The 144,179-nt window shown below is 42.4% G+C and overlaps 1 protein-coding gene across 1 annotated transcript; it reads right to left on the bottom strand.

Moving 5' to 3' along the window:
- Positions 1-50,260: 50,260 nt before the first annotated feature.
- zgc:110045 (uncharacterized protein LOC664755 homolog) lies at positions 50,261-115,420 on the bottom strand. The gene is made up of 8 exons (XM_055162927.1): positions 115,403-115,420; positions 115,176-115,304; positions 96,486-96,575; positions 87,299-87,340; positions 81,501-81,576; positions 66,069-66,121; positions 62,855-63,024; positions 50,261-50,627 (listed from the first exon to the last, which is right to left on the bottom strand). Exons 1-8 carry the CDS (start codon positions 115,418-115,420, stop codon positions 50,261-50,263), a joined length of 945 nt encoding a protein of 314 aa, XP_055018902.1.
- Between the last annotated feature and the right edge of the window lie 28,759 nt (positions 115,421-144,179).

Raw genomic sequence — 144,179 nt, 5'->3', positions numbered from 1 at the left:
ACCTGTTTTTACCTGTTGTACACCTGTGTGCACCCAATTAATTTTTTTTCTATTTAACTTATTCAACTCATTTAGCTTATTCAACTAATTTAGCTTATTATAATATATATATATATATATATAATAAAACTCTTCCCTGTCAGTGTGAGTCCAGTATTTGTCATCTTGTTTGCTTTCTCGTGCGCAGAGCTTGGAAAAAAAGACTGAAATATTTTAAAGGACTGGCCTGGGCAACATCCAGATTTCAGGGCAATTTTAGTTCATAATCGAGTATAAAGCTCAGATAGTTTGTTGGGATATCGCAGGACTCCACACAGACGCATCAGCGGCATTCTCACCTTCTCCCTGAAAGTCCGTCGCTATCGCTGTTTTCCACTTTATAATCAACTTCAACATCATCACTTTGAAATCTATAAAAGTCACTTTCTCTAAACTTATCCATAAAATACGTCCGCTCCTCATTATTTCTAAAACTGTGCGCCGCAGCGCCGCAATCTTTCCATTGCACGTGTTTCATGTTGTGTTTTTTCCGGAAGCTACCATCGTCACTATTTCGATTAACTTTGGAAAAAATCGGCGAAAACATATCCTTGAATCCTATTGGTCAGTCTAGTGTGGGTTGTAGTGGCCCCCACCTATCACAGTCTCTGTTTAAATGTGAAAAACCGAGTCGTTTCTAATGGTCGTCAAATCTCGTCTTCAGTGATACGGCGGAGGAGTCAAAAGTCGTCATTAAGGGTTCGGGGGGGGGGGTCGTCAAATGTCGTCTTCATGGGGGAAAGAGTTAAAGGGCGATTGTTTTGACTGTTGACCGTGACACCCTCATCAGAAAAATGTCCAACATGAGAAAAGTGGAGCCGAGTGCAGGATTTTACAACAAAAATTGACTTCTATTTCTATTTCTAATTTCTATTAAAGTTCATGTTAAAACATTGTGTTGAAATTGCTTTTTTTTTTTTTAAGTTTCAGGTTGTTCATAATGTTATAATATTTTGTATTTTGTATTTTTGAGTTCATAAGTTAAAAAAGATTTGTGTAATAGATTTGTGTTTCTCTGCACAAATATTTGAACTTATTGTTATTTTTGGGGTTTATATGACATGAGTTTTCTGATCCAGCCCCTTTGGGATCAAAGTCGGTTGGATACGGCCACCGGAACAAAATGAGTTTGACACCTCTGCTCTAGGGGATCTGAACTGAGATATGCTTGACCCTCCACCATCAGTGCAGTTACAGTAAAACACACTCAACCTATCCCAAAGTGTGACAAGCCCCACCAGATACAATACCAAGTCTACGGACACTGGGACACTGATTGATGTTATACTCATCAATAGGCCTGACAAGTATGTCTCAGGTGTGTTCTGCCAAAGTCTAAGGGACCATTTTAATGTCCCCAGTCAACTTGTCGGACTACTTTCGTCAGGACCAAAACTGACCAGTATCTCGGCTCACCGGACGCTGTCGGGGGTAAGTCAGTGTTGATGCACGACACTGCTCACGGGGATCCCATACAGATTTATGTCAAAACTCCCAAACTATCCCTTTAAAGGGAATGTACTGTATTTTTCGGACCATAAGTGGCACTTTTTTTCATGGTTTGGGTGTTTCCTGTGACTTAGTCTACGTTCAGACTGCAGGGCTTAACGCTCAATTCCGATTTTTTTGTGAAATCTGACGTTTTTTCGAGGTCGTTCACATTTCCAGTTAAATGTGACTTGTATGTGTCTCCAGTGTGAACATCGAACGGCCCTAAAGTGCAATAATTATAACTAAAACTGCACATAGGCTTAGGGAATGTGCAATCATTAATAGAACAGAAGAATGCAGGACTTGCCTGTTAAGGATAATTTAAGGGTCCTGTTGGTGCATCACTCGTGGTCACACTTGGTCTCATATTTACTTTGTTTTATGGTGTTTATGTGCTGCTTTGTGTTGTGTTGTCCTGTTTTTTGATAAAACATGTTACCCCCTGTCCCAAGACAAATTTCTCCCATGGGAGACAATAAAGGATTATCTTATCTTATCTTATCTTATCTTAAAGTGTCCCACATGTGACACTGGAGACACGACGACATCAACCGCAGCGAGCGTCTCTGTGTTTACGGAAGTTGTCCAAACATGGACGAGATCATCGATCACCTGGAGATTTTAAAGTTCCTCTTGTACTGGAGCCAGAACATGAACAACTTACTTGTTTTAAAGTGTCACAGTGGGTGAAGGGTCGCCCATAAACCAGAGGGTTTCCAGGTAAAACTGTGCCAAAGGTATAAACTGGAAAAAGGAAAATGTTGCAGTGAGGAGACAAACAGCCTTTCAGCTCAGGGTTGCCAGGTTTCAACACTAAAACCTGCCAAACTGAATCAGGTAATTTCAAAGGATCGACACGAAAATGAGAAAAACAAAATCAAATCTGAAGGAGCTGCCAGAAACACAAAGGTTTAAATCATTTCGTATTGTCAACGTAAAGATTTTGTCACTTTAGATTTACTCAACTTATAGAGTAAAAGTTCTAACACTGAACTTCAGTCAAAATATTACTGAAGTCATAATGATGCAGGTCTGTTTTTGACGAGGGAACAACATTAAAACATCAGAAAATAGTGTAATATGAACCTTTTTAGCCGAACAACTCAGCAATTTATGACATTTAAAAAATATGAAACTTGTGCTCCTATAAAATATAAAACAAATCTATAATTCATGTTCTTATTTAGCTCCAAATAGCCTTCACAGTGCTGCACCTCTGTGCCTCGGTCTGCTCCCTGACCGTGTGTGTGAGTCTCTCTGGAGGAGGTACCTGCTCCATTCTTTCTGGAGAAGGTAGCTGCATGACTTTTTTTCTGGAGGAGATATCTGCACGATTCTTTCTGGACTAGATACCTGCACAGTTCTAGAGGAGATACCTGCATTATTGTTTTTTTTCTGGAGGAGGGACCTGCATGATTATTTCTGGACAAAGTACCTGCAAAAGTCTTTCTGAACAAGGTACCTGCACGATTCTAGAAGAAGTACCTGCAGGATTCTTTCTGGACTAGGTACTTGCACGATTCTGGGGAAGGGACCTGCACGATTCCTTCTAGAGGAGATACCTGCACGACTTTTTCTGGAGGAGGTACCTGCACGATTCTTTCTGGACTAGATATCTGCATGATATTTTCTGGACTAGGTACCTGCACAGTTCTAGAGGAGATACCTGCATTATTGTTTTTCTGGAGGAGGGACCTGCATGATTATTTCTGGACAAAGTACCTGCAAAAGTCTTTCTGAACAAGGTACCTGCACGATTCTAGAGGAAGTACCTGCAGGATTCTTTCTGGACTAGGTACTTGCATGATTCTGGGGAAGGAACCTGCACGATTCTTTCTGGAGAAGGTGCAAACACTATCTTTTCTGAAGGAGGTACCTGCACAAATATTTCTGGACAAGCTACCGACACGATTCTTTCCGGAGGAGGTACCTGCATGATTCTAGAGGAGGAATCTCCGTGATTCTTTCTGGAAGAGTGTTACGACACAGCTGCTAGGGTCAGGGAAGTAACAAATTGCAGGTTCATCCGGGATATGAACCCAGGACCTCTCTCACCTGAAGCGAGAATCATACCCCTAGTGTGAACTGAATTGCCCTTTGGGATTAATAAAGTTTTTGATTGACTGGACAAGGGGGTACAAAGAAGTACCTGCAAGATTTTTTCAAGAGGATTCTTTCTGCATAAGGTACCTGCACGATTCTGGAGGAAGTACCTGCATTTTTTTTTTTTCTGGAGGAGAAACCTGTAAAAACAATTCTGGAGGAGGGACCTGAACAAGTCTTTCTGGACAAAGAACCTGCATGATTCTGGAGGAAGTACCCGCATAATTCTGGTGGAGGTACCTGCGAGATTTTTTTTGAGAAGGTCCCTGCATGATTATTTCTGGAGAAGGTAGCTGCGCAACTTTTTCTGGAGGAGGTACCTGCACAGTTCTTTCTGGACTAGGTATCTGTACGATTCTTTCTGCATAAGGTATCTACACAATTCTTTCTGGATAAGGTACCTGCGTGATGTTTTTTAGAGAAGAAACCTGTACGATTCTTTCTGGAGGAGAAACCTGCACGATTCTTTCAATAGGAGTTACCTGCATGGGTCTTTTTGGAGATGGTACCTGCACGATTATTTTTTCTGGAGGAGAAACCTGCATGATTCCTTCTAGAGGAGGTACCTGCGGGAAGCTTGTGCACCTGTGAAATATATAACAAATCTATAATTCATGCCCTTATTTAGCTCCAAATAGCCTTCACAGACCTGCACCTCTGCGCTGTGGTCTGCTCCCTGCCCGTGTGTGTGTGTGTGTGTGTGTGTGCGTGTGTGCGTTTGTGTGCGTGTGAAATAAACAGTAGAAATCATTAATAGAGCATTAGCGCGCGTGGCCCTGGGCAGACATCAGGAAACATGACGCGGTCTGCACCTTCTCTCAGTTCAAATGTCATCTGTGTGTCTGCTCCTCGGCTCCACTGCATTAACTATGGATTAGGTTCAGTTTTACAGCAGCACTGAGGAGTGGAGCTGGGCCAGAGGGCTCCGGCAGCTTTTAAGGAGCTGTACGAGGTCTGCGCTTTTACTCTTAAAAAACTCCCACAATGAGCTCTGTTCACGTTTACGTCACAAAACCGGAAGACTTTTGGAAACATGAGGATGACGACTTCCTTTGGGATCTGTCGGCGATAGTAACTCTTAGAATATGGCCCGGTTTTCTTCATCTAGATTGTGTCATTGTGTTCTTTCTTTTTTCATGTTATAAATTGCCCATTCATTTGTGTATTATAATTTATCTAACTTAATTAAAAAAAAAACGTTAGACCAGCTGCCTGTAAGTGACATTGAAGACATGATTAGAGTCTCGTCTCACACGGAAAGCAGAACCTCGTCACAAACAGACCTGGAGTTGTGTTTTGTTTCATTCACACATGTTTAACTCACAAATCCTGCATATTTAGTTAAATTCTCAAACAGAAAACACCGGCTGTGTCCGAATGTAACCAACCCCACATTCACTGTATAGTCCCACACTCGCTCACGCAGAGATTCAGACACACAGATCACTACATTCAGGTCACGTGACTCTGGCGTCTGGGTGAAAAAAGTCTAAAGGCTAAACTCTGATAAAACTTGATTTCTGTCATAAATCAGAATCATCAGATCAGATTGACACATGAGAGTTTACGGACTATTAATAAGCCCATAAGTAAGAGTTTGTGTCACGCTGGATTTCACGTAAACGGACTGGATTATTTGTTTTTTTGTCTGAAATGTGGAAATTATTGATCTTTTAACAGCTGGAGCTAAGGTAAGGGGTTTATGTTTTTGCTGGCGTTTGTCTGTTTGTTTGTTTGTTTGTTTGTCTCTTTGTCTGTTTGTTTGTTTGTCTGTTTGTCTGTTTGTTTGTTTGTTTGTCTGTTTGTTTGTTTGTCTGTTAGCAACATAACTCAAAAAGTTATGGACCGATTTTGATGAAATTTTGAGGATTTGTTGGAAATGTGAAAAGGAAGAACTGATTTCATTTTGGGGTTGATCCGGAAGAAATCCTGGATTCTGGATCACTTTGAATTTTTGTTAACATTGTGGTAAATGGGGCCAAAAATTTAGTTTCTCAATATCTGGGTTAATTATTGACCAAACCCCATGAAATTTGACTGAGGGATGGACAATGGGATCCTCTTTCATATTCCAAATTGAAATGTACGAGACAAATATTTATGGAAAACACAATTAATATGAGGGGGACTGTAGTCCTTGGCGGAGTCTGCGCTCTCTGACTGCTTTTCTAGTTTAGTTGTGTTTTATCCAGAATCAGGATCAACTTTGCCATAAACCAGCGTTTTTCTCTGTTTTGTTCAGTCGAGTTGTGTCCAGTTAAACTCCTGTCGCTGTACGTCGTTGTTTTCTCGACTCTCCCAGTGCTTTGTGGTCTATATTGACGCTCTAGTGACACACGACTTTTCAAAGTACATTGTGGGAAATTTTGAGTGCACTACTTTTTCTCAATCGGACGCCCCTAAAAATGCCGTGACTTACGCTTATGTTTAGACGGGGCTAAAAAAACACAAAAATCTGAAACCACCCTCCAGAGTGGGAAAGTCGAATACTCTCCGCTGTAGTGTTTCCGTCTACACTGCCCAAGACGCAAAACTCTGGTCAGATCTGCTCAAGTCACAAACACGTTTACGTCGCATACAAACAGGATGCAGAAACAAACATGTCGGATCATCATCATCTTACAGGAGAGAATCTGCAGAGATACTATTGGTGAACAGTAGTGACGGGCGAATGGAGCCTCGAGAAGCACTGACACCTCAGTCGTAATATTGTCTCAAATGGTTCGACGTGTCTGAGGCCTCGGAGGAACACTGACCTCTAGTGGACAAATTTAACCATTGTCACGCAGGCGTCTCAGCATCGATGAAGTATTGTTAGTGTAAGACAACACTTGTGTGCAGAGAGACACCGTACCAACAACAACAATAATAATGATGATTTAAAATAATATGGAAAGAGCAACATAAATAGCAGCTGTAAATAAGAAAATAGGTGTTATCTTGTTAGGTGGAATTAGATCAAAGTGACAACAAACCATGGATCAATTTTTTTCCACTTGTAGACGCCATCGAAAATGAAACAAATGCCAAAAGTCGCCAAAATCACCACTAACGTCACACAATACTCCTCACTACCATTAACATGTTTAAGAAATATTGGTTCATCTTTTATACTGTAGCACACGGGTGTCAAACATGCGGCCCGGGGGCCAGATCCGGCCCTTCAAGACCTTTAATGTAGCCCTTGGCTGATTTTCTACTAAAATATTTTAATAATATTTTCTATTAAAGTATTAATAATTTTCTGCACTGCTTAGCATAGTATCTCCAGTGTCTGTGTACGTGGCCCCTCCCACCAGAGCAGCACAAATGAAGACTCTTTCCAAACGCTCTTAAAGGACGATCGTTTTGACTGTTGACCGTGACACCCTCATCAGAAAAATGTCCAACATGAGAAAAATGGAGCCGAGTGCAGGATTTTACAACAAAAATTTACTTATTTCTATTTACATACAAGTTCATGTTAAAACATTGTGTTGAAATTGTATTTTTCTTAAAGTTTCAGGTTGTTCATAATATTATAATATTTTGTAAAATAAAGAGTTCATCAATTAAAAAAGATTTCTGTAATAGATTTGTGTTTCTCTGCACAAATATTTGAACTTATTGCTTATTTTTGGGGTTTATATGACATGAGTTTTCTGATCCGGCCCCTTTGGGATCAAAGTCGGTTGGATACGACCCCCGGAACAAAATGAGTCTGACCCTCCTGCTGTAGCAGTTAACGCTTGTCAAACCATGGAAGTGCGCTGAACACTCTGAAGCTCTGAACCAATCGCAGAGCGGAAGATTTGCCGAGCCAATGAAACGCTTCGATACACTGAAGCGATCGACACGCAGAGTGAAGCAGTCGGGGGAGGGACCGACTCTCCCACACTTTGGTCACGTGAGCGGCTGCTGCGAGACGAGCGCTGAGGCTGTGCTCCGGAGCGATTTGTTTCAGGAAGAAGGAGACGTGCTCCGGAGCTCCGTCTCATTTGCCCGTCTCTAGTGAACAGAGAAGGATCTGCAATCACCTCTGTCAAATTCTGGATGCACCAGGTCGTCTCAGTCGAGTCACACGGATCTGGACGAGACCTGGAGAACTAGTTGACAGTGGGACGACTTTATGGAAGGAGGAGCTCATGAAAATGCGTGACGTGAAAACTTCTGTGTGTCCAAAGACGCTCTTGTTGCTTTAAGTACAAACACTCACAATCCAATTCCTCATCTAAACGCGGAACAAAAAGTGAAAACGCTACGCCACTTTAGCATTTCTGTTCAGGACGTCATCATATAAACAAAGCCTCATTCTGCTTTCTGAGTGAATAATCATCTTGGAAACCAAAAAGCCAAGTTATAATATAAACAACTTGAGCATTCACATCTGTTTTTTTGTCACGTTTTTTTGTAATTACGAATAAATCTGCATCACAGCAGTCATCAAGGTGTATTGTTTTGAACATGTTTACCTCTTATCTTGGTACAAAGTTCTGTCCCAGAGAGAGAGAGAATCTTACAAACAGCTCCTTTAACCATCTGTCCTGAATCCACTCTGTCCGTTGTGTGTTGCCGGGCCACTCTGTACACATGAGTCCAATCATATTTTGATGAATATGAAACGCTCGACCCCACAGTAACTAGGCCACGGGGCAATTTTCATCCATTAAGCATTGATTTAAAGCCTGCCTGTGCTGCCGCTGCGTGTCAAATGTCCCTCATGGCTCTGCGTACCCTGTTAGTCCAGAGATGGGGCAGGAACAGACCCCCCCCCGTGGTCCTGGTTCAGTCCTGGTTCAGTCCTGGTTCAGTCCTGGTTCAGTCCTGGTTCAGTCCTGGTTCAGTCCTGGTTCAGTCCTGGTTCAGTCCGGGGCAGGTCTGCTCTGTGCTCATACAGTCGTGAAAGTCAAGTTAAAACAGGTGACTTGACAAAACTCTCTCTTGAGATTAAACTGTGAACATAAGCGTAACCGAAATGAACTTTAAGAGCGTGAGACGGGTTCACAAAAAATGCAATATTTGAAAAGAACAACGTGTTAACATTTTAATAAGTTTCGCTTTTGTTTTTGGCACGAGTCTCAGTTTAGTTTCCGTTTGCTCTTTGTGCCAAGTCACGTCGTCTTCAGAGAAACTGCTGCACTGTGCTTCAGGTGTGTATACTTTTGTATCATGTTTTTATATATATTTTTAGCGACCTAGGCCTGTGGGCGGAGCCTCGTACAGGCTCGTACTACTAACAGTAAGAAGGGTTGGAATAATGCCCAGGGGAGATCACTATATTACTCAAAATTGCATGGATGACTCTAAAACCTCTTTGGGCATGTTTTTGATGAGAACGTTATAACATGAAAAAAAGCCCCCGAAAAAAATCTCGATTTTGCTTGATACCTCCTCTTTATCGTGTCAACAGAAACATTTTACGTAGGCTGACCAGATATAAAAAAAAACAAAAAACTGGGACACCCCTGGTTTCTAGTGCCATCCATCCAGTTTCTTCCGATTATCCAGAGCCAGGGCACAGGGGCATCAGTCTAAGCAGGGACTTCCCAGGACTTCCTTCACCCGGGACACTGCCTCCAGCTCCTCCTGGGCGACCCTTAGGTGTTCCCAGGTCAGCCCAGAGACATAGTCCCTCCAGTGTGTCCTGGGTCTTCCCCGGGGTCTCCTCCTGGTGGGACATGAACACCTCCCAATGGAGACGCCCAGGAGGCATCCAGAACAGATGCTCAAGCCTCAGCTGCTCCTCTCGATGTGGAGGAGCAGCGGCTCTACTCCGAGCTCCTCCCGCGTGACTGAGCTCCTCACTCTGTCTCTAAGGGAGACGCCCAGACACCCTGCGAAGGAAACTCACTTCGACCACTTGTATCCACGATCTCGTCCTTTCGATCATTACCCAGAGCTCATGACCAGAGGTGAGGGGAGGAACGAAGACTGACCAGTAAATCGAGAGCTTCACCTTTCGGCTCAGCTCCTTCTTCAGCACATCGGTCCGATACAGCGACCGCATCACTGCCAACGCTGCACAGACGCTGCTGGTTTGGAGTGGTTGGTAATAATAAAATTGTGAAACGAGTGCATAATTAAGGAAAATCGTTACACCCTCAGCCCATTCATGATGAACATGAGTCGGTGCAGTCGTGTTTTCTTTGTGTTTTGTTCGTTTTTAAGCAGCTTTACCTCAACAAATGTCAACGTGTGCCTCTTTTTACTCTTGGCAGGGATCAGATTGGTTAAAAATAGGGACACCTCGGACATTTCTCGTATAAAACTGGGACACATCACTTGTTTTCTATAAATCTGACACAGGGCTCAAAACTGGGACGGTCCGGGTAAACGGGGACCCTAATTTTACATCTAAAAACATGAATGACAGCCGCCACGACAGTTGGCGCGTCTTGTTTTCTCTGCGTATGAACAGCAGACAGCAGATCAGATGGAGGTTTAGTTCTGAGCGACTGTGACAGTGACAGTAAATCTGTGACTGCACAAAGACACTATCAGAGAGTCCGCAGGGAGAACACGAGCTTCCACAGGATCGTCTCAGAGAAGAAAACAAACAACAGATTCAAGTATTATGTAAATGTACAGGTGCTCTACAAGTTCTCGTGCTCGGTTTCATCCCAGCACGCGTCTGTAATCCTACACTTGAAGAACCGATAGCAGCTTTTGTCTTAAACTTTATTTGATGTGTCTTACTTTAATCGCGGCGCCTTCTGTTTGGAACTGTTGAGTTTTGTAAGAACAGAAGTTACAGCTGCTGAATTTCCTTTACATGAGCTCCATACACAGTGTTGGGAAGGTGACTTTTAAAATGTAATCCCCTACAGATTACAGATTACATCCCCCAAAATGTAGTTTGTAACGTAATCCATTAAATTACTTAAAGTGAGTAATGTAATCTGAATACTTTGGATTACTTGATATTGTCAGGCTTTTTAAAACGACATGAATGAACCAACCACATCCTGAAAATTCATGTTTGTTCTCTTCAAATTGTCTGTTGAGCCCAAGTTTGTTTTACTGTAGAGAAACAAAGACGAGGATCTGAACATGAGAAGTTTTATCTGCTAAAAGAAAATAAAAAGATCAATCTTTCCTTAAACATATTAAAAATATTATTGATAGAGAAAATGATTTTTATATGAGACACTGCTGCTTTAAAGTATGTCCACCTACTGTTAGTGTCATGTTGTTTAGACCTGGTTTAGTCCTGGTTTAGACCTGGTTTAGACATGGTTTTAGTCTTGATTTATTCCTGATTTATTTCTGGTTTTAGTCCTGGTTTAGTCCTGGTTTAGACCTCGTTTTAGTTCTGGTTTTAGTCCTGGTTTAGTCCTGGTTTAGATCTGATTTTATTCCTGGTTTAGACCTCGTTTCAGTCCTGGTTTAGTCCTGGTTTAGATCTGATTTTATTCCTGGTTTAGACCTGGTTTTAGTTCTGGTTTTAGTCCTGGTTTAGTCCTGGTTTAGATCTGATTTTATTCCTGGTTTAGTCCTGGTTTAGACCTCGTTTCAGTCCTGGTTTAGTCCTGGTTTAGTCCTGGTTTAGCCCAAAATGTGAAAACAGTTAAATCCCTCTGTGTAATCCATTTATTTCAACAAAGTAACTGTAATCCAATTACCACTCACTGAAACAGTAACTGTAACTGAATACAGTTACTCATCATTTGTACTCTGATTACATAATGCCGGTACATGTAATCTGTTACTCCCCAACACTGACACATATACAATATTTTAAGCTTAAATATCTTAATGAAAAGAGGCCGGTGATTCCAAGGACACCGACTTCACGGGAAATTTCTAGAAAAAAAGTGATTCTTTTCTTGTAAATGGGCTTTAGTCACACTTCACAAAACCACGAGTGTAGTGACAAAATCTGGGATTTGTTTTGTTTTCTTCATCTAGATGTCATTTTTCTTTTATTAATTTCCTGTTAATTTGTTCATTATAATTGGTCTCACTTTATAAAAATAAAAAGACGTCACTGCAGCGTTTTGTTATGTTCAGCAGATCAACAGTTTAAACCAGACGCCTGTAAGCGACATCGAAGACGCGATTAGAGTCTCGTCCCTCATGAAAAGCTTTGGCAGGTTGTGAAGACGCTGCTGCTGAATCCACGGTTTCATCACGTGTCCAGAGTCGAGAACGACACTGAAGTCGTGTGTTTCCAAACGTCTTCCTAACGAGCCTCCATTCCCTGCATTTTGGATGGGATTTTCCATCTTTGCTTTCCTCTTTGTACTTCTCCTCTGAACTTCTTTCTACAAAAACAGTTAGTCCTGACTTTCTTTGCGTTCTGAGCGTCACGTTCACCTCTGAGTTTAGAAGCCGGCGTGGATCTTTGCCGTTACTGTAAATCAGAGGTGTTCACACTTTTTCAGCTGCGAGCTCCTTATAAAATAACCAAGTCACAATGATCGACCGACTACAGAAATGCAAATTATTTATTCATTTATAAATGCATTGAGAATCAGTCATGGTGGAACGGTGCTTGGACTTAATGATCTTCATGTGGGAAAAGGTTGACTCACATAAATAAGTTTTTATAAATCTATCTCCATTTTATCTGATAAATGTTAATTTAAAGGTTGTATAGAGGATTTTCCAAGGAACGAGAAATCCAGCGACTGTTTGTCCTTTTTCAAATGTTGCGCATGTGTGAAACCACCTCCCCTCCCCTACAGCTCCTACGTAGAAACGCCTCCTCCCTCCTCCTCCTTACGCCACAAACAGGTTTGTTTACAGCCGGTGCTGCACATGACTTGTAAACAACTAACTACAGTGTTGGTTAGACAAGACGGAGAAGTGAGGAGCGGGGGAAGAGTGGATCGGGCAGCGGGGACAGGAGCAGGAAAGGGGAGCAGAGAAGGTGCGCGGAGATTCAGTGCGAATGAACTAACTACAACACGCAGCAGCAAGTGGACTCTTTCTTTGCCTTGAAAATTACGTTTTCAGACATAGGATATCGCTTTCGTGTCCTGAAAAACGTTTGTCTAACTCTTGGAAATAAAGTACGTTTTCATAATAAGCAGAAGTTTCCTGTCCAGGAGTAATTTGTGGACCAGTGCTTCAGTCTTTAGACCCTTCGTCTGCTTCAGTCGCGCCATCGCTGGAATGAATCTCCAAGAATCACCTTAGTTTGGCTTCGCTGCTTTTCCCCTTGTCTTCTTCTTTCACCTCAAAAACGGACTTTCTTTTGCGGCGAACTGCTCCTGGATTCTTGTCGCCATCGCAACAAACTTTGTGCGAACTGCGAGGAAGATATAGGTCAAAAAAAGCCGCTAAGAACTGTTGCGTTGGTGGAGTAAACAGCGTCTGTGCGTCTTGCGTCTGTGGACTGTGTGACAGTCGTACGTAAACCACGTAACGGCGGCGCAGGCAAGTCAGTTACACTAGAAACGTAGGGAGTTTGATTGACAGCCTGTCAGCTCACAGATAACGAGGCAGTGTCGTTATCTATTGGCAAATGTTTAGCCCCACCACGTCCAGAGTTGATGAATTTTTATTCTCTTTTTTTTGGTCATCATAATTACAAGGCGACTGCATCTCTATAATCTATCATTGACAACTTGAAACAAAAAAAAAAATCCTCCATACAACCTTTAAGCTTAAAATAAGACAAACAAACTGTACTGCACTGAAACACTCTGCCCCTTTTTTTGGACCCTCACCCACAGTTTGAGAATGTCCTCCACTGGTATTTTACACAAAACTGTGAAAGTGAGTAGGATTTTTAAACCTGTTTTTTTTATTTTTTTATTTCCTAACTGGAGTTACATTTTCCTACAGGTTTTACAGTGGTATTTATCTGCGTCTGCACATTTACCAAATGCACATTGTGACAAATACAGATGCATTTGTGCACTTTTATTAGACATACTTCAACCACATGTCGCAGTAGGTCGTCTCTGTGCTGTAGACCTGCTCTGTGCCAACACTGTAACATACATTTAGATTAGTTTTATGCTTCTCATTTCATCTTGCTCTTCTAATCAGCACTTGGAGGAGGAAGCCTGTATGTGTTATTCACAGGGAGCGAGAGCGTGAAAAGGCAGGAGCGGCGCGCTGACGTGAGGTGGATGGACAGGTAGGATGTTTGAAAAAGTTTAACCTGCTCTGTGATACAGGCTGGTACATGAGGACTCACGCTGTTGTGGACCAGCTGCGTGTTGGGGGGTGTGTGTGCGCTGATGTGCCGTGCAGTGTTCACGGGCTTCAAACGAGTGCATGGTCTGCAGAGAGACGTCCCGCGCTGCCGCACACCGTACCGTAAGTTTATTACCGACAGCAGCGGCCGTAAGGAAATATGACTGAGCGTCGAAGTCTCAGACCTCGAGTCCGAGAAAAGACCGAGTCCAAACACAGTTGAGTCCGAGACGAGACTAAGGCTACGTTCAGACTGCAGCCTGAAGTGACCCAAATCTGATTTTTTGGCCCCTATGTTCCTGTATCTGATCTTTTAATGTCAGTCTGAACCACACAGATCCAATTTTTTCAAATGTGACCCAGGACACTTGGATATGTGCTCCTGAAACTGATACATATCTGATCTTTTGACATGTGACTTCAGTCTGAACGGCCAAAGTGCATTCATCCACCTACACGTTATCAACAAGACACAAACGTCACTATTCTGCACTGAAGTAGGAGAAAATTGTTAATGAACTCTGTGTGACTGAAGTGAAGCACATCTCCACTCACCACTCTTGGCTCCGTCTCCACATCCACACGTTCCTTTCAACGGACTGAACCACAAAACACCACGACCAAAAACCTCGTCCTTCTCCTTCTCAATCTCCTCCTTAAAACAAGTAAGTTGTTCATGTTCTGGCTCCGGTACGAGAGGAACTTTAAAATCTCCAGGTGCTCGATGCTGCGTCCATGTTTGGACAACTTCTGTAAACACAGAGACGCTCGCTGCGGTTGACGTCGTCGTGTCTCCAGTGTCACATGTGGGACACTTTCGGGCCGTTTAACGTTCACACTGGAGACACATACAAGTCACATTTAACTGGAAATGTGAACGACCTCGAAAAAACATCGGATTTCACACAAAAAAATCAGAATTGAGCGTTAAGCCCTGCAGTCTGAACGTAGCCTAAGAGGAAGTACAAGAGGCATCATTGTGGAAAAAAATATTTCTCAGCTTTTATTCACATTTGAATAAAAAGTGGCATGTCCAAAATGATTCATACCCTTTGTAAACTGTCAGAAAAATCCAAAGTACATCAAGATTTTCAACAACAACATCAAGCAGCCGGCAGAGGAACTTGGACTTGGGCACCAGTGGACGTTTCAGCACGACAATGACCCCAAGCAGCACATCACCACTCACCACTCTTGGCTCCACATCCACACGTTCCTTTCAACGGACTGAACCACAAAACACCACGACCAAAAACCTCGTCCTTCTCCTTCTCAATCTCCTCCTTAAAACAAGTAAGTTGTTCATGTTCTGGCTCCGGTACGAGAGGAACTTTAAAATCTCCAGGTGCTCGATGCTGCGTCCATGTTTGGACAACTTCTGTAAACACAGAGACGCTCGCTGCGGTTGACGTCGTCGTGTCTCCAGTGTCACATGTGGGACACTTTCGGGCCGTTTAACGTTCACACTGGAGTCACATACAAGTCACATTTAACTGGAAATGTGAAAGACCTCGAAAAAACATCGGATTTCACAAAAAAATCCAAATTGGACGTAGCCTTAAAAAAAAACCACTACGATCTACCCACATCACCTTGGCGATCAACTGGTAGATCATGATTGATGTTTTGCTCACTCCTGCTGTAAAGTTACCAACAACTAGCATGCTAACACACACTTCCTCACTCTCTGACAAGAAGAAGCTTAATAATTACATGTCGACAGTGCAGAGCAAACTTATTTTAACCTGAAGAGCTCCTTAAAGAATATTTTTAATCTGGGGCAAGTTTGACTCCCACACAGAGAAAGCGGCAGGTGCAGACTCTTTAATATTTGGAGGACCAGAGCCGTGAGGGGAGAAGAATCCACTTTGACTCTTGTTTCCTGTGAATCCTTGACTCGTGTGCCCCCTGCTCGGCGCTGCCCCCTGCTGTCTGCCTGAGAGCCGAGCACTTCTTAACCTGCTTTGCTCTGGGCCCCGCCGAGACTTTGGCTCGTCTTGAATATTCACACGAAGGTCAGACTTTTACTGCTCCTGTTTGCGCAGCCCCGGCGAAGAGTTCTGACAAAAGGTGGAAGCACTGCACTGTCAACAAACTACTTTTGAAAACTTTTTTGATCGTTTTAACTTGGCATTTTTGTATTATTTAAACAAAAAAATGTATTCAAATTAAAGGCTTCAGTCAATCAAAATAAACATTCATTCTCAGCTGCAGATTTTGGTGATCGTTTGGATTAAAATGGCACGGAGATGTTACTGCTTTACCTAGAATGTTCCGCACTATGGCATTAAATTTATTTTCATAGAGGAATGCAGATGACGATACCAGACCAAGATACAAAACAGATCCGTGGAGAGGCAAGCCCACACACTGTAAGAAAATGTTTGTAAAATCCCTCAGTCGCTCAGGGAGAATCCACAGAAAAGGAGAAATTCAATTTGTGAACTGGACAAGAGTTTATTTTGGTCAAAGAAGGTTCACAGCTCATCCAGGCTGATTCTTCCGTTCTGGAACTGAACTGAAACATGGATGTGCTTCTGGCTCTTCCACATGGAAAAAAAACTGAAAAAAAAAAAAGTGTTCAAATATTTGTGATTTGAAACTGTCATTTCTACTTGAAGATAAAAAAGGTAAAAGCAGAACCACACCATTCATTAAAATACACCACCACACACATCCACACTTAAAACATTTCAAAAACAGATATTGCACAAATTCAATTTAAAATGTAATTGGTTTATTGTCTCCTTTCCCTCCAGGGACCAGCAGCTTTCAGTTAAAGTGCAACTGTGCCTCAGGATAAAAAAGTGGGTCCAGTCAAGCAGAAGTAAACAACAAGGCCAAAAAATTCAAGTTAATGCATCTGATATAAAAATGTATTGAACAGATACATATGTACTCTAGTTTATGAAACTGATGTATTTCATCATATCTTGTGTTGTTTCGATGTTGATGAAGGTACATGATTTAAAAAAAAAAAAAAAGTATTTAAAATGATAAAAATTTGCTTGGAAGGACTGACATATTTTATAGAAACAGTTTCCTTTCATTTTGAAGTAATATTAAAGTATTCAGAAGAAAAAAGCGACAAATTATGTAAAATCCTGCACCTTCTACTTGCAACTAGCAACTTAATCTTGTACCATATGGTAGAAAACTATATGAAGCAAATATTCAAACCAGTTTGTTAAGGATATGGAAGTGAGAACCAAGAGTTATCACTGTTTGGATTTATTGCCCAAAAAGTGCTGCATATTTCATTCCCTCCGTTAACATGAGTTTTTAAATTTTTTGTCTTGAACTTGAAAGAATCTCACAGGTTTAACTTGACCCTGTTGGAGTGTAACTCTTTCCTACATTCTGATACTTTACTTATTTCAATAGTTCCTCTAGTTTCTGAATAAGAGACATTTGAATGTCAAAAATCTGCCCCTGTTTCCCTCCGTTAACACTTGACCGAACCCAGTGGTAAAATGAAGGACAATAAATCATTTTTAAAACCAACTGTGTGCAATTTATTTTGTCATATGTGCAAATATGTTGAAAGTGCAGTTTTTTAAAGTGTCCTAGTGAAGGGTGAAGGTGCTGAGTGTATTTATTGGTAACAAACCTGTTTATTACAAACTGCAAACCTCGATGAGCTTCACTTGACTGGAGCTGAACGTCCTGGTTGACGTCGCGCTCTCGTAGTCGACTTCTTTATACAGTCTGTGATATTCTAAACCAGCCCTGTGCAGTCCGGAGGTGAGGTGTGTGTCTCGTGGAGTTTAAGCAGGACTCGGTGAGACTGAGAATGTCGGCTGAGAGTTTTCTGTGTCTGTGTCTGTGTCTGTGTCTGTGTCTGTGTCTGTGTCTGTGTCTGTGTCTGTGTCTGGGCTGCCGTAGTAAAACAGTGAATTCATGCATACGAGAGCACATCTTATTATTCTCACAGCATAAACACTCCAGACACTTTATATGAGGAGCACAGAGGCTCGGGGCTCGGAGCAGGAGCACATCTCACTCTGGAGCTGAGCCACTGTAACATACATTTATTTCATATTTAAGTCCCACTATGGTTAAATCAAGAATCAGAAGGATAATTATTGCTGTGTGTTGTGTTGTGTTTGGGCTGTGGATCATTAAGAAGTTGCTGATCTCGATACAGTCGGAGCTTTTGATTTGATGCAATATATTTCAAATCGATCTGATACGGTTCAATAAAAAATAAAGTCTAAATTATGTCTGTGATACTAAAAAGTCTTTGTTAAAACACTTGTGAATATGAAAGTGAATATGAAACACAAACATAAACCAGGACTAAACCAGAACTAAACCAGGACTTAACCAGGAGGACTAAACCAGGACTAAACCAGGAGGACTAAACCAGGACTAAACCAGGACTAAACCAGGAACTAAACCAGGACTAAACCAGGACTTAAACCAGGAGGACTAAACCAGGACTAAACCAGAACTAAACCAGGACTAAACCAGGAGGACTAAACCAGGACTAAACCAGAACTAAACCAGGACTAAACCAGGAGGACTAAACCAGGACTAAACCAGGAGGACTAAACCAGGACTAAACTAAACCAGGACTAAACCAGGAGGACTAAACCAGGACTAAACCAGGACTAAACCAGGACTAAACCAGGACTAAACCAGGACTAAACCAGGACTAAACCAGAACTAAACCAGGACTAAACCAGGAGGACTAAACCAGAAATAAACCAGACTAAACCAGGACTAAACCAGGACTAAACCAGGACTAAACCAGGACTAAAGGACTAAACCAGGACTAAACCAGACTAAACCAGGACTAAACCAGGAGGACTAAACCAGGACTAAACCAGGACTAAACCAGGACTAAACCAGGACTGAGTGTTGGGACAGGCCCGTGTAGACCGTCGGGTGACCGTCAGGGTTCTTCCTCTCTCGCTCTTAAGTCCAAGATTAGACCTGGGTTAGACCTGATGTAGTCCTGGTTTAGCCCTGGTTTAGTCCTGGTTTAGTCCTGTTTTGTTTCTGGTTTAGTTCTGGTTCAGTTCTGATTTAGACAGGGACTAGACCACAACAAGATCAGGACTAAGACCAGGACCAGACTAGGACTGAGACTGGGACTGCGACCGAGACCAGACCAGGACCAGACCAAGACTGAGAACGAGACTGTAACCGAGACCAGACCAGGACCAGACCACGACTGAGACCAGGACTGAGTCTGGTTTAGTCTTGTTTTAGTCCTGGTTTAGACCTGGTTCAGTTCTGGTTTAGACCTGGTTCAGTTCTGGTTTAGACCTGGTTTAGTCCTGGTTCATGTGTTGTGGTCTGTGATTTATGTTCTGTATGTGATTATTAAACAAAACAAAACAAAACAAAAAAAACATCAAATATTACTGTTTTTTTTATTTTTTTTTATGACTTTTGGGGTGGAGGTGGAAGTGGGAAAATTGCAAAAATCCACTTAAAAACTCCCCACTACAGCACTGGGGAGGGCCTTTAAAAACACTTAGAAAAACCTCGATACCTACTGAGAACAGGGTCGCCTCTCCACAGATCTGACCAGACAGATCGTCATGGTTACAAGCAGGCAGCAGCTCCTCCCTCCGTCACACAGTGCGACTTTAACTCACTGCATCTCTCCTGGTTCTCTGCGCCGAACGGACGAAGGATTAAATCGAGCGAACAGCGGCGTGTCGAAATCCCCGTCTGACTTTCTTAAACTTCGGCCCTCTTCACCTCTCCCGCTCTTCGCTCTTTCTCTTCCCGGTTTATCTGTACTTTTCCGGGTCTTATTTCCGAGCGGTTACCTCAGCTGACCCCTGACTCCGCCGCCGGTGAGTGGAGCAGACCGGTGCCACCGCTGTGCCGCTCGCATCGATTCTTCTGTCAGTTCACTTCAGCTCCGGGAACAAAGTCCAGTCCGAACTCATACAGCGGCACACGGACACACGGTCCACACACACTTCCCACGTTTACATGAGAGATTTAACTCCGAATAAAAATGTATTCCGCTTTAAAATGACCATGTAAACACTTAAAGGTTGTATAGAGGATTTTTTAAGGGAAGAGAAATACAGCGACAGTCCTTTTTCAAATGTTGTCCGTGTGTGACACCACCTTCCTCCTCCACAGCTCCTTCAGTAGAAACACCTCCTCCTCCCGCCTCTTTACTCTAGAAATCACGCTTGTTTACAGCCGGTGCGCGTTCAAGAATTCCCGTTGAAGTGACCTGTCTAGAAATAAAATCCTTCGTCCGCTTCAGTCGCGCCGTCGCTGTAAGAAATCTCCAAGACTCACCTCAGTTTTGTTTTGCTCCTTTTTCCCTTCTCTTCACGACTTCAAAAACCGGCTTTATTTTGCGGCGAACTGGTCGTGGATTCTCGTCCGCCGTCGCAACAAACTTTGTGCGAACTGCGAGGACGCTACAGATTAAAAAAGCCTCGAAGAACCGCCGCATAAACCACGTAATCCCCGCGCGCTGGCGAGTCAGCTACACTAGAAACGTAGGGAGTTTGATTGACGACGACCTAACAGCCAATAGAAAATGAGGGAGCCTCGTTTTGTATTGGCTGATGTTTATCTGGCCTCATTATGTCCACGGTTGATAGATTTTCATTCTTTTTTTTTTTTGGTCATCATAATTACAAAACTGCTGCATCTCTGTAATGGTATTTTAAACTTTCACTGACAATTTGAAACAAAAAAAAATCCTCCATACAACCTTTAATAAAAATACACAATATTTGACAACAGATTCAGAATCTATGACCAAGAATTTACAATGATATGAATTTTCAGCTTCCTAACTCTATTTTTTATGAACTTATCTGTAATGGTATTTTAAACTTTCACTGATAATTTGAAACAAAAAAAAATCCTCCATACAACCTTTAACTCCTAATGAAAATGATTATTCAAACTTAAACTTCTTTCTGAAATAAGCGGGTGGTTTATTCCGATTTTAAAGCCGAATGAATTTATTCCTTGATCTTGTAAATCAGGGGTCATCAAACTAAAGGCCTGCGGGCCAACTCCGGTCCTCCACGTCCCTTTAACTGGCCCCTCATCGCTCTGCCCCCCAACACTTGAACTGGCAATCCTCAAAAGTTGTCATGGTCTATTTTTTATAATTACTTTTTGGGAAATAATAACACGTCTGCATCTTGTATTTTGTTTTTGTTTTTTCAATTAAAAATTATATTTATATGAAGTATTTATATTTAAATAATAGGGCCGGGCACGTTAATGCGTTAATTTTGCCTTAAGTAATTAATTCCTTATCGCCGACAATTATTTTAACGCATTTAACACAGTTTTTATTATTTATTTATGTATTTTATTGTAAACAACTGTTGCTCACTGGCTTTTATTTTTAGTTTCTTAAAGTTTGACGTCTTTTCTTTACACTCTTTTCACTTTTTCTGACCACTTGAGATGCAACGTGTCTGAGTCTCCGCGGGCTGCGGGCTCGGCTTGTCCCGGGCTCCGGTTCAAGGGTCTTTCTCGTTCTTCTCCGTCCAAACAGAGGTGTCCAGTGTGGTTTTCGTCGCTGCAGTCTCACTTACATAACGCTATTACAGGGGATTCGTGAAGATCCGGAAGATTTCGTGATATGATCCCATCCATAACTCAATGAGATCTGATTGGCTCAGACAACTGTCAATCTCAAACTTGGTTCTGCCCACCTCAGGTCCTGCAGGTGTTTGTTTAGTTCAGCGCTGCAGGGGGAGTCACTGATTTACCCAGATGCTGTTGAAAGAAAAATTGTGATTGGTCCATTTCTATTCCATTATATTAACCCAAGAAATATCAGTCCAAGTTTATAACAATGATCTAGAAATTATTACTAGTGTTGTGTTTATTACTCACTGAATAAAAAATATAGAAAAAATATATTATTAGTACAAAAATTCATTCAGTATTTTTTCTTGAGCTTTCAGAAAACCTTGAAGACTCTGAGGGTTCAACTCTGACAGAAATGATGTTTGCACAACAAATGTTTGGCTCTTTCATTTACATTCCCAATAAGTGCGCTAAATTACTTTTTAATTCATTAATTGGTTTTGCGTATAACATGCAATTAATCACGATTAATCGCACTCGAACTCACGCGATTAATATTTTTTTATTTTTATCCAGCCCTATTAAAGGTTGTATGGAGGATTTTTTTTTTGTTTCAATTTGTCAGTGAAAGTTTAAAATACCATTACAGAGACGCAGCAGCTTTGTAATTATGATGACCAAAAAAAAAAAAAAATGAAAAAATCGATCAACTGTGACGTGTTGAGGCCAATAAACATCAGCCAATAGATAAACCAGGCTACCTCATTTTCTATTGGCTGTTAGGTTGTCAGTCAAACTTCCTACGTTTCTAGTGTAACTGACTCGCCGGCGCGCGGGATTATGTAGTTTATGGAGCGGTTCTTAGAGGCGTTTTCTAACTGTATCTTCCTCGCAATTCGCACAGTTTTTCGCGATGTCGGACGAGAATCCGCGACCGGTTCGCCGCAAAAAAAGTCCGTTTTTGAGGTCGCTGAAAGAAGAAGAGAAGGGGAAAAGGAGCAAAGCCAAACTGAGGTGATTCTTGGAGATTCCTTCCAGCGACGGCGCGCGAACGAAGCAGACGAAAGGTCTAAAAAAAAGATTATTTTTTTGTTCAGTGTGAGGACTGTGCAGTTTGTCTGACGTGTAAAGAAAGTGTTGCTGTTTTCTGACACGATCCAGTTCCACCAGTTATCGCTCCGGACTTTCATCCACTGCTCGGGCTCCTGATTCCGACAGACCACCTCCCCGACATTCCCTCATTCCGATATGTCCTCATTCCGACACCTTTTATGTTTCCATTCTGACGACCAACTCATGGTTTGGAGCGTCACCTTTTTTGCCTCGTTGACGCCACATGGACCACGCCTCTAAACCAAGACTAAAATCAGGACTAAACCAGGTCTAAATCAGGACTAAAACCAGGAGTAAAACGAGGTCTAAACCAGGACTAAAACCAAGGACTAAATCAGGACTAAATAAACCAGGAGTAAAACCAGGTCTAAACCAGGACTAAAACAGGACTAAATCAGGACTAAACCAGGAGTAAAACAGGACTAAACCAGGAGTAAAACCAGGTCTAAACCAGGACTAAAACCAGGACTAAATCAGGACTAAACCAGGAGTAAAACCAGGTCTAAACCAGGACTAAAACCAAGACTAAATCAGGACTAAAACCAGGACTAAAACCAGGTAAACTAAACCAGGACTAAAATAAGGTCTAAAACCAGGACTAAACCAGGTCTAAATCAGGACTAAAACCAGGAGTAAAACCAGGTCTAAACCAAGACTAAAACCAAGACTAAATCAGGACTAAACCAGGACTAAAACCAGGTCTAAACCAGGACTAAAACAGGTCTAAACCAGGACTAAACCAGGACTAAATCAGGACTAAACCAGGAGTAAAACCAGGTCTAAACCAGGACTAAAACCAAGACTAAATCAGGACTAAACCAGGAGTAAAACCAGGTCTAAACCAGGACTAAAACAGGTCTAAATCAGGACTAAACCAGGAGTAAAACCAGGTCTAAACCAAGGACTAAAACCAAGACTAAATCAGGACTAAACCAGGACTAAAACCAGGTCTAAACCAGAACTAAAATAAGGTCTAAACCAGGACTAAATCCAGGTCTAAACCAGGACTAAACCAGGTCTAAATCAGGACTAAACCAGGAGTAAAACCAAGACTAAATCAGGACTAAATCAGGAGTAAACCAGGTCTAAACCAGGACTAAAACAGGACTAAACCAGGAGTAAAACCAGGTCTAAACCAGAACTAAAACAGGACTAAAACCAAGACTAAATCAGGACTAAACCAGGAGTAAAACCAGGTCTAAACCAGGACTAAACCAGGAGTAAAACCAGGTCTAAACCAGGACTAAAACCAAGACTAAATCAGGACTAAACCAGGACTAAAACCAGGTCTAAACCAGAACTAAAATAAGGTCTAAACCAGGACTAAATCCAGGTCTAAACCGGGTCTAAACAAGGACTAAATCCAGGTCTAAACAGGACTAAACTATGCACACCACATCTCCTTCGCTGTCAGTCCATGAAAATATTGTCCTGACAACAGCACCGCCGCAACTTAATAATTATCTTGTGTGTCAAAATGGTGGAATGTTGAACAAAATGTTAAAGTGCACCACTCCGACCAAGGAAAAAAAATTTAAAATGTCAGAGTGCAGGGACGTTTGATGAAAAATGGAAACGCCACCACTCCGACAATCAGACGTCAATAATGTTTGAACGGCAGCATGTAAACCTCATCATTCAGAATTATTATTTCCATAAAAACTCGAAGGAAAATAACAAAATTCCGAACTGTTTAACTCAGAACAAATAACTCAGAATTTAAAAACATCATTTAAACGTGGCCAGTGTGTTTTAACCCAGTTATTTTTGTCTTCTCACTCTCATTTTGTGATTTTTTACGGTGAGGAAAGTCTGAGAACATTTCCGAGCTGCAGAATTCAACATGACAGGTAAAATATTGGTGTTGGTGTCTCTGTGTGGAGCTGCTCTTGCACAGCTGTTCAGTCTCTGCTCTTATAAATGTGCTGGTCTGTTAATGTTTCTAACGTCTACGGGGACGAACAAAAGCACCAGTTTTACTCTCAAACGTGACTTTATTAACTGTTCATGTAGAAACTCTCACAGGGCACGAAATTAACTTAATGTGATTCTTATTTTGGTGGATTTGAGCAAATTTTTCTCTTGTTTTTATTACTTTATTAAGTCCTTATCATAGACTGTGTATCTATAGTAGTGTTAAGACCACACTAGTCCAGACCAAGACCAGTCCAAGACCACAGGGTCCCAAGACAAGACCAAGACAAGACCAAGACAAGACCAAGACAAGACCAAGACCTCTGAGGGTCGAGACCAAAGAAAGACCAGGAATTTTAAAGACAGAGACAAGACCAAGACCTCTGAGGGCCGAAACTGAGACAAGACCAAGACGTTTGAGAACCGTGACCGAGACAAGACCAAGACCTCGGAGGGTCGAGACCGAGACAAGACCAGGACTTTTAAAGGCCGAGACCGAGACAAGACCAAGACCTCGGAGGGTCGAGACCGAAGTAAGACCAGGACTTTTAAAGCCCAGACAGAGACAATACCAAGACCTCGGAGAACCGAGACAGAGACAAGACCAAGACCTCGGAGGGTCGAGACCGAAGCAAGACCAGGACTTTTGAAGGTTGAGACCCAAGCAAGACCAGGACTTTCAAAGGCCGAAACCGAGACAAGACCAAGACCTCGGAGGGTCGAGACCAAAGTAAGGCCAGGACTTTTAAAGACCGAGACAAGACCAAGACCTCGGAGGGTCGAGACCGAAGCAAGACCAGGACTTTTAAAGGTTGAGACAGAGACAAGACCAAGACCATGGCCCATCAAGACCAAATCAAGATCAAATCAAGACCAAATCAAGACCAAATCAAGACCAAATCAAGACCGTCTTTGTCATTTTCTACATTTATTTGTATTTTACAGTTATTTTAGCACAAATATATCAATGTTTTTATAAATCTATCTCCATTTAACTGCAGCCCACATACCGCAGTAGCGCTGCTCTACACGGACACTGAAGCACATGTGGACTTGTTTTTGGACCTAAATATTTTGGTCAGATATGAAACCAAGTGCAGGGTTTTAATCTAGAGAATCTAAAAATACATTTTTTTGGACCTTCCTAATAAATACAGAATCAAACATGTGTTCAGACGTCTTAATAAAGTCTGTGGTGTTTGTCCTGCTCTGAATCACAGACTGAAGCCTCCTGTCTGTGGGAGGTGACAGGAGCAGGGCCCTGTCAGAGCAGGGACAGGGACAGAGACACTGTCAGGAAGTTCGCATGCGGCTCTTCTGGCTCCTACTACCTCCAGTCTCTCTCTCTAAAACCTTCAAATCAGGAAAGAAATCTGGGGGTAATAATGGACTCAGACTTGAACTTTAACAGCCACATCAAATCAATAACATCTGCAGCCTTTTACCATCTAAAAAACATAGCAAAAATCAAAGGTTTACTGTCTAAATCAGACTTGGAGAAACTTATCCATGCATTTGTCTCCAGTAGGTTAGATACTGTAATGTTCTGCTCACTGGTCTCTCCAAACGAGCTGTGAGACGCTGCAGCTCGGGTCCTGACTCGAACTAGGAAGTACGAGCACATAAGTCCTGGTCTCAGGTCTCTGCTCTGGCTCCTGTGGCTCAGAGACTTTAAAGCAGCTCTGTTTGTACAAGTGTCTCCATGTCCGAGCACCAAAGTCCATCTGTGACATGTTAGTGTCATATGAACATCTCACACTCTGAGGAGCTCAGGGACCAACTCCTGCTGGTGCCCAGAGTCACGACTAAACAAGGGGAGTCAGAGTTTCAGGTTCATGCAGCTAAAACCTGGAACAGTCTGAACATGTGAGACAGACTCTTCTGTGACGCTGTTTAAATCCAGACTCAAAACATTTCTGTTTAACTGTGCATAAAACTGAAAGGTTTTCATTCCACACTCTTCTCTCCAATTTATGTCTCTCTTTTTTAATTTTAATCTTCATGATTATTTATGTTTTGATTTGTTTTTATTATGATTTTAATGTATTTCTTATTCTGTAAAGCACTTTGAATTACTTTGTGTACGAATTGTGCTGTACAAATAAACTTGCCTTGCCTTGCCTTGCCTACTAACTCTGGCTCCCACTGACAGTGGAATATTGTGGCTCGTCTCTCTGTAACTGCTGATGTGAGGCTCTAGTCAGGCTGGCGCCACCTAGTGCCTCCGCTCACTTTCATTTCTCTCCAGCGACTAGATCAGGAATCAGAATAGACTAGACGGTTTACAAAAACCCCGGCCAATCAGTGAAGAGCTGTGAAGTTATGACGTCAAACTCATGGCGTCTGTCTGAGTCCCTTTTGTGGAGCAGCACAACAGTAAACAAAGCGTCGAGACGGATGTAGACGAAGACAAACATTCTGTGTTGGCAACGATTCCCGAGATCGAGGATTTAAAACCAGAACAAAGAGAATGTTTGGTGAATTTTATCAAGGGGAAAGACGTTATTGTCCTTCTTCCTACGGGATTTGGTGCATTACAGACGTCACGACCAAACAGCAGCGATTGGTTAAATAAAAAAGTACCCGCCTACTGTCGAGCGAACGAATCCTAATGCTGCGAGGTCACACGGTTTCCACGAAGTGAAACCGGCTGATAAATAAAGCTAGTGAGTCTTGTCATTTTGGTCTTAAAATGTTCGTATTAACCCACTCCACATGATCTTGGGGTTTTAATTTTGCTATTTTATTTCATTAGGACCTCACTTCAAATCTGCCCCTGTACCTGAGCAACCAGCAAAGAACCAGCAAAGAAAACAAAACACGTACATGGATATTTTTGAACAGTATTTCTAACAATATTTCTACTTCTTTATTGTTTGATCCAAAGAAGAGCGGAAAAGCAACAGTGAGAGACGACTCTTGGACAGAAGCCGCTTAGAGCTGAGTGTGTTCTGCAGTAAAAACTTGGAAAACATCAAAAGGATTGTTTCTGTCCCAAACTACGGCGCTGCTCTTGTGTTTGTGAAGTGTCTGTGCATATGGCCTCGCCGCACATCGACTCAACGAGGAACAGACACGAGCGGCGACTCTCACAGGATCACACAATATCAAATGTGTTTGTGCGTCTCGACATAAAAGCCTTGTGTTAGGATTGTAAAAAAAAAAAAAAAACTAAATAACTCTGAAATCTAACGGGTGGTAAAAGAAAAAACTCAATAATGGGGCTAAAGATTCGTGTAGAAACCGGAGACTCATTTGAGAAAGAATCGACCCTGGAAAAGTCGTTAACAGAACAAAGCTGGACTTTCCTGAATAAAAGCTCCACTGGCAGATTACAAACGTTTGTCAAAGCCGGGTCTGGTCTGGTCTGGTCTCTGGACTTGAGCAGGACTGGGTCTGGTCTTTACTTGGATGGGAGACCGTTGGGAACACCCGGAGCAGCAGGGGGCAGTAGTGTACGGAAGATGAGGAGGACTCATAACAAACGCAAACGCCGCAACAAATAGAAACGCGATAACACAACAAAAAGCCACAACGGAAGTGACCGAGGGACTCTGTTTTCCGAAGTGAAGCGTTACAGGATCAAGCAGGAAGTGAACGGCAAAAGTTGAAGAAAAAGAATGTGAAAAGTAAAGAAGCGGAGAAGTGAACGAAGTTGGAAACGTAAGTAAAAGTAATTTATTGTTTTGTGGTCAGGATCGATGTCACTGTCTAACAATCGCTTAGTCTGTCGGAAAATAGAGTCCCGCAGTCACTTCCGTTGTGGCTTTTTGTTTTGTTGCGGCTTTTTGTTGTGTTGTAGCATTTGTGTTTGTGTTGTGGCTTTTTTTTTTTAATAAGTAAAAGTGATTTATTGTTTTATCACTATTCTTTTCACGTTGTAGTTCTTCTTCTTCACTTGCCGCTTGATCGGTCCGTCGGAAAATATAGTCCCGCGGTCACTTCCGTTGTGGCTTTTTGATGTGTTGTGGCTTTTTAATGTGTTGTGGCTTTTGCATTTGTGTTGTGGCTTTTTAATATGTTGTGGCATTTGCGTTTGTATTTGTTGCGGCGTTTGCATTATAATAGAGTCCCGCGGTCAATTCCGTTGTGGCTTTTTGATGTGTTGTGCTTTTTAATATGTTGCGGCTTTTTAATGTGTTGTGGCTTTTTGATGTGTTGTGGCTTTTGTGTTGTGGCGTTTGTCATTTTTGTGGCGTTTGCATTAAAATAGAGTCCCGCGGTCAATTCCGTTGTGGCTTTTTGATGTGTTGTGCTTTTTAATGTGTTGCGGCTTTTTAATGTGTTGTGGCTTTTTGATGTGTTGTGGCTTTTGTGTTGTGGCGTTTGTAATTTTTGCGGCGTTTGCATTAAAATAGAGTCCCGCGGTCACTTCCGTTGTGGCTTTTTGATGTGTTGCGGCTTTTTAATGTGTTGTGGCTTTTTAATGTGTTGTGGCTTTTTAATGTGTTACGGCTTTTGCGTTTGTGTTGCGGCGTTTGCGCTAAAATAGAGTCCCGCGGTCATTTCCGTTGTGTCTTTTTTTGTGTGTGTGTTTTGGCTTTTTGATGTGTTGTGGCTTTTGTGTTGTGGCGTTTGTAATTTTTGCGGCGTTTGCATTAAAATAGAGTCCCGCGGTCACTTCCGTTGTGGCTTTTTGATGTGTTGCGGCTTTTTAATGTGTTGTGGCTTTTTAATGTGTTGTGGCTTTTTAATGTGTTACGGCTTTTGCGTTTGTGTTGCGGCGTTTGTGCTAAAATAGAGTCCCGCGGTCATTTCCGTTGTGTCTTTTTTTTTTTGGTGTGTTGTGGCTTTTTGATGTGTTGTGGCTTTTTAATGTGTTGTGGCTTTTGCATTTGTGTTGTGGCTTTTTAATATGTTGTGGCATTTGCGTTTGTATTTGTTGCGGCGTTTGCATTATAATATAGTCCCGCGGTCACTTCCGTTGTGGCTTTTTGATGTGTTGTGCTTTTTAATGTGTTGCGGCTTTTTAATGTGTTGTGGCTTTTTGATGTGTTGTGGCTTTTGTGTTGTGGCATTTTGTCATTTTTTGCGGCGTTTGCATTAAAATAGAGTCCCGCGGTCACTTCCGTTGTGGCTTTTTGATGTGTTGCGGCTTTTTAATGTGTTGCGGCTTTTTAATGTGTTGCGGCTTTTTAATTGTTTGTGGCTTTTTAATGTGTTGTGCATTTGCGTTTGTGTTGTGGCGTTTGTATTTGTTGTGGCGTTTGCATTAAATAGAGTCCCGCGGTCACTTCTTTGTGGCTTTTTTGAATGTGTTGCGGCTTTTTAATGTGTTGTGGCTTTTTAATGTGTTACGGCTTTTGCGTTTGTGTTGCGGCGTTTGTATTTGTTGCGGCGTTTGCGCTAAAATAGAGTCCCGCGATCATTTCCGTTGTGTCTTTTTTTTTGGTGTGTTGTGGCTTTTTGTCGTGTCGTCGCGTTTGTATTTGTGGCGGCGTTTGGCCCCTCTCGGCTTCCGTACAAAAAAAAGAACCTCATAACATAAAAATAATTAGAGTTAGTGCACAGAGCTGCTTTAACGTGACGTCTGTATCCGATCTCTGGGGTAAGATGAATTTACTTTATACGTGAAAAAGCTGTAAAGGCTTCAGAGACGGGAGCTCACCTGCCGTCAGCTCTGCCCTGTGCTAATTTTTACAAATGTAACAGAACCGATGAAATTATGACAAATGAACAATTTGTATTCAAACTATTTCTCATTTATATCAAAGTCATTTCCACAACAAAACTCCAGCCCCGCTCGCCCTGTGAATAATGCACTCATAATTGGCTGCTGTCTCCTCCGCCCACTTGAATTTGTACCACTGCTTTGCACAAAAGTCTAACCGTGTGCTGAATATAAAACAAGCCAATACGAGCTACTGTAGCACAAATATCTGCGTCATATATGTGTTTACTACTCTGGAAACAAAACAGTATCTAAGTACTGTGTTTTTTGGACTATAAGTGGCACTTTTTTCATGGTTTGGGTGTTTCTGCGACTTATACTCCGGTGCGACTTATATATTAAAGGGCCCATCTCGTGTAAAATCAACTTTTCAGATCTTTCTACCTTCTAAGTGTGATGTGTGGGCCTTGTATTTATTATTTATTATTATTATTATGTTTATTTATTTCGGACAGTAATACATAGAACATAAATTAAACTAAATAATAAAAAAAGAAAAAAAATGTAAATACATAGATATAACACAAAAAGTAACTATTTCTATTCTATAATAACAGGCAAAATAAATGAATTTTCCTTGTGTCTGCCGAAGTGTTTTTTAGGCTGCGTTCAGACTGCAGCCTGAAGTGACCCAAATCCGATTTTTTTGGTCCCTTTGTGACCTGTATCCGATCTTTTAATGACAGTCTGAACGATGCTGATCCGATTTTTTCAAATGTGACCCAGGACACTTGGATATGTGCTCCTGAAACTGATACATATCTGATCTTTTGACATGTGACTTCAGTCTGAACGGCCAAAGTGCATTCATCCACCTACACGTTATCAACAAGACACAAACGTCACTATTCTGCGCTGAAGTAGGTGAAAATTGTTAATGAACTCTGTGTGACTGAAGTGAAGCACATCTCCACTCACCACTCTTGGCTCCGTCTCCACATCCACACGTTCCTTTCAACGGACTGAACCACAAAACACCACGACCAAAAACCTCGTCCTTCTCCTTCTCAATCTCCTCCTTAAAACAAGTAAGTTGTTCATGTTGTGGCTCCGGTACGAGAGGAACTTTAAAATCTCCAGGTGCTCGATGCTGCGTCCATGTTTGGACAACTTCAGTAAACACAGAGACGCTCGCTGCGGTTGACGTCGTCGTGTCTCCAGTGTCACATGTGGGACACTTTTGGGCCGTTTAATGTTCACACTGGAGTCACATACAAGTCACATTTAACTGGAAATGTGAACGACCTCGAAAAAACATCGGATTTCACCAAAAAAATCCGTATTGAGCGTTAAGTCCTGCAGTCTGAACATAGACTTAGTTTGATTCAGTGTTTTTTTTTTAACAAATTTCAGCGTATTTCTGCCACCCTCCCACATGACAACGAACTAAAGCTGCTACAGTGATGACGCAGCAGATACGCCTATGACGCCCCCGAGTCCAGCCCCTCTCAAGGAGTTGGGTTACAGAGGCCAAACTGTGCGAGTTTGAGGCCGACTATAGGTGAGTTTCATTGTTGACAAAAGCGCGCGTTGCATGCTGGGAATTATTTTGGTCGGCGGCAATAAACGCTAATTCAACATGACGGACGGAGTGAGAAAGCACGTAAAGGGTATTGATCCTGGTTATTTATCCACTCTAACGGCAGAGGACCCAAGACCATTTGACCAGAAATTGGTCATAAACATCGACGGACGACAATCCCCCTTTTCAACCCCGACAAAAACCAAACCAAATTTCTGGTCAGAATCGTCCAACTACCTGGACAAATATTCACTTGGGCGATATCCACAATGACTTGGTGGAAACTCCTGGGCCATTCACAGCAGAAAAGATGAAAACCTCCAAGAGTCTCGATGTGTTGTTGAACTTGTTGGAGTCCACGGTTTGTTAGGATCTTCTACGTTTGCTCTGCGAATGTTTGAAAGTCGTTTAATTCACCGTTAGTGGTTCTTTTCACTCAGAATACGAAAAAAGATATTTTCCTTCTTCCGTGCTTCTATTTGTGCATCCGATAATGCAGCAGGAATTTACCATTATCGGGGATAAATACGCGAGGTTACGCACTGTGTTTGACGCTACCGTGTTTCTTGCCTCCGACCAAAATATTTCCCAGCAGCAACGCGGGCTTTTAATAACAATGACGTCAGCTGAAGCTCACCTATATCCCCCCCTCCCCCGCGAGGTGACACTCCATGTCCCCAGAGCCAGTCTCCATGTCCAGAGAGCTGGTCGTCGAGGCTCCCGCTATCGACCACCGCCCAGGTCTCCTTCCACCGGCCTCATATGGCTCCTCCCACAGGTGGTGGCCCCACATCTCTCCTTAGGGCTGAGTCCGGCCGGGCCCCGTGGGGGAAGCCCCGGCCACCAGGCCTGGCTCCAGAGTGGGGCCCCGGTGACTCCGATCCGGGCGACATATCTGGTCTTCTCGGCGCAGTCATCATAAGGGCTTCTGAACCGTTCTTCATCTGACCCGTCCCCAGGACCTGTTTGCCTTGGGTGACCAGACAACACAGCTCCCAGGATCATTCGGGCTCTCAAACCCTCCACCACGATAAGGAGATGATTTTAGTGAAGATGTATGGAGTCTGAAAACACAGTGGAGCACTTCCTGTATCACCACATGACATCACAAGGTGGAACAGAGTGTTTCCTGCTAAAGAGAAGGACCTAAATGTGCAGGGTTTGTGTCTAAATTAAACTTGTGTGAATGAAACGAAACACAGCTCAGGTTCATTTTTGGATGAGGAAACTTTTCTTTCTTTCTCTTTTTTCGTCGAGTCTCTTTGAAGTTGAAATAAAAACGTTCCCTGGACGTCGCTCCGGCTCAAAACGTGTCAAACTCCAGAGATTTGAACATGTGAAGACGAACAGAACCTTTGTCCTTCATCCACACAGACCTCGAGGGGAAAGAGCCACACGGAGAAAAGAGAGAAGAGAGAAGAGAGAGAAAGAGAAGAGAGAGAGAGCGGGAAAAAGCCATCGCAACGACAGCGGGAGGTCAGAGAGAGAGAGAGAAGAAGAAAGAGAACAGCAGGAGGCCACGGACAGAGAGAGAGAGGAGAGAGAGAGAGAAAGAGAGAACAACGGCAGGACGCCAGAGGGAGAGAGAGAGAGAACGACAGCAGGAGGAGAGAAAGAGAGAGAGAGAAGAGATAGGAGAGAGAGAACGACAGCAGGAAGCAAGAGAGAGACAGAGAGAGAAGAGAGAAAAGAGAGAGAACAACAGCAGGAGATCAGGAATGGAGAGAGAGACAGAGAAGAACGAGAACAGCAGGAGGCCACGGACAGAGAGAAAGAGAGAGGAGAGAGAGAAACAGGGAGGAGAGAAAGAAACAACAGCAGGACGGCAGAGGGAGAGAGAGAAGAGAGAGAGAAAACAATAGCAGGAGGCCAGGGATGGAGAGACTCTATTTAGAGGGAGAGAGAGAAAGAGCAAAACACACAGAGAAGGAGAGAGAGAGAGAGAATGACAGCAGGAGGCCAGAGAGAGAGAGAGAGAAAGGGAAGGGAGAGAGAGAGAGAGAGAGAGAGTAACTGCAGCAGGCCAGGGATGGAGAGACTATTTTTTAGAGAGAGAGGGGGAAGAAGGAGAGAGAGAGAAAGAGGAGCGAAAGAAAGACAGCAGGAGGCCAGAGATGGAGAGAGTGTATTTAGTGAGAAAGAGAGAGAGAGAGAGAGAAGAAGAGAGAGGAGAGAGAAGAGAGAGAGAGAGAGAGAGAGAGAGAGAGAGAAGAGAGAGAGAGAGAGAGAGAGAGAGAGAGAGAAGAGAGAGAGAGAGAGAGAGAGAGAGAAGAGAGAGAGAGAGAGAGAGAGAGAGAGAGAGAGAGAGAGAGAGAGAAGAGAGAGAGAAGAGAGAGAGAGAGAGAGAGAGAGAGAGAGAGAGAGAGAGAGAGAGAGAGAGAGAGAGAGAGAGAGAGAGAGAGAGAGAGAGAGAGAGAGAGAGAGAGAGAGAGAGAGAGAGAGAGAAAGAGGAGAGAGAGAGAGAGAGAGAGAGAGAGAGAGAGAGAGAGAGAGAGAGAGAGAGAGAAGAGAGAGAGAGAGAGAGAGAGAGAGAGAGAGAGAGAGAGAGAGAGAGAGAGAGAGAGAGAGAGAGAGAGAGAGAGAGAGAGAGAGAGAGAGAGAGAGAGAGAGAGAGAAAGAGGAGAGAGAGAGAGAGAGAGAGAGAGAGAGAGAGAGAGAGAGAGGAGAGAGAGAGAGAGAGAGAGAGAGAGAGAGAGAGAGAGAGAGAGGAGAGAAGAGAGAGAGAGAGAGAGAGAGAGAGAGAGAGAGAGAGAGAGAGAGAGAGAGAGAGAGAGAGAGAGAGGAGAGAAAGAGAAGAGAGAGAGAGAGAGAGAGAGAGAGAGAGAGAGAGAGAGAGAGAGAGAGATGCAGGTCGAGGGACGGAGTGAAGGACACGAAAAATCCAAATCTAAAGGAGACAGAGAATGAGAGAGGAGGAGGAACGAGAGAAAGATAGAGAGATAGAGAGATAGAGAGAGAGAAAAACAGAAAGAAGGGGGAGGGGCCTAGTTTATTTGAGTTTATTTGTTTATTTCTCCGGGAAAACACAGACAAATATTGACCTACACAAAGGAGGTAATATGTATGTATATGTGCTCGAGCTGAGAGGACGGAGAGAGGGAGAACGGAGCGAGGGATGGATGGATGGAGAGAGGAGAGGAGGGGAGAGGAGAGGAGAGGAGAGGAGAGGAGGGAGAGGAGAGGAGAGGGAGAGGGAGAGGAGAGGAGAGGGAGAGAGGAGAGGAGAGGAGAGGAGAGGAGAGAGGAGAGGAGAGGAGAGGGAGAGGAGGGAGAGGGAGGGAGAGGAGAGGAGAGGAGAGGAGAGAGGGAGAGAGAGGGAGGAGGGAGAGAGGGAGAGGAGAGGGAGAGGAGGGAGAGGAGAGGAGAGGAGAGGAGAGGAGAGGAGAGGAGAGGAGGGAGGGAGAGGAGGGAGAGGAGGGAGGGAGAGGAGGGAGAGGAGGGAGAGGAGAGAGGGAGAGGAGAGGAGGGGAGGAGAGGGAGAGGAGAGGAGAGGAGAGGAGGGAGAGGAGAGGAGGGGAGGGAGGAGAGGGAGGGGAGAGGGAGAGGGAGGGGAGAGAGGAGAGGAGAGGAGAGGAGGGAGGAGAGGAGAGGAGAGGGAGGAGGGAGAGGAGAGAGAGAGGAGAGAGGGAGAGAGGAGAGGAGAGAGGAGAGGAGAGGAGAGGAGGAGAGGAGAGGAGGGAGAGGAGAGGAGAGGAGAGGAGAGGAGAGGAGGAGAGGAGAGGAGGGAGAGAGGAGAGGAGGGAGAGGAGAGGAGAGGGAGGGAGAGAGGAGAGAGGAGAGGAGGGAGAGGAGAGGAGGGAGAGGAGGGAGAGAGAGGGAGGAGGGGAGAGGGAGAGGAGAGGAGAGAGGAGAGGAGGAGGGAGAGGAGAGGAGGAGGAGGAGGAGAGAGAGAGGAGAGGAGAGGAGAGGGAGAGGAGAGGAGAGAGAGGAGAGAGGAGGGGAGAGGGAGGAGGGGAGGGGAGGGGGCTTCTGCCTGTGGAGAGAAATAGAACGTGACAAAGGGCTGGAACAAGTCATTTTAAACTACAGCAAAACAAGACTTCAATCTGCAGCAGGAAAGATCTGCTCCAAACTTTTACCTCGGCTCATGTTCGATTTGGAGTTTGGTGAAATCTGACGACTGTGTCAAATCAGACTGACAGAAAATGAAAAAAAATTTAAAAAAGAGTGGATTTAATGTTTGTGTGCGGCCGTGTTCAGAGCTGGAGTTGGGTTTTGTTTCGTTCACACGTTTAAAGCACAAATGTGTTTTAATATCGTTCGTGTGTCGTTCGTTTATTCGTTTTTCAAAATAAAACTGAAAATAAGAAAATGAAAAGACGACTGTTTTCTTCATGATTTGTCTCCAAAAAAACTAAATGAAAAAATGGATAATGATTCGTTTTTTCAGTTTTTGATTTTGTGTTTAAATAAAAAATGGAAAAAAAAGGATAACGACCGTTTCGGTGGGAAAACAGGTCTGGGACCAGACTGGAACCAGACCAGGACTGAGACCAGGACTTAGACCAGGACCAGACCAGAACTGAGACTGGGAACAGGACAGGACTGAGTCTGGGACCAAACTGGGACCAGACCAGAACTGAGACTGGGACTAGAATTGAGACCGGGACTGAGACCTGGAACAGGACCAGGACTAAGACTGGACTGGACAAGAATTGAGACCAGGACTGAGACCAGGATCAGGACCAGGACTGAGTCTGGGACCAAACTGGGACCAGGACCAGGACTGAGACTGGGACCAGGACTAGAATTGAGACCAGGACTGAGACCAGGATCAGGACCAGGAGTAGGACTGAGTCTGGGACCAAACTGGGACCAGACCAGGACTGAGACCGGGACCAGGACCAGGACTGAGACCGGGACCAGACCAGGACTGAGACCGGGACCAGACCAGAACTGAGACCGGGACCAGACCAGAACTGAGACCGGGACTAGAATTGAGACCGGGACTGAGACCTGAACAGGACCAGGACTAAGACTGGGACTGGGACTGAGACCAGAACTGAGACTGGGAACAGGACTAGAATTGAGACCAGGACTGAGACCAGGATCAGGACCAGGACTGAGTCTGGGACCAAACTGGGACCAGGATCAGGACTGAGACTGAGACCAAACTGGGACCAGGACCAGGACTGAGACTGGGACCAGGACTAGAATTGAGACCAGGACTGAGACCAGGATCAGGACCAGGACTAAGACTGGGACTGGGACTGAGACCAGAACTGAGACTGGGAACAGGACTAGAATTGAGACCAGGACTGAGACCAGGATCAGGACCAGGACTGAGTCTGGGACCAGACTGGGACCAGGACCAGGACTGAGTCTGGGAACAGGACTAGAATTGAGACCAGGACTGAGACCAGGATCAGGACTAGGACTGAGTCTGGGACCAAACTGGGACCAGGACCAGGACTGAGATCAGGACCAGACTGGACTGAGTCTGACCAAATGGGCCAGGACCAGGACAGAGACTGGGAACAGGACTAGAATTGAGACCAGGACTGAGACCAGGATCAGGACCAGGACTAGGACTGAGTCTGGGACCAAACTGGGACCAGGACCAGGACTGAAAATGTCATGTGACGAGTGTTTCAGGTTTGGTGTTACTGTGTGGACGCAGAAACGACGTGTCTGGACTCAAATCGTTTCCGATACGATGATTGATTTCGGTGAAAACACCTTAAACACCTTTTTCAGCTTGAGTCTTTCTGGATCCATGAACTAAAAGCCACAACCTGTGATTTTTTGAGCTATAAAACCACCAGTGATGTAATAAATCCAAGTTGTTTAATGTGGCACTGTGTTCACTTCCACCTGTCGTCCCTGGGCAGGTTAATTGATTGATTGTCTTTAATTGACCTCATGTAGTATGTTTTAATAACTCATTAATTAACAATTTCATGATGTAGATATGAGCACAGATAAATGAGTGCAGTTTGAATGTGAGACATGTCACCTGTGAACATCTCTACTGTTCAAACTATCTGTGCAAATACTTTATCTACATCTACTGTCTTATATGAAACAGATTTTTTAATTTTAATTGTAGAATCAGTCTAAGTTTCTTCAGTTTTATTCGTGAACATAGTGTTAGTTTTGTTCAGTGTCGTTGTTCGTCTTTAAGTTTTGGTCTTTCTTCCCTTGATAGTTGTGGTCAGTGTAATGTAATCCCCTACAGATTACAGATTACTTACCCCAGAATGTAGTTTGTAACAGAATCCATTAAATTACTTAAAGCGAGTAACGTAATCTGAATACTTTGGATTATTGATCACTTTTTTTTTTTAAACGACATGAATGAACCAACCACATCCTGAAAATTCATGTTTGTTTTCTTCAAACTGGCTGAGTCCAAGTCTCCATGAACAGACTTTTGTTTTACTGTAGAGAAACAAAGACGAGGATCTGAACATGAGAAGTTTTATCTGCTAAAAGAAAATAAAAAGACCAGTTTTTATTTAACCAGATTAAAAATATTATTGATAGAAAAATTATTTTTATATGAGACACTGCTGCTTTAAAGTATGTCCACCTACTGTTAGTGTCATGTTGTTTAGTCCTGGTTTAGACATGGTTTTAGTTCTGGTTTAGTTCTGGTTTAGTCCTGGTTTAGTCCTGGTTTAGACCTGGTTTAGACTGGTTTAGTTTGGTTTAGACCTGGTTTTAGTCTGGTTTAGTTCTGGTTTAGTCCTGGTTTACCTGGTTTAGACCTGGTTTAGTTTCTGGTTTAGTTCTGGTTTAGTCCTGGTTTAGTCCTGGTTTAGACCTGGTTTTTAGACTGGTTTTAGTTCTGGTTTAGTTCTGGTTTAGACATGGTTTTTAGTTCTGGTTTAGTTCTGGTTTAGTCCTGGTTTAGTCCTGGTTTAGACCTGGTTTAAACCTGGTTTAGTCTGGTTTAGTCCTGGTTTAGACCTGGTTTATGGTTTTAGTTCTGGTTTAGTTCTGGTTTAGTCCTGGTTTTAGTCCTGGTTTAGTCCTGGTTTAGTCCTGGTTTAGACCTGGTTTTAGTCCTGGTTTAGACGTGTTTTTAGTTCTGGTTTAGTTCTGGTTTAGTCCTGGTTTAGTCCTGATTTAGTCCAGTTTTAGACCTGGTTTAGTCCTGGTTTAGTCCTGGTTTAGTTCTGGTTTTAGTCCTGGTTTATCCCAAAATGTGCAAAACAGTAAAATCCCTCTGTTTAATCCATTCATTTCAACAAAGTAACTGTAATCCAATTACCACTCACTGAAACAGTAACTGTAACTGAATACAGTTACTCATCATTTGTACTCTGATTACTCTGGTACATGTAATCTGTTACTCCACGACGCTGTCTGTGGATAAATTGTTCATGTTTGAATGTTTCTCCTTTGTGGAGTTTGTGGGTTGAAGATTTGGTGATGAGGCAGATTTATGAAACTGAAACTATTTGATTTTGTTGTTCAAAGCGCAGCTGGTCTCACACTCCTCACTCGTACACAGGGTTAAGTGTCTTGCCTAAGGACACAATCACATTCTGTACTCACTGACGCTGGGATCCGTCCGTCGACTTTCAGATTCAGCGGGCGAAACCGTCTCTAAATTCTGCCAACGATTTGCAAAGGGAGAGAGAGTTCGCAAATTGTAAATGGTTTGTTAGAAACGAAATGAAAAACGGCTTCAAGCTGTTGAGGACGTGCGGAGTCGCTGGAGGTTGTTGGTTCATTGACTGCGTTTGGCTGAATGAGCGATAGAGAAACATGAGGAGATATGACGGAAAATGAAACACAGAAAGTGAGACAAAGACTGCGCACTTCCTCCCAAACTGCGATGAACGAGTGACGGTGTTTGGATCAGTGGATCTTCGTCAGGTCCTGGTTCTCTCTGTGTCACTTCCACATAAACCGTCTGCACACGGATCATTCGGTGTGAGTCGGAGGAGATGTCGTCTGTGTTTGTGTAATGTACAGACGGGATGAATGGTCCCACTTCGATTCCTTTTCATGTCTAGAACATGTGACAAATCAAAGGTATTCTGATTCTGAGAAGATGTCCACACAACACAATATTTATAACACAGCAGAGAACAGTGTTCATCACACAACATGAACCATTACACAAGTCCATCAATTATATGTTCTCCTCAGGCAAGTCAATTACATTAAAAACTAGAAAAGCAGTCAGAGAGCGCAGACCTCCGCCAAGGACGACCCCCAGTTTTTATATAAATTGCGACAAAATCAGTCTTCTGGATCAGATCCGGATCAGCCTTTGGAATATGAAAGAGGATCCCATTGTCCATCCCTGAGTCAAATTTCATGGGGTTTGGTCAATAATTAACTGAGATATTGAGAAACTAAATTTTTGGCCCCATTTACCACAATGTTAACTAAAATTTCAAAGTGATCCAGAATCCAGGATTTCTTCCGGATCAACCCCAAAATGAAATCAGTTCTTCCTTTTCACATTTCCAACAAATCCTGAAAATTTCATCAAAATCGGTCCATAACTTTTTGAGTTATGTTGCTAACAGACAAACAAACAAACAAACAGACAAACAAACAAACAAACAAACAAACAGACAAACAAACAAACAAACAAACAGACAAACAGACAAACAGACAAACGCCAGCAAAAACATAACCTCCTTGGCAGAGGTAATAACAGGGTTCGGTCAAGTGGTAACGGAGGGAAACAGGGTCAGATTTTTGACATTCAAATGTCTCTTATTCAGAAACTAGAGGAACTATTGAAATAAGTAAAGTATCAGAATGTAGGAAAGAGTTACACTCCAACAGGGTCAAGTTAAACCTGTGAGATTCTTTCAAGTTCAAGACAAAAAATTAAAAAACTCATGTTGGTAACGGAGGGAATGAAATATGCAGCACTTTTTGGTCAATAAATCCAAACAGTGATAACTCTTGGTTCTCACTTACATATCCTTAACAAACTGGTTTGAATATTTGCTTCATATAGTTTTCTACCATATGGTACAAGATTAGGTTGAAAAACCTCTTACTTTTTGGCTGCGTTCAGACTGCAACCTGAAGTGACCCAAATCTGATTTTTTGGCCTCTATGTTCCTGTATCTGATCTTTTAATGTCAGTCTGAACCACACAGATCCGATTTTTTCAAATGTGACCCAGGACACTTGGATCTGTGCTCCTGAAACTGATACATATCTGATCTTTTGACATGTGACTTCAGTCTGAACGACCAAAGTGCATTCATCCACCTACACGTTATCAACAAGACACAAACGTCACTATTCTGCACTGAAGCAGGTGGAAACCGGAACTTTAAAATCTCCAGGTGCTCGATGCTGCGTCCATGTTTGGACAACTTCCGTAAACACACACACGCTCGCTGCGGTTGACGCATGGGGTTGATGTCATCGTGTCTCCAGTGTCACATGTGGGACACTTTCAGGCCGTTCACACTGGAGTCACAGAAAAGTCGCATTTAATTGGAAATGTGAACGACCTCGCAAAAACATCAGATTTCACAAAAAAATCGGAATTGAGCGTTAAGCCCTGCAGTCTGAACGTCGCCTTAGAGTCATGAGTGTTAGGATTTGTTTTTTTGTTCTCTCCCCCTCCTCTTTTGTTGCAGGGCTTGAGTGTGGCAGGGGGCGTGGCTTCTTCCGGAGCAGATGAGACACACCTGCGATCAATTCCTTCATCAGCCTCTGTATTTAGCCCTGGTTTTCTCACCACCACTTTTCCAGATAATTCCGTCCTGTTCGGTATCTTCTATCAGGCTCTTGGACATGTATCTGTCTTGTTTACTGTTTGTCTTGGACTCACCTGCTCCTGTTTTCGTCCAGGTGTCTCCGCGGTCGTCTGCCGTTGCCTCTGGAGAAGTCGTCCAGCTCCCTGCCTCCTCAGCCTGCCTCCTGTTTGTAAAATAAACTGTTTAAAACTTGACTGAGTCCTGGCTCTGCTTTGGGGTCCCTCTTGCCAAACCTTAACAATGAGATTTTTTATTAAGAAAGGTCATGGTAACAGAGGGAAAACTGTGGAAGCAAGTAGAAGGTGCAGGATTTTACATAATTTGTCACTTTTTTCTTCTGAATACTTTAATATTACTTCAAAATGAAAGGAAACTATTTCTATAAAATATGTCAGTCCTTCCAAGCAAATTTTTATTATTTTAAATACTTAAAAAAATAAAAATAAATAAATCCTGTCCCTTCATCAACAGTTCAAAGATGGAATAACACAAGATATGATGAAATACATCCATTTATTTACATGATTTTCAGGTCTTTTGAAATTTGGGAAATAATTTTTGTTCCATGTTTCATACATGGTCTGTTTAAAACATATGGAACTTTAGAACCAAAAATGGTACAGAAAAAAGGTCAACAGTTTGATAAACTAGAGTACATATGTATCTGTTCAATACATTTTTATATCAGATGAATTAACCTGAATTTTTGGCCTTGTTGTTTACTTCTGCTTAACCAGGCCCATATATAACATTATTAGAAGTGTTTAATTTCATATTCTTGAGTCAGTTGTTTTAAGGAATAAATATACAGATAGAACCACGACCTGACAAAGATTCACTGATCCAAACATTGTTATTCATTAAATGCAGTTTGGGAGTAATGGTTCTTTCACACCGGCAGATGTTTGTGCTCCAAACGTTCTGTTCAAACCAGAAGCTCTTAGTTTGGTTTGTTTTCGTTGGTGTGAAAGCTTCAGTCGTACTCGGAGCTGCAGTAAATCAAGCAGACTGAGAGGTGGTCTCCACACCAAGAGCCAAACTCTGGTGCAGTTCCTCTGGTGAGACGCCAGCTCAGGTCCAAACCAGACAGTAGGTCCAAAGGAACTATTCCAGATGCATCATGGGAGGTCAGGCTCAGACTCCACTGTTCCGAATAGAGTGTGCGCCCAGCGGGGGGCCCTTTGATGGACCCCGGCCCAGGCCGCCCATGCCCTGGGGGCTGTATGCCCCTTTACACCTTTTAATCCGGCCCGTCGAACTTGAATAAATTACAATAATGAATCTTGTTGATGTTTTATTTTTCCTGCATTTCCGGCGTTTCCCAGTAGATGGCGACACTTTATATACACATTGAGGTGCGGCGTATTACATTGGCCGCAATGCTTTATGGGAAAGTGTTCTTTCGGACGAGCTCATGACAGGAGTCATTTTCGGGCAGTGTATTCGGACCATGGGTGAGGTAGAAGTGTTCAAGAAATAACTGCACTGTTTCTATTTAGAGTGGGTTTAAAGTGAAGTCAAAAGACTTACAGATGTTATGTTACAAATCTTAATGCATGGAACATGTTAAGGGTCTGGTTTTACTGCACGCGTCAGTGTTTATGTGTGTAATCTTGTGGCGTGGGCTCTGTTTCTCTCACAGTGCAGCAGATCTCAGTCACTTTTCATGTATTCTGAAACTTATTCTGAAATAAATACGAGTGCAGTGGAGCCGGGCTCTAAACACGACATGTCCTGTCTCCTTCAATCAAATTTTAGAACCCGATGTGGCCCCCGAGCCCAGCCCTGGTCTAGTCTTTGTTTGTGAGACGTCCAGCGTGCAGGAGCCATGTGCAGTGGAAACATCTGCGCAGGAGCCTTGGAGATACGTCAATCAGTCCAGTTTTGTTTGGTTTGCAGGTGTGAAAGGAACGACACTGGAGTCTATATGCACATTATAACAATTTTATTGCCTAATGCAGACCAAAAAGCGGAGTGAACGTGCCCTGAGTGTGCAGGTTTTGTCTCACTCTGTTCACTGTAATTTCTTAGCACCAGTGATGTGTGTGTATTTACCTCCACCTTTTATGAAAATAAAACAAACCCATATGTGCGAGTCTATCCATCTGTTTATTATTTCGTTCATTGTTTCACAAAGAGTCACATTTTATACAAAAGAGTCCAAACAAAAACATGGCTTCCAGTTCTACATCCCTGACATTTCATTTCACTTTAAATAAGAACAAACACTGCACCGTTTCATGACGCCAGGACACGACGACGCTACAAAACTCCTCTACAAAAACACAAAGTACAAAACTAATTTAAATATTTTGTTTCTAGATTACAAAATTAAGAATCCAGTAGAAAACATTTGTTAAAAGTCCTAATTACAAGCCTGAGTTTAAAGAGTTTAAAAAGCTTAGCCCTTTCTCACGTTTCCATTCTAACTACGACTTTTCCGCCCGTTTTTGTCGTCGGGATGCAGTGTTCCCGCCGGGTCTTGTACACAACAGCTGTACATTAGAGAGGCTTTTTGAGTGAGTGAGTCGAACTTCATATTTCCCCTGAATCATCAAAACCGAATGTTGCTGACTCGGGGTTTCAGAGGCTGCCCCCGAGCGCTTTAAAAACCACAAAACGGGCCACACCAGGTGCACGGTGTAAAGGATTTGTGCACGCGGACGGGGCGGATTATCGATATCGTTGGATTTTACGTTCAGGATTGGTCCAGTATCGATGTTTTGACTGATGTTTTTCACTCACAGTTGGTCCGTAGTGCGTTAGATTTGTCTTTTTGAACCACAGAATGTATAAATATAAGCCGATATATTCTAAATACTGTAAGAAGTGAGCATGGATGTTCTTTTTGGCTCCATCGCTCTGGCTCCAGTTCACTTTGTATTGATCAAACGTTGTCACTCTCTCTGTAACTGCTGCTGTCAGGTTCTTCAGTCCGTGTGTCATTTGTTGATTTGTTTTTCAAAATAAAACCAAAAATAAGAAAAAGAAAAAAAAAAACAAAGATTTTCTTCATTATTTGTCTCCAAAACCAAAATTAAAACATTTATAAAGATTTGTTTTTTTTAGTTTTTGATTTTGTGTTTAAATGAAGAATGGAAAAAACAAACGTTTCCTGTTTCTGTGACTTAAACTGCGATGCTGGACTGAACCAGGACTAAAACAGGACTAAAACAGGACTAAACCAGGACTAAACCAGGACTAAATGAGGACTAAAACAGGACTAAACCAGGTCTAAACCAAAACTGTACCAGGTCTAAACCCAAACAAAACCAGGACTAAATCAGTCTCAGTCCCAGTCTAGTCCTGGCCTCAGTCCCGGTCTCAGTCCTAGTCTGAGTCCTGGTCTCAGTTCTAGTCTGGTCCCAGTCTCAGTCCTAAACCAGGACTGAACCAGGACTGTGAGTGTCAGGACGGGCCTGGAGGTGCGCCTGTGTAGACTGTCGGGTGATCTGGACTGAGACCAGGACTCAGATCAGGACTGAGACTGGTCTAGTCCTGGTTTAGTCCTGGTTTAGTCCTGGTTCAGTCCTGGTTCAGTCCGGTATCACACTTTAAGTCACGTAACGGGAAACAGTCGTAACGTAAAATCGAAAAACTGAAAAAAAAACAAAAAAACGAATCATTATCTGTTTTTCATTTTGGTTTTGGAGACATAATGAAGAAAATTGTTGTTTATTTTTTTCTTATTTTTGGTTTTATTTTGAAAAACGAATGAACGAATGACACACCGATTTAGTCCCATGAGATTAATTTGGTTTTCTGATATTTTATGTTATCAGGTTCTTTTTTGTTTTCATCCCTGACAGTTTCATCTGCTCCCTGTCGTCTTCCTCAGAGTCTCGTGATGTTTCTGTGACGTGTCTGGTCAGCTGATTTAAACTGGTTTTGGAGCTGTTTTCCTACCGGTGGAGGCAGGACGACAGCGCCACCTGCAGTCCCACTTCCTCAGGACAGTATCCCAGGTGTGTGAGAGTAAAAAAGCCCCTCGTCCCAGTTTATCGTCCCGTGGGCACGTTTCTGTATTTTGACTGCCTCTTTAATCATGTGACAATGTTTGTTTTTCTTTGTCCCAGTGATATTTGCTCCGTCTTGTTTAGATCAGCTGAGCGACACGTCACAGCAACATCACGAGACTCTGAGGAAGTCCACAGGGATCAGTCCTGGTCTGAAAAAAGAACCTAACATAAATTGGTCTTAAAATTTTCATATTAACCCGTTCTGCACGATCCCAGTGTTTTTATGTCACAATTTTGTCCAAAAAAATCAGTTCTCTATTTAAATCTAATACAGAACTCGGCTCAGAAATCGCCCCTTTTAACCGCAGCCGCCATGAGCTTCATTTGACTGATCTGTGTTTTGAACAAACTCGCGTAGAAGAAATATTAGGCTCAAAGTGTGGATCTATGTTCAAACAACCATAAAACAAATGCATTTATAGTAAAGATAAAACATTTTGTCATTATTTTACAAAAGTGAGAAGTTCATTTGTGAATTTTACTATAACCTAACATGATTTTTTTTGGTCGTTGCTATGGATTTGAAAGTTTTAAATCGATATCGGCAAAAAAACCAAACATAAATCAAACACATCAGACCATCCTCACTGGGACGTCCACACTGGGCTTACAAAAGTGTTTCTATAGAAAAATCTATATTGGTTCTTGTTACAAAAATGACATTGTAGTCGTCAGTGCAGTTTTCAACATTTGTGCACAATCTCTATTTTAAAGTCGTAGCTAAACAAAACAAAACGTAAAGTAAAAACTATAAAAGCTGTAACTATGTCTAACAAAACTTTCCGCTACAATCTTTGAAAGTTTTCCCTCAGATCCGTTCAAGGCGTCTCCCCTAAACTCTGGACTGAAGTGCCTCCTTCCCTCCGTGGAGATGCTTTTAAAAAGGAACTAAAAACGTTTCTCTTTGAACATTCGATCCCACTCCTCAGGTTTACAGCTATTTTATTATGAATGTATCTTATGCTGTTTTTTTTTTAATCTTTTGTATGTGAACCACTTTGTGACCTACATCTGAGAAAAGCGCTATATAAATAAACTTTACAACAATGTGTTTCCATGTACTCGAGTTTCCAGTGCCTCCAGGACCTCGTGGTTTTGTACTTTTGCCTCATATGTATATTCATGTGTACACACTAGGGATGGGCATGATTAGTCGATTAATCGATAATTGATCATTAAGAATTTCATCGATTACGTTCATTTTAATCGACAAACCGAATGTATGTTTCTGTGTGTGTCGTGACCAAACAGGTGTGTACATGTGTCTCTGCATCAGAAGGAGCGAGACACAAACAGTGGGTCAGTCTGTAACGAACCGAAGCACAAATGTGGATTTAACCAGGATTTGTACAAGAAATTCCACACTTTCCGTTGCGTTGGGACAAGTGTGAGTCCATGTGCACAGTGGATAAAGCAGCACATATGTTTCTGTGTCCAGTGGGAAAATGTTTTTCCAGGTGAGAGTCGCTCAATGTGGATGACGAGGCCCCGCCCCCCTCCCCCCGTACGCTGTCCTGGTTTTGACAAACACAAATCTGGTCACACTGACCTGTATTCACCTGAGTCATGTCTTTTAATCCAACAGAAATTGAACCACATCAGCGACACAAGAGCTGGAGTTTTATCTTCACTTAGTTTATGTAAATTAGTGATGTGGTTTTAAGTTTTGTTTCTGTGAGATTTGAACAAAACTGAATTAAACACATTATAATGTCAAACAGCTGATGTGGATCTAGAGTCGTTATGTTTATATGTCGTAAAGTTGAATTTATTTATGCAGATTAGTGCAGATAGTAATAATAATGATGATCATTTTAATATAAAAATGTTAATGATTAATCGATAATCGATCGTTAATTCTTCCGATGATCGATTAAGAACATTTCATTGAATGCCCGTCCCTAGTCCACATCATTCTACTCATTTTCATAAACTAAAAATGCTGTTGGTCTGTATTGTCTGAGCCTCTGAGCCACTGGTGAAGATGTAACATGGAACATCCTGATATGATTAAAGTTTTTTCATGTAATTATTCACTATATTCATGTAACTAACCCCCTGGACACTTCTGCTTATTCCTCTAAACCAGGGGTCCCCAAACTTTTTTTTTATCTTGCCACGTTTTACTTGTACTTGGAACTGTGGAACTGTTAAAGGTTGTATGGAGGATTTTTTTTTTGTTTCAAATTGTCAGTAAAAGTTTAAAATACCATTACAGAGATGCAGCAGTTTTGTAATTATGATGACCAAAAAAAAAAAAGAATGAAAATCTATCAACCGTGGACATAATGAGGCCAGATAAACATCAGCCAATACAAAACGAGGCTCCCTCATTTTCTATTGGCTGTTAGGTCGTCAATCAAACTCCCTACGTTTCTAGTGTAGCTGACTCGCCAGCGCGCGGGGATTACGTGGTTTATGCGGCGGTTCTTCGAGGCTTTTTTAATCTGTAGCGTCCTCGCAGTTCGCACAAAAGTTTGTTGCGACGGCGGACGAGAATCCACGACCAGTTCGCCGCAAAATAAAGCGGTTTTTGAAGTCATGAAGAGAAGGGAAAAAGGAGCAAAACAAAACTGAGGTGAGACTTGGAGATTTCTTACAGCGACGGCGCGACTGAAGCAGACGAAGGATTTTATTTCTAGACAGGTCACTTCAACGGGAATTCTTGAACGCGCAACCGGCTGTAAACAAGAGTGATTTCTAGAGTAAAGAGGCGGGAGGAGGAGGTGTTTCTACTGAAGGAGCTGTGGAGGAGGAAGGTGGTGTCACACACGGACAACATTTGAAAAAGGACTGTCGCTGTATTTCTCTTCCCTTAAAAAATCCTCTATACAACCTTTAAATGTTGTTGTTTTTGATGTATTTACTTCTTAACATTGCTTATTTATTATTGTTTTTATCTCTCTCTGGATCACTGGGCGTCGGGGAGGACATTTCGTTCTGTCGTGTGTTTCTCTCGCATGTTTGAATGACAAATAAAGGACCTTAACCTTAACCTTAACTTTTACTTCCGGTGAGCTACAATTATAAAACGAAAAGGCCAGAGAGCTACTAATTTCTGCAAGAAACGGAGTAAATATAAGAGCTTTTAGGTGGGGAACAGTTTGACGCCTATGAAATATTTACACAATTACTTTCCTCATTTAATTAATTCAGTTTATTCAGCACAAGACGTATGATTCTGAAATCTCTTGGCGAGTTTTTTGGTAAAGGGTGGAGAGCCGACGGGAGCTCAAGTTGGAGACTCCTGCTCTAATATTCAGGTTCAGTAGTTAGTTTGTAAATATCTGCTTGAAGTAAATAGATCTTGGAAGCTCAAAAATTGAAAAAAAAATTTTGAGCGGTAACCAAATGTGAGATTTTGTGGACCCACAGCGCCCCCCTTAAAGGTTGTATAGAGGATTTTTTAAGGGAAGAGAAATACAGCGACAGTCCTTTTTCAAATGTTGTCCGTGTGTGACACCACCTTCCTCCTCCACAGCTCCTTCAGTAGAAACACCTCCTCCTCCCGCCTCTTTACTCTAGAAATCACGCTTGTTTACAGCCGGTGCGCGTTCAAGAATTCCCGTTGAAGTGACCTGTCTAGAAATAAAATCCTTCGTCCGCTTCAGTCGCGCCGTCGCTGTAAGAAATCTCCAAGACTCACCTCAGTTTTGTTTTGCTCCTTTTTCCCTTCTCTTCACGACTTCAAAAACCGACTTTATTTTGCGGCGAACTGGTCGTGGATTCTCGTCCGCCGTCGCAACAAACTTTGTGCGAACTGCGAGGACGCTACAGATTAAAAAAGCCTCGAAGAACCGCCGCATAAACCACGTAATCCCCGCGCGCTGGCGAGTCAGCTACACTAGAAACGTAGGGAGTTTGATTGACGACCTAACAGCCAATAGAAAATGAGGGAGCCTCGTTTTGTATTGGCTGATGTTTATCTGGCCTCATTATGTCCACGGTTGATAGATTTTCATTCTTTTTTTTTTTGGTCATCATAATTACAAAACTGCTGCATCTCTGTAATGGTATTTTAAACTTTCACTGACAATTTGAAACAAAAAAAAAATCCTCCATACAACCTTTAATAAAAATACACAATATTTGACAACAGATTCAGAATCTATGACCAGGAATTTACAATGATACGAATTTTCAGCTTCTTAGCTCTATTTTTTATGAACTTATGGTCTCTCAAACATGATTATAAATTAATATTTCTGAAAAATTTCAGTGGGCCATAACTCAGGAACGACTCAAAGGATTGAACTAAAATTTGAGATTCTTTCAATTGGTGATTTTAGAAATTTTTAGAATTTTTTTTCAGCGAAATCTGAGACTTAATAGTAGGGGAGAACAATAGGGGAGATTCCTTGAAAACGGCTGATTTCGTACGGACTGACGCTTTATTGAATTTTTATATAAGTCAGATTCTCTTTAAGTTACTTTTACTCGAGTAGAAGTTTTCCCAATTACTTCTTTACTCATTTCTTGGACCGTTTTTTTCCGTTCGACCCTCCTCTGATAATCATAAACACTCTGGAGGATCTTTTTGACAGGTAGCAGACTCTCCACCTGAAAAGTTACATAGTGTAGTTTTGTAGTTTACTGATACTCGAGTAGAAGTCTTGGACCACTATTGTTTTGTTTTGAAGTAAAGTTACTCTTCTTTCATTTGGTGATTTTAGAAATTTTTAGAATTTTTTTCAGGCAAATCTGAGACGGCTCACAGGGGAGATTCCTTGAAAACGTCTGATTTTTGTACGGACTAAACCCTTTATTGAATTTTTATATAAATCAGATTCTCTTTAAGTTACTTTTACTCGAGTAGAAGTTTTCCCAATTACTTCTTTACTCATTTCTTGGACCGTTTTTTTCCGCTCGACCCTCCTCTGATAATCATACACACTCTGGAGGATCTTTTTGACAGTTTTTGTAGTTTACTGATACTCGAGTAGAAGTCTTGGACCACTATTGTTTTGTTTTGAAGTAAAGTTACTCTTCAGTGGATAAAACAAAACACGGATTCGCACGATTTTCTCCATCAGTACGGAGCAAACTTCTGCCTGTCGGACTTCTTGCCTCCGCTCGTGGGCATCTTGGCGGCGTACGGAGTCAGACCCGGAGCCAGACCCGGCGCCAGGCCCTGGGCGAGCGCCGTGGCCGCGGACGGGTGCATGGCCAGGACCGGGACAGTCTTCATGCCCAGGAGGGAGGACATGGGCAGGGCGGCGTAGTGGGGGCCGGCGAGGGCCCCCTGGAGCGAGGAGCCGGGCGGAGCCGACGCCAGGACGGAGGAGGAGGAGCCCGGGGACGAGGAGGAGGAGGAGGACGAGGGGGCGAAGGTCATGTTCAGGTCGACCGGGGCGGCGGAGGAAGCGGCCGCCATGGTGTATTTGGCCATTTCCAAACTGTGGACAGAAGAGAGAGAGAAGATGAACAGATGAAGAAAGAGAAGAGAGAAAAAAGGAGGAGGATGAGAGAGAAAGAGGGACAAGGAAAGAAGAGAGAAACAATATAGAGAGAGATGTAAACCAGGACTAAACCAGGACTAAACCAGGTCTAAACCAGGTCTAAACCAGGACTAAACCAGGTCTAAACCAGGTCTAAACCAGGACTAAACCAGGTCTAAACAAGGACTAAACCAGGACTAAACCAGGACTAAACCAAGGACTAAACCAGGACTAAACCAGGTCTAAACAAGGACTAAACAGGACTAAACCAGGTCTAAACAAGGACTAAACCAGGTCTAAACCAGGACTAAACCAGGACTAAACCAGGTCTAAACCAGGACTAAACCAGGTCTAAACCAGGTCTAAACCAGGACTAAACCAGGTCTAAACCAGGTCTAAACCAGGACTAAACCAGGACTAAACCAGGACTAAACCAGGTCTAAACCAGGACTAAACCAGGACTAAACCAGGACTAAACCAGGACTAAACCAGGTCTAAACCAGGACTAAACCAGGACTAAACCAGGACTCTAAAACCAGGTCTAAACCAGGACTAAACCAGGTCTAAACCAGGTCTAAACCAGGACTAAAACCAGGACTAAACCAGGACTAAACCAGGACTAAACCAGGACTAAACCAGGTCTAAACCAGGTCTAAACCAGGACTAAACCAGGTCTAAACCAGGACTAAACCAGGACTAAACCAGGTCTAAACCAGGACTAAACCAGAACTAAACCAGGACTAAACCAGGACTAAACCAGGTCTAAACCAGGACTAAACCAGGACTAAACCAGGACTAAACCAGGACTAAACTAAACCAGGACTAAACCAGACTAAACTAAACCAGGACTAAAACAGGACTAAACCAGGACTAAACTAAACCAGGACTAAAACAGGTCTAAACCAGGTCTAAAGCAGGACTAAACCAGGACTAAACCAGGACTAAACCAGGACTAAACCAGATCTAAACCAAGACTCAAGTAGGACTAAACTAAACTAGGACTAAAGAAAGAAGAGAAAGAAGGAAAAGAGAGGAAAAATACATAGAGGGAAACAGAGAGCGGAGAGAGAGAGAGGAGAAAGAGAAAGAAAGAGATAGACAGAGAGGAGAGAGAGAGAGAGAGAGTGCAGCGAGGGAGAGAGGGGGTGGAGGAGAAAGAGAGAGAAAGAGAAGAGAGAAGAGAAGAGAAGGAGATTGGGTAGAGGAGAGACAGAGAGAACAGAGCGGGGAGAGAGATGATCAAGAGAAAGAAAGAGACAGAGAGATAGAGGGAGAGAGAGAGTGCAGCGAGGGAGAGAGGGGGTGGAGGAGAAAGAGAGAGAAAGAGAAGAGAGAAGAGAAGAGAAGGAGATGGGGTAGAGGAGAGACAGAGAGAACAGAGCGGGAGAGAGATGAGCAAGAGAAAGAAAGAGACAGAGAGATAGAGGGAGAGAGAGAGTGCGGTGAGGGAGAGAGGAGAGAGAGAGAATGAGGGAGAAGAGTTGAGCTGAGGTTAGTGCAGAGAAAATCACTGGGGAGGACAGAGAAGTTTCCAGTGAGTTTCCACTGAGGCGAGAGGAGAGAGACGCTCACACACGTCTGCTCATGTCTTTGTGTTGAGATGAGTTAAAGCAACACTGTGGAACTTTCACCTCCTGGATTCCATGGAAACACTTCTGAACCTGACAATGTTTATACAGACGACAGATCATTATTACTGTTTGTGTGTCTTCTGTCTGTTTTTAAAAGTTCTACTACAGCGGCTCACTAGTTACTTTCTAGTTTCTGTCTAGAGCTGAATAACTCAAATTTGATTGTTTAAAGGTTGTATAGAGGATTTTCCAAGGAACGAGAAATCCAGCGACTGTTTGTCCTTTTTCAAATGTTGCGCATGTGTGAAACCACCTCCCCTCCCCTACAGCTCCTACGTAGAAACACCTCCTCCCTCCTCCTCTTTACGCCACAAACAGGTTTGTTTACAGCCGGTGCTGCACATGACTTGTAAACAACTAACTACAGTGTTGGTTAGACAAGACGGAGAAGTGAGGAGCAGTGGGGAAGAGTGGATCGGGCAGCGGGGACAGGAGCAGGAAAGGGGTGCAGAGAAGAGTGCGCGGAGATTCAGTGCGAATGAACTAGCTACAACACGCAGCAGCAAGTGGACTCTTTCTTTGCCTTGAAAATTACGTTTTCAGACATAGGATATCGCTTTCGTGTCCTGAAAAACGTTTGTCTAGCTCTTGGAAATAAAGTACGTTTTCATAATAAGCAGAAGTTTTCCTGTCCAGGAGTAATTTGTGGACCAGTGCGTTCAGTCTTTAGACCCTTCGTCTGCTTCAGTCGCGCCATCGCTGGAATGAATCTCCAAGAATCACCTTAGTTTGGCTTCGCTGCTTTTCCCCTTGTCTTCTTCTTTCAGCGACCTCAAAAACGGACTTTCTTTTGGGGCGAACTGCTCCTGGATTCTTGTCGCCATCGCAACAAACTTTGTGCGAACTGCGAGGAAGATATAGGTCAAAAAAAGCCGCTAAGAACTGTTGCGTTGGTGGAGTAAACAGCGTCTGTGCGTCTTGCGTCTGTGGACTGTGTGACAGTCGTACGTAAACCACGTACCGGCGGCGCAGGCAAGTCAGTTACACTAGAAACGTAGGGAGTTTGATTGACAGCCTGTCAGCTCACAGATAACGAGGCAGTGTCGTTATCTATTGGCAAATGTTTAGCCCCACCACGTCCAGAGTTGATGAATTTTTATTCTCTTTTTTTTGGTCATCATAATTACAAGGCGACTGCATCTATAATCTATCACTGACAACTTGAAACAAAAAAAATCCTCCACACAACCTTTAAATGCCTATTTCCTTCCTAAATGTCTCATTTTGATGCCTAATTTTGTGCACTGATAACTGGATAATGGGTCATGTTTGTTTGTTTCTCACTGTCCCTCATCTTCAACTCACCGTGGCTCATATATTTACTAAATTTCTGGCAACCGTTAAAATGATTAGGTCTCTGCCATTTTCATTTTACAAAAAGTAACTCACAGAAGGAAAAAGGTTGGGGACCCCTGATTTAAACACTCTGCGCACCTTTTTTGGACCCTCACCCACAGTTTGAGAACCACTTCTTTAAGACAACTTCCACCGGCGCTTTACACAAAACTGTGAAGAAATTGAGTATGATTTTTAAACCTGTTTTTTCAAGTTTTTCAGGACGGTCAGAACGGTGCTGGTGTCGGTTCCAGCACCAATTCCACTGGGAACCAAAGCGCTCACCGGTGAACGAGCCACATTCAAACCATTTACATGAACCCATGACACATCATCGACAGAAGGTGTGGATTTACCACCAAATAAAAACAAGGCCGTACAAAAAATGGATGAAATAACAATCATGGATCACATCATCAGCACCAGCGAGCGTTTGTACTTATAAAAGTCATTATTCACGTGCTGAGCTCTGCTGAAACATCGATCTGCTGTGGAGAAAACGACAGCGACGCCCAATCCAGACGTGTGATCTCATCAGGAGAACACAGACACATGCAAGACCAACAGTACGGAAGAGTTTTTGCAGACTTAAAACTTTTAATTTCATACGTGATAGTTTCAATTGCTCTTTGTTTGTTTATTTTATCGCGTGTGAACCGGATGAACGCTGCTGACGTCTTCTGTGTCGTCACGGTTCACATAAAAATAACAGATTTTACTTGAACCAACTTTTCAGTTCCTAAAAACTCAGATTTCCGGCGTGAACATGTGAGTCGGTTCAAGATTAGGTGCGGGAACCGGCGCGGTTCTGTCGGCCTGAAAACGCCTTTACTGGTTTTTGCAGTGGGATTTAGCCTCAGCATAAACACACGCTGTGACAAACAGATGCATTTGTGCACTTTTATTAGGCAAACTTCAACAACACAGGCCTCGTCTGTACCGACACTGTCACAGAAATTTAGATTAGTTTTTGCTTCACATTTTGTCTTGCTCTTCTATCAGCGCATTGAGGAGGGAGCTGATGTGTGATAGTATGAAAGTGGTGTGTGTGTGAGTGTTGGTGGTCAGAGGGGCCGATGGTGCAGATTGGCAGCCTCACTTCTGTCAGTCTGCCCCAGGGCAGCTGTGGCTACAATAGTAGTTTACCTCCACCAGGTATGGAGTGAATAATGCTCTGTAAAGTGTCTTTGAGTGTCCAGAAAAACACTATATAAAACTGATGCATTATTATTGTTATTATTATTATTATTAGAAGGAGGGAGGAGCAGGAGCGTGAAAAGGCAGGAGCATCGCGCTGACATGAGGTGGATGGACACGTAAGATGTTTTAAGAAGTTGAACCTTCCCTGTGATACACACTGGTACATGACGGCTCACGAGTTTGTGGACAAGCTGCAGGTTGGGGGTGTGTGTGGTTTCGCTCAGGCTGCAGAGTGAAACCCCTCACACTGGTACAAGACCGTAAAAACAGTGATGTATTCTTTGAAAAATGTTTAAACTCATTATTTAGTACGTGGTGAAACATGGTGTGTGGGTGGAGAAACAGAGCAGTAAATGACATGTCATGAGTGCAATATCTAATGACTCCTTGAAGCTAATAGTGGAGTGTTTACATTTCACAGACACCATGTTATTGAGTCACAGTCGATGTGCATCATTAGAGCCACGTCTCCCACAGCACACAGAATACCAAGTGCACCAACGCTCAGACCGAGACCACGCTTTGATTTATTCTATGACTAAGCCAAAAGAATCAAATGAGTCCAAATCGGGACTAAACGACCAAAACAAAAAACAATTACAGAGAAAGTGATGTCAAAATATGGACTAAATCTGGTATAAAACAGGGCCGAAACCAAGACCAAACTACGAGCTGGGGTTTAAAGGTTGTATAGAGGATTTTTTTAAAGGAAGAGAAATACAGCGACAGTCCTTGTGCGCGTTCAGAATTACTGTTGAAGTTTCCTGTCTAGAAGCAATTCAGCGACCGACGCGTCAGTTTTTAGACCCTTCGTCTGCTTCGGTCGCGCCATCGCTGGACGAGATCTCCAAGAATCACCTCAGTTTGGCTTTGCTCCTTTTCCTCTTCTCTTCTTCTTTCAGCGACCTCAAAAACGGACTTTCTTTTGCGGCGAACCGGTCGTGGTTTCCCGTCCGCCGTCGCGACAAACTTTGTGCGAAATGCGAGGAAGCGACAGTTCGAAAAAGCCTCTAAGACCCGCTGCGTAAACCACGTAATCCCCGCGCTCCGACGAGTCAGTTACACTAGGGAGTTTGATTGACAACCTAACAGCCAATAGAAAATGAGGGAGCCTCGTTTTCTATTGGCTGATGTTTATCTGGCCTCAACACGTCCACAGTTGATAGATTTTTGTTCTTTTTTTTTTTTTGGTCATCATAATTACAAAGCTGCTGCGTCTCTGTAATGGTATTTTAATCTTTCACTGACAGTTTGAAACAAAAAAAAATCCTCCATACAACCTTTAAGTAAGGACTAAATCTGTTTGTTCGTCTTGGGCCGGGTTCAGGTTGGGCGACAGTGTCAGAGAAAATCCACACAGACACAGGGAGAACATGCAAACTCCACACACAAAGGCCAAACTTCTGGAACCTTCTTGTTCTAAAATAGGAGTGTGAGTCATTCAGCTCCAACACTGGTGTTTTTAGTCCTGGGTCAGAAGTGATATAATCCTGAGGTTAGACCTGGTTTAGTCTAGTTTAGATCTGGTTTTCTCTGGGTTTAGATGTGGTTTAGTCCTGGGTTAGACCTAGGTTAGTCCTGGTTTAGATCTGTTTTAGCCCTAAATTGAACCTGGTTTGGTCTTGGGTTAGATCTGGTTTAGTCCTGGTTTAGCGCTGATATAGCCCTGGGTTAGACATGATTTAGTCCTGGTTTAGATCTGGTTTAGTCCTGGGTTAGACCTGTTTTAGTCCTGGGTTAGATCTGGTTTAGTCCTGGTTGGTTTAGTCTGGTTTAGTTTCCTGGTTAGTCCTGGTTTAGTCCTGGGTTAGACCTGTTTTAGTCCTGGGTTAGATCTGGTTTAGTCCTGGTTTAGCGCTGATATAGCCCTGGGTTAGACATGATTTAGTCCTGATTTAGATCTGGTTTAGTCCTGGGTTAGACCTGGTTTAGACATGATTTAGTTCTGGGTTTGACCTTGTTTAGTCCTGGTTTGGATCTGGTTTAGTCCTAGGTTAAACTTGGTTTGGTCCTGGGTTTGATTTGGTTAAGCCCTTGATTAAACCTGCTTTAATCTTGGGTTAGACCTGGTTTAGTCCTGGTTTAGATCTGGTATAGCCCTGGGTTAGACATGATTTGGTTCTGGGTTAGACCTACTTTAGTCCTGGTTTAGATCTGATTAATCTTGGTTAAGATCTGGTTAAGCCTTAGGTTAAACTTGGGTTAGTCCTGAGTTAGACGTGGGTTGGTCCTGGTTTAGATCGGGTATAGAGCCCTGGGTTATACATGATTTAGTCCTGGTTTAGTCCTGGTTTAGATCTGGTTTAGTCCTAGGTTAAACCTGGTTTGGTCCTGGTTTAGACCTGGTTAAGCCCTTCATTAAACTTGGTTTAGTCTTGGTTTAGATCGGGTATAGCCCTGGGTTATACATGATTTAGTCCTGAGTTAGATCTAGTTTAGTTCTGGTTTAGATCTGGTTAGCCCTAGGTTAAATCTGGTTTGGTTCTAGGTTAGACCTAGTTTAGTTTAGTCCTGGTTTAGATCCGGTTCAGACCTGGTTTAAATTTGGTTTAAACCTGGGTTAGTCCTGGCTTAGTTCATAATTAAACCTGGGTTAGTCCTGGGTTAGACTTGGTTTAGTCCTGGTTTAGTCTTTTAGTCCTGGGTCAGTCCTGTTTTAGTCCTGTCTGGTCCTCTTCAGTCGTAGCTGCTCTTGTGAATTCTCGTGGCGTTTATTTATTTTTTTTCACATTTACATTTTGTTTTGTTACAAATCTTTGCACAATAGGAACAGGAGGATCTGACGTCTGTACATTTAAATCCTTTCTTCTCTCGTGTTATTTTCTCTGCAGACGTCGGATCCCCGTAACTCCACAGCGGCACAGCTAATGCCTTTAAGCTGATTTCTGGACGCTTCGCCGTGGCCCAGCTGTCCGCTCTGCTGCCACGGCGGAGCGGACGACTCAGCGCCGCAGAGACGGACGCGCGATTCTTTAAGTCGCACGAATCACACAGAAAAACCCACAGTAAGTCTCATTAAAGGGGAAATGTGAAGGGTTATTCCACTCAGACACTCACAATCACAGAGGAAATGTTCAGCGGAGATTCGTTTTTGTTGCAAGGCCAAACATTTTTAAATTATTCAAGACTTTCCAAATGGGCAGTTTAGTTATTTTTATGATACAAAAAGAAGAAACCATTACGAAAATTCTCCGGTTACAAAATGTGGAGGGAAAATGAGCGTGTTTGTTTCCAATAATAGCAACGTTTTGTGAAAGGTTTTTGTCATTGAACTTTGTGAACTGTGACAGTGGTGGAGAAAATTAAACTATATGAAGTGGGGAGTAACTGTAATGCATAATGTAAAGGTTTTCAGTGGTTTTCTGTTGAGGGGGGAAAAAAACCTACTGAAATCCTAAAAATGTGTACTCTACATGTGTGTCAGGGGTGTCCAAACTTTTTTCATCAAGGGCCACATTTCTAAACACAGATGAAGCAGAGGCCGATCGAGGGCCACAGACTGATGGTAAATGGTCACATTTTTCTGTAGCGCTTTTCCACCTTCAAGTTACTCAGTTTACAACAAGACCATTCACCACACACACATTCATACACCAGTGTACGCAGACACTGTGGGCACGGTGGGTTAAGTGTCTTGCCCAAGGACACAACGACAGCATTCATCTGTGGGAGCTGGAATCACACCAGCAACCTGTGGGTCAGTGGATCTGACCACTCAACTGTGATGTTTATGTCGAGAGCTGGAATAAACCGCCAACCTTAGATAGTGGCGAATGCTCCACCAACTGAACTACTGCCGCCCCATACAGTGATGTGGCTCTAATGATGCTCAATACAGTGAAGAATTGAAATATGTGCATGTTTAAGTAAGTAAATCTTTATTTATATAGCGCTTTTTACAGACATTTTTTGTCACAAAGACACTTTACAGATCATTATTCAGTATTATTCATTCACTCTACACCTGGTGATGGTAAGATAGTATTGTAGCCACAGTTGCCCTGGGGCAGACTGACAGAAGCGCGGCTGCCATGCCAAACAGCGCCATCGGTCCCTCCGACCACCACCGTCACTCACACACACACCACTTTCATACAAGGCAATCTGGGTGAAGTGTCTTGCCTAAGGACACAACGACAGTTATTCTCACTGTGGCTCCAAGTCCTGACCAGAGCCAGACCTGCTGAGCTTCTGAGATCTGACGGGATCAGGCTTTTATTTAACACGTTAAAATGAGCCATCAGAATTATTCATGCAAGATCCTTAAAACACACAGTAAATATTCAATATTATCTTTATCAAGGTAGATTTTCAAAAAAACTGCAGTAAAAAGTTAATTTTTAATTGATACAAGGTCATTTGGGCCAATTCACCTGGAAGCCTGAGGGCCAAGAAAAATGTGTCTGAGGGCCGCATTTGGCCCACGAGCCATTGTTTGGACATGCCTGATGTATGTGTACTCTAAAATGTACTGTATGAATGTGTAACCCGACTGCCTCCCTTTTTAATTACTAACTTATTATTTACTTATTTATTTTATCTATTTGTATGTGTACGTGTATGTATGTGTATGTGTATATGTGTGTATTTATACGTGTAAGTTGTTCATGTTCTGGCTCCGGTACGAGAGGAACTTTAAAATCTCCAGGTGCTCGATGCTGCGTCCATGTTTAGACAACTTCCATAAACACAGAGACGCTCGCTGCGGTTGACGTCGTCGTGTCTCCAGTAGAGATGTGTGGATGGGCTATTTTTTCATCCGCAACCGCGACACAAAACTCATCATCCGCCCGCTGTCCATTTTGCACCAAAGGTTTTCAAAACCGCACCCTCCGCCATCCGCCCATTGATTTTAGATTTTAGAACAATCATACAGCAAACAAACTAAGAAGCCTCGATAAAAATGCAAACTCTACAGCTCATTCATTCCAAAATTGGCTCAGCGTGTTTTTCACATTCTTAATTGTCCGTAACAACCCCAGACTTACCTGGTTTTCTTGCGCAGCTAATTAACTGACAACGTTTTCCGACTAGGCTGTTTTTTGAACCTTCTTGCCTTCGTGTTGGATGTTGTTACATTCTGAACATTCTGCCATTGCCCCATGTTATTTCAAAGTCATAGCCTCACTCCATCGGTCTTTCTTTAAGTTTTAAATCCCCCGAGTGGCAGTTTACGCTATAATGTCTGCGTGTTTTAAAATATATCTGATATCGAAACAAAAAAAACAAAAAAAAAGCATAACTAAATAAATATGTCCCTATAGCCACTTACGTGTTGGCAAACAGCTGAAATAAATTAGAAATAATAAAATAAACTGCATATAATATGTGCCTCGTAAACCTTAGGCATCAATAACCCGACACAACCTGAACCTTCAGAACATAAAAACGAGGTCAAATGGGCTAATTAAGGACATGACGTACACTTCATACTACAAACACAGACAATGACACTCGTCTTTTCAGATGTACGTAACAATACTAACAATAACTTTTTTTTTTTTAGTAGTTAAACCGCCACCCGCCCGAATTTAATTAAAATATAATTTTTCGTCACGTCATCCGCCCGACCCGCGGATTAACCGCGGATACCGCGGTTGTAACCGCAATCTGCGCATCTCTAGTCTCCAGTGTCACATGTGGGACACTTTTGGGCCGTTTAACATTCACACTGGAGTCACATACACGTCACATTTAACTGGAAATGTGAACGACCTCGCAAAAACATCGGATTACATAAAAAAATCTGAATTGAGCGTTAAGCCCTGCAGTCTGAACGTAGACATAGAGGCCAAAAAATCAGATTTGGTTGACTTCAGGCTGCAGTCTGAACGCAGCCTAAAAGTGCCTGAATGTTTAATGGTCCCACATTGTTCACACTTCCTCATTACACGTCCATGCATCAGTTAAACACACACACAGTCTGCAGACAGAGAGCTTCACCGGGCAAAGTCTAATGTGTTACCTGGCAGCTCAGGACTAAGTCAGGAAAATGGACTCAATTAGGCCAAAATGAGGTCCAAGCCTCCAGTGTCCAAACCTCCAGTGTTCAGTGATTTAAACTTGTGTCTAATGCTTCACCTGGCAGAGAGAACAGGTTCAAGGGCCACATTCTGTTTATGTCCATGAAGTTTTTACTGTAATAAAAATCTCTGAATAAAATACATCCTTCCTCGGAGACGAATTGCATCTCCTGGAAGAGAACCTGCTCCTGCCTGTTTCCATGGAAATGTTCCTTTGGCTAAAACACGGGTCTCCAACCTGCAGCTCAGGAGGATTTCTGAAGTATATGTACTGTGCTTAATTACTGAAATCAGATTAATTACTTCTGTAAATGTATAATTTTGATGCCTAACTTGTGCAGTGATAAAAGAATAACAGTTTATTTTTTTATAGGCGTCAAACTGTACCTCGTTAGAAACTTTCCATGGCTCCACGCATCAAGACTGTCGGACGTCCGGTCATTGCGCAATGCACAGTGGGAAGGGTTTTCCGGAAAAGTGAGCATCAAACCACCATGTTTGATCTTTTCAAGTCTTTTGATCCATATCACTTTTGTTTCTGGTTCTGATATTGTCATATTTTAGTTTTGGGATTTGGACATCGTTAATTGTGTGGTTGTTGTTTGTTCTAACAGCGGAAAACGACTCGAGAAATTTGTTTGTGAACTTCATAAATGCAAAAGTGAATCAGATGTGTGTGACTCAAACCTCTGTTCAAACTGTTTCTCTTCCCAATGAAATTGAAAAATACTGAATACTTTTTGGTTCTTCCTGTGGATCAATCCTGCCCATCGCCTTCACCTTTCACTATTTTTCACTCGACCCAAATCCGTGTATGATTCGTTCATTTGTTTTTTAAGTATAAAACCAATAATAAGAAAACGGAAAAAAAAAAAAAACAGTTTTCTTCATTATTTGTCTCTAAAACCAAAATGAACAAACAGATAATGATTCGTTTTTTCAGTTTTCGATTTTGTGTTGAAATGAAAAATGGAAAAAAACAGATAACGAACTGTTTACGTGACTTCGATGTCGAAATTTTGTGCTAGATACGGAATGAACCAGGACAGATCCAGGTCCGGGACCAGACCAAGACTGAGACCAGACTGGGACCAGACCAAGACTGAGACCAGACCGGACCAGACCAGACCAGACCAGAGACCGAGACCAGACCGGGACCAGACCAGACCGAGACCGAGACCAGACTCGGAGTCAAAGGTCGGAGTCCACTCTTGTCCCGCTCGGGTCCCGCTCTGGTCCTGGACCTGGTCCTGGTCTGGTCCCGCTCTGGTTCCGGACCTGGTCCCGCTCTGGTCTCGGTCTGGCCCCGGATCTGGATCAGTCCTGGTTCAGTCCGTACGTGGTGCAAAAGTCCGACAGTCACGTAAACGTTATCCTTTTTTTTCCATTTTTCATTTAAACACAAAATCAAAAACTGAAAAAACGAATCTTTATTTGTTTTTTCATTTTGGTTTTGGAGACAAATAATGAAGAAAACTGTTGTTTGTTCGTTTTCTTATTTTTGGTTTTATTTTGAAAAACGAATGAACAAATGACACATGGATTGACCCACATTTCCAGGTATGAAAGTGGTGTGTGTGTGTGCGTGCGTGCGTGTGTGTGTGTGTGTGTGTGTGCGTGTGTGTGTGTGTGCGTGCGTGCGTGTGTGTGTGTGTGTGTGTGTGTGTGTGTGTGTGGTGTGTGAGGTTGGAGGGGCAGATGGCGCAGATTGGCAGCCTCACTTGTGTCAGTCTGCCAGGTCAGCCGTGGCTACAACAGTATCTTATCTTACCACCGTCGAGTGTAAAGTGAATGAATAATGCTCCGTAAAGCCTCTTCGAGTGTCTGGAAAAGCGCAGCTATTATTAGAATGTTCCAGAATACAGCTTCATCTTTCTGTTTGGACGCGCCGCCTCCAGAGAGTTACGCGCCGCTGCTTTAACCGACACAAACCAAACGTCTAAACTAAGCACTAAATCGTGACAAATGTCTTAAGTTGTGCGTAAACGTGTGTTACCTGGCGGAGATGAGGTACTGCGCCAGGCTGATGCTCGCCGGAGTCCCCGTGATGGTGACTTGGCGCGTGCTGGAGCCGTCCGCGGCGCTGGCGATTTTGATGTGAGCCCCCGAGGCCTGCCGGATCTCGTTTATTTTGCTGCCCTGGCGTCCGATTATGCAGCCGATGAACTGGACAAACAGCAAATATTAAAACAGCTGCACTGGCTTCACGAGAATGTGTGTGTGTGTGTGACTACGAGATACCAGACACGAGCAGAACTGACATCAACAACGTCGTCAAATATACCGTCTAATTACACTTTCTAATTACGCTGCTGCTTTTGCATGGTAATTCTGCCCGTAACACACTATATTTCGTACTTCCAATCAGTCAAAGTCTGTTTTTATTTATTTTATGTGTGCTCCTTATCATATTTTATAATCTAATTCCTATTTTTGGTTCAACTTTTTAAGATATTTTGGTTCTAAATAATTATAACAAAGTAGAAGGAATGACAGAACGAGAACAAAATGTAATAAATAAGTCGTGCAATCCGTTTCACAATTTTGGCTTTACTATTTTTATTTATTTTATGTAATACTTTGGCAGTCATTGTAGTCCTGCTTTTTGGAGCTTCTCAAACTGAACAACTCACCAGTTCTTAACTCTTTTTTTTGGTCAAATTTAAAGGTCAATTTGTGTGGAAAAAAAAATAAAAAAATCTCATGGGGTCGTTTTTCTCTAGTTTGCACGATCTTGTGGTAATTTTGTCTCACGAGATCTTGTCCCATCGCACATTCACACACTCACTTGTATGTGCAGACACTGGGGGTGCAGGTAGGTTAAGTGTCTTGCCCAAGGACACAACGACAGCGTTCATCTGTGGAAGCTGGAATCACACCGCCAACCTGTGGGTCAGCGGATCCGACGCTCGACTAATGACGTTTATTTCGAGAGGAAAGTGTGTCCCACTGACTCACAGGTTCCAGCTGATCTGACTGACTTAAGATGCTTTTTATGACATGGTTAAACTCTTTTTGTATTTAATAGAATGTTTTTTTTATGTAAATATCTAAACTGTTTTCTTGTTGTAGAGTGGGGAGGAGGATATGAGCACCTGGGCTGGTAACTGTTTTGTTTACTGTGGTTCAAAGCAAGAAAAATATCTGACGAAGACTTTTTATTTGCCGAAATCATCCATCCATTTTCTTCCACTTAACCGGGGCTGAGTTGTGGGGGCAACAGTCTAAGCAGGGACTCCCAGACTTCCTTGACCTCAGACACGTCCTCCAGCTCCTCCGGGGGGACCTTGAGACGTTCCCAGGCCAGCCCAGAGACATAGTCCCTCCAGCGTGTCCTGGGTCTTCCCCGGGGCCTCCTCCTGGTGGCACATGCCTGAAACACCTCCTCAGGAAGGCGTCCAAGAGGCATCAGGAACAGATGCCCGTCCCTCATCTGGCTCCTCTCGACGTGGAGGAGCAGCGGCTCTACTCTGAGCTCCTCCCGTGTGACTGAGCTCCTCACTCTGTCTCTAAGGGAGACGCCCAGACACCCTGCGGAGGAAACTCATTTTGACTGCTCGTATCGGCGATCTCGTCCTGTCGGTCATTACCATAGGTGAGACTGATGGTAAATCCAGAGCTTTGACTCAGCTCCTCTTCACCACAACGGTCCGATACAGCGACCGCATCACTGCCGACGCTGCACCTGTCCACCTGTCAATCTCACGCTCCATCCTCCCCTCACTCGAGAACAAGACCCCGAGATACTTGAACTCCTCCACTTGAGGAAGGCAAGGAATTTGAAATTTCCTTACCCTCTAAAATTATGAGTTCTCTTTCTCATTTTGAACAAGCTTTGTAGATTATTTGGTTGTAAATTGTTGGGTAACACTTTATAATAACTACACCTTATTTAGCCTTAATAAAGCATGAACAAAGACTTAATTAATAATGAACAAGACTTAATTAATAATGATTCACGCTTAGTAACTACTTAATTACTACCTTAATTAGCACTTGCACTTAATTTGAATGTGCTGTAAAAAGTTACTCATAAGTATTTCTTACTTAATTACTCATGAACTAACAATTTGCGTGTGCATTTGTAAATGTATATTTAAGTACAAATTTGAGCATTTATTAATGATTAGTAAAGCCATGAGAGAATGATTTACTAATAATGCATTATTGTTTCTCTGGAATTTGACCAACCTTAACAAATGTTTAATAAACATAATTCGTCTTCACTTTAGAAAAACTCTCAGAAAGACTTAACTAACAGAAAACAGCTGCATGAATGATCATTGTATTGTATTATTAGTAAATCATTCTCTCATGGCTTATTAATCATTAATAAATGCTCAAATGTGAACTTAAATATACATTTGTAAACATGCAAATAGTTAGTTCATGAGTAATTAAGAAGTATTGAGTAACTATTTACAGCACAGGTGAATTAAGTGCAAGTTAAGTGCTAATTCAGGTAGTAATTAAGTAGTTACTAAGCGTGAATCATTATTAATTAAGTCTTTGTTCATGCTTTATTAAGGCTAAATAAGGTGTAGTTATTATAAAGTGTTACCAATTGTTGAATGCTCTAAATAAAATTACACGTGTATAATATTTGACAAGGCCAGGAATCTTAAGAATTGATTAAAAAGATCATGGGTGTGTTCGAAAGATCCAACTTTATGGATAATTCACAAAACTGGTTTGTTAAGTGTCTCGTCGTTCATCTGTAGGAGCTGGAAATATTCCAGTTTCATCGTCATGGAGCCAAGAAGGTGTCAGACCCTACGGAAAAATGACTTAGTTCATCGTTAATACTGTTTGTAGATTGTTGGTCAAAGAGTGTCGACTGATCTGCAGATCGGCGGTGCGATTCCAGCTCCCACAGGCGGATACTTTCATTGTGTCCTTGGGCAAGACACTCAGATCACCTCATCTCTAGTGTCTGTGAATGAATGTGTGGTTCTTTTGTTGTAAATCGTGAGTTAAAGGTGGAAACACTTTATATAAAAATGTGACTAAAAATGTGAGAATCCACTCCATGTCATTTTGGTCCCAGAAAATCGAACTGCAACACGCCACGGCTCATTCATTTCACGCTTCTATCCTTTCTCGATCCTTTTGAAGACTTGCGAGACTAAAGTAATGAGGTTCTTTTCTTCTCATCAGGAAGTGCAGATGAAGAGGAGCAGATGAAGAGGAGCAGACTTGGTGAGACTTACATCGTTGGGGATGGACAGCTCCTGTGAACTGGTGGAGGCGGACGCATCCAGGCCTGTGAAGCGGGACACGAGACGCTGCGTCAACAACATGAGCGACAACAACAACAACGAGACCAGCAGCAATAACGCTAAAGGCAAAGAAGTGCGATGGACGTCTGACACTTTCACAAAAACACCAGACTCCTGCACCACTTCACTGACTCTCCACTGAAGGAATCCATGTGTCATTCGTTCATTCGTTTTTCAATATAAAACCAAAACTAAGAAAACAAAAAAAAAAACGACTATTTTCTCAATTGTTTGTCTCAAAAACCAAAATGAAAAAACTGATAATGTTTTATTTTTTCAGTTTTGTGTTTAAATGAAAAATGGAAAAAAATGATAACGACCGTTTCCCGTTTCCGACTTAACTGCGACGCCGAACTAAACCAGGACTGAATCAGGACTAAACCATTTTCAGTCCTGGTCTGGTCCCGGTTTGGTCCCGGTCTCAATCACGGTCTGGTCCTGGTCTTGTCCCGGCTTCAGCCTCGGCCTTAGTCCCGGCCTCAGTCCTGGTCTCAGTCCCGGTCGGGTCCCAGTCTCAGTCTCGGTCTCAGTTTCCGTGACTTAAACTGTGATGCTGGACTAAACCAGGACTGAACCAGGATTAAACCAGTACTTAACCATTTTCAGTCCTGGTCTCAGTTCCAGTCTGGTCCCAGTCTCTGGTCCGGGACCAAATCAGAACCAGACCAAAACTGAGTCCAGGACCAGGACTGACACCGGGAAAAGGACCAGGACTGAGACCGGGACCAGACAAGGACTGAAAATCGTTCAGTCCTGTTTTAGTCCTGGTTTAGTCCAGCATCTCAGTTTAAGTCACATAAACAGGAAAAACCCTTTATCCGTTTTTTCCATTTTTCATTTAAACACAAAATTGAAAACTGAAAAAAACAAATCATTATCTGTTTTTTCATTTTGGTTTTGGAGACAAATAATGAAAAAAAAAAGTTTTTTTTTTTTTTTTTTTTCATTTTCTTATTTTTGGTTTTATTTTGAAAAACGAATGAACAAATGACACACAGATTTAAAGGGCCGATATGAGGCTATTTTCTGATCTATGTTATAATGTTTCCTCATCAAAAACAGACCTGGAGTTGTGTTTTGTTTCATTCACATGTTTAACATCACAAACCTGCAGATTTAGGCTGAGTTCTTCTTCTCTCAAACTGAAAACACTCTGTTCCACCTTGTGATGTCATGTGGTAATACAGGAAGTGCTCCACCTTCACTAAAATCATTTAGATCAGCGGTTTTTCATCGGTGAGAAGAGCCACTGGGAGGCGCAACACACACAGACTAAAACAGGACTAAACCAGAACTGAACCAGGACTGAATGTCGGGACGGGCCCAAAAGGGTGGTCACCCGACGGTCTACGCGGGTGAAAGGACGGACACAGAGCTCTGCACCGCACGGAGCGAAGCACATCTGTTGCACGACTGCACTGTGCAGACCACGGGCTCTGGGTTCTCTCTCTCTTTCAAGTCTTTCTAAGTGGTTTAGTCCTGGTTTAGACCTGGTTTAGACCTGGTTTAGTCCTGGTTTAGTCCTGGTTTAGTCTTGGTTTAGACCTGGCTTAGACCTGTCTTAGACCTGGTTTAGTCCTGTTTTAGTCCTGGTTTAGACCTGGTTTAGTCCTGGTTTAGACCTGGTTTAGACCTGGCTTAGTCCTGGTTTAGTCCTGGTTTAGTCTTGGTTTAGTCCAGGCTTTTAGACCTGGTTTTAGTCCTGGTTTAGACCTGGTTTAGTCCTGGTTTAGACCTGGTTTAGATCCTGGTTTCCTGGTTTAGACCTGGTTTAGTCCTGGTTTAGTCCTGTTTTAGACCTGGTTTAGACCTGGTTTAGTCCTGGTTTAGTCCCTGGTTTAGTCCTGGTTTAGTCCTGTTTTAGTCCTGGTTTAGTCCTGGTTTTAGTCCTGTTTTAGTCCTGGTTTAGTCCTGGTTTAGACCTGTTTTAGTCCTGGTTTAGACCTGGTTTAGACCTGGTTTAGTACTGGTTTAGACCTGGTTTCCTGGTTTAGACCTGGTTTTAGTCCTGGTTTAGACCTGGTTTAGTCCTGGTTTAGACCTGGTTTAGACCTGGTTTAGACCTGGTTTAGTCCTGGTTTAGTCCTGGTTTAGACCTGGTTTAGTCCTGGTTTAGACCTGGTTTAGACCTGGTTTAGTCCTGGTTTAGTCCTGGTTTAGTCCTGGTTTAGACCTGGTTTAGTCCTGGTTTAGACCTGGTTTAGACCTGGTTTAGTCCTGGTTTAGACCTGGTTTAGACCTGGTTTAGTCCTGGTTTAGTCCTGGTTTAGTCCTGGTTTAGACCTGGTTTAGTCCTGGTTTAGACCTGGTTTAGACCTGGTTTAGACCTGTCCTGGTTTAGACCTGGTTTAGACCTGGTTTAGACCTGGTTTAGTCCTGGTTTAGACCTGGTTTAGACCTGGTCCTGGTTTAGTTTAGTCCTGGTTTAGACCTGGTTTAGACCTGGTTTAGTCCTGGTTTAGACCTGGTTTAGTCCTGGTTTAGTCCTGGTTTAGACCTGGTTTAGTCCTGGTTTAGTCCTGGTTTAGTCCTGGTTTAGACCTGGTTTAGTCCTGGTTTAGTCCTGGTTTAGACCTGGTTTAGACCTGGTTTAGTCCTGGTTTTAGTCTGATGTTCAGTGATGTTAAAAGTCGCCTGCATGAAGTTGGAAATTATTTTCTGTTGTAAAAATTGTTCATGAATGTACTTTAAAAAAAAAAAAAAAAAAAAATGAAAATACAATATTAAAAACTATATATATATTATCAGTTGTTTTTTGGGGGGAGCTTTTAACTTGAAAACTACCACTTCATGACATCACAAGGTGGAATCGAGTATTTTGATCTTTGGAGATGAAGACAGACTGATAATAAAGATTTACTCAAACATCCATCCATTTTCTTTCTCTTCCGGGACCTGGTCGTGGGGGCAGAAGTCTAATCAGGGACTCCCAGACTTCCTTCACCCCGGACACTTCCTCCAGCTCCCCCCGAGGCGTTTGCCCTCAGCTGCTCCTCTCGACGCGGAGGAGCAGCGGCTCTACTCCGAGCTCCTCACTCAACTCAAACACGTGTGAATGAAACAAAACACGACTCCAGCTCTGTTTTGGAGCAGGAAACGACACTAGAACACGACTTAAAGCTCACAAGAGTCACTTTCAGCGTCAATATAAGACCTTTAAATAACAAAGAACTAAAAAAATGACTATTGACTATGAAACTTGAAGTCCTTAAAGGTTGTATGGAGGATTTTTTTTTTGTTTCAAACTGTCAGTGAAAGATTAAAATACCATTACAGAGACGCAGCAGCTTTGTAATTATGATGACCAAAAAAAAAAAAAAAGAACAAAAATCTATCAACTGTGGACGTGTTGAGGCCAGATAAACATCAGCCAATAGAAAACGAGGCTCCCTCATTTTCTATTGGCTGTTAGGTTGTCAATCAAACTCCCTAGTATAACTGACTCGTCGGAGCGCGGGGATTACGTGGTTTACGCAGCGGTTCTTAGAGGCTTTTTCGAACTGTCGCTTCCTCGCATTTCTCACAAAAGTTTGTCGCGACGGCGGACGAGAATCCACGACCGTCTTCGCCGCAAAAGAAAGTCGTTTTTGAGGTCGCTGAAAGAAGAAGAGAAGAGGAAAAAGGAGCAAAGCCAAACTGAGGTGATTCTTGGAGATCTCGTCCAGCGATGGCGCGACCGAAGCAGACGAAGGGTCTAAAAACTGACGCGTCGGTCGCTGAATTACTTCTAGACAGGAAACTTCAACAGTGATTCTGAACGCGCACAAGGACTGTCGCTGTATTTCTCTTCCTTTAAAAAAATCCTCTATACAACCTTTAAGTCTAAATATGCCAACCCAAACTCTTTAATACGGTGTAATCACGGTAACTACGTTTAGTTTTCTGCAGAAATTTGTGGTTCTGAAATCAGAGCCAAAAAAGCCACAAATGTTTGGTGGTTTTTGGCTCTCGTTCGTCTCGACTTTGATATACCCAAATGGAAAAAGAATGATTATTTAATGAGAGCCGAGACAAGACTCCGGCCAGTAATTCTGTCCCCAATTAACCTCAGCTTCGAAATTATAAAACTGAGAATTGTTTGTGCCTGGTTTTGTGTTCAATCCTGATTTTTATAATATCAATGAACAGAAAAATGGTCTATGTGATAATCTGTGTGTCATTTGTTTTTCAAAATAAAACCAAAAATAAGAAAATGAAAAAAAAAAAAACTATTTTCTTCATTATTTGTCTCCAAAACCAAAATAAAAAAAACAGATAATGAGATAATTTTCATTTTTCGAATTTGTGTTTAAATGAAAAATTGATAAAACGGATAACGTTTCCGTGACTTAAACTGAACCAGGACTGAACCAGGTCCAGGACCAGACTGGGACTGAGACCAGGGCTTAGGCAGGGACCACACAAGGACTGAGACCGGGACCAGATTTAGACCAGACCATGACTGAGACCAGGACCAGACCAGTCATTGAGACCGGGACTGAGACCGGGACCAGACTGGGACCAGAGTGGGACCAGACCTTGACTGAGATTGGAACCAAACCAGGATTGAGACCAGGACCAGACCGGGATTGAGATTGGGACCAGACCGGGATTGAGACTGGGACCAGACCAGGATTGAGACCAGGACTGAGACCAGGATTGAGACCGGGACCAGACCAGGACTGAGACAAAAACCAGCGCGGGACCAGACCGGAACTGAGACCAGGACTGAAAACGGGACTGAAAACGGTTTAGTCCTGGTTCAGTCCTGGTTCAGTCCTGTTTTAGTCCTGTTTTAGTCCTGGTTTAGTCCTGGTTTAAGTCCTGGTTCAGTCCTGGTTAGTCCTGGTTCAGTCCTGTTTTAGTCCTGGTTCAGTCCTGGTTCAGTCCTGGTTTAGTCCTGGTTCAGTCCTGGTTCAGTCCTGGTTTAGTCCTGGTTCAGTCCTGGTTTCAGTCCTGTTTTAGTCCTGGTTTAGTCCTGTTTTAGTCCTGGTTTAGTCCTGGTTCAGTCCTGGTTTAGTCCTGGTTTAGTCCTGGTTTTAGTCCTGGTTCAGTCCTGTTTTAGTCCTGGTTTAGTCCTGGTTTTCAGTCCTGGTTTAGTCCTGGTTTAGTCCTGGTTTCCTAGTCAGTCCTGTTTAGTCCTGGTTTAGTCCTGGTTTAGTCCTGGTTCAGTCCTGGTTTAGTCCTGGTTCAGTCCTGTTTTTTAGTCCTGTTTTAGTCCTGGTTTAGTCCTGGTTCAGTCCTGGTTTCCTAGTCCTGTTTTAGTCCTGTTTTAGTCCTGGTTTAGTCCTGGTTCAGTCCTGGTTCAGTCAGTCCTGGTTTAGTCCTGGTTCAGTCCTGTTTTAGTCCTGTTTAGTCCTAGTCCTGGTTTAGTCCTGGTTTAGTCCTGGTTTAGTCCAGTCCTGGTTTCAGTCCTGTTTTAGTCCTGGTTTTAGTCCTGGTTTTAGTCCTGGTTTAGTCCTGGTTCAGTCCTGGTTTAGTCCTGGTTTAGTCCTGGTTCAGTCCTGGTTTAGTCCTGGTTCAGTCCTGTTTAGTCCTGGTTTAGTCCTGGTTTAGTCCTGGTTCAGTCCTGGTTCAGTCCTGGTTCAGTCCTGGTTCAGTCAGTCCTGGTTCAGTCCTGGTTCAGTCCTGGTTCAGTCCTGGTTTCCTAGTCCTGGTTCAGTCCTGGTTTAGTCCTGGTTCAGTCCTGGTTCAGTCCTGGTTTAGTCCTGTTCAGTCCTGAGTCCTGGTTCAGTCCTGGTTCAGTCCTGGTTCCTGGTTCAGTCCTGGTTCAGTCCTCCCCTGGTTCAGTCCTGGTTTAGTCCTGGTTCAGTTCGGCATCACAGTTTATGTAAACGGGAAACGTCCATTTTTCATTTAAACACAAACTGAAAAACTGAAAAAACGAATCATTATCTGTTTTTTCATTTTGGTTTTGGAGACAAATCATGAAGGAAATTGTTGTTTTTTCATTTTCTTACTTCTGGTTTTATTTTGAAAAACAAATGAACAGACGACACACAGATTCAAGTTCTTTTTAACGACCTTTTTGGAGCTTGAGTTGGCATCTACTCGTCTACTTAACCTTAAAACAGAATCTCACGTAACTAACGACAAACACAACACAAAACAACACAACAAACACAACACGACACATGATCAGTCCCGTGTACAGATCTTTGTTTGTTAGTGGAGTGTGTGAGGGGGGTCAGAGGTCAGGGCCCACGTGTTAGACCAATCAGAAGGTGAAGGGGCGAGGCATCAGGTTTATTTTGGAGAAACGGGAAGAATGGAAGAATGGAGCTGTTCGGAGTTTGATTGGTTTTGTCTGGGGGAGAATGAGAACAAGGGGTCAGTGTTTCTGTCAGTGTTTTGTCTTTATATGAAGGTTTTTAAATTTCAGCTTAAATTATGTTCGTTTTATCGTTTTCCCAAGGCGTCATAACATTTGTTTTTTTCATTTGTTTTGTTTTGTTTTTAATTATAGTTACTCTAAAATTATAGTTGCTCTAAAAACTATTTAAAGCGGCGCGTCCACTGCACTATTTTCACGCAGAAAATCTTGAGTTGTAGCTCAAAAACACGGGTCTTATGTCGGTAACTGATAAATCCGAGTCAGTTCTCCTGACATTCGTTGTAAATGCGTTTCATTGCAATATTTGGAGAAAATACAGGACGCCCGAGAAAGTTATCACATGCTCCTGCTGATACGTTTTATTTTTCGGCGACTCAATTATGGCAGTTTGACTTTTACATGTTCAGAAAAAAAACTTCTGTCAATTGTCAAATGACGTGAAAGAAATTCACTTTCAGCGTCAATATAAGACCTTTAAATAACAAAGAACTAAAAAAATGACTATTGACTATGAAACTTGAAGTCCTTAAAGGTTGTATGGAGGATTTTTTTTTGTTTCAAACTGTCAGTGAAAGATTAAAATACCATTACAGAGACGCAGCAGCTTTGTAATTATGATGACCAAAAAAAAAAAAAAAGAACAAAAATCTATCAACTGTGGACGTAGTGAGGCCAGATAAACATCAGCCAATAGAAAACGAGGCTCCCTCATTTTCTATTGGCTGTTAGGTTGTCAATCAAACTCCCTAGTGTAACTGACTCGTCGGAGCGCGGGGATTACGTGGTTTACGCTGCGGTTCTTAGAGGCTTTTTCAAACTGTCGCTTCCTCGCATTTCGCACAAAGTTTGTCGCGACGGCGGACGAGAATCCACGACCGGTTCGCCGCAAAAGAAAGTCAGTTTTCGCTGAAAGAAGAAGAGAAGAGGAAAAGGAGCGAAGACCAAAACTGAGGTGATTCTTGGAGATCTCGTCCAGCGATGGCGCGACCGAAGCAGACGAAGGGTCTAAAAACTGACGCGTCGGTCGCTGAATTACTTCTAGACAGGAAACTTCAACAGTAATTCTTTTTACATGTTCAGAAAAAAAACTTCTGTCAACTTGTCAAATGACGTGAAAGAAATTCTAAGTTTATGTTCAGACTGCAGGGCTTAAGGCTCAGTTTGGATTTTTTTGTGAAATCCGATGTTTTTTCGAGGTCGTTCACATTTCCAGTTAAATGTGACTTGTATGTGACTCCAGTGTGAACATTAAACTGTCCCACATGTGACACTGGAGACACGACGACGTCAACCGCAGCGAGCGTCTCTGTGTTTACAGAAGTCGCCTAAACATGGACGCAGCATCGAGCACCTGGAGATTTTAAAGTTCCTCTCGTACCGGAGCCAGAACATGAACAGATTATTTGTTTTAAGGAGGAGATTGAGGAGGAGAAGGACGAGGTTTTTGGCCGTGGCGTTTTTCGGGGTCGGTGGCAACAACGTCCGTAGAAATGAACGTGTGGGTGCAGCGCACTGTCATCCCTCATGGTTGTGAGGAAGCTCAGCATCTTTGCAGTTATTTTGGTGAGAGTAACTTAAAAGTGCTGCAATAGTAATGTAATATTTTACTTAATACTTTGAAATGACAGTAATAAGTCATAAATAACACATTACAGTTTTGATGATGAGAGGGATGCGGGAGAATCACCCAACTGTTTGAACAATTATGACTTATTGTGAATACACACAGTATACAGTATTTTTTTTTACACGTTACAATTGAACAAAGATGAGAGTTATTGTGAACGTGTTAAATAAAGTTTGACTGACTTATCGAACTGTTGTGTTTCGTTTAATGCGCCTTATTGTCCGGTGCGGTTTGTATGTGAAAAAAGTTTGAAAATAGACCAATTCAATGACACAAAAATCAAAATACGATAGGCTACTTTAATTGTAATTTATGTCGCCTTGTCCCCGATTAAAGTTCATTCATTTAAAATCAAAGTCAAAGCGAGATCTACCGTTCTAAATCTACGCGCTCTAACCAGCTTCGTGTTCACTAATATCCATAATGAGGTTGTTTTAAGTCCAAAAAGCACATTTACGAAACAAGATGCGGCAAAATGCTTTAATAATTTGGAGGTTTGTAAAGTTTTAAAGCCGTTTTGAAATAAAAGTACAGCTCTTGCAGTTAAATGAATAAGATATTTTCTTCCGGGGGGTGGGCAGTCACTGTCGAGCTAAATTTTTAAGTCTTAAAAGATAAAAAATAATAATACAGTCGACCCGAGGCTTAAAGGTTGTATGGAGGATTTTTTTTTTATTTCAATTTGTCAGTGAAAGTTTAAAATACCATTACAGAGATGCAGCAGCTTTGTAATTATGATGACCAAAAAAAAAAAAATAATGAAAATCGATCAACTGTGGACGTGTTGAGGCCAGATAAACATCAGCCAATAGATAACCAGGCTACCTCATTTTCTATTGGCTGTTAGGTTGTCAGTCAAACTTCCTACGTTTCTAGTGTAACTGACTCGCCGGCGCGCGGGGATTATGTAGTTTATGGAGCGGTTCTTAGAGGCGTTTTCTAACTGTATCTTCCTCGCAATTCGCACAGTTTTTCGCGATGTCGGACGAGAATCCGCGACCGGTTCGCCGCAAAAGAAAGTCCGTTTTTGAGGTCGCTGAAAGAAGAAGAGAAGGGGAAAAGGAGCGAAGCCAAACTGAGGTGATTCTTGGAGATTCCTTCCAGCGACGACGCGAACGAAGCAGACGAAAGGTCTAAAAAATGACGCGTCGGTCGCTAAATTATTTCCAGACAGGTCACTTCAACAGTAATTCTGAACGCGCACTGGCTGTAAACAAGCGTGATTTCTAGAGTAAAGAGGCGGGAGGAGATGTTTCTACTGAGGAGCTGTGGAGGAGGAAGGTGGTGTCACGCAGGCACAACATCTGAAAAAGGAGTGTCGCTGTATGTTTTTTCCCTTAAAAAATCCTCTATACAACCTTTAAAGAATCGCAACACAAACGTAAACCAGTTTCTTTTTGTTATATAATATTTGTGTCTGTGTAAATGTAGTCACCGTTTTGGGTTGATTCGGGTTATTTCACTGTCCTGAGTTGCGTTTTCGGTTCATTCGGTTCATTTTCGTGCATAAAAAAAAAGAAAAAAAAGAAAAAAAAAGAAGCAGGCCGTCTCCTCTCCTAAACCCGGCGTCGCCTCCCTCCGCTCCGGCTCCGGGCTTCTGAACCGCAGCGGCCATTTTCTAAACATAAACCGAAAAGCGCCTTCAGCCGCCGGACCTCTGATGTCAAACACGACCGTCTGTCTCCTCCCGCAGCAAAGAGCTTTATTTATTTCAGTCCCACCACCACCGGCTCGATCTGACCCCAACGCGGACCCGACCGTTTGTGCTTGTCGGGATTTGATGGGGCCGTTGCCATGGCGATTTGCAATTTAAAACAAAAAAATATTAGATGTCCTGAACGCGGGAAAAGTCCTTACGTAACGAGCAGCGGAAAACAAATAACGGACATGGTGCTGGAGGGTCCTGGGTGTTCATTTGTTTTTCAAAATAAAATCAAAATGAACAGATAATGATTTGTTTTTTTGTTTTTTTTCGGTTTTCGATTTTGTGTTTAAATGAATAATGGAAATATGGACTAAACCAGGTCTAAACCAGTCTCAGTCCTGGTCTCAGTCCTGTTCTGGTCCTGGTCTGGTCTCGGTCTCAGTCTGGGTCTGGTCTGAGTCTGGTCCTGGTCTGGTCCCGTCTGTCTGGTCTCAGTCCCTGGTCTGGTCTGGTCTGGTCTCTGAGTCTGGTCTGGTCTGGTCTGGTCTGGTCCTGGTCTTCCAGTCCTGAGTCTGGTCTAGTCTGTGGTCTGGTCCCAGTCTCATTCTTGGTCTCAGTCCCGGTCTGGTCCCAGTCTTAGTCCTGGTCTCAGTCCCGGTCTGGGCCCAGTTCCGGTCTGGGCCCGGTCTCAGTCTTGGTCTTAGTTCTGGTATGGTCCTGGTCTCAGTCTTGGTCTCAGTCCTGGTCTGGTCCCAGTCTCAGTCCTGGTCTGGTCCCAGTCTCAGTCCTGGTCTGGTCCTGGTCTCAGTTTTGATCACACTACAGTCTACGTGGGCGAACCTCCAGGCCCGTCCCAGTACTCAGCCCTTGTTCAGTCCTGGTTTAGTCCTGGTTCAGTCCTGGTTTTAGACCTGGTTTTAGACCTGGTTTAGACCTGGTTTTAGTCCTAGTTTAATCCTGGTTTAGACCTGGTTTTAGACCTGGTTTAGTCCTGGTTTAGACCTGGTTTAGACCTGGTTTTAGACCTGTTTTAGACCTGGTTTTAGACCTGGTTCAGTCCTGGTTTAGACCTGGTTTAGACCTGGTTTAGTCCTGGTTTAGACCTGGTTTAGACCTGGTTTTAGTCCTGGTTTAGACCTGGTTTTAGACCTGTTTTAGACCTGGTTTTAGACCTGGTTTTAGACCTGGTTTAGTCCTGGTTAAGTCCTGGTTCAGTCCTGGTTTTAGACCTGGTTTTAGTCCTGGTTTAGATCTGGTTTAGACCCGGTTTTAGGTCAAGTTTAGACCTGGTTTAATCCTGGTTTAGCCCAAAATGTGAAAACAGTTAAATCCCTCTGTGTAATCCATTTATTTCAACAAAGTAACTGTAATCCAATTACCACTCACTGAAACAGTAACTGTAACTGAATACAGTTACTCATCATTTGTACTCTGATTACTCTGAACTCTGGTACATGTAATCTGTTACTCCCCAACACTGGTAGTGGACATTTAATTCATCAAAACAAATACGTTATAACTCAGAAAAGCCTTTTAACTCTACTTTTCTTCGTGCGACTTCACTTTTTTGAAGCGTCTGGATTTCGTTTCGTCGATGATTATTTGTGTTTGATGTAAACCGCCGGGCGAGTCACAGACTTTATTGTAAAATTGGCCTTGAGAGCGTAAACGTTTGCGTGGGAGTGAGGGGTCAGAGGTCGGGCTGAGGGAAATGAAACGCACGCGGCAGTTTTTCGTTTTAAATAGGCTCGATTTTATTTTTGAGAAAGTCGAACTGTAGAGACGTTTGTGTAATTCAACAGTTTAACACGGAGCTCTCAGGTCATCCGTCTTATATAACCGTCTTTAATGATATTATTCTCTGACTTTTAACACCGCGTGAGTCATGTCTTTTATTTTATTTATTTACTTATTGTTTTTATCTATTTTTTTTTCATACTACTTTTATGTATTGATTTTATTTTATTTTATTTATTGATTTTATTATTATTATTTAATTTATTCTATTAGTTTCCTTATGGTTGAAACATAATTCTGCAGATTTTTTATTTTTTATTTTTTTTCTGTGTGAAGCACTTTGGAAACTGTTTTGTTTATAAAATGTGCTATACAAAGAAAGTTGGACTGGACTGGATATATTTTCATTGTTCTGAGGCTTGTGTGTTTGTGTAAAGAATAACAAAGGACCAGGGAACGACCCCTGAGGTTCTCCAGAGTAAACATCGCCCCATATGTTTGGACTTGGATTATTTTCCCTGAATTATATAATTTAAATTCGCCAAACTCATCCATAACCATTTTTTTAAACTAATTTTGAAACATCTGTTTGAAGAAATTTATAGAAATTAGTATTATCTGATTAGCTTTAAATAAGACAATAAGATCAATTTGATATTGAAATGAATTTGTTCTGTTTTTCACATTTTTAAGACATGAGGGTGCAAATTCAGTGGAGTGTGGTTTGGTTTGAACAGGCATTCATCTGATTCTATTCATGGGTTTCAGTACATAGACTGTATAAAGAACTGGACTAAGTGAGCGTGTTGACACCCGCAGCATCTGGCTCCAGTCAAATGAAGCTCATTGAGCCTTGCAGTTATAGGTGTGAATTTGAAGCCAATTCCATATTAACAACAAAATTAGCAAAATAAAAGCATGAGGATCACGTAAAGTGGGTTAATATGAACATTTTAAGCCCAAAATGAAGAGTCTGACAGCAGTTACAGAGAGAGAGGTCATCATTTTTCAAGCGTGAAGTAAATTGGAGCCAAAGTCGATGGAGCCAGAAGCGTGTCCGTGCTCACTTCCTATTTGGAAAATGACAGCTAGAGGTTTATCTTTTTTTCTTTCTTTTTTTTGAGCATATTTGTTTTTTTGTTTTTTTTAAAGCATATTTAACCATACAACTTTTGTCACCTTTTTTTTTTTCTTTCTTTTTTTTTTTTTTTTTTTTTAGCATATTTAACCATACAACTTTTGTCACCTTGTTTTTTTTTTTTTTTTTTTTTTAAGCATATTTAACCATACAACTTTTGTCACCTTGTTTTTTTTTTTTCTTTCTTTTTTTTTTAAATTGTTTTTTTAGCATATTTAACCAGACATTTTACATTAGATCATATGAATTATTTACAAGTGAGGAGACTGAGTGATAAGTGAGCTACTGTGTCCAAATATTTATTTATTTATTTTTGCCTGAAGTAAGTTTTGAGTTTTTAAATAACAATTAATGTTTTTTTTTGTTTTTTTTTTTTTTTTTATCACTCTGAAACTATTTTCCCAGCCCAGGTTTATTGTCTCAGCAGAATCTCTTGAGATCAAAATAAATCCTCTGTTTACTGTCTGCGTCTAATTATAAAACACTTTACTGTCCAACAGACAAGTGCACGTTAGCATGCTAGTTGTTGTCTCTGAAAGTTGTCATGGAGAATAATTGGGATGTTCTCTCAAACTTATGTGAGTTATTGTGTTTTTGAGGTTGTAATTCTATGAAACTTTGGTGCTTTTGTTTTTCTTTTTTTTTTGTAGAATAAAAGAGTGAGAGAAAAGGAGCGATGAAAACACGTCTCGACTCGTCATGTCCCACCACCTCCGACACAACGGAGAGACTGTGAAGAGAAGGAAAGAGAGAGAGAGAGAGGGAGAAAGAGAGGGAGAGGGAGAGAGAGGGGAAAGAAAGGGAGAAAGAGAGAGAGTGAGACAGACACAGAGGGACGGAAAGAGAGAGAGAAAGAGGGAGAGAGAGGGAAAAAGGGAAGGAGAGTGGGAGGGAGAAAAAGAGAGGGAGGGGGAGAGAACTGAGAGACTATGAAGAGAGGGAGGGAGGGAGAAAGAGAAGGAGGGAGAGAGAGAGAGGGAGGGACAGGAAGAGAGGGAAGGGAGAGAGGAAGAGAGGGAGGGAGAGAAGAGGGAAAGAGAGCGAGAGGGAGGGAGAAAGAGAGAGAGAGGGAGAGAGAACTGAGAGATTGTGAAGAGAGGGAGGGAAGGAGGGAGGGAGAGAGAAAGGGAGAAAGAGAAGGAGGGAGAGAGAGGGAGAGAGCTAATAAGCTGTGAATAGAGGGAGGGAGAAGGAGGGAGAGAGGGAGGGAGAAAGAGAGAGAGAAAGAGAGCTGAGACTTAGCTGAGAGCCTGTGAAGAGAGGGAGGAAGGGAGGAAGGGAGAGAGGGAGAGCTGAGAGGCTGTGAAGGGATGAAGGGAGAAGGAGGGGAGGGAGAGACACAGAGAGGGAGGCAGAGGAGAGAGAAAGAGGGAGACAGAGAGAAAGGGAAAGAGAGAGAGAAAGAAGAGAGAGGAGAGAAAAACAGGGAGAGAGGAAGAAAGAGAGAGCGTGAGACAGAGAGAGAGAGAAAGAGAGGAGAGAGAGAGAGAGGAAGAGAGAAAGACAGAGAGTGTGAGATAGAGAGAGAAAAAGAGCGAGACAGAGAGGGCGAGCGAGACAGAGGAAGACAAAGAAAGAAAGAAAAAAGGGAGAGTGGGAGACAGAAAGAGAAAGAGAGAGTGAGACAGACACATAGGAAGGGAAAGAGAGAGAGAAGAGGGAGGGAAGGAGGGAGACAAAAAAGAGAGAATGAGATGAGAGAAACAGAGGAGTTGATGGACAGAGCGAGAGAAAAACAAAAAGAAAGGATAAGGAAGGATAAGAGAACAGAGAGAGAGACGAGCGAGTGAAAGAAGGAGTGAGAGAAGGTGATCATCTGAAGAGTGACAGATCCATTCATGATTAAAGATCTTCATTAAATTCAAGAATATTAACTCAGAATATTAACCCTGTTGTGGCTCAGTTGTGAATTATTGATTTGTTTTAATTGTTCATTTAATAATTTATTGATTCGATTTTTTTTTTTTTTTTTTCACTGAAACTAATATTTGTGTTTTTAGTGACGGGAGAAACACGACGTCAGAACTTTTTCTTGTTCCATTTTGATATTGTTGATTTTTATTTTTTTTTTTCAAACTAAGACTCATTTTCTGAAATCAAATTTTTTCTTTTTTTTGCCTTTTTTTTTTTTTTTTGGAGCATATTTAACCATACAACTTGTCACCTTTTTTAATTTTTTTAAGTGTATTTTATTTTTTTTAGCATATTTAACCATACATCTTGTTACCTTGTTTATTTATTTATTTTATTTTATTTTATTTTTTTTTGAGCATATTTAACCATACAACTTGTCGCCTTGTTTTTTTTAAATTTGATTTATTTATTTTTTTGAGCATATTTAACCATACAACTTATCACCTTTTTTTTTTTTTTTTTGGTGCATATTTAACCATAAACCTTGTCGCCTTGTATTTTTAAATTTTTTGTTATTATTATTTTTTTAAGCATATTTAACCATACATCTTGTTGCTTTTTGTTTTTTTTTTTTTTTTTTTTGTTTGTTTGATTTTTTGGAGCATATTTAACCATACACCTTGTTGCCTTGTATATTTTTTTTTTTTTCTTTTTTTTTTTTTTTTTTAAATAGCCTTGTTTTTTTTTTCCTTACATTTTTTAAAAATTAATTATTATATATTTTTTTTGCATATTTAACCATACAACTTGTCGCCTTTGTTTTTTTTTTTTCTTTCTTTTTTTTTTTTTTTTAAATAGCCTTGTTTTTTTTTCTTTTGGCATATTTAACCATACAGCTTGACGCCTTGTTTTTTGTTTTTTTTTGTTTTTTTTTTTTTCATTTTTTGGGGGTCGGGGCTGTGACTGTGATGATGAAGGTGGTGATGAAGGTGGTGATGAAGGTGACGATGAGGAGCAGAGGGCGTCCCGGGAGCGTGGTGGGTACGTACCGGGGAAGGTGGGGTGACTCTGCCCAAGGGGGGGGAGGGGGAGGTGCTGCAAGGCCAACTGCTGAAGCTTGGTGAACTGCAGGGTAGGAAGGACGTTAGAGCTAACCAATCAAAACAGGATTATTTCAGAAAGGAAAGAGAAAAAGAAAGAACGAGAAAGAACTACAGACGACAAACACAGACAGGACACGGGTCAGTGAGTGAGTTCACAGGCGCTCGAGTCTCCTGGTTCTGATCAGGTTTTTTGAAAATGGTTTAGTCCTGGTTTAGTCCTGGTCTAAAAATGGTTTAAAATGCGCTGCGGGACTATTGCGCCGCGTACGGACTGCCAGGACTGAACCAGGATTGAATCAGGACTAAACCAGGACTAAACCGTTTTCAGTCCTGGTCTAGTCCCAGTCTCAGTCCCGGTCTGGTCCCGGTATCACGGTTTGGTCCTGGTCTGGTCCCGGTCTCAGTCCCAGTCTCAGTCCTGGTCCTGTTCCTGGTCTCGATCCTGGTCTCAGTCCCGGTCTGGTCCCTCGTTTAGTCCTGTTTAGTCCTGGTTCAGTCCTGGTTCAGTCCGGAATCGCAAATAATGAAGAAAATTGTTTTTTTCGTTTTCTTATTTTTAGTTTTATATTAAAAAACAAGGTTCTTCTTCTGCCGCATTTTTCACTTTGACTTTGATTTTATTACGACTTCATTCTTGTAATATTATAACTTTATTCTCATAATATTACGATTTTATTTTAACTTCAACTTTATTCTCGTAAAATTGCGACTTTTTCTGGCTTCGACTTTATTCTCATAATATTACGACTTTAATGTGGAAATGTTACGACTTTATTCTCAAAGCGCCAGCATCATTTTATTTATTTATTTTTTCTTAAATCTGACCCTTATTACTCCGTCGTAGAAACCTGTTAAAGAGCCTTAAGTTAAGTTATGAGTCTCCTGGTTTCTCTGAGCGCAGGTAAACACCACAAACAGAACCGGGATCAGACTCAGAACTGACAGACTCTTGCTCATGTGAACAAACTCAGTGACAATAACAAAGTTGGATTTTTCCTTTTCCAGACAGAAACAGGCTCACACAGGCCGAGTCCTCGCACCGCTGTCTCTGCACGCTGAGGTTTGGTCTGGTGAGAACACAGTCATCATACAGTGAACTCAGTGCTCTTTTACTCCTACTTTTCAGTGACATCAGACCGGGGGCGTTCTGCGTGTCCTCGCACAAATGTTCACGTCAAATGAAGTTCGAGCGTGTGGTTTATGGTGGAGAACACGCAGCAGTAGTATTTAAGTCCACAGGTTTTAGATAATTTTCAGGTTGACTGGAGAAAATGGCGGGGGGAAGGTGGTTCGCCAACTGTATCGTAAGTATAGAGGCTTTGCACCGTCACGTGTCACCATGGCGACGGTAATTACACCTCCATGACACCGGGCAACACTGTGTCATCTGAGAAACATGGGCAGGTTTTGTTGTGTATTTGGTTGTTCTAGAAGCTCTGAAAGGGATAAAAAGATTCGTTTCTTCACTGTTCCTCTGGAAATGACTCATCAGGATCAAACAAGGGAAAAGACGTGGATTATGTCTCGAGAACATAAACCGCGAAGAGATTTCCAATGGTCCCATCAAGACACACGAAGTTTCATCAAGGTATTTGTTATTTAAATTGTTTCATAGTTTATTTAATGAAAGAAGCACATTTACTGAACTAAAATGTCATTAATTTATCCAGGAAAACCTGCACTAGTTTATGATTCAACGAACCCACACTGGGCTCCTGTGATCAACATGACGCACGAGTCGAAGAGTCTGTGAGCCGAACCTCGAAAGAATCGACCATGAAAAGATCCTCGCGAACGTTAGAAAGATCCGCTCACAAAAAGAGATTAATTCTAGAAGACATAGTTGTGGATAAACGAGACAATAAATAAAACATGGTCCTACGACGAGTGACATGTTTATATGTGCTGGAAGATCCAGTTTCTACTGCCACTCACACTGCAAATGTTTTCTTTTTACATTTTAGTTCAGTAAATGTGCTTCTCTCATTAAATAAACTATGATCAATTTTAAATAACAAATACCTTGATGAAACTTCGAGGTGTCTTGATGGTACAATAGGAAATATCTTTGTAGTTTATGTTTCTAGACATAATTCCCGTAATTTTTTTTGATAATTCCCTTGTTTGATCCTGATGAGTCATTTCCATTGGAACAGTGAAGAAACGATTCGTTTCATCCCTTTCAGAGCGTCTAGAACAGGGGTCTCAGACTCGCGGCCCGGGGGCCAACTGCGGCCCGCGGAAGGATTTTTTGCGGCCCTCCACTTGATTCCAAAGAATAATGTCAGTGCGGCCCGCGGTAGATGTACGCACAATCCCACCCCCCGACCGCGGGCCGCACTGACAGATGAAGCTGCAATCGGTGCCCATGCAGATTCACAACAGATTATTAACGCAGTTTACATCCCAAAACTCAACTTACAGCAGTTGTGAAGCAACGAGTCTAAGTGGATCTGTTAATACAAGTACACGTGCACATACGGCGTCACCGAAGAACCTAAACAAACCACACATGGTGGTACACGTGTGCGCACTTCACTTTATGCTCCCACAACCACAGCATCAGAGCGCAGAGGAGGCGCTGACAGAATCCCCCTGTTCATAAGTATGGGACCTTTATTGGAGGGGCTAATAAGAAATAAAAAGACATTGACAGTCTGTTTACCTGTTCAACACTCGGTGCGTAACTTGCTGGCAACTCGATGACCAAGCTCCACCTGTGCGTCGCCGAAATCCACGCGCACTCAGCGGCAAACACAGCTGTCCCATCAATATGCAAGCACCACAAAACTGCAGTGATCTATTCCAGAGGCTTGGCGACATGTTAGCAAAAAGTACGAGGCAAAAACAAGCGTCTTCCATCCATGTTTGACATACGAGAAGCAGATACACTCCAGTGTGGCGCTTTCACACCGGCAAACGAAACCAAAACTGGTCCGATTAACGAGCCTCTGTATCCCGGTAGAACAGCGATATCTCCAGTAACCAATACTGATGTTCCCTGTTAATACCGCGGGCGTCCTCATCTTATCACCATGAACTCATAAAACAGCAACGTAGAACTTTGTACAAACTCACCGCATCAGCCCAGAGTTCGGGTAACAGCAGCAGCCAACAGCTCCTCAGGACGGGGCTGGGGTCTGGTCCTTGGTCTTCTGTCGTCCTACAAGCGCGTTGGTCAGATGGTCCGGAGGCTCCATCCTCCATGTGCTGGTTCCAGACGGTGGCGAGCAAGACCAGTGCGCAATGACTGGGTCTGAGCGGGTACGTTCCGCCGTCTGCGCGCTGGTTCCGTGTTCCGTGCGGGGAAAGTGAGAATGCGCTGCTCCTGTCCTCCGCGCTCAAGAACCGCGGCTGGTTCCGAGGTGGTGCAAAAGCATCCGGACAGAACGTGAATCCAGTTTAGTTGGTGTCCGCATTTGGTTCTTCCCGGGAAAAAGCGCTTTTCACTCCCCGCTCCACGTCATCTGAGCCCGGACAGAACCGGAGCTGCTCCCGCTGGTTCGGGACTCTGGTTTGGATCTAGTCCGACTGTATTTTTCACACTAGGCTAAAAGCAGGACATTTTTTAAAGGTGAATCAATCGAATGGGCGATTGCCTATTGCCATAAAATTACTTGGTTAATTAAAGCCTGAAATAACAAATGCTGGTTCCTACATGATCACGGGGAACACCGGGACCTCTGTGCAGGTCCTGAACAGAAGTACACTCCCCATTTTTGACTCACTCTGGAGCCACACGTTCGCACGTACTTGCTTTGATCTTCGTGTATTACATTCTCTGTATTGGCCATTGTTGGTAAAATATTTCGAAAATGAATCGCGGCTGCGTCTGGACAACAATCTGTTACTGCGCTGGAGTCGTACAGCGCGAGTCATTACAGGCAGGAGACGCGTTTCTCCCATGATGCATCTAGAATAGTTCGTTTGGACCTGCTGTCTGTGGTTTGGACCCGGGTTCGCGTTCACACCAGAGGAACCGCACCAAAGTTGGTCATTTGGTGCGGATTCAAGCGAACCGAGACCACCTCTTTTTTGAGGTCTCGGTCCACTTGAGTTGGTCCGGGTCAGAGTCCGATTGACGCTTTCACACCAACGCAAACGAACCGAACTAACCACTTCTGGTTCGAATGGATCGTTTGGTGCGCACCAAATACTGTCGGTGTGAAAGCACCTAATACAGGTCAAGGCTCACTGATGAGCATCTTCAATCTATCCTGAGGATCTGCTTCCTCCTGCAAGCCAAATATCTCTCAGCTGTACAAGATGAATCGTAGCCAGGTTTCAACCAGCAAGAAGTAGGCAAAAGAAGAAGAGTAGACGTATTAGTTTAAACTTACGTTCTGAATACATTTTCATGTTCTGAACTGTTATTAAAGATTAAGAAAGTGTGTTGCGTGTTGTTCTTTCTCTCTCCTTTTTTTCCGTGCAACCGCTATTTATCGAATACTCAATGCGGCCCAGCCTCACTCAGACTTTATCTAATGTGGCCCCCAGGTAATTTGAGTTTGAGACCCCTGGTCTAGAACAACCAAATACACAACAAAACCTGCCCATGTTTCTCCGATGCTGCTGAAGTCAATGACATAGTGTGCCTGGTGTCATGGCGGCGTAAGTACCGTTGCTGTAGGGTCACGTGACGGTGCAAAGCCTCTATAAGAATGGTCATATATCCTAACCCCCTAACGTTTTGGCGGTGAATTACTTGGCGGTGCACAGACCTCGAGTCTCACTTTTGCATCGCTTAGTCATAACATAAAGTCTCACCAGTCTGACCAGCTCATCAAAACACTGATATTTACTGCTTTTCATAAAGAAATAAAATGATAAGATGAAACGTCAGTTCCTGGTCTCTGATTTTATAAAATAAATTTCCCCCAAAAAGTGCGACTTATGTATGTTTTTTTTCTTTTTGCATTTTTTTGGCTGGTGGGACTTATTCTCCGGTGCGACTTATAGTCCAGAAAATACGGTAATATTAAGTTGAGTTGAGTTAAGCATTTTGTTCTGGCTCTCCACAATATTTTCTGGAAAAAATAACAGCCCCACCTCTGCTACATTCGATAATATTTAATGCACATGGGGAGCAAGTAAAATTATTATGGTTAAAATGCAGATTTTTGTTGTAACACAGTGAGATTTGGGGTTTTGTCACTAATAAAAATGATCAGATTCAACATTTTTGAATTCACCTTGTGGTTATTTCACATCAAAGCACTAAAATCTGAAAAGTACCGATGCCAACTCATTAGTAAAGAGTGTTTTTTGCGACGCGCTGTTATTAAATTTAAAAAGAAAGGGCCACCAGAGGGCACAAAGACCCCGCCGCTGATGCACTGAAGAGTTTGCACTGATTTAGGTCAAGTAGCGCTAAAAAAAACAATAGCACCCGAAGCTCTGGAGTTGTTTTGGCTGCGGTGGAGAACACTCAAGCTCCGAAAATGATATAACATTACCTTTAACGACTCCAAACCTCCGGCAGAGTTTTGGTCAAGCAGCTCGGCCTCTCGATCGACACATTCACTCGTCACTCACGTCTTTACCTTCACCTTCTGCTCTACTGTTAGTTCAGCCTCGTCGCGGCGTCGGGGTGAGTCACGGTTCACATTTGTAGAGTTTTTACGAGAGGACGGAGGAGACACAGAGGAGAGAGAGGAAGGAGGAAGGACAGGGGCCGGTGTGTAGAAGAGAGGAGTGGGCGGGTGGAGGGTCAAAAAAAAGGGTCAATGTCAAACAGCTCTTACGTCTTGGTGAGCGAACGCGTATTGTCCAGGGATGGCGAAGGCCTGAGGAGCAAGAAGAGGAGAGTGATGAGAAAGACACGGCGGGTAAAACAGGTCAAAACGTCAACGGTGATGAGAAGAAACGGGGGGAATCGGTGGTTTGTCGTCGCGCGGGGGGGGGGGGGGGGGGGGGGGGTCTTCGTTTACGGAATCTCATTTTATGTGTTAGAGACGAAAAATTACAGAAAATTTATGTGTTTAGCAGCAAAAATCATCTCACAAAATCAGTTCTTTATGGTCAGATTGTGTCTAAACAAAGCTCTGATTAGTCCTGGTCCGGTCCTGGTCCGGTCCTGCTGTAGTCCTGGTTCAGTCTTTCTCTAGTTCTGCTCTAGTCCTGGTTTAGTCTCAGTCTAGTCCCAGTCTAGTCCCGGTTTAGTCCCAGTCTAGTCTCGGTCTAGTCCCGGTTGAATCCCAGTCTAGTCCCAGTCTAGTCTCGGTGTAGTCCCAGTTTAGTCCTGATTTAGTCCCAGTCTAGTCCCGGTTTAGTTCTGGTTTAGTCCTGGTCTAGTCCCGGTCTCGTCCTGGTTTAGTCCTGGTCTAGTCCCAGTCTAGTCCCAATCTAGTCCCAGTCTAGTCCCGGTTTAGTCCTGGTCTAGTCCCAGTCTAGTCCTGGTCTAGTCCTGGTTTAGTCCTGGTTTAGTCCTGGTCTAGTCCCGGTTTAGTCCTGGTCTAGTCCCGGTTTAGTCCTGGTCTAGTCCCGGTTTAGTCCTGGTTTAGTCCCAGTCTAGTCCCGGTTTAGTCCTGGTCTAGTCCCAGTCTAGTCCCGGTTTAGTCCTGGTCTAGTCCCAGTCTAGTCCCGGTTTAGTCCTGGTCTAGTCCCGGTTTAGTCCCGGTTTAGTCCTGGTCTAGTCCCGGTTTAGTCCTGGTCTAGTCCCGGTTTAGTCCTGGTTTAGTCCCAGTCTAGTCCCGGTTTAGTCCTGGTTTAGTCCTGGTCTAGTCCCGGTTTAGTCCCGGTTTAGTCCTGGTCTAGTCCCGGTTTAGTCCTGGTCTAGTCCCGGTTTAGTCCTGGTTTAGTCCCAGTCTAGTCCTGGTTTAGTCCTGGTCTAGTCCCAGCCCCATTGTCACTTGTTTAGGTAAAATACAGAAAATCTGCATAAAAACGACCAAAACACAAATAAAAAGTGAGTTTGTGAGTATTTTGACTCACACGGGCCGAGTGCAGAACAATTTTCCTTAATTACACTAGTTTTACAGTTTTATCATTATCAGCCACTCCACACCAGGAGTGTCCCAGTCTCTGATTGAAAATCTGGTCACCTCAGCAAACTCAGACTTTGTTTATTCTGCATAATTAAAAAGTGACAAAGTTGAAAAGTAAAAAGTACTTAAATCAGCACAACTCACAGTCACGAACATTTTACATTTAACTCATTTAGTTCTTAAAATCTACAGGGTTCCCACAGTCATGGAAATCCTGAAATCCTGGAAAGTCATGGAATTTCATTGAACTCCAGTGTTCTGTTAAGTTCTCATGAGGCTATTCTGATTATTTCTGAACGTCTGCGCCTTTTGTTTAAAAGAGACGACAATAAATAAATGCACTGACAGGATTCTGAATGTTCAAAAACTATAATCCCAAACCATAAATTGAGTGGAAAGATTTAACATTTCATATTTAGGCCTAAAAGTCTGATCAATTCTACACATGTTGGTGCCGTAAAGTCATAGAAAATTCACTTTAGGTCATGAAAAAGTCATGGAAAAGTTTTGAAATTTTATCCGTGAAAAAAAAGTGGGAAACCCTGTGTACTGTAAAAAAAAACAAAAAACTACCTATTAAAATAACTGGAGGATGTTGCTGTTTGTATTGACACTCACTGGTGGATTTGTATGTAAGAGTGTATGTGATCACAAACTGCTCATGTTCGTCTGACAGGGACCTACAACTTTCAAAAATGTCAGGATTTCGTGGCGATTTTTACCTATTTTTATATCATAAACTTTTTCTCAGCTCAAAATCCTTCAGTTGTCTTAAAAAACGCTTTATAACCGTTCGCTCTGCTCCAAAGTCCATCTGTGACATGTTAGTGTCATATGAACATCTCACACTCTGAGGAGCTCAGGGACCAACTCCTGCTGTGGCCAGAGTCACGACTAAACAAGGGGAGTCAGAGTTTCAGGTTCATGCAGCTAAAACCTGGAACAGTCTGAACATGTGAGACAGACTCTTCTGTGACGCTGTTTAAATCCAGACTCTAAACATTTCTGTTTAACTGTGCAAATAACTGAAAGGTTTTCATTCCGCACTCTTCTCTCCAATTTATGTCTCTCTTTTTTAATTTTAATCTTCATGATTATTTATGTTTTGATTTGTTTTTATTATGATTTTAATGTATTTCTTATTCTGTAAAGCACTTTGAATTACTTTGTGTACGAATTGTGCTGTACAAATAAACTTGCCTTGCCTCCTCTCGCTCTGATTGGTCAAAGAGATCACGTGACACACAGACCGCGCTCCGTGTGTGCGTTTGCTTTGGCATGTGCCCGTGGGAGAAAAGCAGCCAAGCCTCAGTTTCATTTCTCTCCAGTGTCTATGTCTGGAATCAGAACTCACTAGACCAGGGGTGTCCAAACTTTATTCATCTAAACCACAAATCTAAACACAGATGAAGCAGAGGCAGAGAGGGCCACAGACTGGAGCTCAGTACAATGAATATTTGAAATATGTGCATGTTTAACACAGGTGTCAAACATAAGGCCCGGGGGCTGGATGCGGCCCTCCAAGACCTTTAATCTGGCCCTCGGCTTATTTCTACTAAAATATTTTAATTATATTTTTGATTTAAATATTGTTAATTTTCTGCGGCGCTGAGCATTAGCAGCGTCTCCAGCGTCTCTGTACGTGGCCCCTCCCACCAGAGCAGCACAAATGAAGACTTGTCTCTTTCCAAACGCTCTTAAAGGACGATCGTTTTGACTGTTGACCGTGACACCCTCATCAGAAAAATGTCCAACATGAGAAAAGTGGAGCCGAGTGCAGGATTTTACAACAAAAATTTACTTATTCCTGTTTACAGACAAGTTCATGTTAAACATTGTGTTGAAATGGAATTTTTCTTAAAGTTTCAGGTTGTTCATAATAATATAATATTTTGTAAAAGAAAGAGTTCATCAATTAAAAAAGATTTCTGTAATAGATTTGTGTTTCTCTGCACAAATATTGTTATTTTTGGGGTTTATATGACATGAGTTTTCTGATCCGGACACTCTGAGATCAAAGTCGGTTGGACACGACCCCCAGAACAAAATGAGTTTGACACTCCTGGATTAGAATGATCCATCAGTCTTTATTTATGCTAAGATCCTTAAAACCCACACTAAATATTGAATATTTGCTTTATAAAAGGTAGATTTTTAAAAAAAACTTGCAGTAAAAAGTTTATTTTTAATTCATGCAAGGTCATTTGGGCCAATTCACCTGGAAAGCCTGAGGGCCACGAAAAATTTGTCTGAGGGCCGCATTTAGCCCACGGGACATAGTTTGGACATGCCTGCACTAGACGGTTTGTAAGAACCCTGGAAGTTGTAGACGCACACCGACCAATCAGAGAAGAGCTGTGAAGTCATGACGTCAAACTCGTGGCGTTTGTCTGGGTCCATTTTGTGGAACAACACAACAGTAAACAAAACGTCGAGATGGACGTAGACGAAGACAGACATTCTGTGTTGGCGACGATTCCCGAGATCGAGGATTTAAAGCCAAAACAAAGAGAATGTTTGGTGAATTTTATCAAGGGGAAAGACGTTATTGTCCTTCTTCCTACGGGATTTGGAGCGTTACATACTGTATTTTCCGCACTATTAGTCGCTCTGGATTATAAGACACACTGTCATTAAATGGTCTATTTTTTAAACTTTTTCCACAAATAAACGGCGTGGGACTTTAAAGGAAACCCAACAGTGTGATGGGTGAGTGGTTTTGTTTGTTTGTTCGTTCACGGTGACTCTGGGCTTTGTTCAGTTGTGGCGTGTAGGGAGGGTGTGTCTGGGACCAACGGATTGTCGGCGTGTTCGCAGTGACTCAGTTGTTCAGTCGTGTCTAGAAGCGGCACGTCGCGCTCATCGCTTTTTCGGTTCGTTCCTCTGTTCCGTTCCTCGTCGGCGTGGAGTGATGAGTGTGTCTGTGGGTGTGTTTCGCTGTGCGGTCGCTGTCTGCTCCGTGTGTGTTTGTGGCTTTGTAATTTACTGAAGTCGTACTGGGACACCCGACTGGATTCGTGTACGGTCATTTTTTGATGCGGTTGGAGGATTAAGAGTGCGTCTGATGGCCCGGAAAATACGGTAAATTAAAAAGTACCCGCCTACTGTCGAGCGAACGAATCCTAATGCTGCGAGGTCACACGGTTTCCACAAAATGAAACCGACGGATGAACCAGGCTTGGAGAAAAGACACTACCGCACATCGTCCCAGAGTCATCGGACGTACCTCGGCTAAAGGCGAATCTGGAGTCATGAGTAAACCGTGTATCATTCGTTCATTTCGTTTTTCAATATGAAACCAAAAATAAGAAAACGAAAAAACAGTTTTCTTCACTATTTGTTTCCAAAACCAAAATGAAAAAACAGATAACGATTCGTTTTTTCAGTTTTCGATTTTGTGTTTAAATGAAGAATGGAAAAAACGGATAACGACTGTTTCCCGTTTAACGTGACGTCCGTGACTGCGATGCCGAACATTTGCACCGCATACAGACTGAACCAGGACTGATCCAGGTCCGAGACCAGACCGGGACCAGAGCGGGACTGAGACCGGGACAGACCGGGACAGACCGGGACCAGAGCGGGACCAGGGTGGGACCAGGGTGGACTCCGAGCTTTGACTCCGAGGCTCCGCGGGGTCCGAGCCTCAGCTTCAAGCTCCGGCCCTGCTGTGGGCTCTGAGCCTCCGGTCTGGTCCTGGTCTTGTCTCGGTCTCAGTAGCGCTCTATTCCCAGTCTGATCCTGGACCTGGTCCATTTGAACCAAAAGCTCTTAGTTCGGTTCGTTTTTGTTGGTGTGAAAGTGTCAGTTTGATGCCTTGCACCACCTCGGAACCAGCCGTGGTTCTTGAATGTGGAGGACTGGATCAGCCCGTCCGGACCTGTAGTCCACAGAACATTCTCACTTTCCCCTCATGGAACCAGCGCGCAGACGATGACACGGAACCACTCGGACCGCTGGTCTCGGTCTCAGTTCCGATCTGGTCCTGCTCTGGTCTCGGACCTGGATTAGTCCTGGTTCAGTCTGTATGCAGTGCAAAAGTCCAGCATCGCAGTCACTGAAGTCACATAAACGGGAAACGGTCGTTATCCGTTTTTTTCATTCTTCATTTAAACACAAAATCGAAAACTGAAAAAACGAATCGTTATCTGTTTTTTTAAATTTTGGTTTTGGAGAGAAATAACAAAGAAAACTGTTGTTTTTTCATTTTCTTATTTTTGGTTTTATATTGAAAAATGAATGAACGAATGATACACGGATTATGAGTTCAACCCTTTCACTTGGGCAGACTGATGTCGGTATCGGCGAGTATAACAAGGCTAAATGTCAGACCAGATCCCTAAAAAATAGTACCGAAACAACACTAGTTTAAACCGATGACAGACTCTATGTTTCTCTGTAATTCATGGTGACAAAGCGTTTACATTTACATCGACTGCACTGTTCGCTTTTTCTGAACCCAGTTGACCTTTTCCTTGTTCTCAAAGACAGTGTTTTAAGCGCAGAGCGAGCGGCAGATGTAAACACGTGTTTGGATTGGCTGTGGTCTTATCAGTCGTCTCTGGTGTGGTTCCCCCCCTCCTCCCTCCTCCCTCCGCCTCCTCAGCCTCAGACCCTGGGCTCATCTCTCATCTCCCATGCACCGATCTCAACCGCTCCAAATGTCATCAGCTCTCCTCCGCCTTTTCAACCGCAAATCCAATAACACAAACAGCTGTGGGGAGGCCGGCCGCAAACATTATCAGCTTACAAATAAAGTAAAGTTCAGTCAAGATTTTTTTTCATCATAGTTTCAGTTTGAGTTAGTTTCGGTGATTTTTGTGAGATGAAATGACTTTGAGCGAAGATTAATATGACAGTAATTACAAATAATAATGAGAAGGTTCAACATTTGGAGATCGGAAGTTTAAAGATTTCTGTCAAAAACTAGAATTTTCCCACAGAAAGGCTCCTGTAATCTGTGTATCGTTCGTTCATTTGTTTTTCAAAATAAAATAAAAAAAATTTAAAATGAAAAAACAACAGTTTTCTCCAAACCAAAATGAAAAAACGGATAAAGATTCGTTTGCTGGACTGAACCAGGACTAAACCATTTTCAGTCCCGGTCTGGTACCAGTCTAGTCCTGGTCTGGTCCCGACCTCAGTCCTGGTCTCAGTCTGGTCTCAGTTCTGGTCTGGTCCTGGTCTCAGGCCCGGGCTCAGTCCTGGACTCAGTCTTGGTCTGGTCCCGGTCTTTAGTCCTAGTCTGGTACCGGTCTTTAGTCCCGGTTAATCCGTGTATCATTCGTTCATTCGTTTTTCAATATAAAACCAAAAATAAGAAAACGAAAAAACAACAGTTTTCTTCGTTATTTGTCTCCAAAACCAAAATGAAAAAACGGATAACGATTTGTTTTTTCAGTTTTCAATTTTGTGTTTAAATGAAGAATGGAAAAAACGGATAACGGCCGTTTCCCGTTTACGTGACTGCCGTGACTGCGATGCCGGACTTTTGCACCGCATACGGACTGAACCGGGACCAGACCGAGACCAGAGCGGGACTGAGACCGGGACCAGACCGGGACCAGAGCGGGACCGAGACCGGGACTGAGTCTCAGTAGCGCTCTGGTCCCGGTCTGGTCCCGGACCTGGTCCATCTGAACCAAAAGCTCTTAGTTCGGTTCGTTTTCGTTGGGGTGAAAGCGTCAGTCGGAGGCTTTGCTCCACCTCGGAACCAGCCGCGGTTCTTGAGCGCGGAGGACCAGAGCAGCTCTGTCTGGTCTCGGACCTGGATCCATCCTGATTCAGTCCGTATGCGGTGAGACTGGGACCAGACCGGGACCAGACCGGAGGCTCAGAGCCCACGGCAGGGCCGGAGCTCGAAGCTGAGGCTCGGACCCCGTGGAGGCTCGGAGTCAAAGCTCGGAGTCCGGTCTGGTCCCGGTCTGGTCCCGGTCTCAGTCCCGGTCTCAGTCCCGCTCTGGTCCCGGTCTGGTCCCGGTCTCAGTCCCGCTCTGGTCTCGGACCTGGATCAGTCCCGGTTGCGTCCGTATGCGGTGCAAAAGTCCGGCATCGCAGTCACGGAAGTCACGTAAACGGGAAACGGCCGTTATCCGTTTTTTCCATTCTTCATTTAAACACAAAATCGAAAACTGAAAAAACGAATCGTTATCCGTTTTTTCATTTTGGTTTTGGAGACAAATAACGAAGAAAACTGTTGTTTTTTCGTTTTCTTATTTTTGGTTTTATATTGAAAAACGAATGAACGAATGATACACGGATTCCGGTTTGGTATCAGTCTGGTCCTTGTCTGGTTTCGGTCTAGTCCCAGTTTCAATCATAGCATGGTCCTGGTCTGGTCCCGATCTCAGTCCTGGTCTCAGTCCTGGTCTCAGTCTTGGTCTGGTCCCGGTCTCAGTCCCGGTCTCAGTTCTGGTCTGGTCCTGATCTCAGTCCTGGTCTCAGTTCTGGGCTCAGTCTTGGTCTTGTCCAGGTCTAAGTCCTGATGTCATTTCCGGTCTGGCTCCAATCTGGTTCAGTCCTGGTTCAGTCCTGGTTCAGTCCTGGTTCAGTCCTGGTTCAGTCCTGGTTCGGTCCTGGTTCAGTCCTGGTTCAGTCCTGGTTCAGTCCGGCATCGCAGTTTAAGTCACGTAAACTTGTTATCTTTTTTTTTTTTCATTTTTCATTTAAACACAAAATCTAAAACTGAAAAAATGCATCGTTATCTGTTTTTTCATTTTGTTTTTGGAGACAAATAATGAAGTAAATTGTCGTTTTTATGTTTTCTTATTTTTGATTTTATATTGAAAAACAAAGGAACGAATGACACACGGATTTCCTGCCCTCCATCTGAAATTACACTCCATTATAGGAGAATTTGCCCGATTTAGGCTGAGATTCACTTCTCTTCGAGTTCAGGGAGACGTGATCCAGGGTTCCCACGGTCATGGAAATCCTGGAAAAGTCATGGGATTATGTAAACTCAATGTAAGTTTTAGAAAAATCATGTTATTTTAGTATCTCTTTCATGCAACTACATCGTTCTGTTAAATTCTCATTAGACTATTCTGATTATTTCTGAACGTCTGCGCCTTTTGTTTAAAAAAGGCTACAATAAATGCACTGACAGGATTTTAAATGTTAAAAAACTATAATCCCAAACCATAAGGTGAGTGGAAAGAGTTAACATTTCAAATTTAGCCCTAAAAGTTTGATCAGTTCTGCTGTAAAGTCATGTTTGGTTGAAGATTTGATGTTAACCGGAGGTTCCGTAAACCTGCAGCGCGGCACTTCCGACCGAGGTCTAATTGAATGTGGATATCGTTGGTGTTTTACGGAAGCCGAGAGGGTCACAACAAACGCAAACGCCGCAGCAAATACAAATGCGACAACACAACGAAAAGCCACAACACACCAAAAAAAGCCACAAAGGAAATGACCGCGGGACTCTATTTTAATGCAAACGCCGCAACAAATACAAACGACACAACACAAACGCAAAAGCCACAACACATTAAAAAGCCACAACACATTAAAAAGCCACAACGCACCAAAAAAAGCCACAACACACCAAAAAAAGCCACAACGGAAGTGACCGAGAGACTCTATTTTCCGACGGACCGATCAAGCGGCAAGTGAAGAAGAAGAACTACAACGTGAAAAGTAAAGGAACGGAGAAGTTGGAAACGTAAATAAAAGTAATTAACTGTTTTATCATTATTCGTTTCACATTGTAGTTCTTCTTCTTCACTTGCCGCTTGATCGGTCCGTCGGAAAATAGAGTCTCGCGGTCACTTCCGTTGTGGCTTTTTTTGGTGTTGTGGCTTTTTAATGTGTTGTGGCATTTGCGTTTGTGTTGTGTTGTTTGTATTTGTGCGGCGTGTAGTGTTTACTCGTCCCACTGTAAGTTCACTAGAGGCAATTTAACCATTTCCAAGTTTGGTGAGATTTCTCTGTTTCTACTCACCTGAGCGGCGTGCTGCGGGGCGAGCACGGCGTGCGCTCCGGCGGACATCGCTTTGGGCCTGTACGGGATGGTGGCACCTTTTGGAGGAGACTGTGAAGAAAAAAAAAAACACAAAAATCTGTCACGATTATTACGATATCAACTTTACTTTAAGGCTGGACGACTGGGAAAAAGATCTCATCACTGTTTAATTGTTCATATACTGTAAAATACCCAGTGTCGGGAAGGTGACTTTTAAAATGTAATCCCCTACAGATTACAGATTACACACACCAAAATGTAGTTTGTAACGGAATGCATTAAATTACTTGAAGTGAGTAATGTAATCTGAATACTTTGGATTACTTGATTTGCTGTAGAGAAGCAAAGACGAGGAAATCTTCACATAAGAAGTTTTGTCTGATAAAAGAAAATAAAAAGTCCAGACTTTACTGAACCAAATAATAATAAATATTATTGATAGAAGAAGAAGAGACACGTCTGTGCAGTTCTGTTTTAGTCCAGTCTTTGTTTAGTCCTGGTTTAGATCTAGATTAGACCTGGTTTTAGACCTGGTTTAGTCCTGTTTTAAGTCCTGGTTTAGACCTGGTTTAGACCTGGTTTAGCCTGGTTTAGACCTGGTTTAGTCCTTGTTTAGTCCTGGTTTAGATCTGGTTTAGGCCTGGTTTTAGACCTGGTTTAGTCCTGTTTTAATCCTGATTTAGACCTGGTTTAGTACTGGTTTAGACCTGGTTTAGATCTAGTTTAGCTCTAGTTTAGACCTGGTTTTAGTCCTGGTTTAGTCCTGGTTTAGACCTGGTTTAGATCTAGTTTAGACCTGGTTAAGTTTTCAGCAATGAGTGGAATTACTGAAAAAAAAAAAAAAAAAAGGGGGGGATCTAGCCCCAAATGTGAAAACAGTTAAAATCCCTCTGTGTAATCCACTTATTTCAACAAAGTAACTGTAATCCAATTACCACTCACTGAAACAGTAACTGTAACTGAATACAGTTACTCATCATTTGTACTCTGATTACATAACTCTGGTACATGTAATCTGTTACTCCCCAACACTGAAAATACCAAATAATCACGGCGTTTCTATTAACCACTGGGTCACCTTTAAACGCCGAGTCTAACGTCGTCTAGTCCAGCTGCCGAGGAGCTGCTCAAACTCCCATGTCCCGTTTTTTGTGCTTTATTTAACCAAGATGTGATGATTAGTGCAGCGACACCACAGAGAGTCTGACGTTTACAGCGGCACAGGAGCAGTTTGACTTCAGGTCAGTCCTGCCCACACCAGTCTGGTCGTGTGACTGAATGGACAGGCTCTGTAGACGCATCAAGAGTCTCGGACTTCCGGTCATCGCGCAATCCACACTGGGAAGGATTTTCCAAAAAAGTGAGCATCAAACCACCGTGTTTGTTTTCCCAGTGGGATGTGTCTATTGTCAAAGTCGATCTTTTCAAGTCTTTTGAACCATATCACTTTTGTTTCTGGTTCTGATATTGTCATATTTTAGTTTTGGGATTCGGACATCGTAGTTGTGTGGTTGTTGGATCCTAACAGCGGAAAACGGGCTTTGGAAGTTTGTGAAATCCATAAATGCAAAAGTGAATCAGATGTGTGTGACTCAAACCTCCGTTCAAACTGTTTCTCTTCCCAACGGAATTGAAAAATAGTGAAAGGTGAAGGTGATGGGCAGGATTGATCCACAGGAAGAACCAAAAAGGAAACATTTGACTGCCTAAAGTCAGGCGTACACTGTGCGATTTTTGACCCTTTTTGAGCCGATTTTTCACTCGTGCGACTGTTTTGGGGATCAGGCCGAGTTTTGGCTTCATCGTGTGTCGTGCTTCGTGTAGTTAACATGGGGTAAATAAAATCTATACCTCACGACCAGCTCCAGATCGGCATTCGTAGGTCGCAAGAAAATCAGACTTGTTTTAAATCCAGTCGCCTCTCGTGAGGATTTCGCTCTGTTGAAGTCGTTCCACGAGCCAGAATCTGTCAGACTGAGCATGTGCGGACACAGAAGCGGAAGCAGGATATGAGGTTGTGGAGGACGATGGCGTCGGTGACTGTTTTGGACACAGGACATGGAGACGCAGCTGATCCAGCAACACAGAACACAACGTTTGGTGAAAAACTTGATGCTGCTTATCTCCAGTTCCTTCTGAAGAACTGACAACCTGCACTGCCCACGTCTGCCCACGTCTGCCCACGCCTGCCCACGCCTGCCCTCGTTTTCCCAGCCATTTCTTTGACCAGATTCGTCACCTCTTCTTTTTGGGTTTGTCTGTGCAGAGAATGGCACAAATTGCCAAGGCAGCGCGTCTGTTTTTTGCCTGGATCATTGTGTCTGTGGTTTTCTAATTCCGTGATTTTCTTCTTCTGGAACAGCAACTCCGGTCGTTATGTGAACATACAGTGTGCACAGGCAGGTCGCATCCGAGTGTCGGTTCGTTCAGTGTGAGAACATGATTCATGAGCTGTGAACTTTTAAACCCTGCGATTTGGTCGTACAGTTTAAACTGGGGCTGAGTGACACGACCGAAAATATCGCACAGTGTACAACCGGGATAAGAAATCATCCCGAATCTGCAGCAAACATTTTGTACATGGAGCGCCATCAAAGCAAAATCCCGATCCCTCGCTCAACCTTATTACGAATTTAAAAAGTCAACGCCAAAGTGAAAGGCACCAGTTCACCAAGAAACACCTTCCACTGCAAAGAGACCAAGACGGCCAAGACGTTGGTCACTAAATTACTTCTGGACAGGAAACTTCAAGAGAAATTCATTGAGCGATTCTGTAAAAAAAGCATGATTTCTAGAGTAAGGAGGAGGCGGGAGGAGGCGAGAGGAGGCGAGAGGAGGCGGGAGGAGGCGGAGAGGAGGCGGGAGGAGGCGAGAGGAGGCGAGAGGAGGCGGAGGAGGCGAGAGGAGGCGAGAGGAGGCGAGAGGAGGCGGGAGGAGGCGGAGGAGGCGGGAGGAGGCGGAGGAGGCGGGAGGAGGCGAGAGGAGGCGAGAGGAGGGAGGAGGCGGGAGGGCGGGAGGAGAGGGGAGGCGGGAGGAGGCGGGAGGAGGAGGGAGGAGGCGGGAGGAGGCGGGAGGAGGCGAGAGAGGCGGGAGGAGGCGGAGAGAGGAGGCGAGGGGGCGGGAGGAGGAGGGAGGAGGAGGGAGAGCGGAGGAGGCGGGAGGAGGCGGAGGAGGCGGGAGGAGAGAGCGCGGAGGAGAGGAGGCGAGGAGGCGGGAGGAGGCGAGGACGGAGGAGGCGGAGAGGAGGCGGGAGGAGGAGAGAGGAGGAGAGGAGGCGAGAGGAGGCGGAGGGAGGCGAGAGGAGGCGAGAGGAGGCGGGAGGAGGCGAGGGAGAGAGGAGGCGAGGAGGAGGCGGAGAGGAGGCGAGGGCGGAGAGGAGGAGGCGGAGAGGAGGCGGGAGGAGGAGGCGAGAGAGGAGGCGGGAGGAGGGAGGGAGGCGAGAGGAGGCGGGAGGAGGCGGGAGGAGGCGAGAGGAGGCGAGAGGAGGCGGAGGAGAGGCGGGAGGAGGCGGGGAGGCGAGAGGAGGCGGGGAGGAGGCGAGGCGGAGGAGGCGAGAGGAGGGGGAGAGGCGGAGAGGAGCGGGAGGAGGCGTTTCTACTCAGGGAGCTGTGGAGGAGGAGTTTAAAAAAGGACAAACAATCGCTGTGTTTCTCTTTCCTTTGTACAACCTTTAAAGTCAATTTATCTGATTTTCTGTGTATTTGAGTAAATCTTTTCTGTTCTACGAGAAGCTCTTGAGGTCAAAATAAATGTGCCGCATAATGTCTGCATCTAATTATAAAGCGTTTTATGATGAATTGGATTGTGGGTATCTTAAGGAGACACTGTTACTGATGAAATGTTGTTGTCAGAGTCGGTTTAATGTATATAATTTCTTTAAAGTGTTTTGTATCTGCTCGAGGACTGCAGATGGAAAGATGCTTAAAGCTAAATCTGGCACCGAGCATCTTTTCTCTCTTAATGTTTTCTGTGCACCGTCTTTGTTTGAAATAAATAAATAATTTGTTGCCGACTATCAGGAGGTGCACTTTTAGATTAGGTTAGGCGACTTTATTCATACACTTAAAGGTTGTATGGAGGATTTTTTTTGTTTCAAATTGTCAATGATAGATTATAGATGCAGTCGCCTTGTAATTATGATGACCAAAAAAAAGAGAATAAAAATTCATCAACTCTGGACGTGGTGGGGCTAAACATTTGCCAATAGATAACGACAACTGCCTCGTTATCTGTGAGCTGACAGGCTGTCAATCAAACTCCCTACGTTTTCTAGTGTAACTGACTTGCCTGCGCCGCCGGTACGTGGTTTACGTACGACTGTCACGCAGTCCACAGACGCAAGACGCACAGACGCTGTTTACTCCACCAACGCAACAGTTCTTAGCAGCTTTTTTTGACCTATATCTTCCTCGCAGTTCGCACAAAGTTTGTTGCGATGGCGACAAGAATCCAGGAGCAGTTCGCCGCAAAAGAAAGTCCGTTTTTGAGGTCGCTGAAAGAAGAAGACAAGGGAAAAGCAGCGAAGCCAAACTAAGGTGATTCTTGAAGATTCATTCCAGCGATGGCGCGACTGAAGCAGACGAAGGGTCTAAAGACTGAAGCACTGGTCCACAAATTACTCCTGGACAGGAAACTTCTGCTTATTATGAAAACGTACTTTATTTCCAAGAGTTAGACAAACGTTTTTCAGGACACGAAAGCGATATCCTGTGTCTGAAAACGTAATTTTCAAGGCAAAGAAAAGAGTCCACTTGTTGCTGCGTGTTGTAGCTAGTTCATTTGCACTGAATCTCCGCGCACTCTTCTCTGCTCCTGTCCCCGCTGCCGTTCCGCTCTTCTCCCTGCTCCTCACTTCTCGTCCGCGCACAAAATGTCCGCACACACCCCCTCCCCCGCTCCTCACTTCTCCGTCTTGCCTAACCAACACTGTAGTTAGTTGTTTACAAGTCATGTGCAGCACCGGCTGTAAACAAACCTGTTTCTGGCGTAAGGAGGAGGCGGAGGAGGTGTTTCTACGTAGGAGCTGTGGGGGAGGGGAGGTGGTTTCACGCATGCGCAACATTTGAAAAAGGACAAACAGTCGCTGGATTTCTCGTTCCTTGGAAAATCCTCTATACAACCTTTAAGTAAATTTGTTTTGCAGATTTGAGAGGCTGGTCCCACATTTCACATTTCATTTGTCCATAAATCTACACAGTAAACACGTAGAAAACACAATTACATATAAAGTGTGACAGAGCTCCAGCGCAGAATGGTTAACTCATTCTTCACGCTTGACTAAAAATCACAATAAACTAGGGTGACCATATTTCCATTTGTGAAAACCCGGACACCTTACCGGGGGTGGGGGGTGGGGCCTCGACATTGAGCTACTCTCACCTCGCAACCTGTGCACATGGCCTCCCACTTGTCCCGACCGGAATGGAAAGCGTGGAATTTCTTGTAAAAGTCATCGTTAAATGCGTATTTGCGCTTCGGCATGTTGCAGACTGACCGACTGTTTGTGTCTGCTCGCTCCTTCTGAGTGCAGAGAGAGCCGCTTAATTTAATGGCCCCAACGAACGGTAATGAAAACCCAGACATTTCCAACACTTAAAATAAAAAAAACTCAGATGCACAGGACAGGATGCATAAAAAACGAACGTTTGGTCACCCTAAAATAAACATTAACCCTTACATACTGTTCGTTTCTTTAGCTTTCACAGTATTTTCCAGGTCAAATTTGACCCGGACCAAGAATTCCCTTATAGTAAGTGTCTATACCAAAGAAACAGACTGTCCAACATGAATACATATATGTAATATATAAATATAATTTTTGTGAGAGCAGGAAGAGCATATTTTTGTAAGTTTTACAACACTCATTTTTGAAGAAAAACATCTGCCATCACACAGTATCATGTCCTGTTTTACAAAACACATAAAAACATAAAAGCCAATATGATGATGATATTTACTGCATTTGAAAATGACATGAATATTCTGGAACTGTTGGAATTTATAATATAACCAGTTTTATCCACTGCAGCCATTATGCTTATTTCAAACTCGCCGTTGCATTCAAAGCAGTGGTATATAAAAGTATAACATTTTTAAATATTTTCATTTTTGTGTATTTTGGCAAAATTTAGGAAAAGTCATCAAAATTTCAGGATCAAAGAATGATGCTTAGTGTATTTTTACTACTGTGAATGTCAAAACGAGTCAAATTTAACCCGAATACTATGTTAAATAAATAAAACACAACGTTCCAAAACAGAGTACTAAATCAATAAATGAATAGATCGCAGCTGAAACGAAGCTCCTTTAAAAAGTTTTGTTCCANCCACTTGTCCCGACCGGAATGGAAAGCGTGGAATTTCTTGTAAAAGTCATTTGTTAAATGCGTATTTGTGCTTCGGCATGTTGCAGACTGACCGACTGTTTGTGTCTGCTCGCTCCTTCTGAGTGCAGAGCAGAGAGCCGCTTAATTTAATGGCCCCAACGAACGGTAATGAAAACCCAGACATTTCCAACACTTAAAATAAAAAAAACCTCAGATGCACAGGACAGGATGCATAAAAAGCGAACGTTTGGTCACCCTAAAATAAACATTAACTCTTACATACTGTTCGTTTCTTTAGCTTTCACAGTATTTTCCAGGTCAAATTTGACCCGGACCAAGAATTCCCTTATAGTAAGTGTCTATACCAAAGAAACAGACTGTCCAACATGAATACATATATGTAATATATAAATATAATTTTTGTGAGAGCAGGAAGAGCATATTTTTGTAAGTTTTACAACACTCATTTTTGAAGAAAAACATCTGCCATCACACAGTATCATGTCCTGTTTTACAAAACACATAAAAACATAAAAGCCAATATGATGATGATATTTACTGCATTTGAAAATGACATGAATATTCTGGAACTGTTGGAATTTATAATATAACCAGTTTTATCCACTGCAGCCATTATGCTTATTTCAAACTCGCCGTTGCATTCAAAGCAGTGGTATATAAAAGTATAACATTTTTAAATATTTTCATTTTTGTGTATTTTGGCAAAATTTAGGAAAAGTCATCAAATTTCAGGATCAAAGAATGATGCTTAGTGTATTTTTACTACTGCTGAATGTCAAAACGAGTCAAATTTAACCCGAATAGTATGTTAAGGGTTAAATAAATAAAAAACACAACGTTCCAAAACAGAGTACTAAAATCAATAAATGAATAGATCGCAGCTGAAACGAAGCTCCTTTAAAAAGTTTTGTTCCAGATCTTGGGACTAAGAGCCTCTGAAGCAGCTGAAACTCAGAGTTTAGAGGAAGCTGCACGACTTTAAAGCTACGTTTACATGATGACGGTCTGAACAGGAGACGCAAAAGTGGCATTGCGTCTTCACTTTTTATTCCATGTTTAGACGAGAGTTTTCAGGAGAATTCCACACACTTTTGCATTGCCGTATGCACGCAAAAGTGCATACGGCAACGCAAAAGTGTGTGGAATTCGATTGGGGTTTCTGTGTTCTGTCTGTTTGTGATGTAAACGTGTACGTGACCTGAGCAGATCTGACCAGAGTTTTGCGTCTTGGGCAGTGTAGACGGAAACACTACGACGGAGCGTGTTCAACTTTTCCACTCTGGAGGGTGGTCTCAGACTTTTGTGTTTTTAAAGGTTGTATAGAGGATTTTTTAAGGGAAAAAACATACAGCGACCGTCCTTTTTCAGATGTTGTGCCTGCGTGACACCACCTTCCTCCTCCACAGCTCCTCAGTAGAAACATCTCCTCCCGCCTCTTTACTCTAGAAATCACGTTTACAGCCAGTGCGCGTTCAGAATTACTGTTGAAGTGACCTGTCTGGAAATAATTTAGCGACCGACGCGTCATTTTTTAGACCTTTCGTCTGCTTCGTTCGCGCCGTCGCTGGAAGGAATCTCCAAGAATCACCTCAGTTTGGCTTTGCTCCTTTTCCCCTTCTCTTCTTCTTTCATCGACCTCAAAAACGGACTTTCTTTTGCGGCGAACCGGTCGCAGATTCTCGTCCGACATCGCGAAAAACTGTGCGAATTGCGAGGAAGATACAGTTAGAAAACGCCTCTAAGAACCGCTCCATAAACCACATAATCCCCGCGCGCCGGCGAGTCAGTTACACTAGAAACGTAGGAAGTTTGACTGACAACCTAACAGCCAATAGAAAATGAGGTAGCCTGGTTATCTATTGGCTGATGTTTATCTGGCCTCAACACGTCCACAGTTGATCGATTTTCATTCTTTTTTTTTTTTGGTCATCATAATTACAAAGCTGCTGCATCTCTGTAATGGTATTTTAAACTTTCACTGACAAATTGAAATAAAAAAAAAAATCCTCCATACAACCTTTAAGCCCCAAAAACGCCGTCAACGTCTAAACGAAAGACACTTCCGATAAAATATTTTGTCGTTTTTACCCGCAAATGTTCTCGTGTAAACAGACCCTTAGAATGTTCTGGGACATCCACTGTAACTGTCTTGAGTACCGGGAGTCGGAGATGTAGACAGACTAATAATAAAAAGTTACTCAAACATGTGTGAATGAAACAAAACTCCAGGTCTGTTTTTGTGGAGGTAACAACTTGACTAAAAGCTCAAAAGAGTCAGTTTTGTGTAATTGAACATTCAAAGTTAAATTTGATTCACTATCTTTTCCCAAACTTTTTTTTTACTTTTACACGGGCAAGATGTTGGGAGACTTAGCTTTTGCATTTTGAACTTTAGCGATTTTGTCAAATAGTGAACAGAAAATTGCTTTTAGTTTGTGCCAAAAACTGCAAAATGCAACACGTCTGACTTTCCAACAATTATTTCTCCAGTTTTCATTGTAACTCAGGCTTTTAATGATTCTTCTTAATAGTCCTTTTACTGGTGCTTTGTCTGAAATTCAAAAGCAAAAACGAAAACACAAATGGTAAAATGAGAACTCAAGGTTAAAGACTTCATTCGCTGCAGTAATAATAAAATATGAAATAGGCTTGTACTGTGTGTGTCAAGCAAACCTATTCTACAAAATCATGTTTTTTGAGATTTTAAACGTTATAGCTGTTTCCCCCTCAGCGTTTACCCACTTCATGTTGTACGTAAAGTGACTCATGCATGTTTGAGTAATTCTCCTGTGTTCAAGACGTCATAGATGAATGAATGAATAATCAGTGTTAGGAAGATTTAAAATGTATTCCCCTACAGATCACAGACCCTAAAATGTAGTTTGTAACATAATCCATTCAATTACTTAAAGTGAGTAATGTAATCTGAAGTACTTTGGATTACTTGATATTGTCATGTTTTTTAAAACTACATGAATGTACCAACCACATCCTGAAAATTCTTGTCTGCTCTCTTCAGATTGTCTGTTGAGCCAAAGTCTCCATGAACAGACTTTTGTTTTACTGTAGAGAAACATAAACTAGAATATTTTAACATAAAATGTTTTGTCTGCTAAAAGAAAATAAAAAGCCCAGACTTTTCTTAAACATATTAAAAATATTATTGATAGAGAAATGCTGAGGTCTCTGCTGCCTTTTAGTCCAGGTTTAGTCCTGGTTATAGTCCTAGTTTAGTTCTGGTTTAGTCCTGGACTGGTTTAGTCGTGGTTTAGACTTTGTTTTAGTCCTAGATTAGTCTTGGTTTAGTCCTAGTTTAGTCTTGGTTTAGACTTTGTTTTAGTCCTGGAAGTAGTTGGTTTAGAGGTGCACAGGAGGAAGCGCGGTCCCTCTCTTCTTTAAATACAAAGTGATGTCTGAATTTCGAGGACACAAATGTGTTTTCACCCGTGCGCTGCTGCCTCTTTTCTACTGGCTCTTCGACCTTGTCCATTGTGTGACTGATGCCACCAACGTTAACAAGACGTTTACAAGCTGATCTGTTGCTGCCTTCTGTTTGGGTTTCCTGACAATGAGAGGAATTACCAAAATAATAATTTAAAAAAAAAGGGATATAGCCCAAAATGTGAAAACAGGAAAATATCGCCGTGTAATCCATTTATTTTATCAAAGTAACTGTAATCTAATTACCACTCACTGAAACAGTAACTGTAACTGAATACAGCTACTCATAATGTGTACTCTGATTACATAACCCCGGTACATGTAATCTGTTACTCCCCAACACTGTGAATAATGGACGTTATTTGTCAATTTCGTACATGTTCATCCAAAGGAATCGAAACTGGACCTGTCCCCTCGTCCGTACATGACAAACATACAACACAATACGACATGGGGACGACTACATGGACCAGATCAGGAGACAAGCAGCAGATCAAAATAAACACTGCAGCATAACATGAGGATGGGGGAACAGAAAAAAAAGGAGAACAGCCCCAGACCATCCTCCTATCAGGGCATAGTCTGGGTAGCCAGGCTGGTGCCACCTAGTGCCTCTGCTCAATTTCATTTCTCTCCAGCGACTAGATCAGGAAACAGAAAACACTAGACGGTTTGTAAGAACCGCGGAAGTTGTAGACTTCGTATCGGCCAATCAGCTGTGAGCTGTGAAGTCATGACGTCAAACTCGTGGTGTGTCCGTTTTGTGGAACAACACAACAGTAAACAAAGCGTCGAGATGGATGTAGATGAAGACAGACATTCTGTGTTGGCAACGATTCACGAGATCGAGGATTTAAAGCCGGAACAAAGAGAATGTTTGGTGAATTTTATCAAGAGGAAAGACGTTATTGTCCTTCTTCCTTCAGGATTTAGTGCATTACATACGTCACGACCAAACAGCAGCAACTGGTTAAATAAAAAAGTACCCGCCTGCCGAGCGAACGAATCCTTAAAGCTGCGAGATCAGACGGTTTCCACGAAGTCAAACCGGCTGATGAATCAGGCTCGTTTCCCACGGCGATCAGTTAGGACATTTTCCCACTGTCTTATCCTATGTGTCTGAAGTATTCTCTGATCAAGCACCTTATGATATATTCGAGGGCAAAGCATAATCGGCTATCACATTAATATTATTCATGTGGGAAAAGCGGAATGTTTGAGGAATGAAAAAAAAATCATGTTTATGCCGCTACTCCCACAATTAAACGTCAATGTTTAAATAGAATCATGTCGGAATAGAAGCATGGAACAGGTTGGAACTGTTGATCTGCTGAACAAAATGGAACGCTGCAATGACATTTTATTTATTTATTCATTTTTTGTTATTAAATTAGACACATTATAATAATACACAAATTAATGACCAATTCATAGGATTAAAAAAAGAATACAATGACAAATAGATGAAGAAAACCGGGCCATTTTCTCAGTTTTCCAAGATTTTTAAGCTACTATCGCCGGTTTTGTGACGTAAGCGATTGAACAGAGCCAATCTACCACTGTTTTTACCTCCACGAGTAAGCGCCCACTGCTCTGTACTCAAGTCGTTCACCAATTTTATTTTCTTAATCGGTGCGTAGTCATACTTTGTTGTGATGATGTTTAAGGCGACGTCAACTCACACTGGGCGCCACAGTTTCCTAAAGCAGCTCTGTTTCTTTTATTAAGTCGTTTTAGATGAATATTGCGATTTAAAATGTCCAAATTTACTGATCCAACATTTATTTTCCGGACAAAACAGCGAAATAAAAACACCAGGATTGTGTTTCTCTGCCATTTTGTGTTCTTTTAAAGTGATAACTGTATTCTAACGCTGTACACTGCTGCAGCGAGTAAGTAAAAGATTAAACATTGATTTTCTTTCACTTGTTTCCATTAGAGGAGTCCCTCAGGTAAACACGGGCTATTTAGTGTCTCTACAGATGTGGTAAGTGCTGCACCTCTGCTCAACTAAATTGGGATTAAACAAGCGAGCAAAAAATGTAATCCTTTTTACTGTAAATGCACAAGAATGGAGTTTTGTATTGACAAAATCACTACGTAATACTGACCCTAACCTGGGTAGTTTTTTAAGGAACCATATGTAAGATTTTGATATGAAATAATATAAATATGACGGGCGGGTGGAGAGTCCCCGCCTCAAGTGGAGGAGTTGAAGTATCTCGGGGTCTTGTTCACGAGTGAGGGGAGGATGGAGCGTGAGATTGACAGGTGGACAGGTGCAGCGTCGGCAGTGATGCGGTCGCTGTATCGGACCGTTGTGGTGAAGAGGAGCTGAATCGAAAGGCGAAGCTCTCGATTTACCGGTCAGTCTATGTTCCTAACCTCACCTATGGTCATGAGCTCTGGGTCAGTGACCGAAAGGACGAGATCGCAGATACAAGCGCTCGAAATGATTTTCCTCCGCAGGGTGTCTGGGCGTCTCCCTTAGAGACAGAGTGAGGAGCTCAGTCACGCGGGAGGAGCTCGGAGTAGAGCCGCTGCTCCTCCACATCGAGAGGAGCAGCTGAGGCTTGAGCATCTGTTCTGGATGACTCCTGGGCGTCTCCATTGGGAGGTGTTCATGTCCCATAAGTCTTAGCGGGGGAAGACCTTGGACACGCTGGAGGGACTATGTCTCTGGACTGGCCTGGGAACGTCTCGGGTTCCCCTGGAGGAGCTGGAGGACGTGTGTGTGGAGAGGGAAGTCTGGGAGGCCCTTTTCAGACTGTTGCCCCCACGACCCGACCCCGGATAACCAGAAGAAAATGGATGGATGGATGCATGGATAATTATGACCCATTTGAATCCTCAGTAGGATTAGTAGACCAGCCCTCGTCCGACAGAGCAGTGATTGAATCCAAACCGAGCCCAAAGCGCATTAAGATATTTGTGTCTGAGTCCGACCGAACCTGACACAATTAAAGTCAAATGATTTTCATAGGTCTAATGACACATGGAGGATATTGTTTGTATGGAAAGTCCAATTTCATCAATCAACTGAAAAAAGGCATTCGGAACGTCAACACAGATGAGCGGAGCGCCTGAGCACTGGCTACCGAAACAATAGCCTGAACTGTTTTTCATTTTATGTTTCAAATGTCTTATGTCATGCTGATGTGTCCGAATCAGACCCAAGCCCAAACATAAGTTCTAAAGTTTGTCCGAGTCCGACCTATGACACCTGTGGATTATTCAATCGCCAGGTGTTCGTAATAAAACTTGGTTGTCAGGTCAGTCTTTTGTGATGTCACCAAGTACTTGGAACTGTAGTGGCTACTGAAAGCCATAGACCTTTTTCACAACGGCCGGAGGTGCTTTAGGTTTGCAGAACTTCCGGTTAATGTTTTTCTGTGTCAAAATGTCAATGGAAATGTCTAGCTTCATAAATCTGCCCCATCACCAAATCTTCAACCAACAAACTCCACGAAGGATAAACATTCAAACATGAAGAATTTATCCACAACGATCAAGAGAAGAAAGATGAAACTTAAAGGAGAACAATGAATGAGTAAAACATCAGTAACTTGTTAAGTCAGACTGATTCTAGAATTAAAATGAATCGATTTCGTCATGTAGATATTAACATCGATACATAGATTTTTGTAGTTTCAATGCTACAGATGTTCACAGATCACATCTCTAGCATCTCTAATTACTTACATTTTATTCATGACCATAGCATTAGTTTTGCTCAGTAGTTCACTAATGTTATACTAACTAATGCTTTTTCCTCCAGTGAACGACCTGTTCAAAACAAAAACACCACAGAGCTTCTCATTTAGTGGTTGCAAGAAACTGAGTAAATAAAAGAGCCACGGGTTTAGATGGGAACAGTTAAACTCTTATAAAACATAAACCATTTATTAGTGCACATCAAAATGATAAATTTACTATGATAGTAGCCATTTAATTAATAGAAATTCTGTTATTCAGCACAATGCATAGAACTCAGAAATGTCTTGGCGAGATACTGTGAAGGTGTCGGAGAACGACTGGTGTCTCCTGAGCCACAGGTGGGAGACCCCAGTAACAGATTACATGTACCAGAGTTATGTAATCAGAGTACAAATGATGAGTAACTGTATTCAGTTACAGTTACTGTTTCAGTGAGTGGTAAATGGATTACAGTTACTTTGTTGAAATAAATGGATTACACAGAAGAATTTTCCTGTTTTCACTTTTTTTTTTTTTTTTTTTTTCAGTAATTCCACTCACTGCCGGACACTAAACCAGGACTAAAACCAGGACTAAACCAGGTCTAAACTAGGACTAAACCAGGTCCAAACCAGGTCTAAACCAGGACTAAAACCAGGACTAAACCAGGTCTAAACTAGGACTAAACCAGGTCCAAACCAGGTCTAAACCAGGTCTAAACTAGGACTAAACCAGGTCCAAACCAGGTCTAAACCAGGACTAAAACCAGGACTAAACCAGGTCTAAACTAGGACTAAACCACGACTAAACCAGGTCCAAACCAGGACTAAACCAAGACTAAACCAGTACTAAACCAGGACTAAACCAGGTCTAAAACCAGGTCTAAACTAGAACTAAACCAGGACTAAAACCAGGTCTAAACCAGGTCTAATCCAGGTCTAAACCAGGACTAAAACCAGGACTAAACTATGTCTCAAACAGGATTTAACAGGACTAAATCCTGCTGTGTGGACGTGTTTCTTCGTTTTCTATCAATAATATTTTTTAATTTGGTTCAGTAAAGTCTGGGCTTTTTATTTTCTTTTATCAGACAAAACTTCTTATGTTACAATATCCTCGTCTTTGTTTCTCTACAGCAAATCAAGTAATCCAAAGTATTCAGATTACATTACTCACATTAAGTAATTTAATGGATTACGTTACAAACTACATTCTGGGGTATTTTAAAAGTCACCTTCGCGACACTGCCTGTGCTCGTCGTTGTTTCCTTTAAGTTTTGGTCTTTCTTCTCTTGATAGTCGTGGATAAATTGTTCATGTTAGAATTTTTGTCTTTGTGGACCTTGTTGGTTGAAGATTTGGTGATGGGGCAGATTTACGAAGCTGCTGGAGAAAACGACACACACATTTACACACACATTTTGCCACAGAAAAACCATTAACCTGAAGTTTCACAAACCTACACCGCGGCACTTCTGGCTGTTGTGAAAAAGCTCTATAGTACCTACAGTAGTTTGCTCTAAAATTGCCGGTATAAGACTAGGGGCATTAGACAGTACACCCCCAAAAAAAAGTTGATTTAATGTTTAGCTCCACTTTAATGATAATGCACAAAGCTGCTGAAGCTTCTTAAGTGCCTATTGTTAATCTGTTTTTCTTTAAATCACTTCTGTATTGTTCTGTGCCCACGCGTTTGTCAAAAGTGCGACGCGTTTATGGAGTTAATTAACAATCTTGGCTGAAAACCTGAAAACTTTGCATATAGAGCCCTGCATTTACCTGTAATCCCTCCGTCGCTGACAGGGTGAAGTGCCGTCTATATTTATCCGTAAGTGTTAGACAGGTTGTTGTGGAGCGTTTCCTCCGGAGAGCTTGCTTGTCATTAGCCTGTGGGGCAGTAACCGTGGCGATAATGGGCATTTTACACTTGTATAATCTTTGCATCTATCACAAAAGTAATTATATCTGAGCGTCGCGGGGAAGGAAACGGCAGCCGGGCAGAGGCGGCCTCACGGGGACACGACGCGACGTACAGCGAAGAGTTTGTGAGCAAGAAAATGCAAGAAAAACAAGACGCTTTACAATAGAATCGAAACGTACTCAAACTTTATGTTGATACTCAGCAGTGACAGCAAAACTGGGGTGTTCTGCATGTATGTCTGTGGCGGAATGTGAGCAAATACTGCCTAAAAAAAAGTTGAAATTAGTCTGAAATCTCAAGAAACAAATAGAAAACGGTGCGTTTTCAGGAGCCTGTGATCAACATGAACATTCATCGTTCTGTTTAGGAGGAACAGTGGACTCACTTTGTCACTGCGTCCAACAGATCAGTGTGTGGAGGCAAAACAACTTTCTCCAGCTAAACTCTGACAAGACTGAAGTCATAGAGTTTGGTCCACAAAAACAAAGGGACAGTGTCAGCATCACCTCCAGTCTCTCTCTCTAAAACCTTCAAATCAGGCAAGAAATCTCGGGGTAATAATGGACTCAGACTTGAACTTTAACAGCCACATCAAATCAATAACATCTGCAGCCTTTTACCATCTAAAAAACAGAGCAAAAATCAAAGGTTTACTGTCTAAATCAGACTTGGAGAAACTTATCCATGTGTTTGTCTCCAGTAGGTTAGATACTGTAATGTTCTGCTCACTGGTCTCTCCAAACGAGCTGTGAGACGCTGCAGAACATCCAGAACATCCAGAACATCCAGAACATCCAGAACATCCAGAACATCCAGAACGCTGCAGCTCGGGTCCTGACTCGAACTAGGAAGTACGAGCACATGTGTCCTGGTCTCAGGTCTCTGCTCTGGCTCCTGTGGCTCAGAGACTTTAAAGCAGCTCTGTTTGTACAAGTGTCTCCATGGCCGAGCACCAAAGTCCATCTGTGACATGTTAGTGTCATATGAACATCTCACACTCTGAGGAGCTCAGGGACCGACCTCCTGCTGGTGCCCAGAGTCACGACTAAACAAGGGGAGTCAGAGTTTCAGGTTCATGCAGCTAAAACCTGGAACAGTCTGAACATGTGAGACAGACTCTTCTGTGACGCTGTTTAAATCCAGACTCAAAACATTTCTGTTTAACTGTGCAAATAACTGAAAGGTTTTCATTCCGCACTCTTCTCTCCAATTTATGTCTCTCTTTTTTAAAATTTTAATCTTCATGATTATTTATGTTTTGATTTGTTTTTATTATGATTTTAATGTATTTCTTATTCTGTAAAGCACTTTGAATTACTTTGTGTACGAATTGTGCTGTACAAATAAACTTGCCTTGCCTAATTTTCAACAAAAAGGTGAAAGTGACTAATAGAAAAACTAGGGACTTGTTTTGTTTAACGCCATTGGCTCATCCTGTTGTAGTTCCATCTAAGTCAGACTGTGTTGAAATTAAAGGTTAATTTAAGGTTACAGAGCAGTGCCTCTAGTTAGAAGCTTTATTACCTGGTCCCTGAAGAGTTGACCAGGTTTTAGGTTTTTAGGTTAGGTTTTAGACCCTGTGTGTGTGTGTGTGTGTGTGTGTGTGTGTGTGTGTGTGTGTGTGTGTGTGTGTGTCTGTGTGTCTGTCCACCCGTGATACTTCCACCATTTATGGACCGACTGTCGCCATTTGGCACGTGGGTCAAGCCCCCGAGCCCAATGCCACAAAAAAAGTTTGGTGACGATCCGAGGTCATTCGAGGTCACACGGGTCAATTGAAAGGTCACGACATTATAAAGGATCGACAATTTCGGCAATTTTCTGAACCATATTCACCCAATCATCACACAGGTTGGCACATACATAACCAGGGTAACTGTTGTTTGTTTGTTTTGTTTTCTAAAAAGTACTTTTGGTCACCTATGCATTTGAATTTTGCTTTAAAACTTATAATAATTCGCACTAAAAGCAACAATTTGTTAACCAGGTTAGTGCCACTTAGTGTCTCCACTCAATTTAATTTCTCTCCAGTGACAAGGTCAGGAATCAGAATATCCCAGAAGTTGTAGACGTGCACCGGCCAATCAGGTGTGAGCTGTGAAGTCCTGACGTCAAACTCATCACGTTTGTCTGTGTCCCTTTTGTGGAGCAGCACAACAGTAAACAAAGCGTTCGAGATGGATGCAGACGAAGACAGACATTCTGTGTTGGCAACGATTCACGAGATCGAGGATTTAAAGCCGGAACAAAGAGAATGTTTGGTGAATTTTATCAAGTGGAAAGACGTTATTGTCCTTCTTCCTACAGGATTTGGTGCATTACATACGTCACGACCAAACAGCAGCGATTGGTTAAATAAAAAAATGACCTGTCTACCGTTGAGGGAATGAATCCTAACAGGTCAGATGGTTTCCACATAGTGAAACTGGCGGATGAATCAGGCTACTAATTTACAGCAGCCAAACTTAAATTAAATGATCCAGAGGGAAATTCAAGTCTCTCTCTCTCTCTCTAAAAAGCTGAAGATTTGCATTAGAGCGCCCTCTGCTGACTGCAACATCCAAGACAGTCCTAGTTTTGAGCCCTGTGTCCCCTGTTCCAATGGCTTTGTCCAAAACGATTGATTTGTCCCAGTTTGATACAAGAAATGTCCCAGATGTCCTTATTTTTCATCAATTTGATACTTGCCAAAAGTAAAGAGAGGCATAAGTTGTCATTTGTTTTGGTAAAATACAGAAAAGCTGCTTAAAAACGACCAAAACACAAAGAAAATGTGACTGTACTGACTCACATGTTCGTCATGAATGGGCCGAGTGCAAAAACTTTTCCTTAATTACGCACTCATTTAACAATTTTATTGATTACAAACCACTAAAAAAAATGGTGATGTCCCAGTTTTTGATTATGAAAATCCGGTCACCATACATTAATTGTGTTAATATATGATAAAATAAAAATCCAGAAAACGTTTATGAACTGTACAGGAGTTTGAATTAGAGCCGTCACATTTCTTTTGTTTCTGTTTTTGTTGTTTTTGTACAGTATTTGTGGTCCGTACCTTCTTTCTGTTTCTGTTTTTGTTGTTTTTGTACAGTATTTGTGGTCCGTACCTTCTTTCTGTTTCTGTTTTTGTTGTTTTTGTACAGTATTTGTGGTCCGTACCTTCTTTCTGTTTCAGTTTGTTCTGTTTTTGTACAGTATTTGTGGTCCGTACCTTCTTTCTGTTTCCGTTTGTTCTGTTTTTGTACAGTATTTGTGGTCCGTACCTCGAGCATGACGGAGCAGATGTGACGCACACACTGGGTGATGGCCTGGGGCGTCCCGGAGATGGTGACCGCTCTCTCTGTCGACTCAGGAAGCATGTCTCCGGCCACCTGCACCTGGGCCCCTGTGCTCTGCAAACACAACACACACTATAACACACAACACACACTATAACACACAACACACACTATAACACACAACACACACAACAGACTCTAGTCACGCTTACGTCACAAACGAAGAACATGTAGCACTTATACAATGCCACAGAAGGAGGTGTAGTAGTAGTAGTGATGGTGATAACAACAATAGTAATGGTAAATGACAAGATCAGAAGACGGGGTTCGGCTCGGAGGGAAGTGAGGTGTTTAATGAGACACTTACACAAGATTGCAGTGCTTAGTTGTGGTGTTATTATTTACAGTGTACAAACAGACAGTATTTACAATATTTACAGATGTGCACATTTATGTGATTAAGTTCAGAGTCTATGGGAGGTTCAGTGAGTTATAGTCCTTAGTCCAAGTGCTAATGAGCAGCAGCAAAAATGAATATAATCCACACGGACGTCACATGAAAGGCAAAAAAAAGAGAGTTCTGGAAATGGTTATGGTGGGTGATTTCCAGCAAAGTCTATGAGGGGCCCAATGCCCACAGCAGGGGGCAGTGGGTGTGTGAGTGTGTGTGTGGGTTGAGCGGCTGCTACGCCTCCTGCCGCACCGGCAGATGCTTGCACTCTTAGTTTGATTCGGGCTCTAGGCCTTAGCTCGCCATCCAGTGTCTGGAGAGTTCAGTTTCGGAAAAGTCCAGTTTCGGAACCTGGCCAGTTCCACTTAGTTTAACCACATAGAATCACGACAGCACTTCGTCGTGAAGGTAGGAGGCATCTGCAGCAGCTCAGTCACACCCGGGACCGACACAACACACGAGTCAATGGTAGCGTGCGCGCGGCCATGTTTAAAGATCTTGGCCGCAATTAGTCTTGCGATACGTGTGCGAAATCTCGCGATAGTGGCGAATAACGGCGGCCAAAATATTAGGTAGAGATGGACAGGAACAGAAAATACCTGGGTTACACAAAGGTTTATCTTCATCTAGAGCTGGGTTATAATGCAAAATATCGTTTGATTTTCTGACTTTATGTTGGAAAATATCAACAATTTTGTGAAACCCGATGATGCAAAAAGAAGAAAGTCTGGGAGTCCGTGCTTAGACCGCTGCCCTCGTGACGCGGACCTGGATAAGACGAAGAAAATGGATGGATGCAAAATATTTTCACTCCCATTCAAAAAAAAGCTGCAATATGGCCTGATAAAAAATTTTAATCAGAGAAAATGGCACTGTAATCATTAAGACAAAGGTGTATAAAGGGATATTCTTTCACTTTTGGGGTTAAAGATGCATTACGTGGCTTTTCTAGTGGCCTGGAATGTTTCACAGTTTGCCTTTAAGTCCATGTAACTTGTATTTATCTCATTACTCAAGTGTAAAATATATGAAAACATGCATTCTTGATGTGAGTGGGTTTGCCTCTCCTCAGATCTGACTTGTAACTTGACTTGATGGCTCATCTGCTGTTGATAAATAAGTTAAATGCCATAGATTTAATTTCAATTTACATTTTACACGTCAATGATGAAAACAACCTGCAGGATCATCATATCTGCACTACTGTCCTATAGTGACCTGAACCAGGACTGAACCAGGACTGAACCAGGACTGAACCAGGACTGAACCAGGACTGAACCAGGACTGAACCAGGACTGAACCAGGATTAAACCAGGACTGAACCAGGACTGAACCAGGACTGAACCAGGACTGAACCAGGACTGAACCAGGACTGAACCAGGACTGAACCAGGACTGAACCAGGACTGAACCAGGACTGAACCAGGACTGAACCAGGACTGAACCAGGACTGAACCAGGACTGAACCAGGATTAAACCAGGACTGAACCAGGACTGAACCAGGACTGAACCAGGACTGAACCAGGACTGAACCAGGAACCAGGACTGAACCAGGACTGAACCAGGACTGAACCAGGACTGAACCAGGACTGAACCAGGACTGAACCAGGATTAAACCAGGACTGAACCAGGACTGAACCAGGACTGAACCAGGACTGAACCAGGACTGAACCAGGACTGAACCAGGACTAAACCAGGACTGAACCAGGACTGAACCAGGACTGAACCAGGACTGAACCAGGAACCAACTGAACCAGGACTGAACCAGGACTAAACCAGGACTGAACCAGGACTGAACCAGGACTGAACCAGGACTGAACCAGGATTAAACCAGGACTGAGTGTTGGGACGGGCCTGGAGGTTCGCCCTCGTAGACCGTCGGGTGACCACAGGCGAAAAGATTGTATTCTGTAAACACACTTTTCTGCAGCCTCGAGGTTCTCCCTCCCTCTCTCTCTAGTCCAAGATTAGTCCAGGTTTAGTCCTGGGTTAGACCTGGTTTAGTTCTGGTTTAGTCCTGGTTTAGTCCTGGTTCAGTCCTGGTTTACATCTGGTTTAGACTTAGTTTAGTCCTGTTTTAGTCCTGGTTTCCTGGACACCCTGCTCCATGGGCTCAGGGTTTTCTCTCTCTCTCTAGTTCTCATGTCCAAGATTAGTCCTGGTTTAGACCTGGTTTAGACCTGGTTTAGACCTGGTTTAGACCTGGTTTAGTCCTGCTTTAGTCCAGGTTTAATTCTGGTTCAGTCCTGGTTTAGCCCTGATTTAGACTTGGTTTAGTCCTGGTTTAGACTTTGTTTAGTCCTTTGTTTAGTCCTGGTTTAGTTTAGTCCTGGTTTAGTCCTGGTTTAGTCCTTTTAGTCCTGGTTTAGTTTAGTCCTGGTTTAAGTCCTGGTTTAGTCCTGGTTTAGTCCTGGTTTAGTCCTTTAGACTTTGTTTAGTCCTGGTTTAGTCCCTGGTTTAGTCCTGGTTTAGACTTTGTTTAGTCCTGGTTTAGTTTACTTTGTTTAGTCTTGTTTAGTCCTGGTTTAGACTTTGTTTAGTCCTGGTTTAGACTTTGTTTAGTCCTGGTTTAGACTTTGTTTAGTCCTGGTTTAGACTTTGTTTAGTCCTGGTTTAGTCCTGGTTTAGACTTTGTTTAGTCCTGGTTTAGACTTTGTTTAGTCCTGGTTTAGACTTTGTTTAGTCCTGGTTTAGACTTTGTTTAGTCCTGGTTTAGACTTTGTTTAGTCCTGGTTTAGTCCTGGTTCATGTGTTGTAGTTTATGATTTATTTTCTATATTTTATTATATAAACATGTTAATATTAATTATACACGATTCCGCATCATTTTGAGTAACAAAAAAACATCAAATATTTCTGATTTTTACTCGACTGCCGCTTTTATATCTGCACAATCCCAGAGTTTCTTTATATGCACCGTCTAAAAAACTGTATATTGTTGTTTTTGTCCTCGCTGCCCCAGCCCCAGCTCCAGTAACATAAGGCAGAATTATGAAGACAGAGTGAATCTAACCAAAAGCCCTCGAGTCTCAAAAGCTGTCTCCCAAATTGGCTGGACACTTTTGACCGCAGCTGTGCGCTCCAACATCTCGAGAGCCGTACATAAATATTGTCCATTGAAATCCAGCTGCCTCTCCTCTGCTTTAATCAGACCGAGCCCCTCCAAAGAAATCAAAGAAACACAAGTCAGATCGGGTTTAAGAGGCTTTTGTGTGCAGGAAGGAGTGCCTCTCACAGACAGCAGGGGGAGTAGAGAGCAGGAAATAATTCATTCAGTGTTGGCTTAATATAGACAATGATAATTACTTTAATCACTTGTTTCTCTCAGATTCAGACATCTGCTCGTTCAATACAAGTCACTGGAACTATACAATATGTACGATATCGGCTGGCCGATATTATCGGCTAATATGGGCACCTGGAGACATATCGGCTATCGGCCGATATGCTTGCAGATATGGGCCGATATTTCACGTGGGCATGTTATACCTCGTTATAAATCTTAGACTCTCTACATTCTGTTCATTTAATCCAATTTACAGACAGATAAATGTCCAAATATGTGGCTTCGCATCAGTATTTATCTGCGGTGTAATTTGTCTGTGTCTGTGTCGTACTGTCCCTGAACACACCACAGAGTGACGCCACTTCACTCACGTGTGTTTGTTTACACCTGCAGCCGTGCGCAACACTGAGATTATTTTCTTTTTCGGACAATCGGTTTGAGTCTGGATTAAAAGGACATTTATTAGTTCAGACTTGTGATGTGGGAGGAGCCTGTGTGAGTCTGAGTGTTGGAAATACATCGAATTTGAAGCTAGTTTAGGTTTTGTTAGCGGTTAGCTGCTGTAGCTCCCACACATAAACATGCTGTTTTCTATTGGTTTATTGTAAAGTGATTATATTGGCCGTATATTTGTTACTGGACCTGCATTGATATGTAAATGAGCTGTGAATAGACGTGTGAATGATCCACATTTATGCATATAATTAATTACCGCGGTGCGCACGTTTTTACGGCTAAAGGCTAATAGCGATTGTTTATTTACTAGCTAGGAGTTATGGGTCGGTCGCGATCAAAGCGGCTCTTAGAGCGAACAACAGGAGCCTGCTTCTTATCGGGAGCCGTGTTTTCTCTTTTTCTCACTTTTTCTCTTCATGCCACATGTAGATCCGTAGTTTGACAGCAGCAGCGGCTGAAAACGAAACTTTCAGAAATCTGCGTGTGCATAGGATAAAAAAAAAGTGCATATTTGGCTGCAGTTCAGCATAAAATGAATAAACCAGGACTAAACTTGGGCTCGAGTGAAGGAGAAAGATAGAAACCGAGTCCCGACACTCAGTCCTGGTTCAGTTCTGGTTTAGTCCTGTTTCACACATGGTTTAAATCTGTTTTAGTCCTGGTTAAGTCCTTTTTCAGTCCTGGTTCAGTTTTGGTTTAGTCCTGCTTGCAACAAAACAATCTCAAGAGTCACTTGGGAGCCGAAAGAGCCAGCTGCTTTAGTGAGATGAGCCAAAAGAGCCGGTTCTCCAAAAAAAAAAAAAAAAACTGGAATCCCCATCACTAGTAGCTAGAATGTGATGCAAAAATCCCATTAGGCCGACGTACTGTCTGTAAATATGATGTAAAGAGTCAAAATAGCAATAAATGTTGCCTAAATAAACCCAATTTAGAATCTACTAGAGCCAAACCTAAGTTTTTTAATCAATTCAAGATTTACAGTGAATTTTTACATCACTAAATATATCGGCGATTATATCGGCTATCGGCAGCACCAACTCCCATTATATCGGTTTCATATCGACCACAACAAAATCCATATCGGTCGGGCTCTACTCAGGAGACTCAGGAAGACTCTGGAGACTCAGAGACTCTGGAGACTCAGAGACTCTGGAGACTCTGGAGACTCAGGAAACTCTGGAGACTCAGGAGACTCAGAGACTCAGGAGACTCAGAGACTCAGAGACTCAGGAGACTCTGGAGACTCAGGAAACTCTGGAGACTCTGGAGACTCAGAGACTCAGAGACTCAGAGACTCTGGAGACTCTGGAGACTCTGGAGACTCTGGAGACTCAGAGACTCAGGAGACTCAGAGACTCTGGAGACTCTGGAGACTCTGGAGACTCTGGAGACTCTGGAGACTCTGGAGACTCTGGAGACTCTGGAGACTCTGGAGACTCTGGAGACTCAGGAGACTCTGGAGACTCTGGAGACTCTGGAGACTCTGGAGACTCTGGAGACTCTGGAGACTCAGGAGACTCAGGAGACTCAGAGACTCTGGAGACTCTGGAGACTCTGGAGACTCTGGAGACTCTGGAGACTCAGAGACTCAGTGGAGACTCAGAGACTCTGGAGAGAGACTCAGGAGACTCTGGAGACTCTGGAGACTCTGGAGACTCTGGAGACTCAGAGACTCTGGAGACTCTGGAGACTCTGGAGACTCTGGAGACTCAGAGACTCAGGAGACTCTGGAGACTCTGGAGACTCTGGAGACTCTGGAGACTCTGGAGACTCAGAGACTCAGGAGACTCTGGAGACTCTGGAGACTCTGGAGACTCAGAGACTCAGAGACTCAGAGACTCAGAGACTCTGGAGACTCTGGAGACTCTGGAGACTCAGAGACTCTGGAGACTCTGGAGACTCTGGAGACTCTGGAGACTCTGGAGACTCAGAGACTCACTCTGGAGACTCTGGAGACTCTGGAGACTCTGGAGAGACTGGAGACTCAGAGACTCAGGAGACTCGGAGACTCTGGAGACTCAGAGACTCAGAGACTCAGAGACTCAGAGACTCTGGAGACTCTGGAGACTCTGGAGACTCTGGAGACTCTGGAGACTCTGGAGACTCTGGAGACTCTGGAGACTCAGAGACTCAGAGACTCTGGAGACTCAGAGACTCTGGAGACTCTGGAGACTCAGAGACTCAGAGACTCAGAGACTCTGGAGACTCTGGAGACTCTGGAGACTCTGGAGACTCAGAGACTCAGGAGACTCTGGAGACTCAGAGACTCTGGAGACTCTGGAGACTCAGGAGACTCTGGAGAAGCTCTTGGTCTCCGTCCATTTCTTCTGTAACGAGAATAAACCTTTGTCTGTGTTCCAAAAACTCCTCGCGCTTCACAAATGGATTAATTATTTATCATCAGGAGATACATCATTTTTCCACAACATCAGTTTGAGCTTTTTCTGCCTCGTTTCATGGTTTGGTAACTTGTCTCTTAAAAACAAACAAGAAAATTGATTCTGAGTTTGTTTGTTTTTTTTATCTCTTTATTTTCTGCAGCTGCAGAGTTTGGCAGACGTCTTTTGAACAGACTCATGTTACAACATTCATCTATGTTTTAATGTTTCTTCGTCACAAACAGACCTGGAGTTTTGTTTTTGTTTCATTCACACAAGTTTAAAACACAAAACCTGCACATTTAGGCTGAGTTCTTCTCTCAAACTCAAACACTCGATGATGTCATGTACATACAGGAAGTGCTCCACTGTGTTTTTAAATTCCAAACACCTTTATAAGAATTATTTTGATGATATTTTGATTTCAGTTCTGGAACTGCCAAACTCTGCTGAACAAATGGTAAAAGACACCTGGTTTAGTCCTGGTTTAGTCCTAGTTCAGTCCTGGTTTAGACCTGGTTTAGTCCTGGTTTAGTCCTGGTTTAGTCCTGGTTTAGTCCTAGTTTAGTCCTGGTTTAGTCCTAGTTCAGTCCTGGTTTAGACCCTGGTTTAGACCTGGTTTAGTCCTAGTTTAGTCCTGGTTCAGTCCTGGTTTATTCCTGGTTTAGACCCTGGTTTAGACCTGGTTTAGTCCTGGTTTAGACCCTGGTTTAGACCTGGTTTAGTCCTAGTTTAGTCCTGGTTCAAGCCTGTTTTAGTCCTGGTTCAGTTCTGATTCAATCCTGGTTTAGACCTAGTTTAGTCCTGGTTTAGTCCTGGTTAAGTCCTGGTTTAGACCTGGTTTAGTCCTAGTTTAGTCCCGGTTTAGTCCTGGTTCAGTCCTCGGTTCAGTCCTGGTTTAGTCCTGGTTTGGTCCCGCTTCAGCTCTGGGTTAGACCTGGTTTAGACCTGGTTTAGTCCTGGTTTAGTCCTGGTTTAGAACATGTCTTAAAACATAAAAAATCACGTTTACGTTTTTGTTGTTTTGGTGGAATCGTTTTTTTTTTTTTTTCTCGATTATTCTTAAAGCGCAGATGATTTTTGTCGATTTCTCTCGTCTTTTCATCCGCGGTCAAACCTTCGCTCCGTCCCGCGACCTTGTGGCTCTTTACAGATGTTTTTTTTTTTTTTTTTTTTTTTTGAGCGGAGTCAAACGACGCGTGCTCTCCGCCGCGACCCTGAGGCCACCTGCGTCGGAGGGGGGCGGGGACTCCTGCTGCTCTCGTCCAATCAGAGCTCTCCGTTTAACCCCGGGCTCCAGACAGAGAGACCATTAAACATCAAAACTATTCTCCAAAATATAAAAAAACACGGATTTGTCTGAAAGTTAAATTACACCAAAAGGAGATTCTAGTGCTACAAGTTTTATTCACGGTTAGAATAAAAAATTACTGTACAAGACCGCGGGAAATATGACTTAAAATCCACTTTTATGAGTTTAAAGGGAAAAAAATGGACTCCTGTGAGCTTTAAACCACGATACAATGTTGTTACCTCATCAAATCTATATCTGCAGTTGTGTTTGTTGTTGTTTGAGATGGAAATGTTTAATGCCGCACGGTGAAACATTCCAGACAAAGCAAAAACATCTCCACGACGAAAAGGATTTGATGGAGCCTCCACTGAAAGAGTTTCACAATGCACCTTTAAGTTAAAAAATTCTTGTAACAAATGAGTCCTGCCACAATATTTTTTTTCTTTCTGTTACTAAATTGCAGGAATAATCATAGAACTAGAATAAAATCTGAAGGTGACCTCAAGATGGCGCTGTGTTGTTGTTCATGGGTTTGGACCAATCAGAGTAAGAGCTCGGCTAAGTCCAGTGTTGGGGAGTAACAGATTACATGTACCAGAGTTAATGTAATCAGAGTACAAATGATGAGTAACTGTATTCAGTTACAGTTACTGTTTCAGTGAGTGGTAATTGGATTACAGTTACTTTGTTGAAATAAATGGATTACACAGAGGGATTTTAACTGTTTTCACATTTGGGACTATTTCCCCTTTTTTTCTCAGTAATTCCACTCATTGCCACTAAACCAGGACTAAACCAGGACTAAACCAGGACTAAAGCAGGTCTAAACCAGATCTTAAACCAGGTCTAAACCAGGTCTAAAACCAGGTCTAAACCCAGGTCTAAACCAGGACTAAACCAGGTCTAAAACAGGTCTAAAACCAGGTCTAAAACCAGGTCTAAACCCAGGTCTAAAACCAGGTCTAAACCAGGACTAAACCAGGTCTAAACCAGGTCTAAAACAGGTCTAAAACCAGGTCTAAACCAGGTCTAAACCAGTATTTAACAGGACTAAACCAGGCTGCTGGACCGTGTCTCCTCTTCTTCTATCAATAATATTTTTAAAGACTCGGCCTTTTCATTTTCTTTTATCAAACAAAACATCTTATGTTACAATTTCCTCGTCTTTGCTTCTCTACAGCAAATCAAGTAATCCAAAGTATTCAGATTACATTACTCACTTTAAGTAATTTAATGGATTATGTTCCAAATTACATTTTGGTGTATGTAATCTGTAATCTATAGGGGATTACATTTTAAAAGTCACCTTCCCAACACTGGCTAAATCATACAAAGCAAACTTTTATGTCCTTTTATGTTGAGGGAAGTGAGAGAAGACCAGTTTGAACCAGTTTTGTTCATAATTTCATCTTAAATTAATTAAAAATAAAACACCTCTGTGTGTTGTTTAGCTACAATCAGGAAAACCCTTTCTTCAAACTCTTGATTTCGGGGTTAAACGCATAAAACTGTAATAAAATCTGGAAGATGTCTCCAAGCTGACGTGTTGTTTTCAGTGGTCTGTGCTCATTACCTCATTGGCCCAAAAATATGTTTCTCTTCCACATTTATTTCCTCAATTCCTCCCACCCATGTGAGTCTGTAATGTGCACGGTGTGGAGGGTTTGGACCAATCAGAGCGAGAGCTGCTCGAGCGGAGCTCGTACAGGCTCAGAGCGCAGAGAGGCCAAGTCTTACAAAGATCACTTTTAGGCACTTTGAGGATTTAAACATTTTAAAAAGTTTATGTTGTGAAAATAGAAAAGAATCCTACAAAATCCAACATTTGTAAAAGCCAATGCCCTGTCAGAACTCGGACAAAATGCAGTGTGCATCTATGGGAGAATCTTTCTGGGCTGAAGCTCCAGGAGCTGCAGTACCTGGAGCGACCACTAGTCGGTGTCGAGCTGGGACAGAGGGGCAGGGGCTTATCCAGTTTTAGATTTTAAAGATCCATCGTCCTATTAGATTAAAAACAACACTGCTAATGAGCATGTCTCACAATGATTTCACCACACTAAAGCCCAGTTTATGGTCGTGCATCAAATGGTCTATATTGTGAGGCAGAACGTTTGTGTCGACCGACGTGCACCTCAGACATTTTCAAAAAATACAGACAGGGAAAGCGACGCAGACAATAAGAGCTGTGCTTGGTCCTGTCTACATCTGCACTACAGACATTGCCCATACTCTGCTTTCCCGCTTCATTTTGTAAACACAAAAGCCAGTTTTTAAATCCTAGTCCCCAGCATTGTGGTGGTGAATTCCTTCCAGACGCACAGACCTCGCCGGAGATTCAGAAATCAAAAATGACGGCGATGAGACAACAGCGGCAGTGTGTGTTGAATCGACAAAGAACCATAATTCAGCCTTTAAAGGTTGTATAGAGGATTTTTTAAGGGAAGTGAAATACAGCGACACTCCTTTTTCAAATGTTGTGACACCACCTTCCTCCTCCACAGCTCCTCAGTAGAAACATCTCCTCCCGCCTCCTGACTCTAGAAATCACGCTTGTTTACAGCCAGTGCACGTTCAGAATTACTGTTGAAATGACCTGTGTAGAAATATTTTAGAGACCGACGCATCAGTTTTTAGACCCTTCGTCTGCTTTAGTTGCGCCATCGCTGGAAGGAATCTCCAAGAATCACCTCAGTTTGTTTTCGCTCCTTTTCCCCTTCTCTTCTTCTTTCAGCGACCTCAAAAACGGACTTTCTTTTCGTGAACTGGTCGTGGATTCTCGTCCGACATCGCGACAAACTTTGTGTGAACTGCGAGGAAGCTACAGTTTGAAAAAGCCTCTAAGAACCACTGTGTAAACCACATAATCCCAGCGCGCCGGCGAGTCACTTACACTAGAAACATAGGGAGTTTGATTGACGACCTAACAACCAATAGATAAAGAGGAAGCCTCGTTTTCTATTGGCTGATGTTTATTTGGACTCAACACGTCCACAGTTGATAGATTTTCATTCTTTTTTTTTTTGGTCATCATAATTACAAAGCTGCTACGTCTCTGTAATGGTATTTTAAACTTTCACTGACAATTTGAAACAAAACAAAAAAATCCTCCATACAACCTTTAAGGGAACCACGACAACAACAACGGACGTTTCCCAATTCCCAAGATCCTTGTCTTCTGAACCACAGATCCTCCTCATCACAGCTCCACCAAGTCCTGTTCCAGTTCCCTCAAAGTCCTCAGACCCTCCAAGCTCCACTCCTCTGTTTGGCTCTTTTACCCAGCATGCACCTGTGGGGCATTGGCCACCTTGGAGCGCTGGAAATTGCATCGCAGCTTAATTTAAAATGTTTTTTTATCAATGTCAATAAAATAAAACTTATTTTACAATGAAAAAAAGAAGTTCATATTTAGCTGTTTTAGCCACATTGCTGCAGATCACTCAGGAAATTCACAGGAAATTCAAATTTCTCTAATCTGGCCAAAATTTTAAAACATATATCAGGTTATTTCATCTTATTTTCAGATTTATTATCTACTTACGAGTTCTGAGACACTTCATTCTACTCTAGAGGTCGTTTATTTTAAGATAACTTGTCAAGTAAAATGAACTTGCTGCATGGACAGATCATTTCACTACTTTTAAATCTTTTATATCTTAAATTTTGGCCAAGATTTTTTGCCGTGTGCAGCAGAATCTCTTAAAGGAGGCGATGGAAATAAAATTAGTCGATCATCAGAGCATGTTTCAGCCTGTACATTTTTTTATTTAGGATCCTCGCAATTGGGAATATCGTCGCTCTGGCCACTACATAAAGGCATAAAGTCTTAACCAAAAGCCGTTTCATCCTCAGAGCAAACTCCACGGCGCTCGTTCTTCACCAGTCCTCAGTCCTCTGCTCTTAGTCTCTATTGTAAAGTTACACTGGATCCACAGAACAGCAGTGTAATCCTATGAGAAGGATTTGTGTAAAGCCTAAGACTCTTTTGACCTATTTCTGTCACCTCTCATGTCAGCGGCCACTCAAGACAAAGCAGAGCAAGAAGAGCACACAATGGAAACACTCGAGACATGAGCGAGAGCTGCAGGAGTCGGAAATAAGCTACAGACGAACAAGGAACACACGGGTCAACCTAAAATTAGATTTCGAGGTCTCGAGCCAGGCTAAACAATCTAAATAAAATATAAATAAATAAAAAAGTGGTTTAGCTGAGGTTATGTTTACACTAAAACAAATCACCATGTCACGATTTGCGTCCAGACACGTCGCTTCTGTGTCCACAATCAAAGTCTTCTCTATCCACGCAGCTTTGAGCACATTTGTTTACGTTTTACAGAAATGAAACTTAAAACTGCACGACTCATTTGCATAAACTGAGCTAAAAAAAAACAGCTCGTTCTTTGTGTCGCTGATGTGGTTCAGCTTCTGTCGGACTAAAGGACACGACTCAGTGGAATATGAGTGTTCTCTCTGTGACAGAGGGGGGTTCTGCTGATGGTGAGTCTGTTCTGTGTTTCTGTCGTGTTGGAGATGGTTCATGTGAAACTTTTCAGAGATTATACGTCTGCAGGTCTATAGAACCTATACTTCACCCTTTAATGTAAAACCGCCTGAAACACTTGTAAGCTGCAGCAGCCGATTTCGAGCCGAGGAAGATGGCAGGCGTAGTTGTAGCTCCGCTGTTTCCCGTTTGTCTCTGGTTTGTTTAAACTGTTTTTCACAACAACGTCACACGATGACGTCACAAACCCAGAGAATCAGGAAGGAGCGAGTCACAGTGACGTGGTCCAATAAGGACGAGACTCGAGCTCCTACATCAGAGTATCAGAGTTTTCAGGCGTCCACACGGTCAAGGATCAGATCTGTACTCAGATGAATTCGTGGGACCTGGAGGCACCAGATCGTTCTGTCTCTGGAGCCGTTTTCCATCAGATTAGTGTGAACGAACACTGTATCCACAACAAAAACGACTTGAATGTGGAACTAGTGTGGACGGGGCCTGAGAAGAGGATGGAGGTATTAAAGTTGACTGATGTCACTTTTTGGTTGGGGTCCATCACCTGCTTGTTTCTCTTCATGTGTCATTACCCTGCCTGAAATGTTCCACTGGAACAGCTACTGGTTAAATAAAAAAAAAGTAACCCGCTTACGGTCAAGTGAACGAATCCTAATACTGCGAGGTCAGACTGATGAATCCGGCTGAGTGTGTGACACTGCTGCACAACAGTTTCACTCTGGGACAATAATAAAGTTGAACATTGAGAAAGTTGAAAGTTATTCTGACTGTGAGCGGGGTCGCCTCTCCACAGACCTGACCTGTAACTTGTTCAGGTTTGGTCTCCATGAAGATAGAAAGGTTCAGTGTCATACTGTAACACGATAACATCTTCATGGAGAAAAGCATCTGACGGAGCCTCCCCCAGAACACAGAGTCTAGAATCAAGACTTTGAGAAGTGCTAAACTAATGTGAGAACTTCAGACTCCAGGGTTTACAGGTTTTACAGGTTTACAGAGTTTCAGAGTTTTCAGGTCACATGGAGACAGAGTAAGTGGTTGTACTCAGAGAAAATTATATTACAGAAATAACTGCGGCTCGAGCAATTTACTAATTACACTGATTCAAAGCAGGATTAAACCAGGACAAAACCAGGAACCAAAGCAGGTCTACGTCAGGACTAAACTGCAGCCAAACTGGGACCAAACATAAACGTGAACAGAAAAACAAAGTTCATTTTCATTCATTTTAGTTAAAGGTGCACTGTGTAACTTTTCTGGTGGAGGATCTGTCAAATACTTTTCTTCATGCAGATCGCTTTATCACTTTGTCTAGAATGTTTCACAATTTTATCTTCATGGAGACCAAACCAGACCAAGTTACAGGTCAGATCCGTGAAGAGGCGACCCCACTCACGGTCAGAATTCTTGTTTTTCGAAGTATTTTTGAGCTGTAAAACCACCTGCACTGCAAACATCTAAATCTAGTCAAGTTAAGATGACTTAAATTAAGAAAGTTTGATTCATGATTTGGGTAAATTTCACTTGACGAGTAAAATAATCCGCCAGTGAAACAAGACTTTATGTACTTAAAATATGAAAATACATTTTGCTGCACTTAAAATAAGAAAAACAACAACTTTTTGCACTAAAATAAGAAACAAAATCAAACGTTGCTTGAATTAAGAAAAACACTGGTCGATAATTTGACTTGTCATGTTGAAGCCAGGACTAAAACCAGGACTAAAACAGGACTAACCTGGACTAAAACAAGACTGAGCCAGAACTAAAACAGGACTGAACCAGGACCAAACCAGGACTAAACCAGAAATGAACCAGATCTAAAACATCTGGCAGTGGAACAAGACTTTAGGTACTTAAAATATAAAAATACATCTTGCTACAGTTTAAATAAGAAAAACAGCAACTTTTTGCACTTAAAAAATCGAATGTTGCTTGAATTTAAAAAAACAACACACACTTATTCCATTGGTAGATAATTTTACTTGTCCAGTTGAATCGACTCAAATAAAGTAAAATGTTCTTAATTTAAGTCATTTTGTTTTACCTAGATATTGTTTTTTGTTTTTTTCCAGTGTGTAATTTAGGTGATGGATAGGGTTATGCAAATACTTAAATATCGATATATCGTATCGTTTAATGTGATGATACAGTATCGATATCATGAGCTGCTGTATCGATATATCGCCAAGAGTATTTTTTGGAATATTTTACAGAATTATTTTATTACAGCTACAGTTTTGTTGTTTGTTCAGTGGAAGGAAACTCGTTTATGCGACACATTTGACATTTTCACTGTTTTGATGGTTAAAATTGTTCTGTTTAAGAAGTGGTTTAACAAAGACTTTTAGGATCATGGCCATGATTTAGACTTTATTTTTTATTGAACCGTATCGAGTTGAAATATATCGTATTGAATTGCATCAAATTGTGAGCTCACTGTATCGAGGTGTGTATCGTATCGTAGCCCGTGTATCGAGGTGTGTATCGTATCGTAGCCTGTGTATCGAGGTGTGTATCGTATCGTAGCCTGTGTATCGAGGTGTGTATCGTATCGTAGCCTGTGTATCGAGGTGTGTATCGTATCGTAGCCTGTGTATCGAGGTGTGTATCGTATCGTGTATCGTATCGTATCGTAAGCCTGTGTATCGAGGTGTGTATCGTATCGTAGCCTGTGTATCGAGGTGTGTATCGTATCGGCAGCTTCTAAAGATACCAGCCCTAGTGACAGACCCCCAACCAAAAAATTACCCCAATCATGATAAAACTTTCTTAATTGAAGTCACCTTAACTTGGCTAGATTTTGTTTGTTTTTTTAAAGGTTGTATAGAGGATTTTTTAAAGGTTGTATGGAGGATTTTTTTTTAGTTTCAAACTGTCAGTCAAAGATTAAAATACCATTACAGAGACGCAGCAGCTTTGTAATTATGATGACCAAAAAAAAAAAAAAAATGAAAATCTATCAACTGTGGACGTAGTGAGGCCAGATAAACATCAGCCAATAGAAAACGAGGCTCCCTCATTTTCTATTGGCTGTTAGGTTGTCAATCAAACTCCCTAGTGTAACTGACTCGTCGGAGCGCGGGGATTACGTGGTTTACGCGGCGGTTCTTAGAGGCTTTTTCGAACTGTCGCTTCCTCGCATTTCGCACAAAGTTTGTCGCGACGGCGGACGAGAATCCACGACCGGTTCGCCGCAAAAGAAAGTCCGTTTTTGAGGTCGCTGAAAGAAGAAGAGAAGAGGAAAAGGAGCAAAGCCAAACTGAGGTGATTCTTGGAGATCTCGTCCAGCGATGGCGCGACCGAAGCAGACGAAGGGTCTAAAAACTGACGCGTCGGTCGCTGAATTACTTCTAGACAGGAAACTTCAACAGTAATTCTGAATGCGCACAAGGACTGTCGCTGTATTTCTCTTCCCTTAAAAAAATCCTCTATACAACCTTTAAGGGGAGAGAAATACAGCGTCCTTTTTCAAATGTTGTGCATGCGTGACACCATCTTCCTCCTCCACAGCTCCCTCCAGAAATAATTTAGAGACCGATGCCTCAGTTTTTAGACCCTTCGTCTGCTTCAGTAGCACCATCGCTGGAAGGAAACTCCAAGAATCACCTCAGTTTGTCTTCGCTCCTTTTCCACTTCTCTTCTTCTTTCAGCGACCTCAAAAACGGACTTTCCTCTGCGGCGAACCGGTCGTGGATTCTCGTCCGCCGTCGCGACAAAGTTTGTGCAAACTGCGAGGAAGCTACAGTTAGAAAAAGCCTCTAAGAACCGCTGCATAGTTTTACCCTAGAAACGTAAGAAGTTTGATTGACAACCTGACAGCCAATAGAAAGTGAGGTAGCCTTTTTATCTATTGGCTGATGTTTATCTGGCTTCACTACGTCCACAGTTGATTTTCTTTTCTTTTTTTCTTTTTTTTTTTTTTTGTTCATCATAATTACAAAGCTGCTGTGTCTCTGTAATGGTATTTTTAACTTTCATTGACAATTTGAAACAAAACAAAAAAAAACCTCCATACAACCTTTAAGTCAGGGGTGTCAAACTCATTTTGGTCCGGGGGCCGTATGCAACCGACTTTGATCCCAAAGGGGCCGGATCAGAAAACTCATGTCATATAAACCCCAAAAATAACAATAAGTTCAAATATTTGTGCAGAGAAACATGCAAATCTATTACAGAAATCTTTTTTAATTGATGAACTCTTTCTTATTACTAAATATTATAAATATTATGAACAACCTGAAACTTTAAGAAAAATACAATTTCAGCACAACATTTTAAAAATAACTTGTTTGCAAATAGGAATAAGTCAATTTTTGTTGTAAAATCCTGCACTCGGCTCCACTTTTCTCATGTTGGACATTTTTCTGATGAGGGTGTCACGGTCAACAGTCAAAACGATCGTCCTTTAAGAGCGTTTGGAAAGAGACAAGTCTTCATTTGTGCTGCTCTGGTGGGAGGGGCCACGTACAGAGACGCTGGAGACGCTGCTGTGATAAACACCACAGAAAATTAACAATATTTTAATAGAAAATATAATTAAAATATTTTAGTAGAAAATCAGCCGAGGGCCACATTAAAGGTCTTGGAGGGCCGGATCTGGCCCCCGGGCCTTATGTTTGACACCTGTGCTTTAAGTGAACCTCAATTCAGAATGATTATTTCCATGTAAACTTGAGAGAAAAAAGAATTCACAACTATTTAATTCAAAATAATTAATTTGGAATAATAAAAAAAAAAAAAAAAAAAAACATTATGTAAACATGTTTTTTATGTAAATATCTCACAGTTGTTTCTTGTTGTAGTTGGGCTGATCTCACTGCGTGACCTCACTTTGGGATATGAGCACCTGGGCTGGCAACCGTTTTATAAACTGCTCCAAAACAAGAAAAATGATCTGACGAAGGCTTTTTGCCGAAACGTAATTTAAAAAAAAAAAAAAAAAAGCTTTTGGACATCGGCCATCTGAGTGTGCTGTGCATTTTTTCACTTTTAAAATGTTTAAAGTCATACCGACTCATTACAGGACTACGCTACATTACAGGTCAGATCTGTGGAGAGGCGCTCCTATTCACAGTGAGAATTATTGTGTTTTTGAGCAACAGAAACACACGTAATGAATAAATACAGATGGAAATGTTTAAAGTCAGAGTTCCATCAGATGTAAAAACATAAACTCTCCTGTGGCAGCTCATTTTGTAGATTTCAACCTCATTTCTCATCTCTTTCTGAAGATATTTTGTCAACTGTAAATTGGCACTGAACATGTAAAACTGCCCCCTGGAGGTGAGAATCTGGAAATGCTCCTGTCAAAAAGAGAAAACTTCTAGAACAACCAGATCCACCTGCACAACGAGACTGGGTCAGGATTGTGGAGAATATTTCAATGATGGGAAAGAATAACTTATAATCTTAAACTTAAAGGTACAAATACAATGAGCAATGAGAAAAATGGAATGAATTCATCAATGACACCAGTAAAACAACATCGTACAGAAAAATGTCAAAACCAAACGCATGTTTAAAAAAGAACCTGTAACTCCAGACTGTTGTTACACTGTTTTTTGATTTTTTATTGGTTTTGTATGTTTTGAATTGTTACTTAAAACCAATAAAAAAAATTTAAAAAAGAGAGAACACTTCTGGATTCAGCAGTTTAAGATTATTACTCGCCACAGACTTAATGTGAACTTTGACCTAAGAACGTTTTTGTGATGTGGTCAAATTATTTCTGTATTTTATGAGAACTGCCAAGTTTACATGAGAGCTTTAATTCTGAATAAAAATAATTTCATTCTGAATAAAAATAATTTCATTCTGAATAAAAATGTATTCCTCTTTAAAAAGACCATGTAAACCAGGGGTGTCAAACATACGGCCCGGGGGCCAGATCCGGTCCTCCTTCATCCTACTTCTTTTGTAGCCTGATTCATCCGACGATTTCACTTCGTAGAAACCGTCTGACCTCGCAGCATTAGGATTCGTTCGCTCGACAGTAGACGGGTAAATCTTTTGTATTTAACCAATCGCTGCTGTTTGGTCGTGACGTATGTGACGCACTAAATCCTGCAGGAAGAAGAACAATAACGTCTTTCCCCTTGATAAAATTCACCAAACATTCTCTTTGTTCCGGCTTTAAATCCTCGGGAATTGTTGCCAGTTGTTGGCTTCGTCTACATCAGGGGTGTCAAATTAAACGGCCCGGGGGCCAGATCCGGCCCTCCAAGACCTTTAATCTGGCCCTCAGCTGATTTTCTACTAAAATATTTTTGTTATATTTTAAAACCTGAAGACAGAGTTTGTCATTTTTTGCACATGGGCACATGTCATGTCAGGACATGGTGCCTGATATTGATGCTCTTGTGCAGAATAAAGATGCCAAGTTTCAGGAGCAAAAAGAAAACATGATTCAATTCTATGAAATGCACAAGTTCGTGTTAAAACATTGTGTTGAAATTGGTGGCCCCTCCCACCAGAGCAGCACAAATGAAGACTTGTCTCTTTCCAAACGCTCTTAAAGGACGATCGTTTTGACTGTTGACCGTGACACCCTCATCAGAAAAATGTCCAACATGAGAAAAGTGGAGCCGAGTGCAGGATTTTACAACAAAAATGGACTTATTCATATTTACAGACAAGTTCATGTTAAAATATTGTGTTGAAATTGCATTTTTTTTTAAGTTTCACGTTGTTCATAATATTATAATATTTTGTAAAAGAAAGAGTTCATCAATTTAAAAAGATTTCTGTCATAGATTTGTGTTTCTCTGCACAAATATTTGAACTTATTGTTATTTTTGGGGTTTATATGACATGAGTTTTCTGATCCGGACACTTTGGGATCAAAGTCGGTTGGACACGACCCCCGGAACAAAATGAGTTTGACACTCCTGATGTAAACACTTAACTCCTAATGAAAATGATTATTCAGAATTAAACCTAATTCTCATGTAAGTGGGGGGTTTATTCCAATTTTAAAGCAGAATTAATTTATTCCTCGACTAATAATTAATAACTAATAATTCCGGTTATTCAGCTCATGCTCGTTGGGTCGCTGTTCTGATGCGATGAAGCGCTGCAAGATGACGGCCCAAAGCAAACGCTGGTCTCAAGCTGAAACTTTTTTTTTATATGTGCACTGGAAGAACACAGAAAACATAAAAACACAAACTTTATCAAAGAGGAAAGGTTTGAACAAGAAGGACACTCGTAAAGCGTGATGAGAGAATTCTCCAGCTGCTGCTTCATTATCTTCAGAACGACCACGGGAAAAGTTTTTATCGTGTTTGTGTCCGTGGAGGAACGACAAACCGAGACGACAGAAAAGCCGGGAGCAGCTGAAGTGTGTGTTTTCTTTGAGTCGATGTAAATAGGTTCATGTCTCTGTCCAGTCAGAACCTTCCCCACCTCCAGACGCTGAGAGGAATGAAATAAATAAAGGTGATTTAACGTGTTTTCCATGTAAACCTCAATTCAGAATGATTATTTCTGTGTAAACTTGAAAGAGAAAATTTTAATTCCAAACTATTTAATTCTGAATAAAAAATAAATTAAAAAAAAACATTACGTAAACATGTTTTTTATGTAAATATCTCAGTTGTTTCTTGTTGTAGTTGGGCTGATCTCACTGCGTGACCTCACTTTGGGATATGAGCACCTGGGCTGGCAACCGTTTTATAAACTGCTCCAAAACAAGAAAAATGATCTGACGAAGGCTTTTTGCCGAAACGTAATTTCAAAAAAAAAAAAAAAAGCTTTTGGACATCGGCCATCTGAGTGTGCTGTGCATTTTTTCACTTTTAAAATGTTTAAAGTCATACCATGGAACATTTCAGGCCAAGCAATAACATCTCCATGGAGACAAGCAGGTTACAGCACTACGCTACATTACAGGTCAGATCTGTGGAGAGGCGCTCCGTATCCACAGTGAGAATTATTGTGTTTTTGAGCAACAGAAACACACGTAATGAATAAATACAGATGGAAATGTTTAAAGTCAAACCGTGGATCAGAGTCCTGCACCCAGATACACGCAGCAACAACAAAGCCGAGCTCCAGGACTAAACCAGGACTAAACCAGGACTAAACCAGGACTAAACCAGGACTAAACCAGGACTAAACCAGGACTAAACCAGGACTGAACCTACGCTGTGTCCTTAGTGGATTATAAATATATACAAGCTGCAACCAGGACTGAACCGGGTGTAAACCAAGATTTAACCAGATCTAAACCAGGTCTAAATCAGGGCCAAACCAGGACTTAACCAGGACTAAACCAGAGGAATGAACAAGGTCTAAATCAAGTCTAAACCGGGGCTAAACCAAGACTAAACTAGGACTTAACCAGGTCTAAACCAGGTCTAAACCAGGACTAAAACAGGACTGAACCAGGTCTAAACCAGGTCTAAATCAGGGCCAAACCAGGACTTAACCAGGTCTAAACTAGGTCTAAACCAGGACTGAACCAGGACTAAAGCAGGACTGAATCAAGTCTAAATCAGGATTTAACCGGGACTGAATCAAGACTTAACCAGGACTAAACCAGGTCTAAACCAGGACTTAACCAGGACTAAACCAGGTCTAAACCAGGACTCACTACCTGCCCGTAAAATTCCAGAACGTTAAAACCCGCCCGAACCCCAGGTATTTGCAGATTCCCATTAAACAAAACAAAATCATCTCCACGGAGACGAGCAGGTATCGAACCCCCCACCAGAAAAGTGACGTCCAGGCTTTACTTCACCTCGTCTACGTCCACTTAGAATCCTGACGCTCTGAGTGAGGAGGGCACATTTTCTTTTGAACAGAGCCTAGTTTGTTTTGCCTGACGTGGCGCGCTAAATGAAATGTACAGAAATAGCTCCGGCTGAAAGGGCATCTCAAATTGAGTTAAGTCGATCTAATGGAAGTCATAAGAGAAGGAAAACTCCTGCTCTGAGGACACATGTGAAGCCAGCTCACCCCAAACAAATAGTGAAAGAGATCTGGACCTTTCTTGTTATAAATCGCTAAAAAAGACGTGTTTAAAGGTTGTATGGAGGATTTTTTTGTTTCAAATTGTCAGTGATAGATTATAGATGCAGTCGCCTTGTAATTATGATGACCAAAAAAAAGAGAATAAAAATTCATCAACTCTGGACGTGGTGGGGCTAAACATTTGCCAATAGATAACGACACTGCCTCGTTATCTGTGAGCTGACAGGCTGTCAATCAAACTCCCTACGTTTCTAGTGTAACTGACTTGCCTGCGCCGCCGGTACGTGGTTTACGTACGACTGTCACGCAGTCCACAGACGCAAGACGCACAGACGCTGTTTACTCCACCAACGCAACAGTTCTTAGCGGCTTTTTTTGACCTATATCTTCCTCGCAGTTCGCACAAAGTTTGTTGCGATGGCGACAAGAATCCAGGAGCAGTTCGCCGCAAAAGAAAGTCCGTTTTTGAGGTCGCTGAAAGAAGAAGACAAGGGGAAAAGCAGCGAAGCCAAACTAAGGTGATTCTTATAGATTCATTCCAGCGATGGCGCGACTGAAGCAGACGAAGGGTCTAAAGACTGAAGCACTGGTCCACAAATTACTCCTGGACAGGAAACTTCTGCTTATTATGAAAACGTACTTTATTTCCAAGAGTTAGACAAACGTTTTTCAGGACACAAATGTGATATCCTATGTCTGAAAACGTAATTTTCAAGGCAAAGAAAGAGTCCACTTGCTGCTGCGTGTTGTAGTAGTAGTTAGTTCATTCGCACGGAATCTCCGCGCCCCTCTCTGCCCGTTCCGCTCTTCTCCCTGCTCCTCACGGAATCTCTGCGCACCGCTCCCCTCTCCTCTCCTCTCCTCCTCTCCTCTCTCCTCTCTCCCGCTCCCGCTCCTCACTTCTCCGTCTTGTCTAACCAACACTGTAGTTAGTTGTTTACAAGTCATGTGCAGCGGCTGTAAACAAACCTGTTTGTGGCGTAAGGAGGAGGAGGGAGGAGGTGTTTCTACGTAGGAGCTGTGGGGGGGGGGTGGTTTCACGCAGGAGCAACATTTGAAAAAGGACAAACAGTCGCTGGATTTCTCGTTCCTTGGAAAATCCTCTATACAACCTTTAAGTGGTAGAATAGATTTATTAAACACGTGTTATTGTGTTTTAAAACGGCCCGGAGCTGTAACGCGTAATGGAGATGGTTAAGATCAGTTTTCGTTTTTGTTGCATCGTGTGGCTTTTTTCACAAAATCAAATCACAAAATAAAAAACGGACCTCTAGACGTCCTTTAAACGTACGAATCCGTGTGTCATTCGTTCATTAGTTTGTCAATATAAAACCAAAAATAAGAAAATTAAAAAAACAACATTTCTTCGCATTATCAGAGTAAGAATATTCTAAAACAGGAGAGTTTTTGTTTTTACGAGTGCTCCTGACTGTTCGTAGGATTTAATCTTCCAGAAGAACATTTTCAGTAAAGAAAAAGTTTTGTGAATATCAAAAATGTTCATAAGAAGATCTTAAGTACAAATTTATTGTTAAGAACGTTTCATGAATGAAGCCCAGAGGTTGGAGATTAAAAAAAGAAACTTCCTTCAGTTGATTGACGAGAGATAAAGACGGTTTATTCCACATTTCATACGAATCTGTGTGTCATTCGTTCATTCGTTTTTCAATATAAAACCAAAAATAAGAAAACAAAAAAACAACAGTTTTCTTCATTATTTGTCTCCAAAACCAAAATAAAAAAACTGATCATGATTTGTTTTTTCAGTTTTTGATTTTGTGTTTAAATGAGAAATAGAAAAAACGGATAACGGCCGTTTCCCGTTTACGTGACTTCAGTGACTGTGATGCCGAACTGAACCAGGACTGATCCAGGTCCGGGACCAGACCGGGACCACACCGGGACCACCGGGACCAGACCGGGACCACACCGGGACCACCCCGGGACCAGAGCGGGACTGAGACCGAGACCAGATCGAGACCAGACCGGGACCAGACCGGGACCAGAGCGGGACCAGAGCAGGACTGAGACTGAGACCAGACCGGGACCAGAGCGGGACCAGACCGGGACCAGAGCGGGACAGACCGGGACCAGAGCGGGACCAGACCGGGACCAGAGCGGGACCAGAGCGGGACCAGACCGGGACCAGAGTGGACTCCGAGCTTTGATTCTGAGCCTCCGCGGGGTCCGAACCTCAGCTTCGATCTCCGGCCCTGAAGTGGGCTCTGAGCCTCCGGTCTCAGTTCCAGTCTGGTCCCGGCCTGGTTCTGGTCTGGTCTCAGTCTCAGTCCCGTCTCTGGTCCCGGTCTGGTCTCAGTCTCGGTCTGGTCCCAGTTTCAGTTCTGATCTCAGTCTCGGTCTGGTCCTGATCTGGTCTCGGTCTGGTCTCAGTCTCAGTCCCGTTCTGGTCCTGGTCTGGTCCCAGTCTGGTCTCGATCTGGTCTCGGTCTGGTCCCAGTCTGGTCTCGATCTGGTCTCGATCTGGTCTCGGTCTCAGTCCCGCTCTGGTCCTGGTCTGGTCTCGGTCTGGTCCCGTTCTGGTCCCGGTCTGGTCCCGGTCCCGGTGTGGTCCCGGACCTGGATCAGTCCTGGTTCAGTCCGTACGCGGTGCAAAAGTCCAACATCTCAGTCACAGTTTAAGTCACGTAAACAGAAAACGGTCGTTATCCGTTTTTTCCATTCTTCATTTAAACACAAAATCGAAAACTGAAAAAACAAATCGTTATCTGTTTTTTCATTTTGGTTTTGGAGAAATTAATTTTCTATGTAAATGAAATGTAAAGGAGCGTGGAGACGTTCATATCTGGATGTTGGTAAATTCAGCGCAACTGTCACTTCAGAAGGAACCAGGGCACAGAATTCTCTCAGCATCTTCATTAAGTGGAAGTTACAAACATTTTTAAGGAAAAGATTAATAAATGAGGCCCCGTGTCATTTTTAGCAGAATTCAAATGGGCCGTAAACACTTCATTTTAACAAGTTAAAAACAGCTCAGAGTAACGACGTCGATTTGTGAAGTTGCTGCTCTATTATCTATAAGTTATAATCTTCTTTTTTGCGATCACTTTGTTAACCAAATGGCCTCACTGTGTCTCCACGTGTCAACAAATCCAAAACGAAACACATTTCCCTGTCACTTGAAGTTAAGACACTCAAATCTTTCATAGTTAAAACGTGACTAATTTTCCAACAAAGTCTCAGTTGTTTCAGATCACATCACATCATTCTACGGCTTTATTAAGGAAAACAGATGGAGAGAAGCGAAAATATAAGTTAAAATGCAAACTTATGTTGTTTTACAGTGAGTTCGAGGGTTTAGTCAGTAACTGAAAATATCAGGTTGAACATTTGTGAATTCACCTTTTGGATATTTGATGGTAAAGTACAATAGGCAGTAGGGAAATCAGGCTCTTGTTCCCACCTGAGAATATGAAATCATCACGTTCAAGAATCTGAAAACCACCAATTCAGTTTTGTAATTCCAACTGTTTTCCAGTGTATTCATAAAACAAGTAATTACTGTAAATTTACTTCACTTTTTAGTCAATTACAGGTGGTTTTATAGCTCAAAAATACTTCAAAAAGCAGGCATTCTGACTGTGAGTGGGGTCGCCTCTCCATAGATCTGACCTGTGACTTGGTCTGGTTTGGTCTCCATGAAGATAGAAAGGTTTATAATACCATACTGCACATTTGTCAAACATAAGGCCCGGGGGCCAGATCCGGCCCTCCAAGTCCTTTAATCTGGCCCTCGGCTGATTTTCTACTAAAATATTTTAATTATATTTTCTATTAAAATCTTGTTAATTTTCTGTGGTGTTTATCACAGCAGCGTCTCCAGCGTCTCTGTACGTGGCCCCTCCCACCAGAGCAGCACAAATGAAGACTTGTCTCTTTCCAAACGCTCTTAAAGGACGATCGTTTTGACTGTTGACCGTGACACCCTCATCAGAAAAATGTCCAACATGAGAAAAGTGGAGCCGAGTGCAGGATTTTACAACAAAAATTTACTTATTCCTATTTACACACAAGTTCATGTTAAAACTTTGTGTTGAAATTGTATTTTTCTTAAAGTTTCAGGTTGTTCATAATATTATAATATTTTGTAAAAGAAAGAGTTCATCAATTAAAAAAGATTTCTGTAATAGATTTGTGTTTCTCTGCACAAATATTTGAACTTATTGTTATTTTTGGGGTTTATATGACATGAGTTTTCTGATCCGGACACTTTGGATCAAAGTCGGTTGGACACGACCCCCGGACCAAAATGAGTTTGACTCTCCTGCCATAACTGTGAAAAATTCCCGACAAAGCAACAACATCTCCATAGAGAAAAGCGTTTAACAGACCCTCCACCAGAAAAATTTCACAATGCTCCTTTAAGTTTCTATCCTTAATGATGAATGCTGTTGTTGTGTCCTTGGGCAAGACACTTAACCCACCTCACCCCCAGTGTCTGCGTACACCGGTGTGTGAATGTGGGTAAATGTGTGAGTGGTTCCTTGATGTGAAGCACTTGGAAGGTGGAAAAGCTCGGTGTAAAAAAAGTGTGACCTTGACCTTTGGCAAGAAATTTAGCTTCAGTTAAAAATACGGAAGCCGAAAGGGTCACAACAAACGCAAACGCCGCAACAAATGCAAATGCCACAACACGACAAAAGCCACAACAAACCAAAAAAAAAGCCACAACGGAAATGACCGCGGGACTCTATTTTAATGCAAACGCCGCAACAAATACAAACGCCGCAACACAAACGCAAATGCCACAACACATTAAAAAGCCACAACACATTAAAAAGCCACAACACATCAAAAAGCCACAACACATTAAAAAGCCACAACACATTAAAATGCCACAACGGAAATGACCGCGGGACTCTATTTTAATGCAAACGCCGCAACAAATACAAACGCCGCAACACAAACGCAAATGCCACAACACATTAAAAAGCCACAACACATTAAAAAGCCACAACACATTAAAATGCCACAACGGAAATGACCGTGGGACTCTATTTTAATGCAAACGCCGCAACAAATACAAACACCACAACACAAACGCAAAAGACACAACACATCAGAAAAGCCACAACGGAAGTGACCGCGGGACTCTATTTTCCGACGGACCGATCAAGCGGCAAGTGAAGAAGAAGAACTACAACGTGAAACGAATAATGATAAAACAATAAATTACTTTTACTTAAGTTTCCAACTTCTCCGTTCCTTTACTTTTCACGTTGTAGTTCTTCTTCTTCACTTGCCACTTGATCGGTCCGTTGGAAAATAGAGTCCTACTGTCACTTCCGTTGTGGCTTTTTAATGTGTCGTGGCTTTTTTTTTGGTTTGTTGTGGCTTTTTTCGTTTGTATTTGTTGCGGCGTTTTTTGTTCACTTCCGTTGTGGCTTTTTTTTTTTTGTTGTGACTTTTTGTCGTGTTGTGGCATTTGTATTTCTTGCGGCGTTTGCGTTTGTTGTGGCCCCTCTCGGCTTCCGTATAAAAACCTATATATTGAAACAACTCAAACATAACATCTAAACTCACATCAAAACCGTTATTTTGAATTACACATTTTTAGAGAATATAGAAATTCATTTTTGGCAGTTACACGTTGACTTTTCTTTGCATCTCCAGTGTATTAAGGATTATATTAAAACAAAATCTAGTCAAGTTCAGATGACTTGAAATAATAAAGTCTTATCATGATTTGAGTAAATTTCACTTGATGAGTAAAATGATCTGCCAGTGGAACAAGACTTTTTGTACTTAAAATGATAATAATAATGTTGAGAAAGAAAAGCACTTAATCCGTTGGTTGATAATTTCTACTCAGAGAAAGTCAAATGTTCTTAATTTAAGTCATTTTAATTTGGTTAGATATTGTTTTTTTCCCAGTGTGTAGGTCTACTTTACATTTGTTCAGTTACAGGTGGTTTTATAGAAAAAAACAAAAACAAAACAAAAACAGGCATTCTGACTAAGAACGGGGTCGCCTCTCCACAGATCTGACCTGTAACTTGGTCTGGTTTGGTCTCCATGAAGATAGAAAGGTTTAAAGCCACATTATGAAGCATTCTTTTCTCTTTTTTTTCCTCCAGTGTATTCATGTATTAAAACAAGTGAGCTACTGTAGATCTACTTTACATTTATTCAGTTACAGGTGGTTTTATAGCTCAAAAATACCAAGAAAAACAGACATTCTGACGTCCTGATTTATCCAAAACCAGTGATTTGTCCCAGTTTTATACAAGAAATGTCCAAGGTGTCTCTATTTTGGACCAATCTGATTCCTCTCAACAGTAAAAAGAGGCATAAATTGTCATTTCTTTAGGTAAAATACAGAAAAGCTGCTTAAAAACGACGAAAAACACAAAGAAAATACTATTACTACTAGACTATACTGACTGTTTGTCATGAGTGATCTCTGTGTAACAATTGTCCTTAATTACACACTTGTTTCACAATTTTCACTCTACACTCCACAGATCTGACTCGTAACTTGGTCTGGTTTGGTCTCCATGAAGAGTGTATTAAATATTGTATTAAAACAAGTAAGCGTCTGTCTGTAGATCTACTTTACATTTATTCAGTTACAGGTGGTTTTATAGCTCAAAAATACCAAGAAAAACAAACATCTGACCCGACGTCCCGATTTATCCAAAACCAGTGATTTGTCCCAGTTTTATACAAGAAATGTCCAAGGTGTCTCTATTTTGGACCAATCTGATCTCTCCCAACATTAAAGAAAGGCATAAATACTCATCTAAAATACAGAAAAGCTGCTTAAAAACAAGTAAAACACAAAGAAATTGTGACTATACTGACTCACATGTTTGTCATGAGTGATCTCGCCGTAACAATTTTCCTTAATTACGCGCTCGTTTCACAATTTTCTCCCTGCTCTCCACAGATCTGACCTGTAACTTGTTTTAGTTTGGTCTCCATGGAGATAGAAAGGGTTAAAGCCACACTATGAAACATTCTTAAAGTGTATTCATTTATTAAAACAACTCAAGTAAATCCAAGTCATGACATGTAACTTGGAATTAAATCAATATTTTCATTCTGAATTCACACGTTTTTACATTTTTACAAAACATGTTCATACTTTCAGTGTGGGGAGTAACATGTTATAAAAGTAACTAATTACTGTCATGTGTTGTTGTTTTTTTTCTGTAACGCAGTAATGTGGAATTACAAGGAAAAAAATTTAATATTTGACTCGGTACAAATGTGAGAATCACGCGTGACATTTGCTTTTTAACCTGGATTGAAGTGGTGGTTTTTTCGTTTTTCTTCATGCATTCGCTAAAATCACGGTGAAATCAGCAGAGGTGAAACGCCGGAGACGCGCCCACGTAGACCGTCAGGTGACCGCGGGCGAAAGGACCGACGCAGAACTCCACGCTCCACGGGGCGAAACGCAGCTGACGCCCGATCGAGCTTTGTTTTTCGACGCCCTGATGCAAAGCGCTTCCAAGTTCTAGTCCAAGATTAGACCTGGTTAGGTCCTGGTTTAGACCTGGTTTAGTTTTTGGTTTAGACCTGGTTCAGCTCTAGTTTAGTTCTAGTTTAGTCCTGCTTTAGTCCTGGTTCAGCTCTGGTTTAGTCCTAGTTTAGTCCTGGTTTAGTCCTG

This window comes from Boleophthalmus pectinirostris, unplaced genomic scaffold (genome assembly GCF_026225935.1).
Source record: "Boleophthalmus pectinirostris isolate CB_2022bp ecotype Guang Dong unplaced genomic scaffold, ASM2622593v1 HiC_scaffold_5, whole genome shotgun sequence".
Lineage (NCBI taxonomy): Eukaryota > Metazoa > Chordata > Actinopteri > Gobiiformes > Gobiidae > Boleophthalmus > Boleophthalmus pectinirostris.
Note: the sequence above shows the minus strand (reverse complement) of the source record. Positions and strands in the feature narration are given on the sequence as shown.

Excerpts from the sequence above, each read along its gene's own strand:
- zgc:110045 (XM_055162927.1), bottom strand. Across the intron at positions 66,122-81,500 it reads GAGTCACCCCACCTTCCCCG|GCCTGGATGCGTCCGCCTCC; the intron begins GTACGTACCCAC and ends CCCGCTTCACAG. Across the intron at positions 63,025-66,068 it reads AGCTGTCCATCCCCAACGAT|TTCATCGGCTGCATAATCGG; the intron begins GTAAGTCTCACC and ends CTGTTTGTCCAG.